Below are 144,179 nucleotides of genomic sequence, written 5' to 3' on the forward strand. Positions count from 1 at the left end.
TTAATTAATAAATAATGGAAACGGAAGCCTCACTTCTTATCCGTATATAAATATTTTTGTATTATTCTTACAGATATAGTAAATTATAAATTAGACAAGGATATTAAGTAAGATTGAATAGCTAAAATGCAACGGGAAACTGCGCAAAGATATTAAATAATATTCAATGTTTTTTATAATTAATTAAATAATATTCATTGAATTAACTAAAAAAAATCATTGTATAAACAAAAACAACAATAGAATTAACTTTTGATGAAAAAAACCATTTAATTAGATTTTATCAAACTAGCCTTACTTTATCAAACTAGTTCTAATATTTATATAATAAAATAAGAACTATTTTTGGATAAAAAAATCAATAACTAACTGTTTGGGCTAAAATAATTAAATTAGAAGCCCGCATTAAATTATAAAGCATGCGTTAAATTATGAAGCCCAATTAAATAATAAGCCCATGATGGACTAATTCTTAATCGATTCAAAACTGGTCACTGAGCGCGGAAGAGGAAGCAGAACGTGGGAGGATAGGTAGAAATCGTTGCATGAATGAGAAAGATCATGGGCTCATGGGGGAGTGGAGAGAAACGGCACAACAGTGGGAAGAAAAAGACATCGGCAAGCACATAAACAAGGACACACACAACTCTACACAGACAAAAATCTGCAAAAAAGCTCTCTGCTAAATTTACAATCTTCAAGCAATAGTTTTTCAAGCTTTTCAGTATATTTCTAGCGTCTTCTCATTTTAGATTTCAGCACAAGTTATTATATTTTCAAGTTTTGATTAATTCCTACAGTTTTGTAAATTCAAAATCATGTCGGGGGTTTATTTGCATCGATTCACAATAGTTTTCTTTATTTTGGCATTGCATTTGTTTTAGGAGACTATAACTGACGGTCGAATTTAGAATTCACGTCGCTTGAATTTTTAGAAGTTAGATTTTTATCATTTTACACAAATCGGTGCATTTTCGCACCTGGCACGCTCGCAACACTAAATATTGTGCAAACATATTTTTGGCACGCCCGGTGGGACCATCACTATGCCGCCAAGAAGGAAAGAAAACGTCAATCAGGACAGTGGGGAGTCTCTGGCTAATCAAGAGGGAACTCAGGTTCCACAGCCAGAGCAACCTACTGTTGAACCACAGGCTGAAGAAGTAGATCTACAGCAGATTCATATTACATATGATCAAGTTTCAGACAGAGTGGTGGAAGAATTGACTGCCATAAAGATTGAAGAGATCCCAGTGGCATTACTAAAGTGCGATGCATGCAAATGGCTGCTTGGATAGGGGGAATGTGACCCAAGTGATAGTGCAACACACAAAGAAAATATTAGAGTTACCTCTTGGCTGCCAATTCATGGTCATATGCACGTTCATTAAACAAGGGAGTTAGTGATCTAGCGGGGAGTTATGCCAACACATGGCTTGAATCAGGTGTTTGTCGGTAGGGTGCACAAAACCATCCAACTCCCCGCAGGAACTCGATACTAGCAAAGAAACAAAGGGCAGTGACATGTAAACATCTACAAGGAGCCAACATAGAAATGACATAGAGTAACATGACAGTGATCAAGATTATGGCAAAACAAGTCATCATTCCCTCAAATTTCTCTAGGCGAGTCAAAGTGCCTCAAGGTTAATCATACAAAGCAGGAAGAAGAAACCAAATTATATTGCATAAGATTCAAGAAAGGGGCAGTACATTTACCAATGGCCATAGAGGTTGGAGTCATGAGTAGGGGCAGACAATGGTGACTCGTGCTTGAAGCTTGAGCGACGACCTCAGTTGGATACCGGAGAGGAAGAACTATGACATAGATGTAAGAAGCAGCTGCACATACATGGCATATGCGTTATGGTATCACAAGAAGGCTTCATGATCAGAACAAGTTTGGGTCTTTCAAATGTTTATGTATTTCATTGGAACAAATTCACAAACACCATTAGGGCGCAGTGATAAGCAGAATGACTTCTTGGTCGGAACAACTAACATAAGATACATCAATTACCTGGTAGGGATTGACGGTACTGGTCATGGTCGACGGGGAGTTAAGCTTGGTGTTGGTTTCTACTCAGCTTACTTGGTTGGTGAGAAGGTTACAGTAACTACTAAACACAATGATGATGAGCAATATGTATGAGAGTCCCAAGCTAGTGACTCATTCACTGTTACCAGATATGCTTCTTATGAAAACATGGGGAGTTCTAAAAGATGACCAGTTGGAATACCTTGAGGAATGCAGGCTGAAGAGTTTGGTCGAGAAGCACTTTGAGTTTATTAGCTACCCAATCTCTCTTTGGGTGGAAAAGACTACAGAAAAGTAGTTCTCTGACTACAGGGATGAAGGAGGAAAAGAAAAAAGCGGGCTACAAAGTGTGAATTGAAAAGAGAATAAAGCAATCTCAATTGTTTAAAAGCTCAATACGAATTGGGCTGGGGAGCTTGGCCCATCAATACAAGTCCAATTTACAAAAAAATGATTGTGGGCCTCTGTAAATGGATGAATTGGAATTAAGATAACTAACAAGCATTTTGGCCCAATGGGCCAATGCTTGCGGAAGGCAATTGTTTGGGCTAAAATAATTAAATTAGAAGCCCACATTAAATTATAAAGCATGCGTTAAATTATGAAGCCCAATTAAATAATAAGCCCATGATGGACTAATTCTTAATCGATTCAAAACTGGTCACTGAGCGCGGAAGAGGAAGCAGAACGTGGGAGGATAGGTAGAAATCGTGGCATGAATGAGAAAGATCATGGGCTCATGGGGGAGTGGAGAGAAACGGCACAACAGTGGGAAGAAAAAGACATCGGCAAGCACATAAACAAGGACACACACAACTCTACACAGACAAAAATCTGCAAAAAAGCTCTCTGCTAAATTTACAATCTTCAAGCAATAGTTTTTCAAGCTTTTCAGTATATTTCTAACGTCTTCTCATTTTAGATTTCAGCACAAGTTATTATATTTTCAAGTTTTGATTAATTCCTACAGTTTTGTAAATTCAAAATCATGTCGGGGGTTTATTTGCATCGATTCACAATAGTTTTCTTTATTTTGGCATTGCATTTGTTTTAGGATACTATAACTGACGGTCGAATTTAGAATTCACGTCGCTTGAATTTTTAGAAGTTAGATTTTTATCATTTTACACAAATCGGTGCATTTTCGCACCTGGCACGCCCGCAACACTAAATATTGTGCAAACACTAACTATTTACGTTATTTTCATGTCCACGTAAAATTATGATAAAAAAATCCTATAACACCAAATTTATTAACATATTTAAACTCTATTATGTTATTTTACATAACCATATTAAAAACTTGTTTTTAAAATTATTCCTCAGAACTTATAAATTGTTTAAAATAAATTTAGCCCCCATACCACATTAATAAATAATGGTAATATTTGTGCACGAATCTTTTTTTTTTAATTGCGATAATCCTAAATTTATGAATAGATAATTCAAAAATATATACAGAATACCATACGTAATATGTATGTCAATTTAGGCGAATTTCCAACTTCTTTTTTTTTAGCTAAAAATAATTCGGAATATTTTAAAGTAGAAACGCGTGTATAAATGTATGCAAACAGCTTTGCTATAATCGTATGAAACTGAGGTTTCTTTGATGTAGTAGAGATTCTATTATCAACTGTATTACAATTTACAATCCCATCATCCATATATACATATTACAAATACTCTAGTATTCCGTAATTAAAAAAAAATACAATTGTAATAAACTGTCTACTGAATTTATTCGAGGTTAAATTTCAGAATTTGAAAAGAAAATATATCGATTTAGGTCTTGCACACTTATATAAGTACATTAAATTTCAATTTAACGTCCTTTTTTTTGACTTTGTAACGTCTGTTTTCGGATATATTAACACATTCATTACCACGGTTAATGAGATCCTACCCATGTGGACATTGCCCCCATGAAAGGATGGATGGCCAAGATCTTGCCAAACATACAATTTCAAAAAAAAATTGTGGGTCCTACATATGCATGGACAAATCTTGACCATCCATCCTATCATGGGGGCAATGCCCACATAGGTAAGATGAAATAAACCCATTACCACGTACATCAACTATAGTCAGACATACCCTAACGAGTGAAAATATTAAAAAACCAAAAAAAAAAAAAACATTACTAAAATTAAAATTTAACAACATAAAAAAACCAAAATTACAGATAAACAATAATAGATGATCAAAATTGCAATTTATCATTTTCAATTTTCAAATTTATAAATATGCTAGAAGAATAAATTGCAAACATTTTCAATCTTTTCACATCAAAACTACAACCATCAATTGCCAAAAAAAATTGGTCATTTGCCTCCTCAAGTCCCAAATATCCCTGAATACGTATTTGGATCAAACTTTTTACGAACCCCAAACTCAACTAGAAAACTAATGCCACGATCCAAGCTAGCTCACAAAGATGTGCAATCAACTATCAGAAGAAATCTCATTCATTTTAAACACTTCACCCGAATTCGTCGAAAAGCGATTAAAATGAACTCTTCAAAATATATTAAAACCCCACAAAATATCCTTTGCCTTGTTGTCGAATTTTCTTTTATAAAATACATATAATCCTTGAGCAGTTCAACTTGCCGCCTAAAGCTGCAAAAAAATTACCTCCACTACCAAAGAATATTACAAAGTATCATATATATATATATCCACACCCTATGACAGACAACGGCGGATCATCACATTATTTTCTAACTTGAACTCTGCCAACTCCTGCAGCCAGTCGAATTTCAGAAATTTGAAAAGCTTGAGAAATAAACAAGAAATGTTATGAACAAAACCCCAAACATTGTGTCCTCTTATAACACCAAGAGAGTACCTGCATGAATCTTCGACCATGAAACCATCCATATTTCAATAAGACCCCATCGGTGGCATGCCAAAAGGTGGCATCGGAGGCATGCCCATACCACCCATTGGTGGTGGCATGGGAACACCATAACCACCCCCCATTCCAGGACCTCCCATGCCGGGCATAGGTGGAGCGGGTAAAGCAAGAGGCAGCAACTGAGCATACAAATTCTGCAGCATATAGTATATGAATTTGATGTATTCATCAGAAGCAAAAGTCTAATTAGACAAATGTAAAATCTCAGGTCGTTGGTCGCATTATTAGGAATGGCAATGCCAATAAAATCCTATGTCTACACTGAAACTGCAATTCTCGTTCAATTGGGTTAAAAAAATACTTATATCCTTTTTTTTTGAAAAGCCATCAGAACAAACTCATAAGCAAATAAAAACATGCTCCAAAATTAACACCAGATACATCATATAATCAAACTCAAGTTGCTAAAAACCCATAGTTCAAACCAGATTAAATAAGAAACAAATTAATTTAAAACCGGATGTTTCACGAATCATATGCGTGTAAAACTTTTGAACTAAAACATGATCTTACACCAACTGTATTACCTGTTGCATAACAACATCTTTCTCCTCCTCCTCTTTTGCTTTCACTTCCTTCATGGCCTCAATCTTTTCCTTAATTAGTTCATCAACTTTGCCAGTGTATTCACGGATAAACTATGACATAGGGAAATGTTACATGTTTGCATATGAATTGTGTATAAAAGAATATAAGATATCAAGAAATATTAAAAAATTAACTTTCTATTCGACTTTTTAGGTAATCAATCCATATGCACACTAACCAGGGAGGTATGTAAAGAAAGATGGAGAATCACCTGTAACAGATAGGGAAAGGCAAAATCGATCATGTTATTCATCCAAGCAAGCTCAAGTGCAACATCTGGGCGAATCAGATCATAACAAACGAAGAGGCATGATGCAAAGCACTCCTTCTTACCCTACAAAACCATACAGAGAACAGCAACAGATTTATATTAGTATATAGAACAATCAGGTATCCAAATTCAAGTGAATTTCAACATGCTGAGATTCATTCATAAAAAAATGATTTAACTGTACCTGTTCAATGAAGTAAACAAGCAACTCTTCAGCAAGTTCCCGATCACCCGATTGTGACGCTGTCTCCATTGCATCTTTGTAAAGGTTGTCTTTCTTGGACAATGCAATTGATAACTTCCACCTGCCGGCTTTCTTGTAGATGTAAGCAGCAACACGCCTCATCTCAAGAAGCTCGTGCTTCTCAATCTACTCGACGAAAAAGATATGGGTGTGTTAACCTTCAGAAGGAAGGAAATAAAAGAAGTACAAGGCATCACAATTTACCTTTTGAGCAAGGCCAATCTGATCGAAATTATCATGTAAATCAATTGATTCACGTAGTCTATCATAATCCTCTTCCTCGACATAAATCTCATTGAGAGCTTCATTCACTGCAGACACGTTATTGCTCTGAACTGCTACCATATAAGGCTTAACAAGACGCAGATGACCAGCCTGCATAGATTAAAACAATATGTTGAGAAAATCTCACACAAGATTTCAAAAAAAAAAGAAAGATATTGAGGTGCGAAGAAAACAGGAAAATCAAATAGGAGAACGGACTTTTCTCATTATGTCTACGACACGAGTGTGATCAATGCGAAGAGCTAGGACATTCAAAATATCATTGATGAGGTCGGGGTGCTCTTGCAAATAGAAGTGCACAGCTTTGTAATATAGCTCGACATTGGCAACTTTGACAATAATATCTTTGAACTGCATGTGTTCCCAAGCCTCCGGAGAATGATTCATGACAGTTGTCCCCGCATTATCAAACTCGTCATACTGGACGTATAGGTAAGTCAGTTCTTGCCAATGCTGCTGTTCATCGCACGCTCGGATCAGCTTGGGAATATTGAGACGAGTAGAGAACAATTTGATGTGCTCCATAAGCTTCTCATGGCGGTATCTAGCATAGAGGACACCCAACTCGGTGAAGATCCCCATATGGGCTCGTTCCAATCCTAAACCGCTCTCCATAAGAGATATAAGCTCATTAAAGCATCCTCTGTTTTGATAATACTCACTAACCTCTTCCAGATCATCAACCTATAACAATCACAAAATAATTTATGCTGCAGTATTTGTAGTCCAGAAATTTATGATTATGAAATAGGACATGCTCATTCTGATAAAGTTGATCATACATAAAAAACAACTTGAGAATCTGCAAGTACCTGTACAATAATGTTAAGACCACATATCTGAGCCAAGCGAAACTCCTCAGCATCAACACAGGCAAAGCAGACTTCTTTCCATGTCTTGGCACTATTAGCCTTCCGTGCTGCGTCAACAGCACCTTGAAATTGCTTCAACTTCACGAGTGTGATCGCCAATTTACCCCAGTTAGAAATAAAGGCGAAAATGATCTTCGCAGCCTCGTACAAAGCTTCATCATACAAGCGATCACCGACATTAGGCAGATTAGCAACATTTGGCATAAGAATAAATTCTTCAATGTCACCAAGCCTATCAATCTTGGCGTATGCATAAATGAGTTCACTGTCCACTTTGGGCTCTTTTGTTTTTTGCCTAACCATGAGGAGGTACTTCACCAGGTCATGATAAACATCTGCATCCTCTGCAGCTCGGATGACTTCCAAGAATTGGGAGGCATCGTCGGCACGTATAAATGACTCAATTGCATCGCTCACCAGGCCTTCCCTGAGTTGAGCTCTGGCCACTTGACTCCAAACAGCATCTTCTTCAACACGGAATGCAAATTCTACTGCTCGGTTAATGTCTCGAATGTTATCCAGTAAAACATTGACTGCCTGGACATTCAAATTAAACTTCTTAAAAATCGCAAAAGCTTCTTCATATAGTTGAGCTTCAACAGCAACTTCTCCAACAGCTGGGCCGTCAAAGTTATCAAGCCTATTAATGTAGTCCATAACCCTGGATGGATCTGCCTTGATTGCAGTCAAGATAAGTAAGTTTTGAAGGTTAAAGTTCCCACTAAATGCCGAATTTTGAAGAACAATCTTTTCGAGCAATTCAATTAGTTCGTGAGGAAGATCAGCTGTCATAAAAGCTTTAACAGCAGCAGAGACTTGCTCTGGGCTCTTGCTTTCAGGCAAAGCAGTTGATACAACTTGATCGATGAGCAGCCTTCTGAATTCATTTTCTGGATCTAGAACTTTTCCCCACAGATCACCATCCATTCTTTCAACCACATATCTGATACAACAAAAGCAGTGAATGAACTTCTACGAAACAAGAAACTAACAAGCCATAAACTAAGAATATACAACTCACTGACCTAGCTTGCAGCTTGAACAAAGAGTTCTTATTTGTAACATTGATGAGTTCATCATCACATTGTCCTCTTCTGTACGCGATGACAGCAAGGGTAGGATCACGCTTCTCACAGTACTTACCCACAACACGTGAATCATAGTACGGGTTGGTGTTAAGAAAGTGCTCTGGATTGTTGTTGCTATCAATTATGATTTTACCTAAAGCATTGTGCACATGCACATCTTGGCTTCCTTCACTCACAAGATGTTCCAAAAATTGAGTAAGTAGGCGGAGGCGATTCCTGCATACCACGCAACATACATAAGGATATCAAGGAAAAAACTACATGAAAATGAAGTTCGAGAAAGCAGATAAGATACCTTTTCTCACACTCTTCCACAAGAGGCTCGACTGGAAGCAGAGAGCGGACAGAAAGTATCAGACCTTTAATGAAATCCTCAGGACATTCGTCATCTAGGAGTTGACCAACAACCAATGGAGCGTTTCCAGGATTGACCTATCCATAAATAAAGCAGATTAAGTACATGAAAGGTAATTTTCCCACATAAAAGAAAAATTTTCAAATGAAAAGAATACCTTTTGCACATAACCTTCAATGTACCGTAGCATGTTGTTAGAGTATAAATAATGTGTGAGGTCTGGAACAAAACCAAAGCGGTCACAGACATTGATAAGTGGTCTTGCATCTGGAAGTTTTGCTTCCATTAAAAAGTTCTTGGTCTTTTCAGCATCATAAAAATTTGATTCTCTAGTTACACGCTCCACCTCTTTAATTTGTCCAGTTTTGGCAGCAGCTTCGATGTACTTGAAGTGAATCTCAGGATCCTCACTGCCAGAGACCAATCATATTTCCACAAACTAGTAAGTAGCAAGACAAACATACCCTACAGCGATTAGAAATCCAGTAGTTCAATAAAGATTACCTAGAGCTCAAATACGACCCCAAGAAGAAATATAGTCCTTCATAGGACTTAAACTGCTCAAAGAGCTTTATGCATACTTCAACACCCAATTGTTCACAGTACTCTTTTGCAACCTATATACATATACATTTGAACGTCATGCATAGCGCATACAATAATGTTAAATTATAAAAATTGGAGCAACAAAATATTTCGTATTTCTTGTTTCTGTCTTCAGAAATTTCTTAATTGAGTTGGCAAAACAAATCCTACCTGAACAATTATCTGAAGGTTTCCCCTCAAATTGACCAGTAAAAGATCTTTCATGCATTCAATTGCCCATTCCGGAGAAAGCGTCCCAAAGAACTCCACGAGCGCCTGAAATTACTACATCATTATGAACTAATAACCAATCCATGAACACAAAACAGTGCTAGATTTTAATAACCTGGGGCTCAATTGCATGAGTATTGACAATAACACGTTTGATATCTGGCAGCTCAGAGTAATGCTGCAGGCACAGGGAAAATGTTAGATTAAATGGAAAACCAAGCATCCACATAATGAATTAATGATGTTATATGATGAGACATTAAACCTGAAGCGCTCGAACATAAAGGCCAGATTTTTCACAAAGTTGAGCAATCCGCGGCCTGTCGTAATGACTAAACATTCCATTTGCCAAAATAGCATCTGCTACATTAGGAAAGGTCACGAGGTTGATCTCCAGGACCTGAAATAATAAAGCAAAAACAAGATGTCATCCATCAATAAAATAAAGAAAGAAGGATAATCATTTACGAAAGGAAGAGCTTTAGTCACAGAAGAACCTTTGTTTGCAGGAATGCATGCTCTGGCAAATTTGGCTTCAGGACATCCAAAAGAAATGCTGTTGCTTCACGAATCATGTTTCTCTGGACCAAAATGATAAAAATTTAGAGAATACAATAGGCTGTACCCAGAATAAAGGTCAGCAAAAATCAGAATGTTTCAAATATATAAGGCGTTCAGACCTGTAGAAAGAGATCGGTAATGGTATTGTAATCAACAGGACAACCTCCCTCCATTTGTGACATCATAAGTGCAAAATTAACAGCTCCCTGAAGAGACAGACATAATCATTATAAAAGTAAATCTCAATAGCAAATCGCTCTGATCAGAATTAAACAGATTAAGTTGCACATCTTATATTTGAATGTCAAGTGACACAGATCCAAGCACACCTGAGGATCTGACCGGAGTATAGTTTGCAAAAGGAACAGGTAGTCTGGCGTATAGCCAACCTGTTTCAAGATACACAGATATTCTTTGAAATCTAACATCACAGAAGCAAAATAACGGTAAAATGAAATGCATAAAAAATCCAAAAAAACTTGTCACCTACCTGTTTCGAATAGATCAAGATTTTGTCAAACTCACGTCGCTCAGCAAAGGCTGCAACAACTTTTGGTGTTGCTCTGGCTTTGATAAATATTTTTAGCGCAAGGTCATTGTCAACAGTCTATGAAAAAAGACAAGGAAGATGCAACTTCGGATTACAGAATAAACAGTGCAACCATAAACCACATGATTTGAACAGTATGCAATCTGGTTAAAGTTTCAAATTTATAAAAGAAATCTAACCTTCACAAGGTCTCCAAGTTCCTCACTGCACTCGAGTTTATCTTCAGCCAACCAGTTCTCCAATAGATTCTTCTTGTTCTGGTTGACAACAAGGCGAGACAACTCCAAAGATTCAAATGCATTTAACTTTCCTTTAGTTAACAGTGTCCCGAAATACTGCAGCAATGGCGGTGTCTGCCCAGTTTGAACAGGAACACTCTGGAAAACAACACATCAAGTCAAAAGAATCTCAGCTCGCATTGAAAATAAATAGCAGTTCAATATCATTCCTGCTGTAAGAAAATTCTGAAGATATCCATGGAATTATATTTTTATGCACTGCTTCTTCAACGCTGAAAAAAAACACCTGATAGCTAATGTAAAAGATGATGTACCTGAAACTTAGCAACAGTGTCTGGCGTCCGAAGGATCCCTTGAGGAGATTCTGCAGCGAGCTCTGCGGCCTCTTTATACTTTGTCTGAGCAAACAATTCTTGGAAACGTTGGACAACCTGAGATGTATTAATATAGCAAAAATCATTTGTCTCTCATAAGAATACATATTTCCATAAAAACAAAATATTCAACAGAACAAAAGGAGAGAGCTCCATAATCAAGAAAAAAATTTAATTAGAGTATTAGATTATGAAAAATTCAGCCAGGCAGCTCAGAGTTATATTCCAGACATTGCATGAAAATCACAGGAAGATCTGAAGAAAGAAACAAAATATTGTTGTTACTTAATATGACATAATCAAAAGAAGAGTTATATGAAAATTTTGGTCCTTCAAAATTCAAGTCCAGCTGTGTTAATCAGGAAACAGCCCAGGCCTAATTTGAATCTCAGCCATAGAAAACATGCGTAACATGAATTCATATCCCAAAACAAGGGTCCATCAATTATATGCAAAGTGCATGATGTCATTCTTCCCTCCCTGCACATACATCAGGAAAAAGATGGTCACAAGGACAAAATGAACTTACCAAATTCTCGGCACCAGGAAGGTTTCCTCTTTTTGCAAGATTGACAGCAAGCTCCAGATTGTTTAGCTAAAAATAACCCTTTTAAGACTCAATATTTGCAATTGTAATATACTATGAATTATTCATAACATGCGAAAGATGATGAATATACCTGGCCACTGACAAAAGGCACGATAGTTGCTTCATTAACTGTAGCGAGTAAAACCTGCCCTCGCCTATTAATAGCATAGAAACCTCCAACAGATGAAGCTTCTGACGTCAGGAAAATGGGATCTGGACTGATTCTATTTCTGTATACAGCAGCAGCAGAATCCAAATCATAGACAAAGAGCAGCCCCAGCTTCGTAATCACATAAATAAGACTATATTTATGAGATATCTGCAAAATTGGCAGAAAAGCACATTAAATGAAACCAACTGCAGAGTGGACTCAACTAGATAGGCTTCCTAACAAAGAGAAAAACAAGTAACTTAAAGAAAAATACCTGCATTGCCACAGGAAAGTCGTCAGCAAAATCTGGAGGGAAGAACAGATCTGCTTGTTTTTTGGTAAAAGAAGGTTTCCCTAAAAAATTGTCCGTGCCAACCAATAAGCATAAACAGAAAAAATCAACACTACAAGTATCTTCTAAAGCATATCCGAAATCAATAGCTTTTGAAATAATACAGAAAAATTAAATTCAAAAAATTCAAAATCAAATGAAACTTCTATCCACCTGGCTGAGCACCAAGCTCAATAACATGCAACTTTGACGTAATTTGACCAGAATTTGAAGATTTTGTAGCAAAAGAAATTAGAATGGAATCCTTATCGTTTCCTGCGACCTGCCCAAAAATATCAGAGTTGAGAACATATTTGCTCATCACGGAGCAAATTAAGCGAAAGAATCTGTAGAAAAGAGACATACTCTGAAAGAAGCAAATGAAGCAGCATGTGCTTCAAGGGCCTGACTGCGTTGCTGATCGACAGAAAACAGCTGCATACTCCCTTTAACCAGTTGAGGCCGCTAAAAAGGAATTTAATCTCAGTATAGTTCTTGTCAAGGGAAATTTGCAAAAAAGAAAGAACGGTCAATAAAAAGCTACATCTCTACGCTAAAGAACATAACATCCAAACAACAATGATCCACTCACATACATCATACTATACATGCGGCATACCAGTGAAAAACCTAAAATAGAGTCCAACTGGATAGAAATAGCAAGCAAGAAGGGATTAAAGAACAAATGTACTGACCCTAATCAAAGTGATAGTAGATAAAACTCCAAAAAGATTATGAAAAAAAGACAAAATCAATGCATAAGAAATAAGAAATACTTCAAACAGCAGTAGATCAATAGATAAATACAATGAGTTTACTTTTGCAAAATATGATACAGTGTTGCCTTAAATGACAGTCAGTATGAATTTGTCGATCAAAACCTCATTAACAGAAACTATCATTCTGTATCATGTGTACAAAAATAAAAACAGGGGCTACTCAAAAGCCAAATGTTACTTAGTCTAACATTATGATCATTCCTTTCAAAACAGAACCTAAGATCAAACTAGTTGCCAATGGTTTATCAACACAAGAATGTTACACCACCACTACTTGCTTTCTGAATCATATATTCATATTGAACATTAAAGACCTTAGAAATGGTAATGGGTAGCCTCTTCGCATATCATAATAGTTTCTTCATCATCAGTTTCATACATAAACAGCTGTACCGTCAATAAATTGCCAACACTAAAACTGTGGCATGTACATACTAGAGTGTCAACAATGAACAGTCCTACAAATCTGACACATATAACATTGACATGATTATGACAACAAGTGTGGCAGAAATGTATTATGTGCACACGTGGAGGCACAATATTATTTAACGCACCTCTATCTCAGAGTCAAGAAACGTTTTTAATGCTGGATGAATTTGTGGCCCGCTCTGAGTCATACATTAGAAAAGTACAGAAAACATTTGTTTCTCTTCATTATTTCAACCTTCTACAATTTAATAGTGAGCTGGGTATGCTTCAGTGTGTAAAGATTATGGCAAAAATACAAAATAAGTATTTGTTATCCAGTAGTATAGAAAATAACGCAGAGGAAATGCATAAAAAAACAAACTACACATCACAACACATTCAAACTGCTGATGACCAAAATCCTAAAAGATAAAACTAAGCAAACTAGCAAAGAAAACAAATGAAAATACCCACCTCAGGCGAACCCGGGGCAATGCCGATCAAAACCAGCCACTTTTCAGAAGGATCGCATTTATAATTGATTATTTGGTTGTTCGCTAAGTTCGCAGTTCTATCGAACATCTTTACAGGTTCAGAATCACCTACTCAGAAAGAGAGGAACTTTTAAGGAATGACAGCATAGACCCCCTTAGGAGAACGAGAAATGTAATCATGTAACTACCAGTCCTAAAAATGAGATCTCACCTTCAATTGACCAATGATATACCGAGGACTGTGTCACCAAACCCAACATCTTAGGGGTAATCCATTTCCAAAATACGACCTGTCAAAAATTATCAAATGCAGATTAGCCAATAGCAGAAGACTTTAAACAATAATACACAAAGTGATAGCTTGTATTTGCGCCCAGCTATAGCATAGACACGCTAAGTAAGAATCTTACCTGCTCGGGCATCTGATGTGACTTCATCTTTGCTTTGGCTTCAATGTTAAATATTTGCAAATGATCTTGAGTGGTTCCCGGAAGTTGAGCTACATTAAATAAATAGCTTCAACATATTGATGAAGATCAAAGAAAGACGTGACCAAGTATATATAAGTTTCAACGCTTTCCATTTATGGTGCTGTAAAACAAATTTATCATATGAATTCACACCATCCGATTCGACAATTCTGAGTTTTCTTACAATATAATTAGCAACAATTATCATCTCAATAATCTTATCAGAGAGAAGGTAAAGAATTTCACATATCAGTTTGTATAGAATGCTACAACATAACAAACTAGAAGGAAGTATTCATCTTGATGCCATTTCCAGGATCAGGATACTGACATACATTCCCCACTTCTAGATATTATTTCAGTTGACTTGCCCTATCATTCATTGAAAGATATCTCCCTCCAATGATCTAATTAGATTTAAGGGAGTAATAATTTTCAAAATAATAATTAGCTATTTAGGTGGAACAAAGTTAAAGGCAAACAGGAAGTACCCATCATCTTTGCATCATTTCGAAAATCAGACTACTCACTTGAACCCTTACTACCCTTTCTTACAGATTAAGGATATCTCCTGATTTACCTTCAAGTAATGTGGTATATTTTTCCAAAAATTCCAACTTAATTACCTTTATCATTTTCATAAGCAGTTTTCTCAAAAGAGCTAAGGACCAAAAAGAATGCTCTAGTAGTAACTCATAACAATGCAAACTCAAGTCATAAAAGATAAACATGTATCACCATGTATTTAAACTATCTTATTTTATTAAGATTCTTCATAAACAATACGACCAATGAACAATAAATCGATTAGAAATGCTCTGTAGAATTCATTCACCTTTCAACGCCAAAATCCTGGTATTTGGATTCATTAGCGCAGAATCGGCAGTAATAGGCCGCCTCAGTGGCTGATTTGGCATGCTCATATCAATAATCACCACGCTGTTTTGAGGAGCAGTCTCGCGAACACATATATACTTGTCAGATTCCATCGTCACATTTGTGAAGGTAATGAACTGAGGATTGATCCCTATGCTAGTCAACTGCAATCACACCACAAAAGGCTAAACATTCAATCCCAGCACCACGATCTCGAATCACCAGGAACCTCAAAACAAAATTAACAGATCTACAACTGAACTATACGATACAAATAAAAAGGCACAATTGCAAAATTTCCTCCAAGTCGCGAAACTATCAGCAGACGAATCAAGCATATATCAACAAAAATTGAATAAAGAAATACACAAATGAGCAGAGAAATGAAACAATTGGAACAACAATCAGTTAAACCAATACCGTGAGGGCTTCTTTCATGGTAATCGGGGCGTTAGCGGCCGCCATGATGAACGAGTACTCCGAGCTTCGGGATCGGAGCTCCGGATCGGGAAAATGATGGGGGAATCGAGAACCAAAACCAACGGCGTTACGTCTGGTGCCTCCGAGATCTAGAGATGCAAAGAGAAACCCTCGCGCGCTCCGAGTACTGAAGAAAAATGAGATAGAGATCTAGAGAGAGAAAGGGAGACCGGCGAGACTACAGAGGAAGTTGAAAAGTGTGCATTTAAAAATCATATTTATACATCTATGTTTATATGTTATGAAAAATAACCGAAGTCCATCATTTTAATTAAATTAAAATATTATCATTTCGATAATTTCAAAACAAAATAACAATTAATAATCAGATATAAGTCGATCATAATAAAAATTATGTTTTAAAAAAAATTAATTGAAATAAATAAAGACTCGATGCATTTCAAATCATTTCAATCACATGTAAATATTTTTGTAAACTTACTAGTTTTTAATTAATTCCCTTTTAAGTCAATGTAGATTACAAATAATAATTTGTATTGATTTTTAAAGGAGTGAGTCTCATGTGAGACCGTCTCACGGATCATAATCTCTGAGACGGGTCAACCCTACCCATATTCACAATAAAAAGTAATACTCTTAGCATAAAAAGTGATACTTTTTCATGGGTGACCCATATAAGAGATCCGTCTCACAAATAATACCCGTGAGACCGTCTCACACAAATTTTTGCCTTTTTAAAGACATAACTTTCAGGAACACTTAAAACATGTCTTACAGAATTAAAATTTTCTTAGTTTACGATGATACAAATATTTGCATGTTGTTTTCTTTATTTGTTAAATGTTTCGTAGTTTTTGAAATGTCTTGTTGGATGAATGTTGGCTACAAGGACGGACCTATGTTTGGCCCATCCTAGGCTGCATCTCAGCCCATTTTTTTTTTCACAAGGAGTTATAGAGATTCGTGCTAATTCTAATTTTTTTTTGTAAATATATATAGAGATTTAAGCACAGTCTAATTTTTTTTAAGATATCACGGAGCAAATAACTCATAAAAGTTAATATATAGAATACATATTTAACTTTAGCAGTGAATAAATGTAGATTTTTGATATTTTAAAGGGGGTTTGGTGCAAATAACTCATAAAAGTGATAAATTTATTTTATTAATTTTTTTATTTAATAGAATTTAATTTTGAAAATACATTTAAAATATATTAAAAATAGTTTTAAAATGTAAATTTTGAATCCAAATGAACTTGTCTTATATTACATGGGTCACATATTAATTTAAATAATATATAAATTTAGAAAAATGGTATCGATTAAACTTCTTTTTTGAAAATTAACTCGATCTCCTATTTCGAATACGCTGGGAACATTATGTTTTTTTTAAAAAAAATATATCAAGATCATTTTGCTAACTATTTTCATAATAATATATATAACATCATCCATCATGATCTTTTAACGACTAATTTGCATCCAACAGGAAACGGATCAAACTCACATCAACTTTAATTTTTGGATCCGTCCTTGTGACTACTGGATGTCCTGTTGGATGCAAATTAGTCGTTAAAAGATAATGCTGATTGATGTTCGAGCAAGCTCGACTATCTTAAATTCTCAAGTCATTCAGCCGATTTGGCTTAAGCTTATCAAACCATCTTAAGCTTATCAAACCATTGTATCAAGCTGCATGAAGTTGCATTAGCCAATGATAGACAAGGACAGATAGTGCATCAACTGAGCTGCTTATATTCCAATAGATGATTTTCTTAGAAAAAGACAAAGTCTATTGTAGTATTCTCTCTTTGAACAAATTTATTAGTCGTTAAAAGCTGAATTTAGCTAAAGTGCAAAATCATTTATTGTTGTATACTAATTTTGGAAATAAAACAATAATACATGGCATTCTATGCATTGAAGTAATAGTCATTAATCGATAACAATAAAGAATCGATAAATCCAGAAATTCAGTACGAAGTACGATATGATCAATAAAAGTAGAGCACAATATGATGCAATATATATGAATAAATCGATAATGATGAAATTTTAAGGTAAATTCCAAGTCAAATGCCAAAAAGGTCAAAATTGAAGAAAAATCGCTAATAAACCTGACAGTAGAGAAACCTCACATCGATGGCTTACTTTTTCGTCTTGATTTCAATCTAAGCAAAGATATAATTTGAGTGCTTTTACATTAGTTAGGACAAGTAGCAAGTGTTGGAACCTTTAAAAACCAATTTTGTAAAAAACTTGTTACGAATAATTTTGGTTAAAACTTGAAAAATTCATATTAAATCAAAGACATATCCAAAAATTGCGAAACTTCACCAAATGGCTGGAATTATGTCGGAAAATGATCGAAAATGTAAAACATGGCTTCTGGTGTGCGCATGTAATGTACGCACCAGTGGGGCGAAGCGGGTGGTTGCTTCAGCAGCCACACGCGACTACTTTTTTCCATTTTCCGGTATTTTAAACGTTCTACTTCTTTTATGTTCAACACTTATCAAAATTCGAAAACCTAGAGTGGTTGTCAAGCTCATTTCACCAAACACTTTATTTTCCGACAATTGTGAAGATGATCAGTCGACATATATTTAAATTAGAAAACATTAAAACACTTTTTATTTTAAAATAGAAGGAAAATTTGTTTAAGAAAAGGGTCTTATTCATGTTAGAAATAGATACCTGATAGCAAGTTTTTTTAAAATTTTCCAAAATTGTTTTTTTCGAATCTTATTTTTGGGCAAAATCGATGGATGATTTTGTTACACCGTTTATATACTTTGATTTCTGGGTGAAATAGTGACGTTGAGTAAAAATTTTGGAATTTTTGGAGATGATTTGCTATTTTTTTTTCTTATTTTTCACTATTTTTCTCCAAAACTCACAAATTTTGATCAATTTAATCAAATAATATACTTGGAGTAAGACTTATTTATAGACAGAAGTGGAGTGGCTGAGTTATTGTCTCCCCACAAGTGTAAAGCTCATTTCTTGACACTTATCTAAATCACTAATTATTAACACATGTCAAACTTATTTGAGCATAATTCGGCAAATATTGGTCTAACTTAGTCACACATATTCTCCATTATTTTATTTATTATTAATAGAGAAATTTGAATTTATTTTTATTTAATATTTATTATATATATATATATATATATATATATATATATTTACTTATTTAAGTTATATTTTTTAGAGCTTATTTTATATTTTGTAGTGTTCAATTTATGTTTCATACACTCTATCTTTTTTTGTAACGAGACATATAATGAAGAGTGGATATTTGTTCTTGTCGGTAATATTCTTTATGAAGAGAGAATTTAGTTGAGCTTCTAGCAGTTTCGGTTGGTTAAAGTTTTCGACCAATTGAAATGATTTTTTACAAGTTGTGTAAATCAAAATCTTCTAGTGAAATCGTTATTGACCTGGGAAAATGAGAGACATAAAAAGATTACTAAAACTTTCGAAAACAAAATTTGTCTCGTTTAGTACTTATTGCAACATATGTTTAAGCATTATTTTATTGTTTTCTGAATCTTGCTATTTTTAGCAGCGAGATGTATATAGTTGTTTACCTAGTGTAGCAAAATATTTCCAACTTATAAAATATTTTTATTAGTTGTCTGCTATACCAGCTCATGATTGAAAATCAGATTAGGTTGCCACTTTAAATACTCAGTATCGGCATTAACTTGTAGTTGTCGCCCTTGCTTCTTAATTACTATCACCACATTATTTTATTTTTCAATAATGAAAATTATTTGATTCTAGGCAAACCTAATATTTCTACAATTGGGTTCACGTCTGCTCTTGAATTGGAGACAAATATGCAACATTGCTTTCTCTTTTGAGTCCACATATTTTATGGAAAAACTTTAGGTAACTTTATGGTTATTTTCATGATCAATACTTTATAAAATAAACAATTATTCAAAGGTCTTGTGTACACATAGAACATTTCTTCCTAGCTAAGTACCTGGATCTTTTTTGAGTGTTACATGAAATATGGAATATGTCACCTAGTTAATAGGCATGATCTCAACAGTTCTTACAAGAGATTATAAAAATATAATATTGCGCTCGACTTTGATAGTTGGATTGATTAAGTTATTATAATTGCATAAAACTGTTGAGGTGAAGATAAGTCATGAATATTATGAATATCTAATAAGGTTATTTTCATCGTGATGCTCTATTTCTGATATCCTTGTTGATTGATGAGAATTATATGATACATCGATCAATTAAAATATACTAAAATTGATTATTGGCTTAAGTGATTCCAAATTGATCAAGAACGAGGTCATGTTCTTTTAGTATAGTACAATGAGTTTAATAAAATATATTTTTTTTACGAGAAAAACTTGTATTCTTTATTCAGTAATCATAAGTCATCGGTTACAAGTGTTGTTCAAAATATATCGAATGGAACATGACAGATAGCTATGTGTAAAATCAGCAAATCAAAACAGTAGTATAATACTTAAATAAATCAAATCGATACATGTGTGAAATACGTCTGTATGAAATACAGTGTCCTTAAAACAGATTTTTCCCCACCGATATGTGTTTCGAGGATTCAGCGGACGTCTGTTTCCCAGGATACAATGGAACAACCAGCAATACCCTAGCACGAGGCACCACTATGGCGAACTGAAAAGTAACCTGAACTTTATCACGAGGACAGAGTAACGACAGAGGAACAGCAGCCGGTGGAAGCAGCAGCTGAGACAACAAAAATGAAGCTTCGAAAATATGAGAGTGCATGAGAGTATATTGGTAGGGTTTGAAGGACTTGAGGTTGCCTCTATATATAGGCACTCCGATTCCATATGGACTGTCACGGCTGGCCATCCGAAAGACCAAAGGTTAGTCCAGCTAGAGCACCAAAGATCATTGCAGCTGGAACACCAAAGGTCAGTGAAGCTGAAACGCCAAAGGTCATGTAGGGCATATAAAGAATCAAGCAGATGGAAACGCCAAAGGCCATATGAAGAGTCAGCTGAAACGCCAAAGGTCACTTACCATCCACAAGCTTGTCCAATTTCTCATTCAAATAGGACCAAGCCCAATACATAAGTCCAACAACAAGTTGGTCAAGGCAGAACGAAAATCGTCGCTCACCCAAAATAGTCACGTAGGTTGATTGGTCATGATTCATGAGTTATTTGGGCCCAAATAATTTAGAAGCTTAATGCAGTTGGGTTTGATCAGGTCACATTGGTGGCTAAAAGTAAAATTTGAATAAATGATAGCAATGTTTTTAAAAAGTGCGAACTCAGCGCGAACCGTAAGGAAAAATTTCAATCAGGAGAGGTGGACTAAGTTTGACCATGTTAAGTGCAAGAAAATGCAATTAAATGTGAACTTTTTAGATAGAATTATAAATTATATTTCATTTTTAAATTTTAATTTTTTTATGAAAATTAGCTTTTAAATTTTAAATATGCATCAATATTTTTTTTAAACTGGTTACTCTTGATAGTGATTCTTTCTCAAGGTTTATAAATTTATTCTCAAATTCTGTGTGTATGTGTTCTTTAATCTACTGATGGACTTGATATCATTGAAATAATAATAAAAACAAAAAAAATTCATTTTCAATCTCATACTAAATCTACTCAAACTTGAATGTAACGCTTTGTTACACTTCTTCAAAAGGAAGAGTTTTGGTATAACTAAAAAAAGAAGTTATGATAAAATTGATATACTTGCTATTGTTGTAAAGAGAAAATTATATTTTTTGTTTCACATATTTATTTCTTTGCGATTTTAGTTATTTATGTTGTCAAATTTCGTAGAAGAAAACATTGGAGAAGGTTTGGAGATTTGAATTGTAGATCCAGTACCACTGATCAACGAATATCCAAGTAGATTCAGCTAATAAAAAAAATCGGAGATTTGGTAAAGCACGTTTCAAGGATAATATCTAAATATTTTTAATTGATTCATGTTAAAACGTTTATATTTCGGTCCAAAGTTTTACAACAGTCCAGGGAGGAAAGGGTTTATGCATTTGAACGTAATCAACATTTTGATAGTGTGTAAGTTAATTTTCATCGAGAAGTAAGGAGATAAATAATGAATGAGCTGTCACAAGAAATGGAACAGATGTCTGCAACCACTAAGAAGATGGAAGAAAGAAGAAATCAGAACTTGTTTGCGGGAGGATCTGGAACTGTAAGGGACATACAGGCGATTTAAAGATTACTTTGCTAGAAGAATTTTACTATTTATTTACTTAGTTATATTTTCTGATTCGATAGTTTATTTGGATGAAATTCGTTACTTTTTGTGGATTGCAGATAGTAGTTGGTTTAAATAAATATTATTTATTTATTTAAAGATGTTATTGTTTAATCACATTGTAATATATAGATGAGAAATGTACAAATGATTTGGAAATTGATTTGATGGATTGTTATAAAAAAATTATTATGTTTAGAGAATGGATTAATAAATGGAAAAAAAAAATATAGCGCTCTTATCCGAGCCACTACTAAACAGACTAATAAACATGCAACATTATACTTAATAAGAACAATTAAACTGCGGAAACCAAATATTTAATCATCTTACCACCCAAACGAAAACAGAACAATAACATCAGTCTTATATGTTAATACAACCATAACGAAAACATAATTCTGAACAAGAAAACGATAAACCACATAAAACCTCCACTGGATCACCACCGAAAACCCAACTGCTCTAGCCACTGCCCTGATCGTCCGAACCATCCAACCTAAGACCTACCCCGTGGAATGGGGTGCCCAAGATAAAAACAAGGACGTAAGCGACAATCGCCCAATACGAGAATGTACGAGTATACAAACTGATATGATACATGCGAAATGCAATATGCTTGGATATCAAGGATCAAGTCAAGAATCTCATTCTCAGTCTAGAGACACCTGAGTGTGTGGTATCTGATCTGCCCTAGGCATGTTTTGGCTCCCACATTCATCAACAAGACGTGGACCTACAATGTCCAGGTCATCAGAGCCCGCAGGCCCCCTCGGACACTGTAGCTCTCCATTCCCATCGTCCACAATACAGAATAGGGTTGAGCGGCCCAACAAACGAGATATAACTCAAAAGATATCATGCTCCACATGATACGTCATGCATAATATGCCAAAGCAGTAAAACATGTATCATGCAACAGATAAATATGTAGCATATTAGAGTGTATACGATGCTTGGATATCTCAGTCAGTACATCACGTATCTCACTAAAACAATCTTTCAGAAAGCTCTGTACCTAGACAATACCAACATAATGAAATCACTATCAAATCAGATCAAGCATGCTACAAGTTCTCATTAATGATCCTTAAATCATTTAAGGCTTTAGGATTATACCCGCGTCCGTCGTTAGCCCACTGATTATGTCTCGATCTCAGTTCACTGACCCCTCGTCGAGTCGACACTAGCTCCGAAACTTCCCGACACCAAAGTAACCTAGAAACTGGCTAGAAAACCTAAGGTATAAGGTTAGAACTATCTCTAAATAATGCAGTGTATGAAATAAAAGAATTCAACTTCCATTTATAGACTGCATCCGGACTATTTCAGAAAATCCAAATCAATCTTATCTACCACGTGTCAGAATATCATTTGTCTAGTTGGATTTCTCGAGATAATGTAATCTGAAGTAAATCAAGTTATCCCTTTTTAAATTCGGTGGATCCCAACAGCTTGATCCCAAATTATCAATTTTGTAATAATACTTAATTAACAACTCTTTAATTATCTCTTAATTAATACTTCATTCAAAACAAGGATTCGGGTCATTACAATAAAAGTATATTTATTGTACTATTTGACACCAATAAATGATGATTTAAGATCAGATTAGAGAGAGAACTCGCTAATCCATGAATTTATTTAATGTTATCAAATTAAAACATATTCATAATCCATCTCTAAAATTAGAAATTGATTTTTGTACGACGATTTTTTGAGATGAAATTTTCTGTCTCGAACTGTTTTCTTTAGGAAAAACAATATTTCGATCAAAACTAAATAACATTGCAAAAACTTAGGGTTTTTTATTATTAATTTAAAAATAAAATTATTTCAAAAATAATACAAAATAAAATAATTTTGTAAAATTACTCTAATCCGTGCTGAAGTGGAGCATTATCTGTGCTTAATCCGTGTTTAATCTGTGCTCACTCCGCTATAATATATTAATGTTATTAATATTGTATTTTTATGCTGTGATTGAAATTCAATTAATAATAATAGCTTAAATAGAAAATAAACAATATAAATTTAGAAGTAGAATAGTGGAGTGAGCACATATTAAACACGGATTAAACACGAATAATGCTCTATCTCACTCTAATCTTTTGAATTATTTTTGAATTAATACTAAAAAAACGCAAAAACTTATTTTATCATAGTTGTTGTTGGGAAAACCACCGTATTTATCCTAAAGTTAGTTAATTAAAAAAAAATCCGTATTGATGAGGTACATGACTTCAATCTGTGTATGTATACAGAGGCATGCGCCAGATTATTTTTCTGGACAGGCTTACGCGTCGCTCCAAGAATCAGTGGCTACCACGCGTGCCATTCCTTTTGCATCAGTGGCTTACGTGCTCCAACCCCTCCTCACTTAGGGGCCGCATGTGCTGCCGCGTGTCCCTTTATCTGCCGCCTCGCCGGCTCGCAGTTTCCTCTATATAAGTACATCTTTCCTTTAATAGCATTAACAAGTCAGTGATTGAGTGCAATGCCATTGAGTAAACATAGGATCGTATCAGGACTTAGCTTCTCAAAACAAATTATCAAGGCAAAAGGGATGGCTTCAGAACAGACCAGATCAAGGGCTGAGCTTGACGCCAAGGCCAGACAAGGCGAGACTGTTGTCCCCGGTGGAACAGGCGGCAAAAGTCTCGAGGCCCAGGAGCACCTTGCTGAAGGTACAAACTTTCATGTAGAGTATATATATGCATGTGCGCGTTTTTTTATGCCTCCATTGGGACCATTGCCAAAAGGAAACTGATTGTTATAACGAAACGACGTTGTAGGGAGGAGCAAAGGAGGGCAGACGAGGAAAGAGCAGATGGGGACAGAGGGATACCAGGAGATGGGACGCAAGGGGGGGCTGAGCAGCGGTGATAAATCCGGCGGGGAGCGAGCTGAGGAAGAAGGAATACCTATCGATGAATCCAAGTTTACGACCAAGTCCTGAACTTGTGTCTGGATGCATTTTATATGGCTGTATGTATATATGTGTGTGTGTAAGTAGCTAGGTCTAGGGTCGTCTGTAGTCGGTGAATAAAGGAGTCGTCGATCGTCAGGTGTTTACGTGGGTACTAAATATGCTACTCTTTTGATATTTTGTTGCTGCTTGTAATTCGACTCTGAGTACTTGCGTCATTTTGCTCTATGTTAATAATCAAAGGACGTCTCAGTTCGTCTCCAAGCTTACACCTAATCTATTTTGTGATCGCACGTGAACGTTTTGATAATGCAAATTTACGGACGAACGTTGTGATGTATATATTCGTTGTTCTGTTCGTTATGGTCAGTTCTCCAACAATGAACCATATCAATGGAAAGACTTCCATGGACATAAAAGTTGGAAATTCATGATGACATGAATGGCCGAACCGTCCCACGAGAGGTGTGGTATAAAAAAATAATTGGGCGGACCAGTCCGTACGAGTATATTCGTGCTGCGAGGTGGTCTGGGAGTACTACTCCAACCTCTGTATATATCACTGATGTAAATTTGTGGGGTATAAATCAAACACATGGAACCTGTGACATTGTCATAGGAGGAAGCCACCTGAGAAGACACGATGTCCTTCACAATTAAGTTTTGCACACGTTCATTATGAGTACTAGCCAACGTGATATATGCTAGACCGTTGGATTAATTTTGGTAATAAATACGGGGAATATGATTTTATTTTTCACCGACTTTTCACTTTTCATTTTTCACTTTTCTTTCTTTTTTTTTATTTTTTATTTTTTATTTTTATACATATTTCAGCAATATCCAAGTTCTAAACTTGATAATTAGTATGGATAACTCGAAATTAAAAGAGTAGCAAAATTAAAGTTTGCCTACTTAATACTAAAATTTGACAAATTAATTAATAGACTAATTAAACAATTATCTTCCATAGAAACGATTTTGGCTCATTTTGTATGAAAACTTGAAGCAAGAATTGAGATGCTTGAGAGAAGGTCCGAGCTAGTGTAAAGTAATTAACTGGATGCCAAACAAATTTAATTGATGTAGGCCGGAACAAAAGTAGCAGGAACCCTCAACCTTAATAGATAAACAACATAATACATTTTCATATCAATTTTTTCGTGTTCTTATTTTGATTATATTTATAAGTAACATGTCACTAACATCCAACATTTTCTAGTACCGGGAGGAACGTATTTACTATTATATATATAATCCGCGTTCGGTATATTAATTACCATTTAAAGATTGATCAGTTGGAGTTTTTGTGGGATCGAATCGAGTTAATGGTTCCATAAATATGTTAGTCATATTATGTAGAGTTCTCGAGGGCTAGATTTTTGTCGATCTAGCCTATCACGCGTGTCGCTCCTTTTTGCTTAACAGGCTTACGTGCTTTCAACCCTCCGCCACTTATGGCTCCATATGCTGCCGCGTGACGCACTCTCTGCCGCCTCTTCAGGCTCACAATTTCCTATATGACAAGTGTATCTGCCACAACTGTAACACAATCATATCTCAACAGTGTTATTCAGCAGCAATACAAGGAACGAATAAGTCAGCTTATGTAACACAACTAGTTGTCTAGCTAACAAGACAAAAGTAATTAATGGCTTCCGAACAAGACACGATGGTCGAGCTAGCCGCCAGGGCCAAACAAGGAGAGACTTTGATCCCCGGCTGAACCGGCGGCAAAAGCCTCGAGGCTCAGGAGCCCCTTGCCGAAGGTAGATAGATATTTATTATCTATGTGAATCATGATTATATACTTTTAATTTGGTTTTTTATGGGGTTCATTGCGGAAAAGATCAAGTTTCTTCTCGTAATAAAAAAATGTCGAAGGGAGGAGTGGAGACGGGCAGACGAGGAAAGAGCAGATAGGGACAGAGGGATACCAGGAGATGGGACGAGTACGTTGTTCGGCACTTGCACTTTCTTCTAGTAATAATTTGACTTGTGGTTATGCTACTACCTCGTGTGCATGGTTGTCATGTATATTGTAAAATTATTGTTCCTTTACATAATTATTGTTCCTTTCTTAGAAGCTTCGTGCAACTTCCCCGGAGTTTTAAGACAAGAAATGCAGGTGTTTAGGGGCTACCATGCTCCTCGGATCGATGTAAAAAATGTGTTGGGACTTTGCCCAACATGTAACATATTTAGTTAATTTATGTATTCATATTATAAAAGGTAAGACCTATTTCGTAAATTTTGGGGCGTGGACGAACGGCAAATCTGATACATTACTTAGTAGGAAAATGTTTATTTTGGCTTTATTACTTTGTTTAATTTTGGTTTTGGATTGTTAGTTCATTTTTTGTTTTTATACAGTTTTTTAGTTTGATATTTTGATTCAATTGATGTCGAAGCATGTATTAAAAAATTCCCATTTTTCGTGTCAAATGAGTATTTTCGAAGTTACAATACTCAATTGAAAATAGAATTGAAGAACTTGTAATACTTTATAATTTAAAATATCGAAGTGGAACAGGAAGATATTATTAATTTATTATATTACATAAAAGTGTCGATAAAATTTATATTTTCAAGCAGCGGCTAACTTCCCATATTCTAATGATATCATTTTATATTATATCCGTTAAAAAGAATGCATGGGCAACAGTCCGATAACCTCAAAGAAATATAAATTCTCGTAGAAACCCTAAGAAGCAAGAACATAACCACCAAGAACATTCTGCAACAACAATGCCCTTTCAAGGATAATACCCCCATATTACACGAAGATGGTACCCGTAAACGACGAGAGAACCGTGAAAACTAGCAGCGGTATGAACCCAGAGGCAGCAAAAGCAAGGGGAGTACTGCCCGCGGTGCTGCTCGGCGAGGATAAGGATTGGTTTGTGGGTGGAGTAACAGTTTCGAGCTCGAGTACTTTTACGATCATCTTGAGTCCCCTTTCGCAGTGGCCGGAGACGCCACTGATGAAGTAAAAGAGGCCAGAGCGATCGAGATTGAAGAGGGTGTCGCCTTTGTTGGAGAAGAATATGGGGTGGGACGATCGGCATTTCTCGTACTCTTCCTGTGTGACCTCCAACACTGAATCCTTCTGGTACCGGAACCCTGCATTGATTTTACAAAGATTGGATGTTTTTTAATAGAATTGTTACATATTTTCTTGTTATCTTGGCAATGTAGATTTTGTAGTAAAAAGAGAGTATTTCATTCAACGTGTAAAATTAGTGACAACAGAAAATAATGACAAGAATCGGTTATATTAGTAGTGACTTACTCAAGGTAGTCGTTAACCTTAAACCTGTTGCTGGAAGCCCAATCATTGTACAATTGTTGGTTCTTTGCGGAAGGGATTGCCCATCCAGTACTGTCTCCGCCCACGTCCAACTCCACGCACTGCGCAGAAACCAGTGATAGTAATATGATTAGGGGAATAATTAGAAGTGGACTTGGGAAATTTGAAGCCATTGAATTTGGACTTTTTGGGAAGGGAGCTCTTTCTAAATAATTTAAATTGTTACTGATATTATTTATGTTTTGATTTTAAAGATTTGGGGTTTGGTTTTTGTGTTGTTATAGAGGGTGTGAGGGAGAGAGATATATATGGCGGATGTTGGCAACGGATTTGGGAGAGATTTGGACTTTTTCTTTGACTTGATTGAGGAAGCTAAAAGATAATAACGAGAGTGGAACAGTTCGAAATATGCTTGATTTTTTAGGCGTTATATGTATATAGAGCAATCAAGCACATGTGCAAAAAGTTGTGTAGACGATCACGAACGTATTTTTGTGATATATATTATTTGGGTTATACATGAAAAAGTATTGTTTTTTATGCTTCGTATGTTTACTTTTATATGTCAATATCGGAGGGTTGACATGTCTCATCGATATAGATTCGTGACCGTCTTGAGTCTCACAAGAGACATACTTTTCTCATATACATAACTAACACTATATATCAAATTAAAAATAGTAACTAACTTAAATCGATTCTTTTTCAGAAATGAGGTCCCTGTGAGACCCGTCTCACGAATCGACCTGTGAGACGAGTCTCACACGTATTTGTCATAGATGTTTTGCAATATAAAAAACATATCTTTCATGGTATGACCCATAGAAGTGTCTCACAAAAGACAAAATGTCTTGAAAGTTTTGTAATAAAAAAGCGAAACACACCTTGTGGTTATTTTATTTGAGCGTGTTAGTTAAATTTGATGCAAAATTTAATAAAAAGTGGATGAAGGTTTAATTAAATTTGTAATATATATTTCTTTGAAGAAAAAAGATAAAATTTAATAAAAAGTGGACGAAGGTTTACTTAAATTTGTAATATATATTTCTTTGCCAAAAAAAAAGATAGATATTCTAGTGTTTTAAAAAGTGTCTCAATATTTTTTTTTTGAACAATAAACAAGCTTTACATTATTCAATGTAACAAAATAACATCGTCCAGTAACCGATCTTCTAGAAATGATGGTGGCTCATTCCAAATAGATGGATTTAAATGTAAACAACATTTTCTAGCTAGTAGATGAGCTAACTCATTTGCCTGTCTTCGAATCAAAGAAATAGAAAATTGACTCACTCGGCTTATTAGCTCTCTACATCTTCCAATTATATCTTCAAACTCTGAAAAGTCATCTGCATACATTTTAATTGTATCACCGACACTTTTACAATTAGTTTCGAAGATGACTCTATGTAAGCTCATTTGTGTAACCCAGTTAATAGCTTCTAAAAGCCCCATAGCTTCTCCTTCTCGGATACTCGGCAAACCTTCTTTGAAGGCAGTTCTAGCGGCCACAAACTGCCCTTTATCATCGCGAATAACCATGCCAAAGCCTATTGCTCTCTGATCCTTAAAGAAGGCTACATCAACATTGCACTTTACAAACGTTGGTGGTGGAAATTTCCAGTGAACTTTGTCGTTCCGATTGAGCTAGGACACCCGTTTGAGGATGCTGGTTTTGAGCATTAAATTGGGATCGTGCTTTAGCTTCAATCCACTCACATAGAAATGAATAGCCAGAGGTAGTAGCTTGAGTAGCAGGTAGGATAGAATTATTCCACAATTTATTATTCCTCTGTTTCCATACACTCTACAATAGCATAGCAATCTTACCAACTATATTTTCATTTGACACAGAGAGTACTTTGAACACAAAATCTGAGAAACTTTCAGAAGTATTTGAGAATGTATCCATCAAGTTTAGAATACCAGCATGTGCCCAACATTCTCGGACATATTTACACGCTATAAAAGTATGCCAAGTATGTTCTATATCCTGATCACATATAACACATGATAGAGGAACAGAAATACCTCGTGAATTTAGTTTACTTCGAGTCGGGAGACACTCTCTGCATGCTTGCCATAAAAACATCTTCACCTTTGGAGGAATCTGCAGTTGCCATAATCGGCTCAAATTTCCTGGGACTTTTAGGTTATCTTGCGGTATCAATCTCTCCATTAAGACCCTGTATGCAGATCTCACAGTATACTTCCCATCTTTGCTAAAGTGCCAAACACGCATATCAAGAGTTTCATTGAAAGTCAGAGGAATATTCTTTATCTCTGTAACATCTCTACTATTGAACACCTCCTCGATGAGCTCATTGTCCCATGTCTTTGTGCCTGGAATCAGAAGGTCATTTACTGTTAAATCTTCTAAATCACTATTCATTGGTGTTTCGATGTGCATGTTGTTAGAGTCTCGGAGCCAAGCTTCTGACCAAACATTTATATGATGTCCATTCCCAATTTTCCATCTAACCCCTCTCTGTAAAATTGCTCGTGAGCTCCAAATACTACGCCACACAAAACTTGGATTAGGTCCCAAATTTGCATTTAAAAAATTCCCTCTTGGATAATATTTAGCTTTGAAAACTCTACTAACCATAGTATCTGGATTAGATATAAATCTCCACCCCTGTTTCCCAAGCATAGCCAGATTAAAACCATGTAGGTCTCGAAACCCTACACCACCAAACTCTTTCCTCATGCACATTTTATCCCATGCAAGCCAATTGATACCTCGTGAACCAGCTTGTTTCGCACCCCACCAAAAAGAATTTAGCATCCTCTGTAATTTATCTAAACTCGACGTAGGGATTAAGAAAATATTCATTAAGTATGCTGGGATAGCTTGGCCAATTGCTTTCACCATAAAGTGTCTCAATATTATACCAAAAAGATAGGTACTTTATGAGATTTAACTTAAATTATTAGTATATATCTTAGTCAAAGTTTCATCCAAATTAAAATGTCACATATATTTTAAATTTTTTCAACAAATAAAAATAATCACGACATCAAATCTCTGCAATTTGTTAATTTTTGCAAATGATTATATAAAAAATGACAAAAACTTTTATGAGACGGTTTCACGGGTCATATTTTGAGAGACAGATATCTTATTCGGGTCATCAATGAAAAAATATTATTTTTTATACTAAGAGTATTCCTTTTATTGTAAATATCGATAGGGTTGACACGTCTCACAGATAAAGATTCATGAGACCGTATCACAAGAAACATATTCATAAAAATAATCATATTTAAAAAAATATCGGTTAAGCGATTTTCTAAATTAAAAACCAAAACCTAACTGATCTTATTGGCATGATTTAAAATTAAAATTATTTAATAAAATCAAATTTGTAATTAATTTAACTAATTTGGTTTAACCGAATTAATGCTGTCTGAGGTCATGATGGGCTAAACAACAAAGGCCCGCGCAGTATCAGCCCAATCCAGATTTTCTTCATCACCCATTTCAAAGGAACCAAAAGGACATCGTTTTCACCCTCTCAGTTTCCCAAGCGTTCAGCAAAGCAAAAGCAAAACGATGTCGTCTTCCTTCGCCGACTCGTTCGACCAATTCGGCGGCGAATCGCCGGCTGCCGGCTCCAACCATGCCTTCGAAGACGGTTACTTTGAGTCTCACGTCCCGGACTCCCCGTCGATTTACGCCTCCGGAGGCACATTCCCCTCCGATCCGGTGGATTTCTCTAATGAAATCGATTCCAATGGTCCGATTCTTCCTCCACCGGAAGAAATGGTGCATGAGGAAGGTTATGCTCTCAGAGAATGGAGAAGGTTACGTTTTTATTGCTTATAATAAGTTTGGGAGCTAACCATTTCTTAATTTCTAAAACTTTGCATCCCATAAATCTAGTCTATCGAGTAATTTATGGTCGATTGAGGTTTTCTGTTAGGTTCTGTGGGAACTGAGTGTATCTGTGGTTGAATTCTTTATTTTTTTCGTTGTTCTTTGTGTATTTATTCTTGTTTGGGGGCTGTCTTTGAGTGAATCCTTCGACTGAGATTTAGGAAATGGTTAATTTGATCAAAGTGCAAGATAATTCGCAACGTTTCTGTATGCCATTATAAGCGAATTATGGAATTATTTGAGAATAAAGTTTTCAGTCAAGTATCCTTAGGGGGTGATGTGATTGAATATAAATATCTGGAGAATCCATAATATATTATCTTATAAACTATTAAACAACTATGAAATGATAAACTATCGATTCATAATCGAAAATGAATAACTAATAATTATATTTTGAATTTATTGTTCTTGCCTATTAACGGGCATTAGAAATGTGCCTAAAGCTTTCAAAGCGCACCAATACTTGGTTTCACGTTTAATGCACGGATTTCATCAAAGAGCTTCACTATAGCTTGTGTCGAGGTGCGAGGGATGGGCTTCGAATTTAGATGTGTGCTATTTTGGATTTTAATTGCTATGATATGATCAATACAATGTCTTTGTATGAAGAGAGAAATGGAGATTGGATATGGATGTTGCCAGGCCATGAGTTGCAGGTGAAGTTGGGCAGTGGTCATGATACTGATAGTGAAAGCTAAGGGTCTTGTTGATATCCGTAGTGTTACTAAAATACAAATTTGTGCGAGACTCGGTTGTAAATGTCAAATAATTTAACATTCCCTGCCTGGTGAATATTCACCTCCGTTTGGTTAAAATGTGCGAGTGCTTTTGTTTCCCACTTCTTTAGTTCTTAGAACCCATGCCATCAAAGAAAGTGCTATTATAGATGAGGATATGGACATATGGTACATCCTGTTTTATCACCGAGTATATACCAGTTGATATAGGTCATTTGGAAACAGGCAAAATGCGATGCGACTGGAGGATAAGGAGAAAAGGGAGAAGGAGCTGTTGAGCCAAATCATTGTTGAAGCAGATCAGTACAAGGCTGAATTTCACCAAAAGAGGGATATAAACCGCGAAGCCAATATATCAACGAACAGGGAAAAGGAGAAGGTGAGAATGGTTTACTATAGAGAATTCTGTATAAAGTTAATGTTTGAAATTTTCTAGTTTATTTCCCAGTTTTTACACGCATGTTGATTTGAGAAATCTTGGTAGCCAGAGTTGTTGGCGGTTTTTATTTATTTTGCACAGTTCACTGTTGGTTATGCTTCTGCAATGTGATTGTTTTCGTGAGGGAATTCTTTTTAATGTATGCATTGGGAAATCTAGTGTATATTTGCCACAATTAAGACCTAGTTTACTATCTGTTGTATTTAGATATTTGTCGCAAGCCAAGTAGAAATTCCATGCAGAAGCGGACAAGGACTACTGGAAATCCATAGCCGACCTAATCCCGAAAGAAGTCCCGACTATAGAGAAGAGGAAGGGTAAGAAGGAACAGGAAAAGAGACCTTCAATAGTTGTGGTTCAAGGACCCAAGTCTGGAAAGCCAACTGATTTGTCCAGAATGCGACAATTACTCATAAAGCTGAAGCATAACACACCGACGCACCTGAAGCCTTCCCCACCAGCAGCACCAGATGCTAAAATGGACACCTCTGCTACTCCGATTACAGTTTCCCCGGAGGCCGTCGCTGCTGCGTAAATTTTACTTACCTTCATATTAATGGAAATAATTTGTATGGAGCTTTCTAAATCTGTCCGTAGATCTTTAAACAGAGTATTTTGGATTTGAACTGAGTTGATTCGATATAACGTGACATTTTAGGCATTGCTTCATACGGATTTGTCTACTTCACTTATCATTCTCGTAGGATGTACAAATACCATCGAACCGCATGAAATTATTAGTATTAATTTGATGAATACATCGTTTCCGCATTTTCATGTGCTATATCACGTTCAAGCAAATCTGCGGGAGGGAAAAATGAAGATTTGAAAGGGGGAAAAATTCGCATGTGAAGTCTATGTGAAATAAATGTGGATGATTTCCATTCTCTTCTCCATCACTTGAAAAACTTCATTCTCGTATCGATCTATAAATTACTGTTAATGCAAACGGACACGCATCAAGAAATTCGAAGAAACTGTCATTCTCAATTCCAAAACAAAGTATAGAATTAGCATTAACAAATTTCATACGGGCGAGGATTATATATTCCGTCCATGTACATGATGTACGTAATAAGAAAGTTAGGCACATGTTAAAGTGGCCACACGGTACACAAGATTGGAACGCATGCATATAAATTTACATCAAATCATATAGTTATTATCAGCGGTAACAATCGCATCCCTCAGCAGTCCGGCGTACAGGTAAAACTGTAAATATGTATGATTTTAGACTCAACAAACCGTTACCTTCCATGTAAGCCAGAAAGTGAACGAATACTTTTGCCACTGCTTACTTCATCATATGCTCCGGGTCCATCCACACACAGGGCATTGTTATTGACACTCATTTCTGAACTGGCATTACTACTAGTCGCAAGTGGAGAATCTGAGATGCCATAAGTCCTGCTTCTATTCAGCCCAGATCTGATAGAGGATGCAGGGATAAGTGAGCGTGGATTGCCTGGAACGGTTCGCCTTAAATCCTGCTCAAAAGCAACGTGCTTATATTAATTTTCCAGAATTGTCATGCCTTCAAATTATATTGAGCTAAATATTCTTCTGGAATGCATTCACAACTAATGAAGATGTATGGTTGGAATGTGCTGCATGCTGATAGAAGGTATTCGCAGAATCCACAATATGATTACCAGTATTTTTGTTGACAATCGAAATATTGGAGAAAGATGAAACAATAGTTTACATACCATGTGTCTTATGGCCATGTCTAAAGACTTCTTTGAGAGATTTCTTCCAAAGCCTGAACTGTCCGGAGATGAGGACTTCCCAGATAAGTTTCTGAGAGGCGAGAGTTTATCATCTTGCTTGGGTGGAACCAGTTTCCGCATATTTATTACCCTTTCAACCATTTTACTCCCAATAAGAACAGGGCTTACATTGTCATTAGCCTTGGCATGCAGTCTAGTTATAGCAGGCACTGGCACAGAGCTTCCACTACTATGAAGTAGGCCATTAGGGGGTCTTTTTCTTGACGGAGAACAAGATTGTCGTCTAATCCTTCCATTTGAATTAGGTTCAATTGATGATCGAGAACTTGGCGCTCCAGGTCTACCTCTAGTGGCTGAAAGTGGCCTCTCAGGTAATGATGTCCTTAAATTTGGTGGGGCATCAAGAGAGAACCCAGGCATCTCTGAAGGGTTCCATGGTCTGGGCTTCACACTAGGAGAACTAGACCGAGGCAACACAGGATTCTTCACTGCAGTGTTAACTGCCTTGTCAACTGAAGAGGTTGGGGACTTGAGTGAAACCGCAGTTGTGCTAGATGGTAATGTTGGTCTACGAGTTGGAGTTGCAGTCCTAGGCAATGGCTTTGTTGCAGGTATACTGGGTCTGCTTGCAGGTGATGAGGCTCTTATGGTAGATCTTGCAGTGGGGGTAGAAGATCTTGGTGGAACAACTGACTTTGATAAAGGCAAGGTGGGACGAGCAGTCGGGGTCGCAGATCTCAAAGGTTTGGATGTTGTGATTGATGTTACTTTTGATGTGGTTGACGAGGGTTTAGTTGCTGTTGTTAAAGTTCGTCTGTGTGATGCTGGAGTTGAGCTAGATCGAGATGATGTTGAGCTTAGAGTTGGACGTCCAGTTGGCGTTGATGGTCTTGATCCAGGACCACTCCCAGAGGAGGATGGCCTATGGAGCCCACCAGTTGAAGTGTTCAACCCAGAAGACGCAGTCAGCTGTCTAGAAGATAGATTGCTCCTCGTGGGTTCTGGCATGGGATTTGCTAGCTACAACAACACAATACAATTTGCAAAACAAAACCAGTTCATCATCCTCGAGGACAAATTTCAAGGCACACGTGCATAATATAAACTAAAACATGCAAAAACAGTTGCGAAGGGATTTTCCAGCTTTAACAACACAAAACAATTTCAAAAGAGTTCATCATTCTCGAGGACAAATTTTAAAGCACTCGTCCGCAATTTAAACTAAAACATGCTAACAACAGGTGTGTCATGGATCTGTATAATTCGAGGCTAGTCGACCAGCCAGTCAAAATTCAGGAGGTAAAATCAAAATTTTTAACTACTGAGTTCTATTCAACAGATACCATTAATGAAAATTAAAAGCATTCCATCTGTCAAAACAAAAGAGTGCCTCCAATTTATGAAACGAAATATAATTTAGCTTACTCTAGACTTTAGAGATGTCGGGTGAGCTTTCGTAGCTCCCAGCTGGCTCATAACAGTTTTCTGTGACTCCATTTCTAAAGAAGGAAAAAGGGGAGTGCCAGGAGGTGTTAAAAGCCTGCAACGAAGAAAAACCTTGGTGAATACCAAAATTAACAGCACTTTGATGATTCTGGAGTGAAATCAAAGACACAAGGGGTTAAATAACAAATCCTGATTGCACGCATTATTCGGGAAAAAAATCCACAAATAAAGATTATCGATTACATATTGCGTTCATCACCTATGAACAGGCTTGTGTTTACCATGTGCCCAAATTCTGATTTCATATAATTGAGTAAAAAATTCACCATTTGACAACTCAGCATGACAGAAGCTCAAACATTAAGTTCAAATCACAATTATTAGGTAGAAAGTGTGCGAATACATCCCAAAAGTTGTATCTGCAATTACCATTCATAATCATTTTTATCATTGTCCGAATTAAGAAAATCATCGGCACCACTCTTGCGGACAGGTGCAGGTGCAACTCTGCCTGAAGTAATATTAAACATCGGAGAGCTACCAGTTTTCGATCCTGAAAATAACATAAATGGAAGAATATAATTTACTCCAGTGAGAATGCAAAAAAGAAAAAGCAAGTAAAGGAGAAAATCTAATCAACTTCCCAACAAAGAGCTTACTACAATTAATTTAATCAGAAATCTAACTTTTGTTTACAGATTACAAATCACCATAAAATTAATGAACACCAATCTCAAGAACCGTCGAACAGTCACCGGTTTACAACAAAAACCACCACAAAAACAAGAATACTTCAACAGGAAAACTTCATTAAGAATACCAAGTGGAGCATCGAAGTCGTCGGAGTCCTGAAGGAGAAGAAGGTCATCACGTTCCTTCTCTCGCTTCCGCATTTCGCGAAACAGCGCCAAGTCTTCGTCTCTGTTATCCCTCATCCTCAGATTCCCCGTTTGCAATCTCTCCGGCGCCCTAAAACTTCGGTTCATCCCAAAACCCGACACGAAACGCAAACTCAAGCTCCGCGAATCATCCGCACGTCGTAACAACCAAGCTCGAAAACCCTAGCTCCTCCTACAACGTTCGAGAACACGATCTCCCTGAACAACGAACACAACGTCAGAAAATTCGAAAAATCAAAGGATCCGCTCCACCGTCTCGAGTATCACTCGGTATTTCAGATTCTTCGCACCAATAACCAATGGATTTCCGAAAAACTATTCACCAGACGACGCACCTACCTACCTAGAAAGAAATGCCTAGAGAATAATATTTCGATTGGTAGAGAGAGAGAGAGGGAAGTGGAAAATGAAGGTCAGAAGGAAGGTGAAGAAAATGAAGTGAAAGATGATGAAGGAAACAGGAATGGAGTGGCAGCTTCGTGATTTCATGAAGAATTGGGGGGACTTACACTGCCAAAATCTAGTATTTCAAGCTAAACAAGCCAAACAAATATAAATGTAAAATGGTCATTTTCTTTTCCTTTTTTTTTAAAAAAAGTAAAAATTTAATGATGTAATTTATAAAAGAAAATTTAGCTTTCTTATTATTATTATTATTACTAGTACATATATAACAATTACATACAGTAACATCATATTTGAGTCAACTCTACTGTCACATTTACATCATAAGATAACAACTATATAAAAAGGAAAACAAAATTTAAAAAGAAAGAGTTTATGAAGGCAAAAACTTGTATGAGACGGTCTCACGGGTCGTATTTGTGAGACGGATCTCTTATTTGGGTCATCCATGAAAAAATATTACTTTTTATGCTAAGGATATTACTTTTTATGCTAAGGATATTACTTTTTATTGTGAATATGGGTAGAGTTGACCCGTCTCACGGATTATAACCCATGAGACGGTCTCACATGATACTTACTCGTTTATGAAAGTCATAGATTAAAGTTAAATTTGACAAAACAGATAAATAAACATGTCCGAAGAAGTTTATAAGTTTAAACTTTTCCGCGGTCACGATAACGATAACGAGCCGGTTGTTTTGTTTGATCGACCGTTAAGATCAGTTCGTTTGGAACGCACATATTATGTTGCTCATCTCCATCTAAATTATAAAGGAAGCCAATTTTACGCGGTAAAGGTAAAGAATCGGGTGCCCAATCACGGTAATGGTTGACCTGTTATTACCTTGAATTAAATATTTATACATATTTAAGGTAAAATTACGAATGTACCCCGTCGGGGTGGTTTTCTGGAGGTATCTTGGAAGTTTGAACTACCTCTTTGAGGTGGGACTTTTGACTTGTTATTATCGTCTTGCCCCCCGAGGTTTTGAGTATTTACAGATTTGTCCCCCGAGGTCTTGACTCTTTAATTAGCTTTGAGTTGTCAATTATTTGAATAAGCCACATAATTTGAAATTATTTTCTGTATATTCCATATTGTTTAGATATTTGGTATGACAAAAAATGGAATATCACTGAGTCAAACCTAATATATCTTTGCACTATTTAAACGTGTTGAGGACAAGAGAATATGTTGTCATATTTGTCGGCCTTCGCAAATTTTATATTATATATATATATATATGTAAATTTTTATACAACATCACGATAATACTTATGTAAACAACCACTAACGTGATTTTCGCTTACTAAATGTACAAAACGTTAGATCAACGATGTTCAAATATGCGTCTACAATAGATTCAATGAATTTTATGTGTTCAAAAGTCAATTTTTTTAATTAATTGTGGGTCACATTAGTACAGAGGTGTGTGTATATATCTATATAAAAGAATCATACCAAATCAATATATATATATATATATATATATATATATATATATATATTTGATATGCTGCACACCTACCATGCACACTTATGTGAGCACCGATGAGGTGTCACTCACCCTATTGGATGTGATGAAATATAGAAAAATTGCGCATCCAATAGGATGAGTGACATCTCATCGATGCTCACATAGATGTGTACGATAGGTATATATATATATATATATATATATATATATATATATATATATATATATATATATATTAATTTGGTCTGACTAAAAGAATCTTAAGGAACATTATCAATAAATGACAAGATTAGTAGTTGTGTCCGACAGTCAAATTATTGTAATTAATTAAAATTGAAGGATAAGATTGTTCAGGATAATATCGAATTTTGAGGGAACAACACTCCACAACGCATTCGCATACCTGTTCTTTTTAATAAATTAATTCAATATAATTCAAGCATCTATAAAAATATATAGACAAAAACTTACGTGAAACAGTCTCACGAGTCGTAACTTGTGAGACAAATCTCTTATTTGGGTTATCCATAAAAAAGTATTACTTTTTTATTCTAAGAGTATTATTTTTTATTGTGAATATCGGTAAGTTGACTCATCTCACATATAAAAATTCATAAGATCGTCTCACAAGAGACCTACTCAAATATAATACATGATATTAAAATATTATCCTACTTTATAGTTCAAGAAACCACCCTTATTATTTTATTTTCATTTTTATTTTTTACTTTTCTTCATTTTAACATTCGTATTTGCAAAAACAGCAAGGTGTTTGAACAAACAAAGTAGCTATATGTTTAAACAAAAAATTGTCCTAGATTATACACCAAATTTCAATTTCAATTTCAATCATGATTCCTTGCAATCCATGGATGAAAATGATTTGAACTTGATATAGCATCGATTTGAAATTTACTCGAATTTTGTATATCCAAGCAAATCAGAGAATTTGAAATCAATCGGAGCTTGAAAGCACAAATATCAAGTCGATTAGAATGATTATGCACAAATATCATTTGATTATTTTCAAACTCGAATGGACTGAACATAGACTTAGATTGAGTACATATAAGGAAAACACTATTACCATCCATATTAGAGTGGCATCAAGAATAATTTTAAAATAAGAATACTGAACAAACCCAAGTTCTAAGCCTGGCAAATGTGAGACTGAGTTCTAGCTTGGCGAATATGTACATTAAGGTTAACTCACAGATGAAGAACCAACAGTAGGAAGTTTGAAGAATGTGCATGGAGTGAATTGCATCCGACGATTTTAATACTCGGTCAGGCCGCCTCATCAGCATCACTTCCCCCAGCATGGGCTTCATGGCCAACCCAATAACTACTTCCATCGGGGCCGGAAATCTTGAACCTGCACCAACCAAACAATGCTATCTCAAAATCAAGAAATCGTTTTTGAAATAGATTTCTATAATTTGAATGTGTTGGTATACCGTTCAAGAACCGATCTGCCTTCCTTGTACTTTTGACTTTTTTCTTGCGCAGTTTCCTGGAAATAATCAAACAAAATGAACATTGATTAGCCAAACACATCTAAACTTGCGACTGTCAGAACCCCGGGCCTGTGGGTTGCAATGGGCTTCACTGACGATACTGTTTATCTGTACACATCTTTATAAAAATGCTCAACTCAAATTGCCAGAAAAATGTATCACATAGACTTGTACATTCCATTATGCTCTTCCCACGATCCGATGCGGATATGTGGAATTACCGTGAAGTCAACAACTATGTTTGGCTATGGTTCTTACATATTTCCATCCAACAACTGAACCACATCTGACGCAGAAGATATCAGCAGCGACATGCATTCCTGTTGTCATTAGTCTCTCTTCCTTCTCCCCGAGAGTTACATTAACTCTGCAAAAGTAATCAATGAAACCTTTGGTATTTAACATGAATTCGGAAAAAAAGTTACAAAATTTTCCCGTTGCTTTTCTTGTCCTTTCGGATCATTTATGTACACGGGGAAAATAGGTCTTCACCAACCTATTTGCATATTGTCAGTGTATCATCTCAATCCTTGAAAAGCCGTGAAATCAAATGCATGTTTCATCATCCAATTATTCTATCAGCTGCCAAAGATTAGGAAACTTACACCTTATCGAAGAGATAAGCCTTCCCGTGCTTGCAGTAGAACGACTGAAGGGAAGAACCAACAACGGAAACAAGTCAAAAGCCAGGTGCTTGTTGAAAATACTAAAATATAACACATTAGAAAGCTTATCCCTCGATATAAGAAACTGCAAGAATTCAGTTTATAAAAGAAACATGGACATAAAAACAAGTACGCTATCGGCAGGAAAAATGCAAATAAAAGGCAGTTATCTTCAAGCTTGTACAAAAGAAGGGAGAAACTAAAATTTGTCATATCCTTGCTAGACGATCTAGGGAATAAATAATGAGGTAATCATTAGTATATACAGATTCCTAATAATGCTCAGTGCCATTAATTAGAACAGATAATGGATTCAAAACTATCCCAAAATAATTATCAAGGACATAAAACAAGAATAAATGATTGATCCAAACCAGTGACCCGCCTTTACCGATCCAATTCTCATGTTTCTTCCAGCTACAACGCTACAGAGATCACACAGAAAATTTAGCTGAGATATATGAAGCACGATCTCAACAATAAACAAGCTCGATCTTTGCCTAAATATCCAAAAGAGAGATGAAGCGACCAACCAACTGCATTAGAATTTGATTTTTTGTTATAAAACAAGTATTCTCCTCCACTGATTATTATTACAAAATAATGATAACAGTGAAATGGGACTGATATCATAGTAATTTAAAAGCCCACAATGCATGTGTCTAGACTCAAGGAACAGTGAGGCAAACCCTTTATGCCTAAGGCAAGTCACGGCACAACCCTTCGATGAATTGCTCGTCTTGACCTTGTGGTGCGACCGGGTCGATAAAATCCACCTTTTCACTTACAAACAAATATATATGATGAATTTTTCTTTGAATATTTATATTATGATGTCATTTCTCTTATGACGCCCCTCTCCATCTTGCCGTGTGCTTAGCTCTACGGTACTCAATACGCCTCCGTGCCACTTGCAGTTTTGCACCACGGATAAAAATGTGCGATATTCGGTAACATACAGCTCAAAGCAAAATGCAAAATTACGTGCATTAATCATATAGATAGCTGTAAAGTTTCAGTTCATTATATGTACTCCATGAAAGATTATCACTAAGCAAGCTACATAATTAAAACAATAGCGCCACTTAATCAAATTATAATTCCCTTATACATTAACGGGATCTTCACCATTAACAGACCAAAAACCTTCATAAGAACGTCAACCTCTCACAAGAGTGGATCGAAATCAAATTACCAGAAGAATTAACGAAACTGAGCATGTCATTCAAGATATAAATCAATTCCATTCAAGCACAAAACCCAAAAAAAAACTCAAATCGAACATAAAACCTTGGAGATGATATCTTCACTGACAGCAAGATGAGTCCCACAGTGCTTGCAGCTGTAAATCTTCCCTTCAAGAGTAACAGCAAACACCCTCCCCATCTCTCCCCCAATCTCCCAATTCTTCAATCTCCACACAAAAACACAAAAATGAATACAAATTCAGAAAAGGGTCTCCAAGAACTTGAATTTAATTGCCATCCATCTGGGTCCAAGAAGGTTTTCAGGAAGGCAAATGTAGACCAGACATAAGAAATGGATCAACAGGAAGCAAGTCTTTTGACGGCAAAATCAGGGTTGTTTTGTAGGTGACAAAAATCTCACGAAGATATTGTTGCGAAGTCACAGAATCGATTATCGGCGAGATTCATCAAATCTTATTCATGAGTATTGCTAAAAAAGACGCAAGTTTTTGTCAATGGATTGTGGGCGCTTACCCGTCAATCGTCTCTTGCGATCTTCTTACTCACACGTAACTAAATGTTGAAAGAACTAAATATAATATTAAAAAAAACTATGGGGAAAATTATAAAATTTTATTTTAAATATATATATATATATATATATATATATTCTAAAAAAACTATTTAATTTTTTGTTCTTACAAAGATATGTGATCTATGTGGAAATCCAAAAACTATACGCAAAACTCTTGAAAATAGATAAATGTTACGAGTCAATATTGTTCATAATTACAACAAAAAGTAAATATTTTATTATAAAAATAACTATTTTTCATATGTTACCCAAAAAAAATAGTTGTCTCGTAAAATGGATCCATGAGACCATCCTACTGTAGTTTGTGTGTTATAAGATTATGGTCGAAAAATATAGGCCTTTATGATTTTTAAATATTTTAAGAGTAAGTCTCTTGTGAGACGGTCTCACGAATCTTTATCTGTGAGACGGGTTAATCATATCGATATTCACAATAAAAAATAATAGTTTTATCATAAAAAGTAATATTTTTTCATGCATGACCCAAATAAAATATCTCTCTCACAAAATACGATTCGTGAAATCGTCTCACACAAGTTTTTGTCATATTTCAATAAGATGAAAATTGCAATTTGCGCCTACTTGATCATTGATCAAAAAGGGAAGATCCTTGTAATATTCGTGGTTGGGGATATCAAGATAAGAGGATCATTTTAAACATGTTCATCTTTTGTTAGTTCTTTTCTCTATGATGTTACACATACATGTATCCGGTCAATAAATTTCATGTATTTAGGTAATGTTTCCCAAATGTTTTATTTAAAAAAAAAAAGAAAAAACATTAAGTTTATTACCTACTACCAAACATTTAGGTGATATTTGGTATGAATGAATGTAGGGGTGATCACGGTGCGGTTTTTGCGGTTATTTTGAAAAATTCAAACCGAATTGCTATATGCGGTCGGTTAGTATTTTGAAAAATTAATTGCGGTTTTACATGAAAAATTAGCCTTGCGGTTTTGACCGGTTTCAAGCGGTTGCGGTCGGTTTACGGTTTTTAAACGAAAATTAAAATATTAGAACATATATTCTAATTTATTTGAAAACAACAACAATATATTGTCTTCAAATATAAAATATATTACAAAACATATAAAAATCAAAATAGATAAAACAATAATCAAGATTCAAAACCAAGGTAATAATTTAACAACACAACACATTCACAACAAAATGAAATTTATACTATTTTATCTTTTTTTTTACTTTCAAAATTCAAACAAAATATTGTAACAAAAGAAATAAATATTTAATAAAAGACTAATTTGAAGAATAATTAAGAAAAAGATAAGTTTTATTTGTAAAAATAATAATTTTGAATAGAGTTGTGATATAATGAATGATGACTTATTTATAAGAATATGTTATTTACAAATTATTATAATTTTAGGCCTAATATTATGACAAACGATTTCGGCGGTGCGGTTTGGTGCGGTTTTGACCAAAAAAATAATCGAACCGCGTATGCGGTGCGGTTTATGATTAATATTTTTAATCGCGGTTTCTATAAAATATTATGAAACACGGTGCGGTACAATTCGGTTCGGGCGGTTCGGGCGGTTAGTAAAAAAATTTGATCACCCCTAAATGAATGTAATAAGATATGAATTTTGGAATTATATGTCAATTTCATTATTATATTTGGTATAAAAAATATTTAAAATATTTAAATAATCTATAATTATTTTCTATCACTTAAAAATGTTTTTTTAGAAGTTAAAATTTTCGGCTTTTGAACTTCTTATTCTACTTATATTTAAATATACAAATAATTTATTTTCAAATTTATCCAAACATCAATACCGTTTATATTCTTTTTAATAAAAGCATTTAAAAAAGCTAAATTTGTTTAAATATTTTTTTAACTTCTTTATCCAAATCCACTTTTAGTCTTGAGAGTATTTTTTAACAAAATTTTATGCCATTGATTCAGTAATTTATCATCTACTTTGATAAATTTATTTTAAAATAATTTAAATATTTTTTATATTCAAAAAGTTATATAAATTATCTATTACTATGTGAAACTTCGTTATTTTTATACCGAAAATCTAATTTATCAAAAATGGGAAACTTTAAAATAAATAGTGATATAGATTATTTTTTTAATAAAAATTGGAAACTTTTAGTTCATCCACACGACTCTTTCGTTGTTGCACACTTGGGCCATATTAAAGGTGAAGATTTGGGCTCCAAAAAAACATGTGAATGGGCTACTCTTTCTGATTATTTTTGAGCCTATAAATAACCCATATATTTTGAAAAATATTCATACAAAACCCTTCAAAAATCTCCAAATAAATAGACAATTTCCGTAGCAAGTTGAATGCCATTGTCCAGAAACCATGTTTGCCGATACAATGTTCTGAATCTGATCTCCATTTTTAGAATGTATCAAAATACATTTTAAATATTATATCCAACTTTCGGCTCGATTCTAATGGGTAGATTTCTACAAACAACCGTAGCAAAAAGACTACTCAAATTCTATGCGAGAAAATACGATATATTTTTAGCTAAGTTTGTTATTCTGGTATTCGATCCATCCCTACTTGATGAGCGTTTCACAAAACACTCATCCCCTTATTTCTATCTCAAGATAAGAGTTAACATAAGGTGGAAGTGGATGTACAAAACATGTTTTGGAACTAGTGAAAAAAATCCAAAATATGAAGAAAATTTTCTTGTTTTAAGTTTCAGTTCACTTCTAATCCGTTTCAGCGCACTTTGGATCATGCATTGTAAAGACATTGATCTTTTATGAACTAGATTGGTTTTGGCTATTTGATTTGCTATAAGACTTGTTGTTTTCAATGTAGGTGTCTTATGCTTCGGTCTCGAGATTGACATGGTTAAGTTACGATTCCCACCAATTTTTTTTTTTGACGGTTAGAAACCCAACTCAACTCAACTCAACCCATAAGTTGACGGGGCGGCAGAACAACTCTACTATGAGAACTCCTCCCCTACTACCCTTACAATTCTGAATGACAATTAAGACCACTGTCTTATCATTTAAGATGAAATTAAACTGTCATTATTTCATAATTTGAGCACACATCGTAATAGTTGAATCATGGCCTTTATAATTATATATGTGATATTATGTTTAATATCACATATTATGTGATATATTTGTCTCATCTCAAATATTTTACAAGAAAAACATGTTTCCGTCATGTCTGATTTCATTTTTTTTTTCTAAATTGTATATGTGATATTATGTTTAATCGATCTTTATTGACCGAGTGTTTTCCCAAATATTTGTCTTTTATCTCCTCTCCTCATTTAATAACAAGGAAGAACTTAAAGAGCTTGAGCAAAATCAGTTTTGGAGCTGGTGATGATAGTGTTTTTAAGCCGCGGTTGTTATTTTATTCGAGTTACTCTTGTCTTTTTAAATTCTAAACGTTTGTAAACATTATTTGTTTTAATTTATTAATTGGACATAAGAACATATTTTGTTTTATGTTGTTTTTGAATTTATTTGTAAACGTCGATGGTCGTTGGGTGTGATATGCCTTCCCAAAAAAATTAATTATAATCAAACAAATAATATATCAAAGAAATTAAGGATTAGATATTAAAAAAAAAACTATTTTTTTTTTTAAATGGCTAGGGGTATTTAAGAAAGGGAAGGCATATTATTTATTGTTATGAAAATTAATTAATTTTTTTGTTGGATGGAAAAAATTATTTGCCCGAGTGGTTTTTCTGGTAGCTTCCCAGTTATTTAATTTCTGATGTTTGAAAAACAATCATTTTATTTATTTATTTTTCACTGTAATTTTGGAGTAGGGGTGGGCGTTTTTGAACCGAAGGCTAAGCCTACATGTACAGAGTCCAAGGCTGTTGGGCTATGTTAATTGGAAGAAGGAAGGCTTGATATGCATGTGGTATAAGCAAAACATAATCTTTCAAACAATTAACAATAAAATACTTGATTCAAATTATCTTGTCACCAACATTTCAAATTTGATACGAGAGCTTTTGAATACCGAAAACGTAGTGTGTTTCAAGACAAACCAAGTTCGAGCTCGATTCGAGTTTTTATTACCAGGCTCGAGCTTGGTTTGTCTTGAAATTACCAAGCTCGGGAAAAGCTCGAGTTCGGCTTGTTAAAAGTTCGTTTAGCATGTTAATCAAGTCAAACTCGAGCTTGATTCATTAATAGCTCGTTTAGCATGTTTAAAAAGCCTGGCTTGAGCTCGGCTCGTTTTCGAGCTCGTAAAGCATAGAATTGAGCTCGAGTTTGAGCTTGATTCGAGCTTGTTAAAAATTAAATATATCTATAAACTAATTTTAAATCAAACATAAAAATGTAAATTAATTCATAAATAACCAAAACGACGCGAATAAGAGCTAAAAAAACATAAATCAATATATTATTGAACATTCCAAAATAATACATCTAGAATATTCATCATACACTGATATCACCATATAAATAACAATGAAATAATTTCACCTCTTTAATACTTCAATTAAGTCTGGTGAGAAAGTAGAGAGGATGTCAAAGAATCCATTAAAATCAGAAATTACAAAATCATCTCCAATAACAACTAGTAAAGTATCCTGCAAAGTTCATAATAGCATTAGTACTAATATTTTTATTTGTCTTATGTTCAATTACTTCTATTGACATTAGTACTAATATTTTTATTTGTCAACTCAACAAATAAGTCAAGCTCAAGCTTATGAGCCACCTAAACGAGCCGAGCTCGAGAGCCTATTATCAAACATGTTTTCGAGCTCGCGGGCCGAATATATTTAGGCTTGAGCATTGTTTGATTAAATTTTTGAGCTCAAAATCGATCTTGAGCTTGGATTGATATGATTAACAAACGAACTCAAACAAGCTTTTTATCGAACCGAGCTTCGAATAGCTCACAAACAGTTTGGTTCATTTACATCCCTACCTTTAAACAATTAACAATTGAATACTTGATTCAAATTATCTTGTCACCAATGTGTCAAATTTGATACGAGAGCTTTTGAATGCCGAAAACACGTCGTGAGTTTGTTAATTATAAAGTCAGTAGATTTTATAAACTATTGTTTATCAATTTTAACGTCACATTTCGTAACAGAGTTTAACGTAGAAGGTAAAAAAATTCATCTGATCCAAAGATTCAAAATCCATGAATGTGATTTTCAGTTATAATCCATGAATTTCCAATCGAGTAAGAGCTGTAATCCTCTTAAGATTTTTTTTTTTTAATTGCGAGCATACAATTTGTAAGGATACATCCATTTCGTGGCCTGTGGGGACCTTATTTGATCTCTAAAATCCAAGTGATCCAATCGTCATTCACTCTTTGATATGGAAACATGAGTGTGCATATCTCTTATCTGGTTCCCCACTTGTCTCTCCACCTCGAAATGACATATCAAGAAAAAGGCTCCCAACCTCATTAAAAAGATTTAATATCATATATTAAATTAATTTTATTATTATATACAATACCATTTCTCCACCTAAAATAACTCAATTTATAGTCTTGGATTCTTTTTTTAGTAGGTCTATTGTGAGACGGTATCACGAATCTTTATCAGTAAAACGGGTCAACCCTACCGATACACATAATAAAAAGTAATACTCTAAGCATAAAAAGTAATATTTTTTTATGGATGACCCAAATAAGATATTCGTCTCACAAAATACGACCCGTGAGACCGTCTCACACAAATTTTTACCTATTTTTTTTAGGTGTCTCGTGAGTTATGAACAGAGTTGCATAGCATGGGCCAATTATAGCGAAGGACCATTTGAAGTGTGATTATTTATTATTTGTTATCGTCACTGTTCTATAAAGATAAACATGGGACTAGAGTTCGTTTGTTCCTTTTGAAATCATCTTCCATACATAATAACTAAAATAATAAATAAATATAATGCCCATTATGGTTTTGAATTAAATAGAATCACTCGTGAATTTGTTTTATGTTGGAATTCATGTCGCGAACGTAAACAAATTTGTTATATTTGTCTCGACAAAAACGTAATAGCATAGTTCGAACTTGAGCTCGACTATATATCTAATACAAGGGTAGGTCTCTTGTGAGACAGTCTCACGAATCTTTATCTTTGAGACGGATCAATCTTACATATATTCACAATAAAAAAGTGATAGTCTTAGCATAAAAAATAATATTTTTTCATAGATAACTCAAATAGATACTCGTCTCACAAAATACGACCCCTGAGACCGTCTCACATAAGTTTTTGCCATGATACAAATGGCTTGTTTGTAATCCCATTTTGCTTGATAGAATGTCAGTTTTATCTTTTAAATTAAATAACAAACTAGACTACATGTATGGATCGTTTTCATAGTAGGGACAATTATCACAACCGACACGATATTTGCTCATAATTTCTTCGATCATAATAAACTAGCATATATAACTCAAAATGAGAACTTGAACGACATTGGAAATATATATGGACCTTTATATGTATGTATTTACACTGTTTACTTAACATCTAGGCCAAAAAAAGTATACATTGTACTTTACATGTGTGTATTTTCACGTCCTATCGTATACAAAATTGTAGTAATCCACGTACGATGCTATATTAGTACAACTCTAGTGCCTCGACCATCAGGTTACAGATATCCTTCGGATAAGCCTGTAAAATATAGGAGTGAATTAGTATATAGTATGCATCACAAAACACATTAATTTTATTCGTCGAACAAATTTTTCGTCGTCGTAGAACTCCTATGAACAACTATCACCGGATCACGAATATTCAATAAATGTATATCTCAAAAAAAAAACCAGAACATATTACGGCTTTTATTCGTGTTGTAGAAACAAATACGACCATTTTATCGAATTCTCGACGAAATTAAATAGTGATGAATGAACTAGATTACCTGAAGCCTGGCTGTGGAGATGGAGATGGAGATGGAATTTGACCATAAATATAATATATTTATTTAAATTGTTGTTCTTTCTTGGAATACTTTTGATATGGGGGATACCCTTTCTTCCATGCGGAGACCTGCAACCATGTGACATGTTTAGGACATGGTCTAAGTAAAAGATTTATAGTAATTTAATAATAATAATTATTATTATTATTATAAAGTATGATACACTGAATTTGGTAGTAATGATCGAGACATGAATAATAATAAAATAATATTGGCATGAATATTTGACAAGGTCTCGTATACAAGTAGTATATGTTAGTCGTACATTAAAGTATTATACTATACCACAATTAATAGTCAAATTTAATTTACAAATATTATGAGTAATTTTATCTGGACCGATGCTCCATTTTATGAATAAATTTTATCCATCTAGTGGAGGGTAAACGGCATGTATTGGAGAGTAAATAATATTAGTTTAGTTCGACTACTATCGACATAATAATGTATTTAAAATCGATTTTCGAATAACATAAAACTTCGAAATTTTTATAGAGAGAGAAAAAAATTTATTGTATGAACTTCAGTCATACGTCGATTCAATTTTATTTTATTTAAAAAAAACAACTAAGCAAAAATTTATATGATTGTGTTTCTTTTTTTATTCTTTTTTTTTCCCTCTATTTTAAAAGGCTGTGTGGGGGGCAAATGTCAAATCGACCAGGTCATATGGCACATGAAAATTTAGATCTACCAAAGTTAAGGTCCCCCGATCAATTAGTACATATAGTTTCATGAGTGAGTCTTGAGAACGTCTCACGGATCTTATCTCACTCTACCAGAAGATTTCCATCGACTATACTCATAGTTATAATAATAAATAATAATTTTTAATATAAAAATTAATATTTTTTTTTATAGATGATCCAAATTTCATATCACAAAATTAACTCGTAACACCATTTCACAAAACAAAAATTTGATTAATTTTTATTAAAAAATAATAATTTTTCTCTCCCCCTTGATCTATACAAAATATTGGAAAACAATTCTAGAATGAAACAATATTATGTTAATTTTTTCCATAAAGGATGACTAGGTGTTACTTCATAAAAGTCCTCAATCGGTATAAAAGAATTCAAACGAAGTTTTTTATTTCATTATTTCGAAAATCATATTTCCATATTTTTTTTCCAGACAAAACCTTGTGTGAGACGGTCTCACGAATCGTATTTTGTGAGACGAGTATCTTATTTGGGTCATCCATGAAAAATTATTATTTTTTATGCTAAAAGTATTACTTTTTATTGTTAATATAAATAACGTTGACTCATCTCACAGATAAAGATTCGTGAAACTGTCTCATAAAAGACCTACTCTTTTTACCATTTCCATTACCCAAATCCTAATTTTCCACCTTCTCACTCATCTCCACATGACTAAAACGAAATATCATTATTTTATTATAATTCAAACTACCTCAATTCTAATCATATTATTCACATGAACAAAAAAATCCTTTCAAATATAATTTAATAATATATAGCAGACAAATTATAATATAATTTAATATAAAAAAATAAAACTGATCCATCAAAAAACAAATATCTAAACATACAAACTTTATATCAGGAATTCGTCTCACAAAAAATTTTCCCCAATATTTTCTATATATATATATATATATATATATATATATATATAAATTGGCTAGATTTCATGGCATACCTCCTAGTGTGACATCGACCACAAATCGACGCAACGATCAATAAATTCAAAATTAAAGTTACTATTTATTCTATACAGCCTAATACAGGATCCCTAACTCCCTACGATTAATCAATCCTCCACCACAAAATTCAAATACAAAAATTAAAACTAAAAAACAAACAAATTATCTCCTCCATGAAATTTTACTTTTCTCCATTTGTAAATTTGATTAGATGGAGTTGGCCTAAATCATGTTTCTCTAATTTGTCAAATTTCAGTGTTAATCCGATGATTATCATTACGGACATGACAACCGAATAACACTCGTATACCCAAAACTATATAAATAGTCTAGGAAAAAATGAATAAAATTGTAAAATAAAACACAAACTTCGACCGATTATACCTAGTGATAAATGATTATAAACTTAGCTGATGAACCCCCAAAAAATATTTTTTCGAATTTAATTTTTACTAATTTCTTATATAATATATATGCTCAAAAAATTGTTATTGTATCATACCAGAACATATGTGCGAGGTTAAATTGGTACGTTCTAGAATCTCACCTTCAATGTATCAAAAATAAATATATAATTTTATATTTAAATATCACACCTATATTATATGAATTCTAGCATAATTATAAATATTATAGGAAAAAAACATTTTTTTTTCCAAAATAATATACTGAAATAAAGGTAAAATGAGACCAAAAGTGAAATCACGATAGATTTGGTGAGAAAAGGAAAGAAGATATTGACTTACTGCCTCGATATCAATTTTGTAGACCAGAAGCTTCCTTCTCTCCCGGCAGCTGGTCCTGTACGCCACCACTACATGGCCAATCGCCAGCACCAGAGAACAGACGAACAGCGCCGCCTCCACCGCGCCGCCGCCTCTCGAATTACTCATCATGTACACATACGAAGCCTTCAACGACACAAACACCAGCGACGCCGCCGAGCAAACGGTGGCGATCGCCAGGTACGGCCCCCTTGATAAACTCGGGCCGTCGCAGAAACTGTAAACACCTGTCGCAACACGAACAATGATTAAATTTACTCATAAAAACATGTGAGTTCGTGTGTTTTTTTCGTTCATCTTACGAAAAAATTTGGTGGGTTCTTTTTAGTTGTTCTTATATTCAGAAATTTAGAAGCTTTTGCACGAGATCCGCTATATATTTAGCTCCGCCCTTTATATCCAACCCAAAAATTCAGTTGAGAATTTAGAATCTGAAATTATATATATAAATGAAATGAACCTCATACTCACACAAAATGATGGCGGAGCGGATGATAGATATGAGAGGGATATCTATGAGCGAGTCTCGGAAATCATAGTCTCTAAGGTACAAATACAGTGTCCGGAGGGTGATTGGCGGCGCTGGCGGCGGCAGGGCCACCGAGAGCAGGGCGGAGGGGAGCAGAGCATCAGCGATGACTAACAGAACCGGAGCTGAAAACAACAGCAAAGAGATCAACATGGCGACCAAGAAAAACAGGGTTTTGATCCATCTTGGGATTGTAAATACCAATTTCTTCAATGTTTTTTCTTCTTTCAGGAATCCCATCTCCCCTTTTCCTTCCCCCCTGCCGCAGATTACTGTCTGTTTTATGCGTGGAAATTTGGTGAAAATAGAACGGAAATCGGGTTCGAAGATTTGACTCGGTTGTTGGTAAAATGTATGAATATGAAGATGAAATCCGTGCTGTGCTGGTCAAATATGGGAGGCTTATTCCGTTTCCATGCTCGGATTTATAGTTTATAACATCTCAGATTATGCTTTCTTTTCTAGTAAGGGTAGGTGTCTTAAATTTTCAACTGCAATTAATTAAAAATTCATTGTCAGAAAATATTCTCCTAATTGGTGGATCGGCTATCGTTAATTAAAAATTAAAAGGATAAAAAGGAAATTGAAGGATGTAATATTTCATTGTAGATAATTTTTTAAATACATATAAATGTAAAGTTTCTGTGCTTTAAAATTTTAAAAATATTAAAAATATATTGTCCTTCAATAATATATTTAAATGTGCTTTAGTGTTTCTTTATCATTGTTTTTACTTTTTTGCTTGGTATATGATTACATAAAATTAACTCTATGTTAGAAACACGTGATTTAAAATATTAAATTGTAACCTGTGGCAAATAAAGTAAGAGTTAGTATGTTACGAGAAGATATCATATATTTTTATTTTTGATACGAATTAAAAAATTTATAAATATTATGAAAAATCGATATTTTTAAAATAAAAATTGATATTTTTTTCATAGGTTAAGTCATGTTAGAAATTCGTCTTACAAATTGAATCGTGAGACGGTCTCACAAGATGTTTTTTGTGATAAGATAGATGTGCTTGAATTTTAAACACACATAATTGTAAAAAATCTTAATTTTATATATAAGATTTTACATTTTTTAAAAAATATTTCACAAGGGTGATTATTACAATTTAATTTACTTAAGGAAAGTTTAATGAGCGACTTAAGGGTTGCAGTTATCACTTTCTCAAATTTATTTGTTTCTATATGTTTAGCTTTATTAAGAGATATACGTGTTACATAAATGAGAAAGGTGGAGTTTATTTTGGAGATATTTTAATTTATATATAAAAAATTTGTGATATTTAATATTATATTGTTAAAAATTAATTTGATATTTTCTTATTTATTGCAATTAAATTACATAATATAAATCGTTTTTAATAACAATTTAAATATTTAATTTCAAAAAAAAACTTAAACTCGATTGTTTAAACAAAACAAAATCGAGCATCTTGGTAAGGTGTGATTTGTAATTCACGGTTTGATTTGATACTTAATAACAATCAATAATTTTGATTAAATTCAATCTTTTATTAATAATAACTTAACCAAACCACTTTTCGAATAACTGTAGTTGAGGATATTCAATTAAATGGTTTCAGGACATGAAAATTGTTCATCTACGACTTGATAATGTTGGAAATTTGAAGTTTGAATAAAATTATGTTTCATGAATGTGGAAGTATCTTTTGACTCTCCACATTTTTGAGTTAGTTGAAGAGTTTTGGCTCTTCATATTCTTGAGTTAATGAAAAGATTAATTGAGTTAATTAATCTTACATGACTCTTTGTGTGCATTTTGGGGCTTTTAAATAGTGTGTTCATTTCATCATTTCATGTACATGAAAATATTTTCTCTTTCAAGTACTCTCTTGCATTTCATATTTGTTAGCTTTTCGTTTGACCTCCGTTAAATCTCGATGATAAAGTAAAGGTACGTTTTCAGTTCGCCGTAGTAGTGTCTCATGTTAAGTCACTGCTAGTTGTTCCGTTGTATCCTGAGAAACAGACGTCCAAGATGATCCTCGAAGCACATAGATGATGGGATGAATCTTTTTTAAGGACAATGTATTTCGTACTGATCTTGGTTTGATTTACTTTCATTTATAGTATTTCTCTACTGTTTTTTTTTCTCTTCACTATACTACTCGCTGGTTTTATTGATAAAAATCTTTCTGTACCATACCATTTGATATATTGTACTACAGATAATGATGATTAAATTTTGGAAACATTGCATTTTTTATCTTATATATTTTTCTATTTGTCATTGTAGTCTTCTGTATTATTAATTTTTAGTCTCAGTATCTTATTTTCCAATTTTTACTATTTTTAATCGGGGTGTTAATGTGGTGTGACATTACACACTTAAGCATCACATTGAGCCAAATAAATGTTACATCGATGTCACATTAGTATCACGTTGAAAAAAAAAATATAACAAACTAAACCTAAATTTGATAATATATAAAATCAAAACCATAAAAAATAAAATAAAATACATATACAAGATCAAAAGTGTAATTTTTTCTTAATTTTTTTCTATATCTAATGAAAACTATTCCGCTTATCTGTAAAGCCACCATGTTTAATTCTATAGAAAAATTATTGATCATAAGGGAGTTGGTAGGATAATTTAATTAAATTACTTAATTTTATATTAATGGATAAACTATATATTAATCGAAAGAAAATGGTGGAAAATTTATGGTGCGAGCACATGCTACATCTTCTCTTTCATAATTCTTAATTGATCTGAATATTATATTATTAACCAAAATTGGATATTTTATGTATAAATAATTATGTTTTATAAACTATCAAATAAAATTAAATCTAAGTAAAATTATGGGTTACTATTCATATATTTTTCGCTTATTCGTATAAATTTCTTGGTGATTAAACAAGATTTCTTGTAATTTCAGATAATCGATTTCATCAGTCGATTTAAAAAAAAAAACTAAATACTTAATCAATATAATTGTATAAAAGCAGTAATAGTCAGGTTCATTTAAAGATAGATTATTAAAATTTTAATTTTAAAATCGAAATTATTTAAATAAATGACGTTGTTCGATAAGAAAATATTATGTATGTAAATAAATAAATAAATATATATATATATATATATATTTATATAGTGTTCTATATATCTTTATAACTAAATAAGAGTTCTTTTATATAAGGTCTTAAATTTGAATATAATAAATATAGAGAAAAGGATAGAGATTATTCGATGAGAGTAGGTTTAAGTTTCTTGTGAAACGGGCTCTAAATATTTATAATAATAAGTAGTAATTTTGACATAAAAGAAATAGAGTAGGTATCATGTGAGACCGTCTCACGGATCTTATCCGTGAGACGGGTCAACCCTACCCATATTCACAATAAAAAGTAATACTCTTAGCATAAAAAATAATACTTTTTCATGGATGATCCAAATAAAAGATCTGTCTCACAAATATGACCCGTGAGACCGTCTCACACAAGTTTTTGCCAAAGAAATATGTTTTTATGAGTGATCCAAATAAAAGATTTGTCTCACAAAAAATGACTTATACGATCATCTCACGTAAATTTTTGTGATTTTTTATATTTAATCATAGTCTATTCCAATTTCGTTTGGACCATATAATGTATTAGTGTTGATATTTGTTGGATTTATTTGATTTTATAGGAGAAAGCGGACCCTTTTTTTTTTGTTCGTTACTGTCTGCTTTTATAGACTAGTTAATGGAACACTAATATGAAATCTGGTCTTGACCAGATTCTGTGTATTATAGTTAGTTGATTATTCGTTATTTTGGCAACTATTAACCAATTGCTATTTAACATTTTGTAGTTCCCAATATCACAGCCAAATTGTTAACTTTTTTAAAAAAAATCTCACATTATTTGAAAATGAGCTTTTCAATTTGTATTATTACTATATCATCACCATTTTTGTTAGGCAAAAACTTCATGTGTCGTATTTTGTGAGACGAATATTTTATTTGGATAATCCATGAAAAAATATTACTTTTTATGCTAAGAGTATTACTTTTTATTATGAATATCGGTAGGATTGACCCGTCTCACAGATAAAGATCAGTGAGACTGTCTCACAATAGATCTACTTTTTTTGTTGTGGTGTTGTTGCTATAAATATTCTATTTTATGAACAATTATAGTTGGTAATAGATTAGTCAAAATAGATTTTGCTTCTCAGATTAGTCCGTCACACCATATAAAAGTAAATGATGAGTTGAGTTGGGTTATTAATTTTTCGCCATTGCAAAATGGCGAGTTACGGTCTGCCCCATCCGTCTGGTTCTTTTTGACGTCTCTAGTTCGTGATAATGATATACCTAAAATCTTTTAAATTGTACATCACATATGCATACATGATACACAAGTGAATACTAAGACTATACTATCATACAAAATAATTATTGTATATGCATACATGATATACAAGTGAATTCTAATTTATATTATTATATAAAAAATCTGTCACACTGAAAACATCAATTTTTATTTTCCAAATCGTCTTAACACTCACATTTTTTATTCAAAATTGTAATTATAAATTATTTTCAATATTACTATTTTAAAACTGTATTCCGACATCTCACTAATTTTTATAAATTATTATTAAATTAAACATAAAATTAAGTATTTAATGAAATTAAAAAATATATAAATTATTATTATGTTTGCATAATTTACTATTTAAATAAACTACCCTTTCACAAAATAAAGGAAGGGTACTGTCTTTAATCAACAGCCAGAGAGATGTGTCACTATTTTGTCACGAATATCTAGAATATTATTATTATTATTATTATTATTATTAAAAATATTATTGATATACTGCCAAATAATTTCAATTATCATTACTGTTATTGCTTATGTAAGCATTGAAATCGCGATTTCTACAATCACGAGTTTTCACACCTTTCCATATTGTCTTGCGATTCTACGTCATTTACATATTTAAAAAAAAAAATCACTCACAATGCTTTCGAAGAAGTAAACATAGTACTTCAACAGTAGTTTGACGTTTGGAAAGTGTGGGAATCCTTCCGCTTGCATAGAAAGAAAACAACATTCGGGTTTTTGTGAGATGGTTTTATGATTATACGTCCGTGGATTTGTGATAAAAATCGATTTTGACTATACTTATCATAAAAACAATATTTTTGACATAAAATTTAATTTTCTAAAGTACGGTGTCATATAATAGTTGTACAAAATTCTAAAATATCAGGCTATGTTATAATTAAATTTTACTTTGACAAAATAAGTGTAACATCAATAATGATATAATTATATAATATGTCGATATTTAAAAATATCGATGCTTTCATATATTATTATCGAGTTAGAGCAGCAACGCGCAAACTTGTATATCACAACTAGTCGATATCATCCATTAAATAAAAAATTAACTACTCGATATTATATAATTTTCAAATTAATTTAAAAAGGTGCAAGTTGCAATCCCGACACGTACGATACCGAAATTCTAACAAATAACGTCAATTTTGTCCTGATTTTTTTCAGCCACATGAAATTTATTTTGGGACATTAATTTAATATATTTAAAAATGACACGTTTTTAAGTTAATAACAAGTTTCATATATTATAGAATTATTGGAAATTTACTAAAAAGAACGACAAGTTATATAAAAAAAAATCAAAAGAAAAATGTGGAAATATTATATAACAGATGAGCTAAACAAGAAATCTTTTAAGTAAAATATTACTAAAATTTTCCAACCACAAATATTTCGTAATTAATATTCTATATTTAATTTAGTTAATTAAATATAAAATAATTAATTTATGACGTATACAGCTAGCTGCGTAGTCGGAGGAAAAATCTACATATTGCAGAAGGGCCCCCTGCCTTTTAGGTGGGGGGATACCATAGGATTACAGTTCTTTCTATTACAAATCATCCACGTACATTAACAAATGTATCTCACAATTATTATTGTAATAAATAATCAAGAAATTAACTTAAAATAGGCCAGGCGTAATATTCTCAATCTAATATATATTATTAATTAGGAATATTTAGCAAATAAGTACATTGATTTATTTTATTTAATTTATTATAATTATCAATACTAAAAAGCGTGTGTCTTAATTTTATTTATTTCCGTATGTTTTGTTTTATAAAATAAATCGTTAGTCATCATCGGACGACACGTTTTACACACGGGAAACTCTAGATCATAATATATGTGTAGGGTAAGATTTGGATCCACCTAAGTCACCCCATATATTTGGGAATCCTAAATCAATCATCCTTCGATTTTTATCAAATTAATTTCGGGAAAAAAATTAAAATAGTTTCGTAAATTGATATGAGCAGGATATTTCGGGTGTGTATTCAATATAAGAGATTTTATTGACTTTTAATTACTTTTATAGATTTTAAAAGTCTAGATATATTCAATTACGACTTTTACATATTCAATAGAAGTCTAGTGATATCCAAAATAGACTTTTATAGAGTTTTAAAAAGTCAAGTGGTATTCAATATTGACTTTTAACAATTCTATAAAAGTCTATAGGTATTCGAATTTTCAATAGACTTTTAATAACTTCACGTATTTCATTAACATACAAACATTAGAGCCTAAGGTAGAACTATAAATTGTCAAAAATTGTATTTGGTTCGACCAAATATTTGGATGGATTTTTAAAACTTCTAACTCGTACACAAACTATTTATTTCTTTATCTGTCACTTCACATAATCACATCACCTTTCTTCTTATCTTCTCTCCTCTTATCTATTTTAGTTTCTCTCTCAAATTTTTGAAGTGTATCTATATATATATTTTCGTCTTTTCTTTTCAAATTTTTTATTTTTGACTGATTGTTTATTTAATAAATTTGTTTAATATCATCAGAAATTTTTAATTTTAAAATGGATTTTTTGATTTTTAGTTTATGGTTTTTGCAAATTAATGTAATATTCAATAATGATAAAAGATTATCCAAAAATGTCGCTTAATTTTTAATAATTGAATAGTCTCACAACAATCGTGATTTTTTAAATTCTTTTTAGTATTTTCAATTAATATGTAAGCATGATTTTTTTATACAAAATTAAATCCATATAATGCTAGATATTATTATTTGACATGTATATTATCAATTCAAAAACAAGATTATAGATTATTTTAAAAAATTTACAAATATGCATACAAAACTACATATATACACATGTAAATATTAAATGATCTAACTTTTAAATAAGTAAATTTATTTATTAATATAAATATTGGAAAACTATTTCAAACCGAATATATTATATATGTCAATTAATTAATAAAAAAAATATGTTATAATTAAGTACAAAATCTATTAAAAAAAAATTCACAAAGTCTATAAAAATCTTGCAAAAAATTCTACACAGATCCACATAAATATGTGATATTCTCTAAAATTCCATAAAAATCTATCAAATCTATAAAAGTCTATCATTTGAAAAAAATCATTAAAAATTATCAAAATTCTGAATTGAATACACCTCACTTTCTTGTATTATTTAAAATTTGGTTTTAATTACGATAACTTTGATTTATTTTTGTACTCCGAGAGCTAAGATGATCTCGGTCATTGTTGGTGGAAAACGACTATAGTGAAAAAAAAAACTAATTTAATGTATATATTATGCAAAAAATTTGATCAATTAGATTATCATATGTTTATATTCGTCAATAGATTACTTTTCAACTTTTACCGATTAATCATTATTTTCGAGAAAAAAAAATAGAGTAAATAATATTAAAGATAATGCATTTAGATTGAGGAATCGACAAACATAGAATCTAGTTCTTAATATTAAATATATTATTGCTTATTTTGTTTTTCTTCTCATTCTCATATTATATGGAAACACTAGAATTTTTCGTTTTTGTTGGAAGATTTTGTAATAAAACCTTATTTTGGATTTAAAAAAATTTATATTTTTTCCTAGCGAACAGATGTATTGTTTCAATTCAATTTTTTTAACACCAGTACATCAACTCAAATATCACGATTTGATAGTTGAAAAAAGGCAATACGAAAATCGTGCTTGCCAAAAATAAATACTCGAGCCTTGCTTGGCAAATTCGAATTCGATTCGCCAAATAGAAACGTAGTTTTGACCAAACTATTAACAAGAAAATCTGACTCATAAAAAATGGCTATTTTTTCCGTATTTGTTGTTTTATTGTCCAGTTTGGTAGCTTTATCTAGAAGGGTTTACGTTGTTCTACTACACTGTCGTGTTTCAAATTTTTAGAACACTTTTTTTATAGTTGCTTAAATTTCGTATGTTTTGACACGAAATCAGAAAAATGTTTGATTTTTTTTTTATTCCACTTAAATAAACTTCTATTGAAATGTTTTATCCATTAATTTAATTATTGTTACTATATTGTTTGGCAAGAATTCGACTATTTTATGTTGTACAATTGATTATTTAATTATATCGTTAGTTCATCAGGTAGATTGCGATTCTACGTAATCAAGTTGATTTTTAATGACATCAGAACTCGTAATCGTTATCATTTAATGCATACTGAGTAAATATCTAGACTAACGTAATAGCTTACAAATCACATTAGTCAAATAAATCACACCGGGCAAGCTCTGCGTGAATAGCTTGCCGAACAAAGTGTCAGTTGGGGAATCGAACTCCTGCATTTTGATTAGGTTGTCATCAAATCTACCAACTCAGACATCTCAAATGTGGATTTGAACCATGTATTCTTTATTAATAGCGATTACTAGATATGCAGCGAGTGCAAGGTAAAATAAAAAAGAAAAACAATTATTATGTTTATTAATTCAATCTAATAGCCGACGATGAGTTGCATCTGACATCGTAAAATAAGGAGAAAACAATTATGCTCCTTGCTAATTCAATCAAAAGCATACTATGATCTATATTCGACATCAATATTTCAAATTTAAGATGATATCGATATTTAGTGGTAAAAACCAAAAAAAAAAAAAAAAAAACTAAAAACTAAAAGCCCAAATTTAATTTCAAAAAAGCCCAATATGTTTATTGGGCTTTTGGCTCATTAGCCTAAAAGGAGGAGGGCATTGGATTAGGATTTTTTTTAGTGTGAATGGATTGGGATTCGGGACTAAATGGTTGATAAACTTATTCAATAATTATAATAATATCATAAAATATTTTATGGGTTGATATAATTTACTTTTGAGTATATAAGTCCTTGAACACTATTTCAAAATTTTTTTTTTTAAAAAAAGCAGCATAAAAAATGTCAAAGTTATATTCAAAACTATTATCACAACTTTCGTGTGATGATCACACCAAACTGATGTTAAAGAATGCGTGAAGATGATCTTATCCAAAGGTGAATCAACTACGACGCTCAAGTTATTATAAGACATCAATAACAAAAATGTACGTTATATAACTATGAGTAAATAATCACACCAGTAAAAAAACCCGTCAATATAGATGTTTTAAATCAGCTGGATTATGTTATTTAGAGTTGTATATAATTGTCTCTCAATTAATTAACATTTGAGGTGAAGTTATGTGCAAATAATCTTAACAAGATATCAAAGTCTATACTATTATTATGTGTCGCCGTGTCGGATTATCTTCTAAGCAATTCGTTGATGACTTGTAAATTTCACGTTTCAGTTCAATTTTTATTCTTAGACATGAGATATGTATATTAGTGTTAGATATCTCACGTTTGACGAAAGTCGTATATCGAACTTTGACAATATTTTTTTAGCTACTTTTTTAGATGAAAGTAAGTCCAATTCCATAAGCTTTAACATAGCCTATCTTTATGAGATTCATAAATTCCTAATATGAAATTACATGGCATCGTGATATGTGTGTAACTCTATATATAGAAACGTTGCGGTTTTCTACTTATATCATTATTCCATTCGAAACTTAGACACTTGGCTAGGAGTTTCTCGTAATGTTTTTTTTTTTAAAAAAAATTTGGTTTCTTGTATTGATTCCATCTAAAAGTCTCTCCCACTAAAAAATATAATTCACGATTTCTTTTTCCTTTTTTTTTTTGGTTGAGAAACCTAAATATCGACAGATGTTATAGTTTAAAATATCAAATAAATTTTTATAATCCAGAAAGCACCACTTTACTATGAAACGACGTCGTATTTAAGTCAACAACGGGCCAAAAGGCCTACTCGTTTTTACGCTTTTACAGTATTTAAATGAAAATATCGGCAGATATTTCCGACATCTTGGTCAAATCCCCACTGCACATCACAGCGCGTGTGTCCACTCTTCTCGACACAACTCTTCGTAACTTGTCAGTAATTAATTTTTAAATTTCTTTAAAATATAATATATTTATAATAAATTAATTTGAGGATTTATATTGAAAAATATGTATTATTAATCTTACACATGATATTATTTTTTGTTGTATTTTTTTAATTTTAATTGTAAAATAAAACTGTTTCAATCTACCATAAGTAGTAAATTTGGTTCATGTTAACCAAAATAAACACTCAATACTTATTATCAGATATTTAAAAAAAAGGTTTGAATCATATATAAACTTTATCTTAAATTTATATACCCAATAATTTATAATATATGATCAGTTTTCTCCAAGTATTTGGTATATTAAAAATCTCGAATTTAAGAATGTAGCGACTTCATTTCCCGATTTTCTAATGTTATAATATCTATCAAGATTAAATGTTAAGATATTATTATCTTACAATTATACAGTTCATTTTCTTCCATTTTTAAATATATTTTGACAAAAATTTATATGAGACGGTCTCACAGATCGTATTTTGTGAGACATATCTCTTATTTGAGGTATCCATAAAAAATATTACTTTTTATGCTAAGAGTATTAATTTTATTGTGAATATCGATAGTATTGACCATATTTAAATCGTTTATTATGATTTATAACACGATGTTATAGTTTCAAGTTTAGAATACAATTTTTCGATTTTAAAACCGACAAACATATTTATTTCTTGGTTTTTTTGAAAAATAAATAACACGCGCTAAAACTCGCGTGGCTACTCACGAGCCTTATAGAGCTGATCTGTTCTGGAAGATGAGCAACCCACGCACACCACTATTTTACCATACAAAACCACTGGAAACCTCGACCACCGCCGCCGAGGCCTTAGCTGCTGAACCCGACCATGGACAACGAGTCCTCCAACCACAGACAGAACTCCCCCAAATCCGCCGCTCCCCACTCCACCAGCCCGCTCTTCCCCAAGGGAGACGAATCCGCCGACGGAGATCCTGAAGTCTGGGCGGCGTTCACCGCCAATTTCAGCCAGGTCCAGTCTGTGCTCGATCGCAATCGCTCCTTGATTCAGCAGGTGAACGAGAATCATAGGTCGAAAATCCAAGACAATCTGGTGAAGAACGTGGAATTGATCCAGGAAATAAACGGGAACATCGCGAAGGTCGTGTCTCTGTACTCAAATCTGTCGGCCGATTTCTCGAGCATGTTTCATCAGCGGAATTCCGCGGCGGCTGAGGCGAAGAGCAAGGCGGAAGAGAAGAGCAGTGAGTGATTCATTTACCGTACGTTGAATTCATCATCTCCGGTCTTCGCCTGTACTATGTTTCCTTCTTGTTTATGTTTCTAATAATAAAATCTTAAATTCAGTAATATTTAGTTAAAAATATTTAGAATTAAATAAAATATTTCTTTTTAAAATAAAGATTTTCTCAAAAATATAATGATTAAAGTTTCATATCCTGAAATAATAAGCACATTAAATTTCATTGTTAAATTTTATTAGGAGGAAATGATTTTATTTTTTGAAAGATTTTGTGATGAATTTCAAATAATTCCCCTCAAATTTATTTGAAATATACTATAATTAATATTGAAATTATATGAAAAATTTTACATCAAAAAATTTGAAATCATTTAACCTAACACACCCATAAATTTACATTATTAATAACATGTGAATTTATTTGTCAAATGTAGATTGTTGTTCAACCATACTAGTTTATAATCATAAATATGTATGTATAAGAAAAGATCATATAAAAGCTGAGAAATTTTTGTGCATTCAACGTTGTATCACTTGATCTAATTGATTATGTCAATCGTAAAAGAGTGATTATAGATATTAATCGTCTCAGTCGATGATAAGATCGACGATAGAAAAGAATAAGATCGGTTTTAGGAGATATGAGACAACAATGTTATATAAAAAATTCAACGCTTAAATTAATAGTAAGTCTATTGTGAGACGGTATCATGAATTTTTATCTGTGAGACGGGTCAATCCTATCAATATTCACAATAAAATGTAATACTCTTAGCATAAAAAGTAACACTTTTTCATTGATGACTCAAATAGGAGATTTGTCTCACAAAATAGAAAATACGACTTGTGAGACCATCTCTCATAAATTTTTGCCTAAAATTAAAATGCCCTTAATCAATTAAATAGATTTGCAAAAGTGTGCGCTACGAATCATGGAAAATGTGAACAGTAGGTACTCCGATGAACATTTCTGCTTTTGAAACATTTTGTGAAAAGTAAAAGAAAAAAATTTACGATAGATATTAATAAGTTTATTAGGATTTTAAATAAAAATAATGACAATAAACAAATTTAGTATTATTAATAATGCTTATATCTGCTGATGTGGACTAAAAGGCCCGGAAAGGGATTGTTGATTTACAAAGTAGAATGAAATAAAGTGTAAGAAATTTGAAACAAATATAATTAATAATTTTCTGTTTTGAATTTATTAATTTATAGGAAAATAATTCTTAGATAAATACAACTGTTTCTGTTTGTTTTGTTTTGTTTTGTTTCATTAATCTTGTCAATTTTCAATGCTACCATTAAAGTAAATTTTTATCACTTATGTTATGGTATTAATTGATTGCAAAAACTTGTGTGAGACAGTCTCACTGGTCGTATTTTGTGAGACATATCTCTTATTTGGGTCATCCATGAAAAAGAATTAATTTTTTGCAAAGATTATTACCTTTTATTGTGAGTATCGGTAGAGTTGATCCTTTTCACAGATAAAGATTCGTGAGACCGTCTCACAAAAGACCTACTCTTAATTGATGATAGTTGAAATAAGACTTTTGTTTCTTATTTAACTAATAATTATGGAAGATATGTGTGGGAACCCGGACGTTAATCATATTCTTAATCATCATTGGGACAATTTAATCAATTATAATAAACAGGGTCTATTTTTTTTTAAATACAGTATTAAATGCGGAACGTAATGTAATACATTCTAATATACATATCAGTATTAAAGTACAAGTCTTGTACTATATACAATCATTCAACTAAGGTTTAACAACTAAATATCAAGTGTCCAAACATTATTTCTAATCAAGGTCCGTAGTCTCCACTCTAATCACGATCTCTCTCTTCATCTCCTCGACTCCGATCATGTCCCACCTGTTGCCATGCACACATAAAAACACGACAACAGTCGGATAACTCCGGTGAGAAATACATCCCAATATAAATCAACGAAACATACAATCATATAAACAACGTAAAAAATCATGTAATAGATATCAGTAACATGTATCAAAATCTGAAACATGACCAATATAAAATCGTCAATTAGACTCGTGACTCCACGTTTCATACTAGACTCAATCCTAGTCTAAGGATCCCGGTTTCCAGATGTTGGTATTCCATATCGAACACCAGTAATAGAAGAAACTCCAATTATATCCACTTCAATATAACCAAACATCCGGTGTCTTGACTTACCCGTCACAGACTTTAGCACTTTCGCTAATTCATTATCTTGTGACAATGTGCAATGTGTAAGTGACAATTCTATCACCATCGACACTTATGTCACAAGATTACTCATCTAATACTCGTCTAATACATGCTTTCTATAAATCAATAGAACAAGCATATCAATTCAAATCAATGCACACAATAACAATAAGTATGTGATTTAGGGAAACTCAAGTATATCATACTCGAGTCGCCCAGTACCACATTGACTTATACCTTTTTTTTTATTGCAGTTCTGACGACGTTTCCCGTCTGGAATTCAAAGTCTGTCAATCATCAATCTGGCAATGACAATATCAATAATACCATATCAATATACTGCTCAAATCAATACCAATCTGATCAATCTGGATTCAACTCCAAAATCAATAGCATAGCGGCATAATCTCGATATTTCCGTCAACACAATCTCAACAGATAATAATTACAATCCATAACTGATATCCAATACAATCTGTAATCAATTCATAATTCAAATCTGTCCAATATCAATCAATATAATCTGAAAAACCATAATAATTCCATAATCAATCTGTTTTTCAATCTGGCCTCGATTCTACGATGTCTAACATGTCAAGAACATCATATATGAATTCTATCTGATTCTGGCAATACACCATAATTTCAAGACATATCAAAACGTAATAAAACCTACGTCCAGTTGAAGCTCTCGTCGCTAAGAACACGGTACTGAAGTCGGATTCAAAATCAGACGGACGAATCAAAATGTAAAGGCGTAAGGATTTTCTTCAAAACTTTCTCGTTCCGTTTTCTGGGGAAAATGAAAGATCGAAGCTTTGTAACACATATATATCCATTTGCATGTCTATGAAACGTGGCTCATTTTCCTTAAACTTCGGTCGGCGCTCGGGCGGTGCTAAACTACCGCTCGGGCGCGGCATTTTCTGTCCAAGCATTTTCGGATTGCACTTTGGCGCTCGGGCGGTCACAAACTACCGCACGGACGCCGCATCTTCTGCCCGAAACATGTTCTTATTGAACATTGGCGCTCGGGCGGTCATTTTCTACTACTCGGGCGCCAATAGTTCTGTCAAAAATTGCACCCTTCATATGCTTTGCCCAATCTGGTTTCGAAATGACCCGCCTATAATCATATCAGTTCATAATCAATAATCTCATATTAACAGAATCAAAATCTTGGGCATTACAATATGAATTAAAGAATATTTGAATATAATTTATATTTAATACATCAACCATCAAGCTATAAAAATTCAAATAATGGAGTCCATCGAAATCAAGGTTAGTTTTCATTGTGTTAATTTGACAAATCCAATTTTATTGCAGGATAAATTAGTTTTTGATATAATTTAATTTAATTGCTTTTTATGATTAAAGTTGAGAAAACCCCTTTATTTATTTTTAATGTTTTTAACTATCAACGCTATTAAAAAAAAACTATCAACGCTATTAATCACTACTATATATTTATCAAATTTATTGAATATGGTTAGTTTGGGTGTGACACGTTTAAAATAACACAATAAATTCAAATATTCACACATTATTTCTTATAAACTAATATTTATTTTATTTAGATTCAAATATTCACACATTATCTCATACGAATTAGATATAATTTCAATATTGTGGTCAAATAAAAATTAAAATATTACAAAATAGTTACAAATACAATATAAACTATACCAACCGAGTATGCACTTTATTTGTATATAATATCATATATAAATATTATGTTTTCACATATTATTATTTTAAATTACTTGATTTATTTATATTTCATGAGATTAGATATAAGATTAAAAATATTATATTTAGTCATACTTATTATTTTATTAATTGATTTGATTAATAACTGTGAAGTGAACATGAGAAGGTGAAGGGGATTGGAGGCGATATTTTTATAATCGGAATGATAATGGAACCGGTCTATTTTAAAATAACGGCTCAATTTGTTGTAATGGTTCAAATTGATGGTCGGACCAGAACACGGTTATATCATATAAAATAATACTATAATATAATAAATAATATATTAATAATTTAAAATTATAAATAAAATAAATATATATATATATATTCCAATATTTAAAATATTAAATAAGCTATAACACTACTAAAATAATATATTTAACAAAGTTCAAAATCCAAATAATCATATATTTAATTATAAAGTTAAATATAAAAATTATAAAAAAATTTGAACCAGTCCAATTGATTTTGAAGAGTAAAATGGTTTTTGGACCATGTCCAGACCGGATCCGTAACCGATTTCCGGTCGATTCTAAAAACATTAACAAGAGGAGGTATATAAATTATATAATGACATTTTTTGATATTAGAAACAAGCAATGGAATGATAAAATTATATTTTAATGATAAAAACATTAACAAAAATAATACAAATAAAATATAATATTCTGGATTGATATTCTCTGTTCTTATATATTGTTCTACTAAAATTTATAATAAGTAAACAAGCAATTTTTGTGCAATATTCTAAAAAAGGTATGTGACAAGCTGGTTGTCGTCCACCGCTAGTGCTTATGTGAATATATAATTAATGTATATCATATTCAAATTCAAAATTAATGACATATTCGTCATTTTTCTCCGATACAATATGATTAAAAAATATATCGAATAATAAATTTTTTTAAAAATAAAATTAAAGAAACTAAAAAATTTAAAGCGATCGTCTAGACCGATTTTGAGTCAACTATGCAACTGCTTTTTTAACGATGTTTAGAGACATCGACTTTCTAAAAATTGGATCGGCGAATATTACACAACCCCTAAGCGGTCATAGACGGCATATTTTATAACATTGATTTTGTGTAATATCTGCATGTGTGTGATAATAAGACCCAGTTGCCAAACAAAAAAAAATTATTGTGGTCTGATTGTTGTGAAGTAAAAAAATTCATGTGCGCCATAACTTGAATAATGTAGAGATGTTTGCATGTAGGACTTGTTAAAATTCTGAAAATTGTTATCGAGCATCGATAATAACACCAAAATTATAGTTAAAGCACAATAATTGTACACCATAATCCACATGTGGAATAAGTGAGCAAGTTCATCGGGAAGCTTATGTAGACAATTCACCACTGTCGGAAATGGAGACGTTGCTTTTGGGATCTCCCTGCTGATTTCCTTGTGCTTCGATTTTGTGTACTACATCCATACCAGATAACACTTTCCCAAACACAACATGACGCCCGTCCAACCTGTAAAACGTCGACCAATTGTCAGATACACAAGTTCTAATTAACAGGAACTAAAATTCGTATTGATCCGCAAAATATGGTAATAGAGCATATAGCAAGGTGAGCGTGAATGATCACAAAAATTCTATACAGAGGCAAAAAGGAGTACGAGCAAATGCTGTTTGAACCATAGCCAACATTGTCTTGGTGAAAGTCCGAAACTCCATGCCCGACATATACAGTTTATCATGTTTCAATGGATAGAATCGTAGAAGTCGAGGGTTATGGTTAGCTACCAGCTTGTTTTCACAGTGGTAATAAAGAATTGAGATCCATTGCTATCCGGACCAGCATTTGCCATTGAAAGAAGCCCTGTGGTGAAAAACAAATATATTTGAGCTTTGTGAAAATGTAGTTCACACGGCTGGAAAATGATGCTACTGAAGATGCTTATCATGAAGTAAAATTTGAGGAGCAACTGCTTCACTCACCTGGGCCAGTGTGGCTTAACTTAAAGTTCTCATCAGAAAATCTCTCACCATATATCGATTCTCCACCTCGTCCATCTCCACGTGTGAAGTCACCTCCCTGAATCATAAAGCTTGGTATGATCCTGTGGAACTTGCTCCCTTTATAATGAAGGGGCTTCCCACTTTTTCCAATACCTTTTTCCCCTGCGTCGAAAGAATGTACATTTTAGAACACAGTCTTTAAGTATCCTAACCTCATTTCACTAAACTCAACCTTGAATTCCTCCTGTTAAACAAAACTAATTGTGTCGCCAACCACATATTTAAGACATTTGGACCAAATAATGATGAAAATGGCTAAAGTATAACTGTAAAATAGTTTGAAAAGTTATAATACAATTGGTTCAGTTCAACCTACGCATAGGATATTGCCCCAATTGTATATCTAAAACTCCATATTCGTTGTTACATATGAGGTCCTTGATGTTTTAAGATCCCACGTGTGAGGACCATTAGATGTAACCTCAGGGTATATCCCAAGGCTAGCATCTCATTAACCCGTGCAAACTTAACTCACTCCTTCAAGTATCAACTTTCCCAGCAGTTTTGTGAGACCCAACAATAAAGGACCCCCACATGCAAGCAGAAAACAGGGCACATGAGCCAGATAGCATCGTGTGACGATTGAGAATAGATACCATTGTAATAATCCGTAAATCAACATAGAGTAATCTTTATATTTAAGACGAAACCTACCTCCTTCCATTACAAGTAGAATATAAGCGGTAATTTCAGACCCAAAATATTGACAATATCTGCTTCATTCCAATTGTACCATCGGATCACAATGTAAATGGCCTTCATCGGGATCGAACTGGCTTTTATCTAGTTAGGTCCTATGATTTCAGCTCCAAGGATTTATTCCTTGTCATCCCTTTTTGATATCTTCTAAATTGCCATCTTAATATTTAAGTATCTATACTTGGATCAGTTCAATCAGCATGATCAGCATGTTAAATATCAAATAATATGATTAATCTATGCAATTTCCCTTTAGCATTCTTGCACTCATCTCACGTCTCATGTGTGATTAATGCCCTTTAATTTCAAATTCATGTTAGAGAGTGCCAGCATAACAAACACTAAATAGTCAAGTACGACTTTGACAGTCAAGGGCCCACGAGGTCCAAGATTTTCGAGCAAACACAGAATGCAAAAATATGATAAAGGATTCTACATAATAAATTCTGTTTGAGGCTGCATACTTCAACTGCACAAATCACACAAATACTACGATAGTGATGCTACTATACTAAGTATTTCTCCAGCATGTTATGCAAACATACTTAAAAACTTGTTAAATCTCATGACTAGAAAACTTGTAAGCAGTAAAAGCATTAGGTAGAAAATGTTACTCGGCTACCCGTGCAAAGATCTCTAAAATTTTCTGCACAACCAAAAAAAAGAAGAAGAAAAAAGCATAAATCCAGGTGTTAAACTGACATAATAAATAACAGCAGGCTAAGATTTGATAAGGGGCGGATTGTTGGTCAGATTACCTGCTGTCAATGGCACAGTTTTTCCAAAGAGGCCCATGACAATGCGACCTGAAAATACACAACTTGTGCTAAAAATTTAATTCAAAATAACCTGGGAATTGACCAAAAAGGTGATAAGATGTTAACTTTCTAATTTTCATTTGTTATATGATTGACTAATAGTTTTGCACACAAGTGAGCTCTTAACTTCCTCACAATCACCACCACAATCCTATATAACTCAGGATCCTATCCAAAACTACTGCTAGGGCGTTCAGATCATGCTCTGGCTATCAGAGAGGCAGTGTCGCTGCATGACTTCTACGAATGCCAAAACTGGAAAAGAATAGTTACCATTTGCTGCCTTATGATAATATGGTCAGAATTCACACCATTGTGACTTCCAAAATTGTCGGACAGAGGTCAAGTTTTTGGCAACAAACTATGATTATTGTTCACCAAAGACGAGATAATTGAGCAATGCACATACCTACTTGAGTCTACAAGTATTATCATGTACAATGATTCCTCTTTCAATACATATCAAATCAATTGAAATCTCACCACATCGATGTAGTTCCTAACTCATGATTGTCTTCCCAAGTGCAAGTTTTGACGACTTATCATGGCTACCCCATTAGATAACATATTCACATAATTAATTCACCGTAACACCCTCTAATGGTATATGACATTTCGTATCAGAAAAGGTGGTAGTCGCACCGGCATAGTACTATGCATTTATTAAATTAAAATAAAATAAGAAAGCCAAGAACCGATTAAAAATTCTAAAAAAGATTATAAATAAAAAAATTACGAATATATATACTCATCGTGATAAGTTAAATGCTTGAAGAACTTCATAGAACTGGGCAGCATAAGTATCCAACTCAAATATATAAATCACTCTGTAATTCAAAATATATTCAAGACTGAACATAAATATAATGATGACAAATTACCTATGGGTTTTTCATCAATTTCAATGTCAAAGTAAACTTTACTCGTTACTTCTTCTAAATCATCCAAAGCTTCCGCCTAAATAAATTCAGTGAACAAAAAATGAAAGCAATCCAATAGGAAGACGAAGATTGCCCAAGTTATGAATTCAGAACAATTATTTACAAAATCTAACCTCTGAGTAGCGCTTCCCGTTCTCGATCACTTTCTGATTGGACGAAACCGCTGAATCGCCTAATCGATTCTGATTCCGATAATAGGTCAGTTGAATCAATTTTTTTTTGAAAACGCTTCGAAAATCGTGATCAAAATCAAGATTAAAGGAAGAGTAAAACAATTACCACTACAAAAACTATGGTTCCAAAAAGAGCCAGAATCCACACAAGCACGAACGGGAGAATTTTGGTTCTGGTCGCCATTGAAGCAGTGATGGAGCTCTGTAAACTGGAAGTCTGAAACTGATCTAACCTATTGATTCAATAAATCTGTAACTTAAAATATTTTTAGAAATTATAAAAACAAAATAATTATTTAATTTTTAATGACAAATAAATACTTTGAAATAAAATATTTAAATAAGAATATGATCTTTTTATATTATAAATTATTTACTTGTTAAAATTTTATTTTAATATGATAAATATTATGTATATTTTCTATAATTTTCGATACAACATCTTAAATAAAACAATTCCAGATATCAATTTTGTGATATTTATCTCCGATCCCACTTGATCCAAAAAAATATTTTTTTATTTCAAAATATTTCAAAATATTTTTTTTATTGTATATAGAACTATCAAATCATTTCACAAATATAAATTTATAAAATCGATTTACAATATATTTACAATTTTTCGTTACACGTGTAAATTAATTAATAATATATATATGATGAATTTACAGTTAATTTGGTTATTGATTGATTGGTCAACTATTGTACGACCCATTATTATTAATTTATATTTTAATATTATACATTTTGCTCAACCTAATTTAAATACACATTTTATAAATATCCCCAAAAATCATTTTCGAGTTTTTTTAAATATGTTTGATTTTGAAGGTAGAAGGAATCAAAACGAAATAAAAACAATAAACTTAATTGTAAAGTAATAATCAGTCGATATTACATATAAATAAGTAAGAAATCAAATAGATTTATTCAGTTTTTTTGTCGAACCAAAACTTTATTTGGTATACTTCTATTTCTTATCTTTATATCTTTTTGCCAAAATGTACCTAGCATAATGACGAATTATTTAAATATTTTCTTTTGGGTATAAAATATAGGATATATTTTCCGTTTTACTAAAAAATAACTTGTTATAATAATAATTCAAATATTTTAATCAGTAAATTAGTCAAAGAGTTAAGTTTAAATCACTTTCCCAATAAGAGCAATTATTACGAGAGCGTACGTGGTTTACAACCCATAATAGCTATCATTCGATTTGTTTTATGTAACTATGTTAGTCAGATAAATCACATAAACAACCATTGCTCGACAAGCTCAACCAAAAAAAATATTGGTAAGATAATCGAAAAAATGAAGCTCATTAATTATTATTTTTATTTAGATATTCATATGAACATCTTGTACAAACATATCGACAATAATTAGCTATTGATTTGGGACCCTAAGGTCCCCCATGTTAATACACATATCTCATAGTTTAAACCGAAAACTCAAATCGAACTGAACCGAATTATAAAATAATTTTTTAAAAAAATTTTGGATATGAATGTTGAAAGCGAATTATATGGTTTGATTTCGGGTCATATATGTCATAATCGAACCTAAGAGAAAACAAAATTTTATTTATATTAATAATTTTATTTATATTTTTTAATTATATATTTTATAAAATGATATTAGGTGAATTATGTATCAGCTTTGTTGATTATAGGGACCCCTAAGTTCCACATGTTCTCCAACACTAATTAATGATGTAACGATGCGTGACAACTTGCCTGCTAAGTCGTAAGAATTTTAGTTTTTTTTTTTTTAATCAAATGACTTTGTTTCACTTGCATTTTTTAAATATAGGAGGTCGACTTTCAATTTTAATATCTATAATTTTAATCAGTCTTTTTTTTCCATTTAAAATAAAATAAAATAAAATAAAAAAATCTAGATTAGTTCGTTCAATGTAAATTAAGTTGACTATTCTCACAAATTGATGAAAGATGTGATGGATTTTCGGGTTGTAAAGTTTTAATCTTCAAGTTTGTATGATTTTTTTTTTAAAAATGGTTTAGTATATGTTTAAATTAAAAGTTGAAACTCATGTTCGATATTTTTTTATGTCACGTGTACTTTTATATGTCTATGTGTATATATAAATACAAAAACTAATGTTAAAAGATCTCATGTGTTAATTTTGTGAAACATATCTCTTATCCGACTCAATCAATGAAAAATATTAATTTTTATATTAAATATATTACACTTCAAATATCGACCGAATCGCCCTATATCATGAATATAAATCTGTGAGACTATATCATAGGAAATCTGAACATGTATAAATACTTCTAAAATAGAGTCCTAAAGGATCGAAATCTTACTTGACAGATAAAGTAATTAGTATTAAAAATTGTTTTCGTTCTTGTTATATATTATCCCAATATGTTTTAAATATCTTTTAACATAACAGCAACACAACTAAACCTAATTGAAAAGTATTTAAATGTTATTTATGTTCTTAAAGACATGGGCGGCAAAGTCAGATGTATATGTCAAATTATAGCATTTATAAACGAAACTTTTTTTACCGAACAAACGTGTGACTTGCCGTGAACAGTACGCAACGTTTGAGTTGTTGTAAAGTTTTAAATATTAAAATTACATAATTATCACAAATTATAAGTTTGTTATAATGAAAAATGTTCAATGCTATAATTTTATTATGGTCAAATCCACGTGTTCATTTCTCAAGGATATCAACGAATGTAATTATTGAAAAAAAGACTATAATAAAGAACAATAAATGTTATATTAAGAGAGTGATTGAATGAACATATGACATAGTATATCCTATATGATATAAAATATTGAAGTTATATTTTTATCATTACTATAGTTTTGAATAAAAAAAATAAACAAATAGTATATTATAACTGCTAAGAAATTATTATTATTATTCAAAAATTTTGGTGATCGACAAAATTAAAATAACACTTGACTATTTCAGGAAACAACTGCAAAGTTTTATGTATAACTGGTAACGGTTCAACTGCTTATAGAGTTCAAACCGCCTATCAGCTCAACCGTTTAAAGTAAAAGAAGTTCAATCTTCTCAATCGGCTGTTCGAAGAACCTTATGTCAAAGTCATTAAAGAACCATTTATTGCTGACTTAATGAATGACATTCTCTGACTGGTTCAGACACTCAAATAGGTTTGTACCGTTTCAAATCAACCATGTTATGCACAAGTCTCAAGATTGATCTTCATTTAAGTCACTATCATAGAAGATAAAAATTACTTATGTCATATAAGTTCTGATGGTAAAAACAGTTGTTATAAATGGACACCCAACAATAACTCTTCAAGGAACAAGATTCAAAGCTGTGCTAGCAAAAAGAACATTATATGTCTTGGTGAATAACATTTAATGAAGTTGCAACTAATAGTGACACATCATTCCAAGATTACAAGTTAACTTTGCTCATCTTTTTCCGACCGTTGGAATGACAACTTATATAAGTGAAGCTGAAAGTATGAAAGACAGGTGCACAATAACAACGATAGACATAACCATCAAGCTTTCAAAAGCGTGAATTTTCAAGTCTTCATACTTTAAGAAGATCAAAGATCACATATCTTTATCGCTCACTCAACCACGCATTCAACAGAAAGATATCCGATCTCTCAAGGATCATATTTGTGCTACCAAAACAAGATTGCTTATTTGCATCAATAACCTTCTAGTTATATGATTTATAGAAGTGTCTGGTGAACTGATGGTTCTTAATTTTCAGAAGTGTAAAGTGATCACTAACAGTTCCAAAACAGGCAGTGTGATAAGTTCTGATTAGACTGAGCTGTTGCAAAGTGTTTTGTAAAGTCAAAGTTTTTTAGTGGAATCTTTTCTACAGAGGTGAGATGAAGAAGGGATGACATAAGAGTTTTATCTCCGAACATCCATGAAAATTTCGTGTCCTTACTTTTCACAAGCCTTGACACTTCGTACCATATCCTGCTGTTTAGTGTGTTAATCGGTTGAAAATATCATTAGAAATATTGAACCGTCTTCCGCACCTTTTACGCGGTTCATACCTCTAACCATTTGAGAGAAAAACTTTCAACCGCCTAAAAACAATTGAAATATAATTAAAAAAAATATTTTTAAATAGTTTATTCACCCCCCTCTAAACTCTTTCCCGATATCACCAATATCTTGCCCATAAAATTTATTAATTGAAGGTTTAATTGTCTGGTAGTGAGATTCTAGTTATAACCCTATTTAAAGATGTTTAGAAAGTATATATTTAATTTAATCATCGTTGCTTTCCCAGAAATATCCTCCTAATTTGAATGTCCATATAAAAACAATAAGCAATAGTATGGAATGATATTATGGATCTATATTCGTAACTTGTGAGATAGATCAACTCAACACGATCAGAAACTCCGTCTCTATTTTAAATATGAAAAGTAATACTTTTCAATTCAAAGCAACTTATATATATATTTCTTCATAACATAACTAACAAAATAATGATATTTTATGACAAAAAAATACATTTGACATAAAACAAAATACTTTTCACTCAAATCGATACAAATAACATAAACACTTTAGACAAAAAAATGTAAATATTACATAATATTTATTCATAATGTAAATAATAAAAAATGATATTTTTACTACGAAAATAATATTTTTGACCTAAGAATCAAAATTTTCACAAATCAGACGAAGTTTGATCAGATCGGGTCAACCACAATTCATGGCTGGAACGACGCAGGCGAAGCCGGCACAAAAATGAAGGATTGCAATGTTAGGAACTGTAATAATAAATACTACAGGTACGCGTTATGTGTGTGTGTGTCTATATATATATATATATATATATATATATATATATATATATATATATATATATATATATATATATATATATATATATATATATTCCCTAGACGATATATGTCGGTACGTGTCAGATAATTTATGCAAAAAGAGTTAAGACAATTTAAACATTATTTATTATAAGATTTTTTATAGTTAATTAAGACGATTATTTTGATTATGATAATTTTTTATTTTTTAAGATCGTGGTATTATTTTAAGTAATTTTTAACATTTTAGATTAATGGTAATATCATCAATTTGTTACTAGCACGCTAACAGCAAATTAGTTGTTTTACATTCTCTATTTTTTTTATGTCGATGAAATATGTGGTTGCTACTTTTCGATGCACATTGGGTAAATTTTTGGGCTAACATAATAACATGTAAATCATGTTAACCGAGTAAACTGCATTGGATATACAATATTGTTAGACATAATCGTCCGAGAAAATATTAATAGAAAGAATCAAATTGCTCACCGTTAATTAAACGATCATCTACAACTCAAACACCCCTTAGATGTCATGTTCTCTTATTTCATTGTATATATGCACAGTTTGTATCACTATGATGCATCTTTCAGAACATATGCATTTAGACTTCTTGTTTTCTCACCTTATAATATGCAAAATGTGTGTGTATACTTGTTTACTTTGTTATATTATTTTATAGATGATGATAACGGTGATCATAATAAGAAAAAATATAGTTAATTATGTTCAGATTTTTATCCTAACTCATTAATATTGAATTATTGATCCATACAACAACATTGTTTTGTTTTAATCTTATTTTGCCATAATGCTTATCACACGACACTAGACATTTTAATAGTGTCCAATGTTGCATGTAATATCGAGTGTTACATCAACAATATCTGATATACCATATAGAAACGGAACTAGACATATTTTTTAGGGTGATTTTTTTCAAAATAATTAACCATTATAAAATTTAAAAATATAGATATAATGTTTTTACGTTTACTTACAAAATAATAGTAATAATATGGGTTAACTATGCATGAATGAGAATACTATTGAGATGTGTGATCCTTTGAGAAATTCTCGTGAGTCAAACTATTAAAGTTGTGCAGCTTAATCTGGTTGACTAAGTAGGACCATAAAAGAGTGACATCATATTTTAGCGAGTAATACTGTATTTTCTCGAGACATGGCCAACAATAAAAAATGGTAATACTGATATCTAAGATAAATGAGATAGTTCCAGCAGATAGACATGTACCTCCTCGAACTCATGAGCTTAACATCCTGACATATTATCACCCCACGAATATAAAGAAACAAATTTGCGCCTTGACAAACATCTATAACTTTTGGCATAATGGTAAACACTTGATTCTAACAATTGGTATCAGAGCATGATCATGTGTTTAAGTCTCCCAAGAAGTATATTTCTATACTTCTTGGGGGGAATATTATGTTGGGTCAAACGTGTATGAGTGAGAACATTATTGATATGAATAACCTCATGAAAAATTCTAATGCGTCAAGCTGCTGACGTAACGTCACTTGATGGTTGACTAGGTGAATAGTAATAGAGTGAAGTGAAATCTTAACAAGTAACTATATTGTTGGCTAACAACTATTTGATTTAGTGGGAAGCGCATGACCTAACAAATAATTATTATATATTTGAAAATTGAGTGCTTAAAAAATTTTAAATTAAAAAAAATGATGTTTTTTTTTAAAAAAAACATTATGACTTGTTTCATAAGGAATTACATAATAACAACTGGAAAATTTAGAATAAAAAAATTGCAATATTTAAATTCATGACGAATTCCAAAAACAAAAATCTTCAAAATATTATTTCATTAAATAAGAATCAATTTTATGTCGCTTATAATCATGCATCATGGGTTGTTATATAATGGCAAGCTTTATTATATTTGCTCCATAAAAAACTACAATTTAAGTTTTATTTTTTAATGTAAAGTTTAATTCAAATTCAATAATTTAAATATGAAATTAGTATTTGAGTTTACTCGATTTGCCTAGTCTATAAATAGGATGCTTAATTGGTCTTTATTAGTAATTAGAGAACATAATAGATACTTGCCGTCAAGTTGCCAACCTACATAATCATAATAATTATATATTTATTATAATATTTTAATTATATATAACTAATTTAATTTGAATGAAGTTAGAAAATTAAGAAGATTGAAGGTAGAAGAAATTAAAAAGGATATTTATGGAATTTTTAAAAAAAGCTACACAAACATACCACAAAGGGGTTTAATGTTAAGTAATAAGTTACTATAGATTAATAGTGTAGATATATAGAATAATAATTATTCATTTATATTTATACTAAAAAATCCTACAAAATATTAATTGTCATCTAAAACAATTATTCTACCGTGTCTCATTCTAAAACCAAATTTATAAAGAGTTGGTCACATGTGAAGACACTGTCTCACGAATCCTAATCTGTGAGACGGATCAATCCTACTCATATTCACAATAAAAAGTAATACTCTTAACATAAAAAAAATACTTTTTCATGAATGATCCAAATAAAATATCCGTCTCACAAATACGACCCGTGAGACCGTCTCACACAAGTTTTTGCCATTTATAAAATATTAAAATAATTTTTCTAAATTGTCATTGATAACTTGATTTACAAATACAATTAATGAGACTATTGTTGTTAAGACTTTTGTAAAAAAAATAGGTTTGAATAAAATAAGATGCTTCTTACATTAAATAAATAAATATAAATTTACTAACATATATTTATCAAATTTAAATATATTAAACAAAAATATATAAAAATGATATATTTTTTTATAGAGTTTATAACTTCTTAATTTTTTTAATCTAAATTTAATATAAAAATTTTATAATTAAAATTACAAACCTAAGACTATTTCCCAAATGATAAATCAGAAGTCATTGGGATTCTCCATAGGCCATAGCTCCTTACAAACTAAGCTTCTCTTTTTTCCCCCGTGTTCAATACAATTTCCAAATGTCATTTCGAGATTTGATGTAATGGAGAGCTACGATTCTTACAAAATGTTCCGATTTTTCCGGCGGAAGTTCAAGATCAGCGATCCAGGGCCGCCGCCGGATGTGAGGGAGGCGTTCCGACAGTATGCGGAGGGGGGCGACCACATGTCTGCCGATCAGTTACTTAATTTCTTGGTTGGCCACCAGGAGGAATGGTGCTCAGCCGCTGATGCGGAGGCGATCCTGCAAAAAGTCCTCCACGGCCGCGACTGCCGCCGGGAGGCGAAGATCACTCTGGAAGACTTTTTTTATTTTCTGTTCCAAGACGATCTCAATGGCCCCATTAATGTTCAGGTCTCTTTCCTTGAACTTTCTGTCATCTTATGCTTGGTTGACCTTTTGTTTTCTTAGACAACGTGTGTTATATATTTATAGTAGGCCTCATGTGACACGAGTCAATCTTATCCATATTCAGAATAAAAAGTAGTACTCTTAACATAAAAAGTATTAAAAAGTAATACTTTTTATGAATTACCCAAATAAAGATCCGTCTCACAAAATACGACCCGGGAGACCGTCTAATACAAGTTTTTATCATATATTTAATATCGAATCGACTCGACTCATGAATAACTCGGGAATGATTTCGTATACAAGACAGATTTGATCGAAATCAACTCAAATTCGAATAACTTAGAGTACCATTTCGAGCTAGATGATCAAGCTAAGATATTGGTGTACAAAGTTCGAATAATCAATATCAGATATTCGAAATTCGATGAATTATTTCCATCATTATCATTATTTTATAGTAACATTTTTGATAACCTAAAATAGTTTTAAAAATATTAAATATATTTTCGTCAAATAGAAAGACAAAACTACAACTGTTTGACGCTCAAAAGATCGAGCTTTTCGAAAAGTTACCGAGCATTGACTACTTAAGATCGAGCTTAGTCATTACAAGGGAATTAAAGATAGGGTTTTTTTTTAGTGATAGTATTTTATGGAAAGAATTCCAATTGATTTTGTGAGTTGAATTAATTTGTATTTTGATTCTGTAAATCATCGAAATTTAATCTTTCGCCTAGTTTGACAAAGTTCTAAATTTTTCTGACATGACAACTGATGATTGCTGGCATGTCGCTGAATATTAATAAAGCAAAAACTTGCGTGAGACGGTCTCACATGTCGTATTTTGTGAGACAGATCTCTTATTTGGGTCATTCATGAAAAAATATTACTTTTTATGCTAAGAATATTACTTTTTATTGTGAATATCGGTAGGGTTGACCACTCTGTTAATAATTAACATATTGTTCTGCTCTATGTTAGCATTTCAGAGGGAAAAAAAGAAATTCAATTTGTATAATTAATACATTTATTGACCAAGAGCCAAAATAGATGAAATTACAAGACTAAATTTACAATCTTCTCTGTATTTTAAATCGAAAGATCAGCAATTCTTGAATTAGCTCGACAATGTGTGTATAATATAAATTACATGCAGGTACACCATGATATGACAGCTCCATTGCAACATTATTTCATATACACAGGTCACAATTCATATTTAACTGGGAATCAACTCAGCAGTGACTCTAGTGAAATCCCTATTATAAGATCTCTGGAAAATGGTGTGAGGGGAATCGAGCTCGATTTATGGCCAAATTCTGGGAAAGATGATGTACATGTTCTTCATGGAAGGTACTCATAAGTAGCTCATTAGCCACTCGCTCAAAGTTCGAATTGAGTTTGATATTATCGAGCTCAAACATCTCAAGAGAATAGTGTTAATCGTGCTCAAGCCCTCATGATTCAATCTCAAGTCCTCACTTGTGATTTGCCAGTAATTTGCATCTGTTTAGAAAAATAAAATCTTGAATTGCCAGTAATTTGCATCTGTTTAGAAAAATAAAATCTTGAATACTTTCAGGACTCTAACGACTCCGTTACCACTCATCAAATGCTTGAATTGCATTAAAGTTCATGCTTTTGTTGCTTCTCCTTACCCTGTCATAATTACCTTAGAGGATCATCTGACACCCGAACTTCAAGCTAAAGTGGCTAAGGTAAGAATCACGATAGTTTTTGGAAATTCTAAGTTGCATAAATGTTCTTGCTTTATTTGTTCGTTTTCAAATTGGGGTTCAAGCTAAATTTGTTTGCAGATGGTTACACAAGTTTTTGGAGATATGCTATACTACCCGGAATCAGGATGCTTGGAGGAATTTCCGTCACCTGAAGCCTTGAAGTACAAAATAATACTCTCAACCAAACCACCAAAAGAGTACCTCATATCGAACAATACTAGCATGGATGAAGAAAACTCATTGCCAATGGAATCTGAAGACGAAGTTTTGGTTAGATTCTATCTAATACAGTTTTTTTTTTGAAGGTTTTTAACCGTCAAGGGGATAACATACTTGTCATTTCGAAAACATCAGAGTGATGGTGATCAGGATGAAGATAACAACGATGTTTCTAGACAGAAATCGGGTAATGTAGCAGAACCAGAATACAGACAACTCATCGGCATTCATGCTGGAAAGGCGAAAAAAAGCCTGAGAGAGGCTCTAAGAAGTGGAATTGATAAAGTTAATCGACTTAGTTTGAGCGAGCAAAGACTTGAAAAGGCTGCAGAATCTTATGGAACTGATCTTGTGAGGTACCTGCTTTATCCTATGCTACTCTTGAAACATGATCGATCGATAACAAATAATCGATTTATATCCAATCCTGGCCTCGATTTTCCCTCACCCTTTAATTTATATGTCATATAGGTTCACGCAGAGGAATATTTTGAGGGTGTTTCCTAAGGGAACACGAGTGACATCTTCAAATTTCAGGCCAATTGTTGGATGGAGGCATGGGGCTCAGATGGTTGCCTTTAATATGCAGGTTTGTTGATTGATATCTCACACACACACACACACACTCAAATTTTGGTTTTTGACCATTAACTTTGTTTGTTGTTTTTTTTAAGTTTTAATCGTTTTTCCGACATAGGCACCATGACAGCGTTATGTCGACTCGTTAATAATAATTTTTGCCTAAGATAGGGATATGGTAAATCATTATGGATGATGCATGGAATGTTTCGATCCAACGGAGGGTGTGGATTTGTCAAGAAACCCGATTTGCTTATGAGAAAAGGTCCGAGTAATGAAGTATTTGATCCCAGGCAACCTTTGCCGGTGAAACGAATACTAAGGGTAAGCTGAATGCCAAGCATTTCTGAGTAGTTTTTTATATATATTTATTTAATTGAATGTTACATGTATATATTAAAAATAGGGAAAAAATAAATTTATCACTCAAGTTTGCCAAAATCAGATTTTGGTCCTCTAATTAATAGAAAATAGGTTTTATTGTGAAAACTTTATTTTATAATTTTGATAATTTTTACACCAAAATGCTAACATAATATCGGACATGTCAGTAATGTCCAACATTATATTAGAAATGATCAACACCATATTAGAAATATTTGAGACCATCTCAGGTTTGGGGTGAAAAATGATCAAATGTAAAAGAAGGATGCATTTTAGGGTATCGACCGCATGTTCCATCTTTGCACGCCTCCGTTACCTTTTGGGAGGCCTACGTCCCATAGAAACTGTCTATCGGAGACTGCTCTTTACCCTGTAGGTTCTGACACAATGTTAGAATTCTAGCTCTTCCATAGTGGTATCTCACTAATGGTTCGGACTCCCCCGAATAGAGGCCTTCTTCGCCTTCCACCTAAGCTGCGCAATAAAAAAAAATTGCAAACTTGACTAATCAAATTACCAAAATCCAATTTATATGAGCTAAGAGGATCGATATTGCTACTTTTTTTTTAAATATAATTTGTTTTAACTGTATTTGAAGGTGAATGTGTACATGGGGGAAGGATGGCGTTTGGATTTCAGCCATACACACTTTGATGCATATTCACCTCCCGATTTCTACACAAAGGTTAGTAATCCACACATACATTAAAAAAATTACAGAACCTATTTATTTTTTGAGACAAATTGTTATTCTTTTTGCTGTGAGATTATGTTAAATAAATAAATAATTTAAAACGACAATTAAAATAAAAACTTTTAGGATTGACGACTCATTTTCCAAAAAAATTCGATTTCTTCCCTCTAAACGACCGTTCTTGATCCGTTTTTCCAGGTTCAAATAATCGGCGTCGAAGCGGATTCGGCCAATAGAAGAACGAAGATAATAGAAGATGATTGGGGACCATATTGGGACGAAGAGTTTGCATTCCCGCTAAGGGTTCCAGAGCTCGCGTTGCTAAGAATCGAGGTGCGTGAGCATAATGTGTCGGAAAAAGACGATTTCGGCGGGCAGACATGTTTGCCTGTGTCCGAATTGAAGCCTGGTATAAGGGCAGTCCCATTGTATGACAAAAAGGGTGTTAAGTTTAAATCCGTCAGGCTTCTCATGAGGTTTCTGTTCGAATAAAACGGATAATGAAATGAAATTGATTTTTTTTTTTTATTCTTTGCACGGATATTTTATTTTTGGTTCGATTTAAATGATTTATCTCGTTGCCAGCCTGACGCCTGTTTTTTTTTTAAATATCTGCATAAGCAAGATGGAAATATATACCATAACTCGAGATTTATCGATTTGATGTTATGAATGATTTAGAAAAAAAAATTCAGGTTTGCTCCCTCCGGTCTGGATAGTGGAAACAGACTACCTTTCTGTGGCACAAGAAAATTTCCAGTCACAGCCCAACATGACCAAGCTTCATTATTTTGTCCGTGAATAGGCCAAGTTTTTCATGTGAATCATGTGAGTTGTGACTACGTGATGGGATCCAATTCTCGTTTAACTAATGAAACTTAGAAGTCAATTAAAACAAAATGTAAAACTCATTTTCCGACCTAAAAAGATTCAATTTTATCAGGTCTGAACTCGAATTTTGTTGATCGATTTGGGTTCGAGTTGAAGCTTGAAAATAAATATTTATCGTCGGACTAAATTCAAGCTCCTCGTTGTACAAGCACAAACTACGTGAGCTTTCAAACTGGTGTGAGTTGTTATATTGTAAATCGATTGATTTGTTTATTCTACACCAGGAGTGATACTCTCCGTGTATTTTGATACAAAATATTCAAGTGGTCATTCTAGTGAATGTTTTTTTTTTATTCAAATGATCACGCAAATATCTTGTACAAATATACACATTCATAGTTTAACATAGAGTTATATTTTTTATGATATACAAATAACAAATCCATAAATGATTTGGTTCTTTTTCAAGCATAATAATAGTAATAATTAATACATATAATAAATTATTGATAGTTAAATATGTTAAAATATTAAATAAAGATTATTTTGACTCACAAAATTATGTTAAACATGATTTATGTGTACCCTTATTTCATAATTTTGAACAATGATTGAATATATTTTCATAATGATTAATATGTCCGAATGAATTTAGAAAAGTAGAAAAAAGAAATAATGACAAGAAATTTCTGGCTGTATATATAGGTCCCAGTTCTTCACAATCCATGTTCCCAATCCACGTGAAGCACGCACAAAGACTGCGTGTGTGTATATATTATAGTTAATTAATTTCAACGTTTTTAGTCTTTTTTATTTTTTTTTTTATTTGAGTTTGGTTTATAAAGTATTCAAACATTGAATTTGGTGATATAATTTTGGTTTTTTTTGTTTTCAGTTTTATTTTATCGGAAGTGTTGACTTGATACTGAAAAATGTTATCACGACATCACAAAATGTTGTGCAGGAACGAGTGCTTACCGTTTTACCAAAAGCTATAGCTAGTAGTAATGGTGCAACTAAATATTTTAAACCGAACAGAAACTCAAGCACCACGGTTCGATCACTCTACTGAACAAGGACGATTATTGCGCCTAACATGTTGACGTGATATATTAAATTTATGAATGTTAGATGTCTTGTAAGTCATTCAACATAAATAGTCAAAAATTAAATTAATGTATCGAAATCAAAATTTGAAAATGTAATATTTAAAATAAAAACTGGTCAAAGTAATGGAAAAAAATTATTTTCTTAATTTTAAAATATATCATATTGTGTTGTAAATATTATATTATTGAAGGGTTAAAACTTAATTAAAATTAAAAGTGACATTAAAATGGAAAATTAGAGTTAAAACTTAATTAAAATTAAAAGTGACATTAAAATGGAAAATTAGATTTTAGAAAATAAAATACAAATGAAATAAAACCAACGTTGTTTTTATTTGTTATTATTGAAAATAACTAATCTTAATAAAAAAAGCTAAATCTTTCTTCAAAACAGGAATATAAAAATGTGTTAATATTTATTATTTTTATTAATCATTATTCGCAATCGCCATGTGTTGTCACACAAATAAGTATTCTCGATATAATTATTAATTTTTTTTTTCAGAATATTATTATTATTATTATCATCATCATTATTATTAATATCATAAAAGCCCACACACCGACAAAAGAGGATTGGGTGGTGGTTGCAATGTGAGGTGGCAGACGAAAAAATATTAGATTTAATGAAAAATTTATATTTTTTGCTTAAATATATGAAATGTCCTTACTTTCATAATAATTATATAATATCTATATAGTCGATAATATTTTTTATATTCTTCGAGTATTTTTTTTATATTTTCTATATTAACCTTGTTTAATACTGATAAAACAAAAATTTGTGTGAGACGGTCTCATAGATCATATTTGTGAGACGGTCTCACATGAGACTCACTTTACTGATAATATCAAATTTTATGTTTCCAAATAATTAATTATTTATGCATCTAAAGTTATATTTTTTATTATTAGAATTAAAAATATAATGAATTTTAATTTTTTTAAAAAAGATATTATTTATTTTAAGGCAAAAACTTGTGTGAGACGGTCACACGGGTCGTATTTGTGAAACATATATCTTATTTGGATCATTCATGAAAAAATATTATTTTTTATGTTAAAAGTATTACTTTTTATTATGAATATAGGTAGGGTTGACCCGTCTCACCGATTAAGATCTGTGAGACGGTCTCACATGAGACTCACTCTTATTTTAAATGCACCAAATTAATACATATACATATACATATTTATTGAATGATAATTACATTATACATATCTAATATAAGTATCCTGGTCTCCAACTTGTATATTATTGTTGATGTGTCAACCACCTGTAATGTAAAATAAAGTCTCTCTTGGAGCAAAATTAAGTCTCTCAAACTTATCCTTTCTTTTTTCTAGCTGTCTTGATTCTAGGGCATATCTTTGGTATATTCCTATTATTTTTTAATTTTATAATTTTTGTAGAAAGTTTCCTTAAGATGAATTTATATTTAAAATTTAAATTTCTTGTCTCACACTTTTTAAAAAAATAATTTGGACATCGCTAGGTAGTTTTCTTGAAGTTTAATGGATAAACATTCTGATTAATTCAACAGCCTATAAATCATGTTAATCAGATAAAATCATCTGGTCAAATTATGTTCGATATACTCGATTCAGATTCAGCAATTTTTTTATAAAAAAAACCAAGTAAATTGAACTTATCAACTTTTTTCCTAAATGCATTTTAATATTTCTAAATTTCAGTTAATTCGATTAGCTTATACCTGAATGAAATTAATGGAGGGTTGGTTAATTTTAATTTTAACTCCCATTATTTTGAAAACAATTGTCTTTCTTTATCTGTATAATTGACTTGTCATTTTCTTCGACGGTTAAGATCAGAAACTTGGCCTCGTCGGATTCATTGATTTGACTGGGGATCCCATTTATGAATTCAGAGCCAAACACGTACTACAATTAAATCCAAACCGTGTCCAAAACGCATCGGGTCCCACATAGAGGAAATTAATTTTAAAAATTTGTTAAACGTTACAAAAAATATTTAATACAAACAATTAAATTCAGTGAATTTACGTTTTGGTCAGTAAGATGATTTCACGAATCTTTATCTATGAGACGAGTTAACTCTATCGATATTCACAATAAAAAGTAGACAAAAACTTGTGTGAGACAGTCTCATGAGTCGTATTTCGTGAGACAGATCTATTATTTCGATCATCCATGAAAAAATATTACTTTTTATGTTAAAAATATTACTTTTTATTGTGAATATCAGTAGGGTTGATCCGTCTCACAGATAATGATTCGTGAGACCGTCTCACAAAAGACCTATTCTAAAAAATAATACTTTTTCATGAATGACCCAGATAAGATATCAGTCTCACAAAATACGATCCGTGAGACCGTCTCACACAAGTTTTTGTCTTAATAATAATAATCATATTTATTTCATTTTTGTTTTTAATATTGTTTTAAAGATGTCGATGTCTTAATTAAATTAAATTATTTATAATTTACTCTATTTGCATCTTACAAATAGGAAAGTATGCATTTTTAACAAAAGCAATGCTTGAAATTCAACTCTCTCAGTTCTTGAATGCACCATTGTAAAATTTTCACCACATGCTACTGCAATAATGGCTTCTTGCCTTCTCTCTAACCAGCAGGATCGAAGAGGAGGAAATCTGTAACTGTTGCTGCTTTGATCCATCTTACTTCGATTTGATCCAGCTTCATACTCCCCAGATGTCGAAACAGACGTACACCGTGTGTTTCTGCTTCCGGCGGAGGTTCCAACTGGCGGCGTCTGAGGCGCCGGCGGACATTAAGGAGATTTTCAATGAGTACTCGGAGAACGGCGTGATGGGTCTGGAGCAGCTGCGGCGGTTCCTGGTGGAGGTGCAGAGGGAGGAGAATGCTACGCTGGAGGATGCTCAGGCGATAATGGACAGCCTCAAGGAGCTGAAGCACATCAACATATTTCATCGCCGGGGGCTGAATCTTGAGGGGTTCTTTAAGTACTTGATCGGGGATGTGAATCCGCCGCTTGATCCCAAGCTCGGGGTAATTTCTTGATCAATTTGACTGGTGCAGCAGTGGATCGTGCCTGTGATTTGGGTCTGATTTGAGGTTTTTGTCGTTGATTTTTCTGTTGATTAGATTTTTTTTAGCTCCGATTAAGTGAATCGAGGAGACTTGGACTCTTTGCTTGCAAATAGAGATAAGACCGTGACAGCTTAGTGTGTGATGCATGGTTTTGATGCTTGGAAGTTTAATAAAATGTCAGCAAACAAAGATCACGAAAAACTATGATTAGTGATATGAACCTGGAAAAATCCAAATCCTAGAATTTTGTCCATATTTTACGGAGTTTAGTTCTTTGTTGACTAGGTTGGTTTAGACCAGCTAGTGTTTCTGAGACTTTTCTTCTTGTCACTGAACGGTCATTCTGAGGGACGGGAATTTCGCGTAAGCAGGGGTGGGGGAGGGGCGGATGCAATGGATTCAGGAGGCGAATCTTGATTGTTAATGAACTCACATTTGAAAATTTGAAAAATTTCCCCACAATTGGACTACGTCTGGATTATTCTAATAATACTATTATAAAAAAGTTGAGTATAGTTTTATTTGAATGATGATGTTCGCCGACCTCTTTATCGAGATGGAAGCACTCTCTACAAACATTATTGTGGAGCAACGTTCGGATAGAATCAAGTGTTTTGGCAAAATTTAATACGAAGAAACAAAGTTTACGGCAAGTTGGTGGGTCGAATGTATAATGGGATTTATTAATACACCATTTTTACAAAATGCTATAGCTAAATTGTATTTGCCAGTTTCAGCAATAGGAACGAAATTGTTTTGAGACCACATGAATAACCACATTTAGCAAAACTACAACATAAGGAGTCAGATAGCACTGTCATTCCTAGCTTACTCTGTTCATTAATATTGCTTGAGACCTGTTTTTTCGATGTTTCTGCTCAAATTTTAGCTGCTAGCAGCTTGCATCTCTTGTTTATTTATTTTTTATTTTAAATTATTCGACCAATCATTTTCTTGCATTAACCTCGTAACTTATGATTCTACCTTTACAGGTCCACCATGATATGGATGCTCCGATCTCGCATTATTTCATATACACTGGCCACAATTCTTATTTAACAGGGAATCAGCTAAGTAGTGATTGTAGTGATGTCCCTATCATAAGCGCACTGAATAAAGGTGTACGTGTTGTTGAACTAGATATATGGCCGAATTCCACGAAAGACAATGTTGACGTTCTGCATGGGAGGTATGCTTTTCAAAGTTTTTCAAATTTTTTATTGACTTGAACTGTACTCATTTTTAGTATAATTCCCTATGATTTTCTAGCTCTTAACATTTTCTGTAACATATGATGATAGAACATGCTAGTACTGGAATTCATGATATCATACATGATTAAGAAAACAAGTGTATCATTTATGCCAGCATGAATCATATGAGATTTTTTTTTGTATAAAATGAAAAATAAATCTAAGTTTTATGATGGTTTCGTTTACATATGGATTGCACACCTCTACTTGCATGTAACATAGGCTACGGCCAAGCCAGTTAGCCCAAGGAAGGTAGGTAAATATAAACTGGTAATGCATATACATAATGGAAAATATGCATAAAGATGGAGTAATTGAATAGTACTATATTCTGTTGACAGCTTATATTTCCTGAAACAAACATAATAAATTTATTATTAAAATGGATTTATAAGAATATTGATTCAAATTCTTCAAATGACTATCTTATTTTCGTGTTTCGCTGTCATCCAAATATATGGCAGCAAGCACATATATGTCTAGGAAGAAAGTCTGTGGATGTCCTGCATGCTGGAAGTCAGTACTGTTTGTGTGTTTGGTAATCTGAACGAATCATTATTTCTGTTTATTCTCTTTTTAGTGTTTTTCTTCTTTCTTTGCTTACTTGTAGGACTCTGACCACTCCTGTTGAACTTATAAAATGTTTGAGATCAATCAAAGAACATGCTTTTATTGCATCTGAATATCCTGTTGTGATAACACTTGAAGATCATCTTACTCCAGATCTCCAGGCTAAAGTGGCAGAGGTATGCCTATGGAGTTTAGAAATGTGGTTAGGCACTTCCATTTCTTCATATTGATTATCTCATGACTGAATCCAGATGATAACTGAAACATTTGGAGACATGCTGTTTTCTCCTGGTTCTGAATGCTTGAAAGAGTTTCCCACCCCAGAATCTCTGAAGAGAAGGGTAATTATATCAACCAAGCCACCCAAAGAATACTTACAGGCCAAGGATGTTAAAGTAAAGGAGAGTGCATCACAGAAGGAAAAGGATTCAACTAAAGAAGAAGCTTGGGGAAATGAAGTCAACAGTTTTAAAGCCAATCTTGATGATGACGAGGTGTATTTTTTAACTACTCTCCCTTAGCACTGACTCATTTACCTAATAATCTAAAGTTCCTAGTTTTTCTTAATCTCTACTTTAGGAGGATGATTTAAACGGAAACAATGATGAAAGCGATGAAGAGGACCCTAAGTTGCAGCAAAATGCAGCACCAGAATATAGGCGTTTGATTGCTATTCAAGCTGGAAAGGGGAAAGGAGGAATGAATGAATGGCTTAGGGTGGATCCTGATAAAGTCAGGCGTCTCAGCCTGAGTGAACAAGAGCTGGAAAAGGCTGTTATAAATTATGGACAGGATATTGTGAGGTAGTTTATCACATGCTAATGCATCAGTTTTCTTTTTTTCCTGTTTGATGAATGAACCTAACACTGTATACTCTTCAGTTTGGTTTTGAAATTTAGTTATTGCTTTTTCTAAGAATTCAAATAATATGTTGACCGACCGATAGGATGTATGGTGGAGTAAGGTTATGGAATACACTTCTTAGTTTCGCACAGAAGATAAACTGAAATAATGACGCATACACGAGGATTGAGACTGGCATACGATAGATTCATGCAAAAAAAATCACTTTGGATGGTTATCACTCTATTAACACTAAGAAAAATGTTAGTAAAGGGCTGCAATTTCTTGCAAATTTGAGAAAGATGGATGGAATGATTTCGCTGTTGCAATTACCCACCACAGCTATTTTATGCCCTCAAATTGTTGCAAGGTGTTCGTTCTGTTTTATGGTTGTTAATGTTTTCGTCTGTGAATTTCTTGTAGTTCTTGGGACTCTGCATTTTCTAATCCTTAACATTCTCATACTTTTTTACTTCAGATTTACAGGAAGAAACTTGTTGAGAGTATATCCGAAGGGAATACGCTTTGACTCATCCAATTACAATCCCCTTGTTGGATGGATGCATGGAGCTCAAATGGTTGCATTCAACATGCAGGTTAGTGCATCTGAGGAAGTTAACCATATAGAATTTGTAAATCGAACTGTTTTTTTACCGCAAACACGGAATCATCTCACTAAATTATTTCCTGTATAAGCACATTAAAACTACTTTTGAAGAGGTCCTCCGGCAAAACGAGGAAGCTTTTAGTCGAGGGAGTGTTTCTAGCATTATCAATAAGCTGTTATAGTTACGGCTGTTCTTAACTGTGGCTTCAGTCACTGACTCCCCTATCAGTAGGTCATCAAATTCCCGGGAAGAAAAAGAATAATTGCAATGCCAGTAAAAGAATTATGCATGCACTTATATTAAATCTGAATTACGCATGCACTTATATTAAATCTATATAGTCGGTAGTTGTCTTTTTTTTTTTTTTAACTTTTTTTTATATATGAATTTGAAGATTAGAACTATTATATTAGGGGGGATTCTGAAGAAGAAAGATCTTATTTTATTTTCCTTTAGCATCCCTGATTTAGATAGTCTTCCCAATCACAAAACAAAAATGATTATTAGATTTTTCTTTGTAAATTTACAAAACATTAAGGGAGTTTATAAAGGAAAATCTAATAATAATTTTGTTAGAGGTTGCAAACACATCCTTAATGTTGCAGATGGAAAAGAAAATATATACACATTTAACACTAATTTAACCTCATTTTTACACTGGCTAAATAATCAAGACCAAAAGCTATTTAACTTCAGTTGAATGTTTATGTGTCACGTCTCAAACCCAAAGCATCGCATTAGTGATTTCTGGTTCGTAGTCAAAATTTTTGGTTCTAACATAGCATTTTAGGCTTCACAGCCTGGTGTATTAGAATAGTCCGGGGCAAATAAGCCAGTTTTATGATCTTGCAACAGGGTTACGGAAGATCACTTTGGTTGATGCATGGCATGTTCAGGGCCAACGGTGGCTGTGGATATGTTAAAAAACCCGAGTTTTTGTTAAAGGCCGGTACGAACGGAGAAGTCTTCAATCCTAAAGCAACATTACCTATCAAAGTTACTTTGAGGGTAAGTTGAAACATTTGATGTTTTCATGTTCTCAACCTTGGGATTTCCCTATATCTGCTGAATCTGTGTAATTTTTTTATTCTTATGTATGTGCTTTCTGCTGAACAGGTGACAGTCTTTATGGGTGAGGGATGGTATTACGACTTCCATCATACACATTTTGATACTTATTCACCTCCGGATTTCTATGCAAGGGTAAGTTGCTACTACGAACCTTACTTTGATTTGTTGTCTACTTGTTGATTATATGTTTGGTTTTGGCTCTCAAACTTTTGTTATTATCCTCAATTGTCGTCAATGTGGCTGTTCTGTCGTTTACCTCTTAACTTGAATATCACATTGTACCACCTTCGTGGATTTTTCTCTGTACCGTGTTTAGTTAGATTTGAGCAGTTAAAGATTTAGCATTTAAAGTTGATATTATTTCCGAAATTTTACTTCATTAGCCGCCATGATTAAGTCCAAAGCTTGCAAAAGAAGGTACATTTTTGCCAAGGGACTGAATAGTTGTGAATGGAGTTCTAGCTTAGGAAATTCAGTTTGATAAATCATCGTAGGTAACTAAGTTGCTAGTATTTATCTAAAACTCAGGTGGGAATTGCTGGAGTGCCCGGTGATGTTGTTATGAAGAAAACAAGGAGTCTTGAAGATAATTGGATCCCAACTTGGGATGAGGTGTTCGAGTTCCCATTAACAGTACCTGAACTAGCTCTACTTCGGATCGAAGTCCACGAGGATGACATGTCTGGAAAGGATGACTTTGGAGGCCAAACATGTTTACCGGTGTCGGAGCTCAGAAAAGGAATCCGAGCAGTTCCACTACACTCACAAAAGGGGGATAAGTATAAATCTGTCAAGCTTCTCATGCGATTTGAGTTTGTTTGATCCGGAACTTATTTTTTCTAAACTTGATCTTGCCTGTGTTTGAGATAAACCCGAAAAGATGTAGATAAATGCAACTTTATTTCGTTGTTTTTTGTTGAGCTGTGTGATGAATGGCATACTAGGATATATGAAATGTGTCTTAGATGTCAATGGTTTGTGGCGGTCTTTCTTTTACTATTGTTTTTCATCTTGTGCCGAAATTTGATTACGCCTCCGACAAGCCAATTGTTCACTTGTTTGATCAAAAGACTTTCAATCAATATCGATGAGATCTCAGCATCAATGGATAAATACAATTCCGCAATTGACTCATGTCTCTCCTGTACTGTCTTATTAAACTTGAGACTATTATATTAACAATTTTCGGTGTCATGGTCTGACTATTTATTTAATATCAAATTCACCCTTATTTTATCTAGCATTCGAGAAAAAAAAAATCTATGATTGTAAATTTATCGACACACAAATCTGAGTCATCTAAATCTTATCCAATTATCCAAATTCAAATGATCATCTCTGATGTAACTAAAACTTATTAGCATATACCAAATGCCAAGGGGTACAAGTTTCTAATTAAAAAATATTTTTTAATTGTAAAGAAACAAAGCTCTCTGAATCTCTGTTGATCAATGCGGAACAATCACACTTTCAAGAATTTAAGCTATATCCAATGTGATTCACCACACAATAAGCAAGATAAGAAAAATAAGACTCAAGACAAGATTTACGTGGTTCGGTCATTAATCGACCTACATCCACGGGAGGAGCTTATCTGTATTGATTATGCAAAAATGAGTTTCAATTACAATGAACACAACAAGCACTCCTACAGAATTCACTCTCAACATACACTCTCTCTTTTATCCGAATACACGTTCTTGAATCCTCCTGGTGTGCTTCCTTTTGCTTCAGGTTGACTGCGTGAATCTTTTCTCAAAGAATTGAACTGTCTCTTCTGAGCTTCTTGCTTCTATTTATATGGGCATAACTCCTTTTACAGTTATCCATACGGTTACAACAGAAGTCATCCACTCCAATTACTTTCTTGATCCCTCAGCACTGAAGTTGTTATCTTTGCCATGTCACTCATCAAATGCTCACTAAGATGGTTGAATTGGCACAATGAAGCCACAACTCTCCACCTTGACAATCAACCAGCTTAAACTGATTAGCTCCTCCAGGTTCCCCTTTCTACGTCTTTATGTCACTTGAAACATTTATCAACTCTAAGCAGTGCTGAAACTTTGAGTTAGAAATAACCTTCGTACACATATCTGCCGGGTTGTCATTTGTACTTATCTTCTTTATTGACACAGAGCCTGTTTCAATTACATCCCTTACAAAATGCAAACGTACATCTATGTGTTTTGATCTTTCATGGAAGACTTGATGTTTAGATAAATGTACAGCACTTTGACTATCACAGTGAACATTTATTGTCTTTTGAGCATATCCCAAATCTTCCATGAATCCTTTCAACCATAACGCTTCCTTTACAGCTTCTGTGACAGCCATAAACTCAGCTTCTGTTGTTGATAGAGCTACCACATGTTGCAACATAGCTTTCCAACTTACTGATGTTCCATACACTGTAAAGATATATCATGTTAAGGATCTTCTTGTGTCTATACTTCCAGCAAAGTCTGAGTCAACATATCCAGTTACAACGTCCAATACTTCACCAGTGTGACTGAACATTAATCCAAGCTCAAGAGTTCCCCTAAGATATCTGAGGATCCACTTAATTGCTTGCCAATGCTCTTTTCCCGGGTTGGCCATGAACCTACTTGCTAAGCTAACTGCATAAGCAAGATCTGGCCTTGTGCAGACCATAGCATACATTAAACATCCCACTGCACTTGCATAAGGAACCTTCTGCATATTGGCTTTGTCCTGTTCAGACTTTGGTGATTGGCTTGTTGACAGCTTAAAGTGATTTGCAAGTGGTCCCTGCACTGCTTTACAGTCACTCATATCAAACCTTTGAAGCACTTTGCTTAGGTATCCTGTTTAAGTGAGCCATAAAACTCTCTTTGTCCTGTTTCTAACTATTTCCATTCCTAGTATCTTTTTGGCAGCCCCTAAGTCTTTCATTTCAAATTGTTCGTTGAGTTCATGTTTCAGTTTTCGTATTTCAGCAAGGTTGTGACATGCAATCAACATGTCATCGACATAGAGTAAGAGATGCATTTGTCTTCCACAATGAAGTGTCTTATGGTAGACACACAAGTCATGCTTATTCCTTACAAAGTTGTGATTCAACATGAACTCATTGAATCTCTTATACCATTGCCTAGGGGCTTGCTTTAGGCCATAGATGGACTTTCTTAGAAGACATACAAGTGGTGTTTCTGTCTTAACTTCGAACTTTTGTGGTTGCTCCATATAAATCAGTTCTTCAAGATTTCCATACAGGAAAGCTGTCTTAACATCCAGCTGTTCTAGTTCAAGATCTTCAGTTGCTACTATGGCAAGCACAACTCTTATTGACCTGTGTTTAACAACAGGTGAAAAGATTTCTTGGTAATCTATTCCTTCAATTTGCGAGTATCCTTTTGCCACTAACCTAGCCTTGTACCTAGGCTTCTCAACCCCAGGTATGCCTTCCTTTTTCTTGAAGATCCATTTTGAGCCAACAATTCTCTGATTTTGTGGCTTGGGAACCAGTTCCCAGGTTTTGTTTTTTATTAGAGAATCAACTTCATCTTTCATTGCCATATGCCATGAGTGTTTCTCTTGTGAGTTCATAGCTTCTTCCACACTTTGAGGTTCATCATCATCCAGTTGAGAGGCCACAGTAAACGCATAAGAGACTAAGTCTGCTTGGCCATATTTCTGTGGTGGTTTAATGGTCCTACGTTCTCTGTCCCTTGCTAATTGATAATCATACAGGTTTGAGTTCTGAAAAGTTGTACCTTCTGTGGAATCAGACATGATTTCCTCCTTTTCCAGTAGTGGTTTAGGAAGCTCCACCTTAATTTGAGTATCATCACTGCTGGTACTTATCTCTGGAGTTGAAATACTCAATGGTTTACTCTTGAAAGGATACATATCCTCCTGGAAAGTCACATCCCTGCTAAGAAGCAGTTTTTGAGTTCCAGGTTCTATACACCATAATCTATACCCCTTTACTCGTTCAGGATAGCCAAAGAACACACACTTGATAGCTCTTGAGTCTAGTTTTCCTTGCTTTATATGTGCGTAGGCAGCACATCCAAACACTTTTAGTTCATCTAGATTAGGAGATGACCCTGTCCACAATTCCATGGGAGTTTTAAAACCCAAAGGTATTGATGGACTCCTATTAATTAAGTAGCATGCAGTAGCTACTGCTTCAGCCCAGAAGGTCTTGGGCATCCCGGAGTAGGACATGATACATCTCACTCTTTCAAGCAGTGTTCTGTTCATCCTTTCTGCTGTGCCATTTTGTAGTGGTGTGCCAGGGATTGTTAAGTGCCTTGAGATACCCTTCATTTTACAGAATTCAAAGAACTCATTTGAGCAAAACTCCAGCCCATTGTCTGTTCTTAGCTTCTTAAGTTTCTGCTCAGATTGATTTTCAGTGAGGGTCAACCAAGTTTTGAACTTGTCTAAAGCTTCACTCTTATTCTTTAAAGTGTAGACCCATACCCTTCGAGAGAAGTCATCAATTATAGATAGGAAATATCTAGCCCCACCATTTGAGATAACGCGTGAAGGTCCCCAAAGATCAGAGTGAACATATTGCAAGGGAGCTTTTGACGTATGTAACCCTTTGGTGAACTTCACTCTAGTGGATTTTCCTTTTACACAGTCTTCACAAAATGCTAATGGATTAAGATATTTGTTTCCTATCAATCCTTGCTTATGTAATTCTATTAAGCCTTTCTCACTGACATGGCCAAGTCTCAAATGCCATAGCATTACATTGTCTTGGTCTTTTTCTACTGAAGCAGCAGATCCGACAATGGTGCTTCCATCTAGAATGTACAAGCCATTTTGTTGCTTCCCCTTCATGAAGGTTAGAGACCCTCTGGAGACACTTAGTATTCCTTGAGCAGCTTTGAATGTATATCCTTGTTTATCCAGGGTGCCAAGAGAAATGAGATTCCTTTTAAGTTCTGGTACATAGCGTACTTCTTCCAGAATTTTTTCAGTACCATCTCTCAACCTTAGTCTGATGGTCCCAATACCACTAACTTTGCATGTTTTATGGTTACCAAGAATGACTTGTCCCCCATTGGACTCATATAGAGAGTCAAACAAATCCTTGTTAAGACTCATATGAAAGGAGCATCCACTAGTCTAGTATCCAACAATTTTCCCTTTTGTGATCTGATGTGCATAGGACATCCCCACTTTCATATCCTTCAAGAGTTACCTCTGCCTCACCTTGATCTCGTTGTTTTTCACCATTTCTTTTGAGTTCTGGACAATTCCTTCTGTAATGACTAGGTTTATGACAGAGGAAGCACTTGAAATGTTTTGACTTGGATTTTGATCTACTTCGGTGTTTTGATCGAAAATCCCTTTTGTCAGTTCTCCCACGGGAGTACAATCCATCTCCAACTTCTTTGTACTCCTTTTCATTATGAGTTTGGGATTATTTTGCCTTTAGGGCCTTTTGCATGTCTTCGAATGACAGGGACTCCCTTGCATACTTCATGGTGTCGGAGAATACTGAGTAGGATTTTGGGAGGGCATTAAGAATGATAATGGCCTTATCTTCATCTTCTACGTCTGTACCAATGTTTTGTAGATCTAATATGAGCTTGTTAAACTCATCAAGATTTTCAGATATTGATTTCATCTCTGTCATCTTAAAACCGAATAGCTTTCCTTTTAGGTACATTCTATCTTGAAGTGATTTTTTCATATACAAGGATTCTAGCTTGTTCCATATGCCAGCAGCTGTCTTTTCCGAGGATACTTCCCGAAGGACTTTATCGTCTAGATTCAAAGTGAGGGTGCTGAACGCCAATTCAAGAATTTCATCTTTCTTATCAGGGTCAAGAGTATCAGAGAGATTCTTTTCACCCTGCAGTGCTTTCGCTACTTTCTGTTGAACAAGAATGGCGTACATTCTTCTTCGCCATAAGCCAAAGTCTCCCCTTCCATCAAAACGTTCAATCTCAATCTTTGTACCCATTGCTTTTACTTGTACAGCCTTGAACATGGCTCTGATACCACTTGTAAAGAAACAATGCTCTCTGAATCTCTGTTGATCAATGCGGAACAATCACAATTTCAAGAATTTAAGCTATATCCAATCTCATTCACCACACAATAAGCAAGATAAGAAAAATAAGACTCAAGACAAGATTTACGTGGTTCGGTCATTAATCGACCTACATCCACGGGAGGAGCTTATCTGTATTGATTCTGCAAAAATGAGTTTCAATTACAATGAACACAACAAGCACTCCTACAGAATTCACTATCAACATGCACTCTCTCTTTTATCCGAATACACGTTCTTGAATCCTCCTGGTGTGCTTCCTTTTGCTTCAGGCTGACTGCGTGAATCTTTTCTCAAAGAATTGAACTGTATCTTCTGAGCTTCTTGCTTCTATTTATATGGGCATAACTCCTTTTACAGTTATCCATACGGTTACAACAGAAGTCATCCACTCCAATTACTTTCTTGATCTCTCAGCACTGAAGTTGTTATCTTTGCCATGTCACTCATCAAATGCTGACTAAGATGGTTGAATTGGCACAATGAAGCCACATAATAATTTTTATTTGCCATTAAGCAATTTAATAATATAATATATTATATGAGGGTATGTTTGAGACATAATAACGGAAATATATGACATTTTCGAAAGAATACGATGGATCACAAAAGTTTATATGAGACGATCTCATTAGTCAATTATGGTAGAGTAAGTATCTTGTGAGACGGTCTAACGAATCTTTATCTGTGAGATGAGTCAACTCTATAGATATTCACAACAAAAAGTAATACTCTTAGCATAAAAAAGTAATATTTTTTCATGGGTGACCCAAATAAAAGATTCGTCTCAATAAATACGACCCGTGAGATCATCTTACACAAGTTTTTGCCATTATGTTAAGATTGAGAGTTAGACCTAACTCAATCCCAAAAGTTTGTTCAAGGGGGAGTGTTATGACTTTTGCTTACCTCAAATATACAGTGTCATGTTTTAACAAGTGTTTAAGCATGTATATCATTCACACAAACAATATATATTTAAAGCTTATATTAAGTACCATAATTAAAATAAGATAACTTTATTTAGAAGAATCGATAGAGAATGAATTTTGAGATACAGTTTTACTTGGTCTCCATTATGTTAAATTATTATTGATAACCATACCAACTCCTTTATTAACCAAGAACATTAAATCTCTCTATTCTCTTTCCCAAGTAATAAATAGAAGTGTATTATTTATTATTGTTTTTAATATTCTTATTCAAAATTTAGTACCAAACAATATATTTAATCGATGTTTTTACCAAGATTTCAATGAGGTTATAAATCTTCCGAACAATGTATACACTCAACTATGCATTTCCTACGATCTTAGTTTCAGTCGTCACTTCAGATTGATGGATATGAATTATTTGTTCAATCAATTTATGAATAATAAATTAAAAAGATTAGTAACATGCAACCATATATAAACGAAGAGAAAATAATTCCTACAACTCAATAATTCAAAAACATAGTTTCGAAGTGTTGATTCGTCTTGGGCGTGTGGGTGCGCCGTAAACGTGCAGGCGCTCGGGATGTTCTACTCTGGCATCTGTTCATGGTCTGGGCGAGCCCTGCGGTTACGCGCCATCATCTGTTCTTTGTACCAAATGGCCTTCTCGCGCGCGGGTGCATGCTTTGGGTTGTCTGCGCGATGCTTTTTCTCATGTTAGCTCTGATCATTTTATCCATTTCATATCGTATTTTTGCCCTTGAATGCATGTAATACCCATGTCTCTGTAAATAACGTTAAAACGTAAGAAACACATAATTTTGTTCGACAACTAGCATAATTCTTGATAATTTCTATGACAAATTAATTGCAAAAATTGCATTTATCAAGGAAGATTGTTCAAAGTCATATATACAACTCTGAAATTCTTAATCCAGCCGATAAATGACATCTAACGCACCTCCTCTAGTCTAAAAATAAACAACTGGAGCGTGAAGTTTACAAAATATTATCGGGTGACTCATAATGCAGTCCGACACATAATAGTAAGGCTTGACCAAGATCGAAACATATATCTGATATCATGTTAAGATTGAGACTTGGACCTAATTTAACTCCAAAAACTGACTCAAGGGAAGATTATTGTCCAAGTCCATATATACAACATTCAAGGACTTAATCCAGTCAACGTAGATATATAACAAATAGTGTGAGTCAAATCTCTAACTCGACTCGATCTATAAAAAATATTATTTTCTGTGTAAAAAGTATTAATTTTTGGTGCATATATGAACCGATAAACTCATCTCAAAAATATATATTTATAAAACCGTCTCATTGGAGATTTTCCAATGAGACTTTCTGAAGATGGATATATCTTGGCACCTTATATCAGTAATTTAATTGAAACGAATGTGAAAAGCTGTGGAAGGTGAATCGAGGGTATAAGTCGGTTAGATCCGTGTAATGGAATTTTGTGTGGAATATCGATGGGGCTTTTGAGTTCCCTGTTGAGGAACTGCAGATAGTGCTAATTTCCTCACAATTTGCAGACCATTTGTCCTAATTTCACAAAATAATGAACACAATCACAAAACAGTAAACTTTGAAGTACCGTAAAGGTCTTGAAACACACCTAAAATCATTCTGAACCAACAGAAACACCAGAAGATTTAAATGAGGAGATGAGATCAGATAAAGCATTTAGTGATTGGCTTGAAAAACCATCGGTTTTTAAGGAAACATCTATTTTCTCCTTCATATGCAAAGCTCTCTCTCTTATTTCTTGGCCTTGTCTATCAAGCATTATCTTTCTGATTGCTGATTCGATCTCCTCTCTTTTCAACCCGTATTCCAGTTTGATCCCAAGTTGCCATACGTCACTTACGTATCGAGAATTCACCGGCTGATCTGCGAATAAAGACGAGCATATCATCGGAACACCTTCACAAATACTCTCAAGAACAGAGTTCCATCCGCTGTGAGTCCAAAATCCACCAACGGCAGGATGAGACAACACCTCTTGCTGAGGTGCCCATTTGACAATACATCCCCTTTTACCCACAACCTCCAAGAATTCATTCGGAAATGATTCCAGCCATGCCGAGCCTTGGACTGATCCAGGCCTGACCACCCACAAGAATGGCTGCATACTATGTGCCAGACCCCAAGCCACTTCTCCTACATCATTTTCATTCATTTTCGCAGCACTCCCGAAGCTGACATAAATAACAGAACTCGGTTTCTGGGTATCCAGCCAGGAAATAGAGCTTCTATCTTGTGTCAACAAACTGCTCGAGGCCGCCGAAAAGAATTTGTGAAACGGCCCGATTAAAAACGTTGGTATGCGAAAGTGCTCCTTAAGATTGGCGAGATTCGGCTCTTCCAGATCCTGGAAGGTATTGAAAATGAGCCCAGATGCAGTCTTTGTTCCTTCTACCATGTTACGTATGATCTTCAGCTCGATCAGGTTCCGTGTTTGAATACCCGGAATGTCTTTTACTCTAAGTGGTGGTAGCTCAAGCACTGGATCCTCTCTCCTCGAATCTAATCAAGAAAGGGTCAATCTTTTTCAGACAAATTTCATAGTCTTCAAACACAGTTAATAAATTAGCCCCAAGAAATTAAAACATACCCAGCATATCAGAGAAGTACCCTTTTTCTCGAAGAACAGGAACAGAAGCAAAGGCTAAAAAAGAGCAAACACTACTTGTCCTGAGCACAATCCTGGGTATGCCAAGATCCTCCGCAACAGATTGCGAGGAATACATCATCGCATCCGTAACCATACACGCAACATCATCATGGGTTGATAACAACTTCCCCAAGCACTCGCGAGTGGGCCCGACACAGTTGGTGTTGAGGCGATCAATGAGGCCAGCAAGGTCACCTTTGGATGCTTGATCTTCCGGTAATCCGTCGGGGATGAGGTGAAACGTGAATTGGGGGTACCTGGATGGATCCGGAGAGTTGAATTGAGTGTGTAGGATGGAGATCGTGAAGCTTTTGGAGCGGAGAATGTTGGCGAGCTGAATCATCGGGCTTATGTGGCCTTGAAATGGGAAGGGGAAGAGGATTACTCTGCGTGTTCTTGCATGCTGTGAGATGGCTTTGCTGGGATTATTAGGCCATCTCTAACCCATTACGCTATCTTAGTGTCACACTAACTTTAAAATAGTGTAATTCTTACACCAAATATAAAATTCATCTCCAACCCATCAACTCTAAACTCTACATTAAAAGAATATTCTCGAAATATTCTCTATTATTTTATTAACAACAAATAATTTATTTCACAAAATATTAATTAATTTAATTATAACTGTATAATTAAGATATTCTTGGCATATTTTATACTATTTTAAATACTAAAACTAATTTATCACAAATTATTTATTAACATAATAATATTATCTTTATGAATTATGTATTAAATTAAAATATCCAAGTTTTTTAAAATCACTTTTTTAAAATTAATTGTTTGAAATAATACATTTGTAGAATTAAATTAGATTATAAAACTAATTATATAATATTTAAAGTTTAAGTAAAATTAAAATAAAAAACAATTACAAAAATTTTTTAAAAAAAAAAAGAAAAAACCCAACGCTATTGCTACAGTGTTGCACCAAATTTGGTGCAACACTGTAGCACTACTCTATTTTGGCGTCAAGAAACACTACTGGTTGGAGCAGATAACCCTGCACCAAAATGGTGTAAAAACACCATTTTGGTGCAGGGTTGGAGATGGCCTTATCCATGGATACGCTACGCTATCCTTGAGTGAAGAAGATAGCTCTATGCTTTTTGGACAAGTCCAAGTAAAGGAAAAGTAAGATACTGCCAAAAAATTTCCAAAAAGATGGAGAAGTCCAGGTAAAGGAAAAGTAATTATTCAACATTACAATTATATCATATTGACAAAACATTAAAAAATAGCAAAATATTCATTAAATAATTTCAGCTCCAATTGAATTCGAAAAAAATTTGAACATGTTCGAATTAAGTTCGAATTCAATAATTTCAAATACGAATCAAATATTAATCTAGTATACTCGATTCGTTTACGTACACTCCTACATTACATTGAGCATTGCTGATGTGGTGTCGGATATTACAATCGTGACACTTCATTTTAAAAGGTCCGAAAATTGCAAAAGAAAAACACAACTATATACAAGCACACAAAAGTCCATAAAATATTGTCTACAAGAAACAACTATACAAGCACACAAAAGATGTAAACACCACTAGTTTATATATCATCTTTTATAGGAAAATAAAAGATCTCAAAATAAATTTGTGGGTATCGAAGTTATTTAAAAAAAAAAACACAGGTTAAATACCCATTTATATTTGAGTCCAAATGGCTTTTTTGAGCTTGTTATTGGCATAATAGCAATGATTATCGGTTCATTTTGCTAATAACATTTAGATATATAAAACTTTGAGTCAAACTATTTGTTAGCAGCTATGTCAAAATTTGATTCGACTTTTATTGTCTTATAAATATTTTCGAGCTTTTCAAGCATTACTTTTGAGTAACTCGATATTTTTATAAGTCCAGCTCAAACTTGAAATGTAATATTCGATCGGTTTGAGCCTAGCTCGAACCTATTTGGACCAATGAGATTGTATAAATGTATTGTTATTATTAAAATATTTAAGTTGTATGTGAAATATTAATGAATAAATAATATTTTTGATTTGATTGATTAAATTTGATATTGTCATTTTTCAACAATTAATGAATATATTTAAAAAATTATATAAATATAATATTGTAAATTTTAATTTAATTGATGTAGGATAAGTAATTTGTGTTTTTTTTTTATAAGCAATGTCCTATTATTTTAATATGAAAGGGATGACTATTTCTAAAACCAAAACATACAATAATTATTTGACCATAGTTTTATCAATATTTATTATTATTATCATTAATCATATCAAACCAAATAAATTAGCTTGCTGAACACCTAATCTGACAATACAATGCACAAAAGAACTCAAACAAGACAAGGAGGCGATGCCGACAGAATTTCGAGCAACTGAAATAATTATGCCGCATCAGTAGAAGATGCAGGTGCATCCAATCTGAGGAGGTAAGGATCTATTAACATGAAACAAGAATCTAACACGATGACCGATACTATGCACGTAAAGATGCTATACAAAACAGTGGCACTAGCCTAACATCAAAACCGACATCGCCTTGTGAAAAGAATAATTATCTATGCAGCCATATGTTTACAGTGTCTACAGACGAGCAGCGTCAAGGACTATATCCTATATTTCTCCATCCTGAAGCTGGGATTCCATGCTTTTGAAACCATTCGGGCATGTGGAACTTTTCATAGAGCACGGGCCGTACATCCTTCTGAAGAGAAAGGTGCTTGAGCAATGGGAGGATAACTTCCAAAAGCTGATCAGTATACAATTATACAGAAGTTACGTGTGATATCGAGACAAGAAACTTTGCATAAACGGTATCCACATATACAACCATAGTTGGATAAATGATCTGGAGTTTGGGGCTGGCTAATGAAGGGAAGAACAAAATTTTTACCAAGACAAGATGGGATACCTGCTGATCTAGTGGTTGTCCCGCAGAAAATGGTCTGCAAGGAATTCCATTTGACGGTTGCAGCAAGAAACTAAATGGGTTGTTGTCAACAATAACAATTCGACATAAATCCTTTGATAAGCAAGATAGATCCTTTACATGATCACGATATTCCCTGTGATGGTTCAAACTGTGTTTATACATTCGGTACAAACATATATGAAAATCATGGATATTCAAATGGTAGCAAATGTTCACAAAGATGACTAAATTGATGAATTTGTAGCAATAGATGAACAATTCGAAATCAGGCGACAAGATAAACATATCATGTAACTAAACTTTCATATCAAAGCTTTTTTTAAGATTTGGCAAAACTTTCAATCATATTTAATTAAAAAAAGATATATATGTATTGAGTGTTTTTTTTAATAATATTGCTTAATGCATTAATTGGTAGCTCAAGTATACTCAATTTGAGTCATATAAATATTTTATTTACTCTGAGAATTTTTATTAAAAATATTAATATTAAATTTTAGGAAAGGATTGCTAAACAATTTTTTTTTAGTTTGTTTTAATTTTTTTGCGGGTTGCCCCCTAACCGGCAACTCAAAGTGGGTTTTGTTGGGTTGATGTTTTTCCAACCCGCCAAATAAGCGGGCAGGGCCGGGTTTTGATAATAGATCAAGGTAAAAGCATAGATAGGATGTTAATCAACTTCCCAACTCTCAACTTCATTCTTTCCATTGCTCATTTATTAGACTTGTAACTTATATATCACATTACTTGGAGAACTAACTAGGAACATGGAGCTGCTTCTTCTAGATTTTAAGTAATCTAACATGCAGTATAATCAGCTGATGTAGGCAACAGGAACACCGTAATTGGAAATCAAAATCTTTTCATGTAGGAGACAATGGATAAAAGTCATATTTATTGATTCATGGTACATGTTAACAGCTGACTTAGATTTTGTTGGAACAAAAAAACACACGAACAGATCAAGATGTAATATGTTGTAACATGGATAACTGCGGAAACCTAACCTAAGAGTCCTAGTCCTAGTAGGATTAGGAGTCGAGTGTACTAGTTGGGTCGGGGTCAGTTGTGTTGCAGTATAGATATCATTCATTTTATCTCAATTGTTGATATACAAATACCTAATAGCATAAAGGCGTAAAGAGATGCATGCGACGAGAGTGCTAGAGCTTGGGAGCGAGTTGTGAGATTGCGTGAGAGAGCGACTAAAGCTCGTGAACCTGAGAGTGCAAGAGCTCGGGGGAGCATGGGTCAAGATTTTTTCTCTTGCGTTGTTTCAATAAAAATTTAGCATCAAGAGCCAGGTTACATCAGGGAAATTCGGCTGATAATGGCTTCACGAAATTTGATATTGAAAAGTTAACGGGAAAGAACATCTTTGAAATGCAGATTTGAAGAGGAATTTGGTGTCTCTGGGAAGGCTCGATTCGTATGGTTTCTCTTGGAAGATAGAAGTTGGGGTCCTTAAATATTCAAAGGCTCATTGGTTTGTGATGAGGGGAAGATCGGTGTTAGCTATAAAGGGAGAATAACCACAGACAGTTGCCATTTAAGAGTTGTGTTGGCAACAGTACCGTAAAAAAGGTAGGAAGCAGTAAAGAGTTTACCATTTTGAAGTTGTGCCGTAGATAATTTCAAAGTTAGCTGAATTGGTTACAAAATCTGTAATCTTTTTTTCTCTATAATTTATTACCCTCGCACCTGATAAAGAACAACGATTTTTCTTCTCACAATTTAAAAGTAGGGCAAACGAAATTCAGAAGCAAGTATACTATATCAAAAAGGTGGTCCAAAGACAAGTACAATGTTCAATCCCACACAAAAATCTGATTTTATCTTTAAAGGCATGCCCTCGTCTCTCCCATATTTTTTAAACATCTTATTGTTCCCATATCTACTTAAGCATCACATACATCAGGTATGTGCCAAGAAGTCAGTTTCACTATCATAAATTGATTGTTCGATCCTTCTTCTCACACGTACACACACTTACGCAGTCGTTTGCACAAATTTCTCTTTTAAATGGTCCATTATTAAGCGGTACCAACCAATCTTTCTCACGTGAAAAGGTAAAGGAAATAAGAAAAACTTCATACACATCAAAGCAGCATGACCAGTGAGCTTTTGACAAGTATAAAAAAAGACAGTAACAGATATTCTAAGAAGTACCAAAGGAACAGCAGCTAACTTACGTACTAATTGTTGAAGGTCGATAAAGTCTATGACTGATCCGATTTTCAACATCTATTCTATCAACAAGAGGTCTGGCATAGCCTGCAGAATACAGAAACAGCAATTTAATAAATTTTCGATAAGACATGGAAATATTTAGTTGAAAACCAACAATAGTATGGCATCTAGCGTAACTTCAAACCTTCTAGTCCAGCAGTAAATAACACAAGTGTGGAGAATTCACTAAGTCGGTTTAGAAATTCCTTCAGCCCAGGACGTTCAAAAACTGTAACATGGTTGATCTTTGGTTTGCCTTCATATTCCTAGAAGAACACAGTAAAAAAAATTAAATTAAAAGGAAAAGTTACAAGATAAGACCTACAGGATACTTCTGCTTTAATATCGATGTTTAACAGAAACATAACTCACCTTGTCAGAAGAGATGCATTCGAGCTCAAACCATTTTAAACCAGCTTCTGTAGCTTGACTACGAAGCATAGCAGGTAAACTTGATGTCTCATATGCACATACTAAAGTCTCGTCCAAATCAAGAACAACCTATGTTCAGTAAATAGGTATGATTATTAAAGTGAGCCAATCACGCCCAAACACTTTAGAGAGCACAATGACGTACTGCCAATCAACAAGGATAGACCGTAACATAAAGAAATGATATTTAAAACCATTGAGCATTAAAATATTAAAAGCATTAGTATATATGTAATTATAATTGAACACATAACGACAAATAAAATATCCATCACATTTCAGGAGGATAAGTTATAATTCTTGGTAAATTGCATGGACATAAATAACCAGATACGCCTATAAACAGAGAAAATCTCATTTGCCACAGTAAAGATAAATCAAAAGTATATGAAATTTTTAAATGTGGTATATTTAGTCACAATCTTATTAAAAACTCTTCTAAGAAATTACATTCTGCCACTGTGACAGCCATTATAACTATAAAAGAACCTTGCAATTATTTGGAAGTCAAATTTGAGTACTAATTCTATTATTTATAATTTTCAATCGAATGAATGCAGTGGTATCCAGTATGAATACGAGACAAATAGTACAACATCCTGGTTAAGACCTGGGATGGCGAGGTCAATTCAGTCCATAGAACACGTTAGCAGCAAGGTAAAATAATCACATAAATATGATGTGGCGAAGGAGTAAGTATTTGTTACTACACTCTCTCAGCAGTATAGCCTGAACTAGTATTGATGATCAATCAATGTAAGATGACTAATGAGTTCATAAGCCACAACTACTAATACTGTATGTATTGCTCCGTTTTAGTTCACTTTATTCGATGTGTTCAGCTTATTTTCCCAAAATTGTAAGATATAAGTTTTAATTGTTCTAGATATCAGTTACTGTTGTCTTATGCTTGTAATTACCAAGTTAGCAACTTATTAATTTGCCTGAAATATATATTGAATGTTTCAAACAAGGGGTCAGGAGAAAATGGCTAACCGAGTCTTAGGAATATTGTAAGGAGACGACACTTGCGAGATGGATGTTGGATTGGACTTAAGTTCAATTGTGTCTTGTCTCATAAGACACCAATGCATCATAACTCATAAGAGAACTTTCTTCTGGGAAAAAGTTATTTTTTGAGCTTAAATTGCTATTTCAATAATTGTTCCTCTCGTATTATGTATTCCCTCTAAAATAATCAGGACTCGGCAGCTCAATGGCTCAAGACAGAACGATTTACTGCTCAATTTCTTCCAAACCTAAGCATGGCACTTAATACATTTTTTGAATTTTTTTTTTTTGAGAAATCCCAAGTTAAATCGTGCTTTCTGCTTGCTCATTTATATTTCAAACAAGTTTTTTTATCAGCATTGACTATGACGACTGCACCGTATCTTCTGTTCTGGGACACCGATGGATAGCACATTACACAAAGATAGCATTGAACAATAGGATCAATTTTTTCACACCAACGTCAATACATCTACGTTTTGTCAGTCTCTACAATCTAAAAGTGTAATCTTATCAGTTTGATCTCATACATATCCATCAAAGAAAAGATCAAGATGATCAACAACCCGAAGGACAACACATTAAACCACAACGAGCCCCAATTTCACGACAAATAAAGGTGTGAGCATTCATTATTCGCTCAAGAGAAAAGCAAACCAACAATTAATACCGAAACATAGCTGTTGTAACTTATTATTTAATAGCAAAAATAAGTCTCTTTGTGATTTATGGATCGCCATCTTCTTCATGCTTATGAAGTACAACAAAGTATACCAAAATTTACCCAATTTTTCGTGAGCTTAATATATCCTAATGTTATAATTAACCCATCAACTTAGTGAACTCCTCAGCCATTAAAACATTACAAGCAACAAACTTTCTCCATATATTCGTCCGATAGAGTTCAAAATTGCAAACATTGAGAAAAAAGTTACCATTAGCTTCTCCATAGGTGAAGCGACCATCCCACTGAGAACAGGAACGGCAGCAGAAGGTGGCGTCTCTTCCGTGAGTTCAACAACCGGCAGAGGCTTAAACCGCGGCGTCTCGTGAGGCGTAGAGGAGACAAAGGATCCATGACCCAGGCCAACACGAGAGAGGACCTGATCAAACGACGGCGTACCTCGGAGGATCTGACCGAAAATCTGGAAAAAGAACGTTAGCCAGTTTAGCAGCGTCCTCCACGCATGTATCGTCCGAGGAGCGTATGCTTCAGACGCCGCCAGCTCCGCCATCATCAAATGTCAGAACAGTGGCTTCACTATCCGCAATACGAGTCCGTACAAACCACACCCGCCGTTTGTAGGTCTTGGAGTGGCGGCGGTTGCTTGTTATGAAACGACGGAGGAGTGTCCAAGCTGGCGGCCATGGCTATATAGAAATGAAGACGACTGACTTGGGAGAGTGAACTTCACGCGTGAAAACGAGAGTCGGGATGGAGAAGAGTGAGTCAGCTACAATCTAGAAGAAGAGAAGTCAATTTGGATTTATTACTTTTTTCGTTAAAATAAACTATGGGTGTTCAAATTTCGGATAAATCGAAAAAATCGAAAAAATCGAAAATCTAAATCGAAATAATCGAACGCTAAACCGAATCGAAAGTCGAATTTTGTAATTCGGATATAAATGTTAAAATTAAAATTTATTTGATTTGGTTTCGGATTATATATGTCAAAACCGAAAACATCAAAATTTTATTAAATTAATATTTATTTAATATTTTTATTTATATTATATATGTTGATATGATATTCAGTGAATAGAAAGTTATTTTGAATAATTTTTAATTGATTGTTGTTTGTTCAATTAATTTAGACCTTATATTTAAATATTTTACTAAGAAAATATATAGAAATTTAACATATTATATTTTACAATATATTTATATTTTTAATTTAAATAATTATACCAAAATCGAATTAATCGACCGAAATAACCAGACCGTTTTTGTAGAAAACCGAACCGAACCCAAAAAAAATAGTTCGGATATCAGATTATATATTTTTAAAATCGAAAACCGAAAAAACTGAAATAAAAAACCGAAAACCGAACCGAATCGATCAATGAACACCCCTAAATTAAATTTTCCTTTTATTTTTCTACTGAGCTTTAAAATATATGGATATTTGGTTTAGTTTTTTTTTTTATGTTTAAAAGTTGGTCTCTTGTGATACGGTCTCACGAATCTTTATTTGTGAGATGGGTCAACCCTATTGATATTCACAATAAAAAAATAATAATCTTAACATAAAAAGTAATATTTTTTTATGGAAGACCCAAATAAGAGATATGTCTCACAAAATTCGACCCATAAGACAATCTCATACTAGTTTTTGCCTATGTTTAAATATATAAAGTTTAATATTTAATATTAAAAAAATATAATCGAACGTACGTAGTATTAGATACTTTTATTCAATTTATTTTCAAGGATAATATAATTACATAATAATGATTTTGAATCTGAATTCATACACATCCATTTTCGCATTTTCATGAATATAAAATTTTACACTTAATTTTAAATATATTGAGTTTATACAACAATTTGAAGCAATTAGTGATGAAAAAATTGTTAGATTCGCTTTTCATTAATTAAAGGTCGATGAGTTATAGATAATCGGTCATTAAATCTCCATTTTGGAATGAGATTCCAAGTTCGACTTTTTCAACAATCAAATTAAAGTGAAAAGTAGATAGATGACATAAAAACTTAACTTATGAATTTGTTCTCTTCTTGAAGTATTGGACAAGTTATGCTTTTCATTTTTTTTTTTCAAAATAATAACGTACACTTATTTATATCATAAGGAAATGTTGTAGTTTTGGTCAATTATATTTGTTTTTATACAATTTTGGTTATTCACGTTAGTGTAGGTTTTTTGTGAGATGATCTTACGAATCTTTATCTATGAGACAGATCTACACTATCGATATTCACAATAAAAAGTAATACTCTTAGCATAAAAAATAATATTTTTCATGGATGACTCAAATAAGATATCAGTATCACATAATACGATCCGTGAGACCATCTCACCTAACTTTTTGCCTTCACGTTGTCAAAGTTGAGTTAGTTATATATCTTTTAATTTTTAGTGATTTTAGTTGTTTCTTATGCAATTTTGATATTTTTTTGTATGAGTACCATGTCTTTTTTTATGGACAACGAAAGTGTTCATGTGACATTCCACATATCAATATGGTGTATTGTAAGAATATAAATTATACATATGATGACATGAACCAAGGCGTGATGACAATCAACGGATGGAAGGTCGGGATTCTCATTAATATCCTTGAATTTCATGGTAATCTGCGACCTGATTGTCGGCAATTGAATGCATTAAATGCAAATTGGACAGTCAAAGAAAGTTGCGCACATTTTAAATGAATGAATGGGCGAAAACAAATTTTGAAACGGAAGGTTACGTTCAGATGAGGAATTGCATCTATAAATAGATGCATTCCTTCATCAGTTGGTGCATCCCATTCTCAAGCAATATCTTGAGTTTTCTCTCTTCTCTCCTATTAGTTCTATAATATTTGTGAGGTGTTTGTTCTCCTGTATTAAGAGAGTGTGTTCTCTTTGGAAACACAGTGAGTGAGTTGTACACCACAAAATATTATAGTGGAAATTCTTTTCATCTTGCCCGTGGTTTTTACCCTAATAATTTTTAGGGGTTTTCCACGTAAATCTCGGTGTCCATTTTATTCTTTATTTTCGGGTTTTATTATCTCAAATTCCGCACGTGGGACCAACAAGTGGTATCAGAGCCTTGGTTTAAAATTTCTTAAAATTCTGAGTATGCTCTGTGGTTGCAGCCTAGACTGATCTTCCACATCAGAAAAGATTTTTTGAGATTTTTTATTTAAGGCGGGATTATTTTGTCCGGTCTACTAAAATTGTTGTAGACATAATGGCGGGAAGGTACGAGATAGCAAAGTTCAACGGAAGCAATTTTATGCTGTGGAAAATAAAGATACAAGCAGTTTTAAGAAAGGAGAATTGCTTGGCGGCTGTTGGAGATAGACCGGTGGAGATTGCGGATGATGGAAAGTGGAATGAGATGAATGACAACGCTGTTGCCAATTTACACTTGGCTATAGCTGACGAAGTTTTGTCAAGTATCTCTGAGATAAAAACAGCAAAAATTATCTGGGATACTCTGACAAAGATGTACGAGGTCAAGTCGCTACACAACATGATTTTCCTAAAGAGAAGGCTTTATACTCTTCGGATAGCGGAATCCTCATCGATGACCGACCATATCAACACACTAAATACTCTATTTGCCCAACTCACTTCCATGGGGCATAAAATAGGGGAAAATGAACGTGCGGAGCTTCTACTTCAAAGTCTACCAGATTCATACGATCAACTTATCATCAACATTACCAACAATATTCTGATGGGCTTTCTAAGATTCGACGATGTCTTAACTGCGATTCTCGGAGAAGAAAGCCGGCGCAAGAATAAGGAAGACAGGTTGGTAACTTCGAAGCAGGCAGAGGCTTTGCCGATGATAAGAGGAAGATTCATGGACCGTGACTCCAGTGGGAGCCAAAGACGAGGTAGATCAAATTCGAGAAGTAAGAAGAAAAATATTTACTGCTTTAAATGTGGCGGTAAAGGGCACTTCAAGAAAGAGTGTACGAGTATCGATAAAAGTTCTCAAGGAAATGTGGCCAGTACTTCAGGAAGTGGTGAAATATTATTCAGCGAAGCGGCAACTGTTGCAGAAGGCAGACACAAATTTTGTGACACATGGATTATGGATTCATGAGCGACGTGGCACATGACGTCTCGGAGAGAATGGTTTGATCATTATGAACCAATCTCAGGAGGATCTGTATTAATGGGAAATGATCATGCCTTGGAAATCGCTGGGATCGGTACTATCAAAATTAAAATGTTTGATGGCACCATTCGCACCATACAGGAGGTACGACATGTGAAAGGACTGACGAAAAATCTTTTGTCCTTGGGACAATTGGATGACATCGGGTGCAAAACTCGGATCGAGAACAGGATCATGAAAATTGTGAAGGGCGCGCTTGTGGTTATGAAGGCGGAAAAGGTTGCTGCAAATCTGTATGTACTTTTGGGAGAAACACACAAAGAGGCAGAACTAGCTGTTGCATCAATTGGTTCAGGAGAAGAATTAACAGTGTTATGGCATAGAAAGCTCGGGCATATGTCAGAACGGGGGTTGAAAATTCTCTCAGAACGGAAGCTGCTGCCGGGACTTACAAAAGTGTCACTACCCTTTTGTGAGCACTGTGTTACCAGTAAACAACACAGATTAAAGTTTGACACTTCTACTGCCAGGAGCAAAAGCATATTAGAGCTGATTCATTCGGATGTTTGGCAAGCACCGGTTGTAACCCTAGGAGGAGCGAGATACTTTGTCTCGTTCATTGATGGTTTCTCTAGGAGATGTTGGGTGTATCCAATCAAGAAAAAATCAGATGTTTTCCAGATCTTCAAAGATTTCAAAGCGCGGGTTGAACTTGATTCAGAAAAGAAAATCAAGTGTCTGAGGACTGACAATGGAGGAGAATATACCAGTGACGAGTTTGATGCATATTGTCAACATGAGGGCATCAAGAGACAGTTCACGACGGCTTACACACCTCAACAGAATGGAGTGGCGGAGCGGATGAATAGAACCTTGTTGGACAGAACAAGAGCTATGTTGAGGACTGCGGGTCTAGAAAAGTCATTTTGGGCGGAAGCAGTTAAAACCGCTTGTTATATTATCAATCGTTCTCCTTCAGTGGCGATTGATCTGAAGACTCCGATGGAGATGTGGACTGGGAAGCCGACAGATTATTCTCATTTGCATACATTTGGAAGTCCGGTGTACGTTCTGTACAATGAGCAAGAAAGATCAAAGTTGGATTCTAAATCCAGAAAATGTATCTTCTTGGGTTATGCTGATGGAGTAAAGGGATTTCGCTTGTGGGATCCTACTGTTCACAAGCTTGTCATCAGCAGGGATGTTATCTTCGAGGAAGATAAAGTAAAGGGAGGCAAAGGCACACAGAATTCAGAAACTACTATTTTTCAGGTGGAAAATAAGACAGACGAAGGTCAAGTTTCTTGTGAAGCAGTACCAGAACACGAAGAACAAGAACATGTTGAGTCTGAAGTTTCCAATGTGAGGCAGTCAACTCGAGACAGAAGAACACCAGGTTGGCTTTCAGATTATGTCACTGAAAGCAACATTGCATATTGTCTATTATCAGAAGATGGTGAGCCATCGAGTTTCCACGAGGCTACTCAGAGCTCGGATGTATCTTTTTGGATGATAGCAATGCAAGAAGAGTTGGAGGCATTAGACAAGAATAAAACTTGGGATCTTGTTACATTACCACGAGGGAGGAAAGCCATTGGAAACAGATGGGTCTATAAGATCAAGCGTGATGGCAATAACCAAGTGGAGCGATACCGTGCTAGATTGGTGGTAAAAGGGTATGCTCAGAAAGAAGGCATTGACTTCAATGAGATATTTTCTCCTGTGGTTCGGCTTACAACAGTCAGAGTAGTGTTGGCATTGTGTGCGGTGTTTGACCTACATCTAGAACAGCTAGATGTGAAAACGGCATTTCTTCATGGAGATCTTGAAGAAGAAATCTATATGCTACAGCCAGAAGGTTTTGCGGAAAAAGGCAAAGAGAACTTGGTTTGCAGGTTGAACAAATCTCTGTACGGTCTCAAACAGGCGCCGAGGTGTTGGTACCAGAGATTTGATTCCAATATCATGAGCCTTGGATACAACAGATTGAGTGCAGACCCTTGTACGTATTTCAAGAGGTCTGGTGATGATTATATCATTTTGCTGTTGTATGTGGACGACATGTTGGTAGCAGGCCCCAACAAAGATCAGGTCCAAGGATTGAAGGCACAGTTGGCTAGGGAATTTGATATGAAGGACTTGGGACCAGCAAACAAGATTCTAGGGATGCAAGTTCACCGAGACAGAAGCAACAGAAAGATTTGGCTTTCCCAGAAAAATTATTTGAAGAAAATCTTGCAACGCTTCAACATGCAAGATAGTAAGCCAATTTCGACCCCTCTTCCTGTTAACTTCAAGTTATCCTCCGAGATGTGTCCTAGCAGTGAAGCAGAGAGGATGGAGATGTCTCGAGTACCGTATGCATCAGCAGTGGGAAGTTTGATGTTCGCTATGATCTGTACAAGACCGGACATTGCTCAAGCAGTGGGAGCAGTTAGTCGGTATATGGCGAATCCTAGAAGAGAGCATTGGAGCACTGTTAAGAGGATCCTTCGATACATTAAGGGTACCTCGAATGCTGCATTATGTTATGGAGGATCGGATTTTACACTCAGGGGCTATGTCGATTCAGATTATGCAGGTGATCCTGATAAGATGAAATCTACTACTGGTTATGTGTTTACACTTGCAAAGGGAGCAGTAAGCTGGGTTTCAAAACTGCAGACAGTTGTGGCGTTATCTACAACGGAGGCAGAATATATGGCAGCTACTCAAGCTTGCAAGGAGGCAATATGGATTAAAAGGTTATTGGAGGAGATCGGGCACAAACAAGAGAATGTTTCTTTGTTTTGTAACAGTCAGAGTGCCTTGCACATCGCAAGGAATCCACCCTTTCATTCCAGGACGAAACACATTGGAGTACAATTTCACTTTGTGCGGGAAGTAGTAGAAGAAGGAAGCGTGGATATGCAGAAGATCCATACAAAGGACAACATAGCTGATTTTCTGACCAAGCAAGTGAACACTGAAAAGTTTGAGTGGTGTAGATCCTCAAGTGGTCTAGCGGAAACGTAAGCAGCAGGGAATGGCAAGATTGAAAGGATGTGTGGAGATGTGTTTGATTCTCAATCAAATCTCCAAGTGGGAGAAATGTCGGCAATTGAATGCATTAAATGCAAATTGGACAGTCAAAGAAAGTTGCGCACATTTTAAATGAATGAATGGGCGAAAACAAATTTTGAAATGGAAGGTTACGTTCAGATGAGGAATTGCATCTATAAATAGATGCATTCCTTCATCAGTTGTTGCATCCCATTCTCAAGCAATATCTTGAGTTTTCTCTCTTCTCTCCTATTAGTTCTATAATATTTGTGAGGTGTTTGTTCTCCTGTATTAAGAGAGTGTGTTCTCTTTGGAAACACAGTGAGTGAGTTGTACACCACAAAATATTATAGTGGAAATTCTTTTCATCTTGCCCGTGGTTTTTACCCTAATAATTTTTAAGGGTTTTCCACGTAAATCTCGGTGTCCATTTTATTCTTTATTTTCGGGTTTTATTATCTCAAATTCCGCACGTGGGACCAACACTGATGAGTAGTAACTAGTTAGTAGAAGATCGAAGAGTGCAATTAGTCGCGACCAGAGGCGGAGACACATGTCGCCCGAGTGGTCCGATTTTTTTTTTTAAAAAAATTATATATAAATTTTGTATAATTTTGGAATAATATAATATTAGCCCGGGTAGATCAATTTAAAATATTAAAAGATTTTAGAGTTTAAAATTCTAACCCAGACAAAGCCATATTTCTGGCTCTGCTACTAGTCGCGACCCGATTCAGAGGGCGTGCTAGTGCTTCGTGGCAGCAGAATAGACTTCAGCGTTCAAGGATGGGTAGGTAAGGCCAAAATCACCTCGTGGAGCAAACTGCAGAAACATATGCCAACGGCTTTGCTCCCCCATAATTATGTCTTCTTTGTGTATCAAAATCTACAGGATCTTTTCCGAGATTCAAGGACTATGGATGAATATACTTAGCTTTATAACTTTCCAGCCGGAAACGATCTGTCAGATCCTAAAGATCATATGGTTATCCGGTGTATTAGGGTTTTGCACTTTGCAGCGAAATAATCAAGATTCTCTTGATCTATGCCGTTTTTGTTTTTGAAGGCACTACAAATTGAGAGGAGGTCTAGCTAACCAGCGAAATCTTTAAACAGTTTCTCAACCAAGGGAAGGTTCTGGGATGTGCACACATGAAGAAACTATGGGTACAGATTGATGATGTTCATGATGAAAACGTGGAACATGAGGGGATACAACACTCCGTTATTGGTGGTGCGCGTTTTATGAGCAAGCACACTTGTGAATCGATACTACTGCAGACCGATATGCAGAGTGATATTTAAGGTTTTTATTCTACAAACTGATCATATTTTATGTACTGTGCGTGTGTTTGATCGCTAAAATATGTGTACTAGTGTTACATGATCCAATAGAAGATCAATATACGTGCATGCACGTTGGGTTAGCTAAGTTGCTAGTTGCTGGATAAGGAGTGCAACTGTACGTACAGCTAGTTTGCAACCAATTAAAGGAAGAACAAGAGTGAATTGAGAGATGGTGTTCTTGCATCACCAAAGGATATATATTGATCTATAATAGTCATCCGTCGTGGAACGATGCAGGTCCTTCGAGTGGCTGAACAAAGTAAATCGAGTGTGGTTAGTTTGTTCTTCATTCTGTTGGTTGGGGATTCTCCTTTCAACAACTTGGCGGGATATGCAATATAAAGATGAACATAAAATTTGATGTCGATGTAAGAGAAAATTATTTGTCTTTATGACGAATTTAGCACGCATATGGTGCTCATAGGATATGACAACCGTCTCCCAAGATATAACGACTTCTAATTTATGATGGTAATACTACGAATCAAAAGTCTCATAGCCATGAAATTATATAAACTCTCTCTTGTCTAGAAGAAATATGAAGAAGAAGACACTCAATATGAATGCAAATGACAGGAAAATCTGATGATCAAATTTTTTTTCTCAAAAGTTTATGCCGTTTTTTTTTTTTATGTTAATTCATTCAGATGGATTGATATTTAAGTCACATATTTCGAAATGTGAACATATAGACAACTTTTGATTAAAAAGATCCATGAAAACTCACAATCCTTGATAAAAAAAAGCCGAGAGACTCCTAGGCGCCACTTTACGAGCGCCTCCATCATCATTTTAATTTTGTTTCATATTTTAACATGGTACTTTTTTACCTTAAATACGACACCCCACACTTCGATTATTTATAGGACTTTATGATATCTTTGATCTTGCGAATTTGGATTTAAGGGCAATTGCTTAAATAATTTAAAACAAATCTCTAATATAATTCTAAAGCTCAAATTTTAAGCTCATAACTTAGAAAAATCCTAACTCGAGATAATATATTGTAATTTTTGGATTTTTAAGCGCGAAAACATAAAAAATTTGCAAAAGTTTTTATATCTTGCATTGCAAGAGTTTTTATATCTTGCAAGTTTTGGATTTTTAAATGCAGAAACTTAAAAAATAAATTTGGGTAAGCATAACTTTATCAAATTCTAAGCAATATAAAATTGAGTAGATCTATTGTGTGATGGTCTCATGTATCTTTATTTGTGATACCGGTCAACAATGCTCATAATTATAAAAATAAAAAATATTTTTGATATAAAAATTAATATTTTTCATGAGTGACTCAAATAGAATACTTGTCTCGCAAAATTGCCCCTTGAGACTGTCTAATAGGAGTTTTTGTACATAAATTATACATCCAAATTCAAGATTTTATATTTTGCTAAATTTGGACCTAATCGTTCTTGCTTAAAATTAAATTCAAACAATATACATTATTTTCAAATTTGACAACTTTGTATTCTCTAAGTCTATGACTTCACATATCGTTGGATTGGTATTGAAACTTTCAAGTACTTTTCCAATTTTAAGCGTTATAACTTATAAATATAAATTCTAGATTTTAAATATCTTACAAATATAAATTTAAGTGTGTTTTCTTACAAAATTTTAAACTTGGAATCTCGAATTACATTCACTATTTGAATTTTAAACTTAAAAGCTTATAAAACTTGATTCAAGATTTAATATTTCGTAAATTCAAAGTTTTAAGTGTACACAACTTACAAAATTCAACTAGAATCAAACAAAATAGAGTATAACAATTTTTCACAACATATACGACGTGTTGTATATAATTGATACATCATTCTAATGTCTATCAGAAGCCACTGAAGATTCATTTTTCATTTCTCAAGATATACATCTCATATTTTGTACTATCATACTTTTCAATAAATAGATTGAGACAATTTATATTTCAATGCATATCTCATTTGATGTTGTAAATTTTAGACATATGATTGATAATCATGTTCAATCCATAGTTCAAATTTAAGACCTCGAGTCTCATTCCGATTTTCTGTTTTTTAGTTTCAAAAATTTTCTCAAATCAATACACAAAATATTGAATACTTGAACCAACAAATTGCTTGAATGAACTTCTTTAGATTCATGTGTACAATATAATTCTCATGATTCATAATTAAAATCCTTGTATTTTGCACCAAAAATAAACTTATTCATTATTCTTCAATCAAATTATTTGAAAGAATATCAAATTTAAAGACTATTACAAAAAGAAACAATTTAAATTTCAAAACCTGGTATTTGAAATTTAGTGTTTTACAAATCGTTGTATTGTAGTGAGAATACATAATTTGAAGTCGTTCATGTTCATTGTCATACATCTTCAAAGTTGCAAACCAAAAACAAAAAAAATCCAAAGAGTAAGAAAATTGTCTCAAGATTGTTGGTTGAGGATTCTCCTTTCAACTTCTTGGCGGGATCTGTCATCTGAAGATGGTCATGCTCAAAAGAAATGCTACAAATTTGAAGTCGAGACAAGAGAAAATCATTTATCTTTAAGACGAATTTACATCACACATGGTACTCACGAGATATACCAATAGTTTTCCCAGATACGACTTCCAACTTGTGATAGCAGCACTAAAAATCATAAGTTACATAACCATGAAATGATATAAAATTTCTCTTCTCTAGAAGAAGATATTCAATATGAGTGCATATATGCTGGAAAATCTGATGATGAAAAGTTCTTTCTCAAAAATTTATGTTAGGTTGTCTCTAGTTACGGTAATCCATTCAAACGATTTGATATTTAAGTCACAAATCTCGAAAATATGACCAATTGACATCTTTGATGAAATTGGTCCATGAAAACTCGCATGTCTTGGTAAACAAGCACCGTCAGACTCCTAGGCGCCACTTTACGGGTGCCTCCCTCTTTGCCGCACCTCAACACGTCCTTTGTTGCCTTGGAAATTCCAGGGAACAAAGAATGCGCCTCCCCCTGTTGCGTGTGCATTTCGGTTTTCTTTAAATATTTTTGTTTCTTGTTTTCTATACGTCTTTGTTTAATTTTCATTCATTAAGCTTAAATTATCCAACACATTGTGCAAACTCTTATATCTTTCCAGTGCAACAAAGGAGGCGCCTCCCCTACTGCGTGTACGCTTCGGTTTTCTTTCAATGTCTTTGTTTCGTCTTTTCTATCTATCTTTGTTTAATTTTCATTCATTAAACTTAACATATCTGAAAGTTCCGTTTTCCCAGTGTGAGCGTGATGAGGGTGAGTGTTGTATGTATCAGAATGTAGGTGTTGTGCGTAGGTGTTGTAACACCCATGACAACATGCAGCGGAAAATATACTTTTAACACACCAACACGTAACTGGAATAATAACAACACAAGAGATGAGTTAGTTGATTATGCACAAGTATAAAATACTTGTGCGGTGCCTCAGGGCAAAATAATTCACAAGAAAAACTTGTAAGTTTACAAAAACCAATACTAGTGAAAGAATAAAACAACTCCCTTATAAAGGCGAGTAACAAATTACATCCTAAACCTCTAACAAACCGTATAACAAAACTATATAAGATGCATCAACTGAGAAGTGACAAATCTTCAAAACTCAACACACTAATCAAAACAGTGATTAGGTGTTGTCTACGGATGTGGTCAGCACTTCTCAGCAACATTTTATTAATGACACGAGATTGCTTTACTCAGAAAAAGTCTCTTCGTATGAATTCGCCTCTCCAGTCATCAGCAACTTCGCTCTGTCTCTCTGCGCGCTTTTTCTAACTCATCTTCACAGTCCTATATAAAAATATGGAAAAACCAATTTTATAAGGAAACAAACTTTTTTTAATCAAAGATAGCATATCTTAAAGATTATTCATATCTTAGAGATATTATCATATCATATCAAATATAGTCTTGCATCACATATTGATTTCACGATTATCCTAATGTCTAGAAAGGCAAAATATCAAAAATAAAAACAGAAAATATATCAAGGAATAGAATTCCTTTCAATATCCAACGCAAATTTTATCTTCACAAAACTCATTGAAAGATCAAGAAGAAATCAATCTGGTAATCATAAATAGATCGCCTCAGAATTGACCGTAATTTCTCAACAAAATATATTATCCATATAGATACACAATGGGACGAAAATCTATATAGTTCAGAGAGAAAACGTTGGCAAAGCTTGAATGATATTAATATTTGGTCATTATTTATTGTTTTTGAATAAGCATAAAATTATCCTCCTACGAAATGTAGAGCAAGTGTACCCACGAAAGTAATCCAAGCCCAGCAGTCAGGTATATGACTAATCGCCCAATTTCATGAATACTTTATGGCCCATTAGGAAGAGATCTGTTTATAGTTAATTTGTTGCCAAATAATTGTTTTAATTTGTGATATCTTTTTATAAATTTTCATTCAATTGAAATTTATGTGTATTATATATTTAGAGCAACTCCAATCCTACCATTTTGGTGCAGAGTTAATTGCTCCAACCAGCGCTATGTTTGACACCAAAATAGAGATTTGTTACAGTGTTACACCAAATTTAGTGCATCACTATAGCAATAGCGTTGTTTTTTTTTTTTATTGTTTTTTATTGTAATAAGTTTAAGTATTTAAAATTAATATTAAATATTAAATTTTTTTAAAGTAATTATATAAATATATTTAATTAATATTTTAATTCATTACTAAATATAATGAATTTTAATATAGAAATTATTTTAGATATTAGTGTTATTTTAATTACTGTATTTATAAATATTTTGTGAAATAAATTATTTGTTGTTAATAAAATAATAGAGAATAATTCGAGAATATTTTTTTAATGCAAAGTTGATGAGTTGGAGATGAATTTTATATTTGATGTAAGAATTACATTATTTTAAAATTAGTGCGACACTAAGATAGCGTAATGGGTTGAAGATGGCCTTACAAATTAAAAATACGGGAAATTTGGCTTCAGTCCCCAGCCGCCGTTTTTCTTTGTTTTCAGTCCCTAGGTATTTTTTTAGTACCACATTTCCACATGAAGTGTACCACATTTCCACATGAAGTGTACCACATTTTGTATGAAATAGTACCACAATTTTGTGGGTAGGGAGTGAATACAAAGAAATATTATGATTGGGGATTTTTCAATAACTTCCCCTTAAAAATATTATATACCAAGTTTTGGACATCTATTGTTCCCCCAATATACACCTTCAAAAATTAATTAAATAAATTTTTTTTATTTAAAAAAATATTTATTTGGAAGGGTAAACGCAAATGTCAGATCAAAAAATGGTGTGGGGGGACAAAATTATATAGAAATGTCAGATCAATAAACCATGATGGGATAGAAATAGGATCCCCACTAGCCCAAAAACAGGTTCTTATTTATGGTAAAGTCCAAGGGAGAGACAAGTAAGCCACTAACCCACCATCCAAATAATATCAAATATTCACCTTTTTTTTTTTCTTTTCCAAATCCCAAATCTTTTATCATAGATTGACATCTTTATTTTTTAATCAAATTAAAATGAATAAATGGTACACATATATAAGTATAAACAAATTAAAATTAACATATGATGGGAAAATTATTATCAATTTGAATGTGTATGTATATATATATATCAATAAATGAAATATAATTTTTGCAATTTTTACTAATATATTAATATGCAGATTTTTTTTTAACGAATGAAAAAACTTTATGAAAATTCCAATTGAGGGAATGTCATAAAGCCTGAAAGTTGGCCACATGTATGTTATTATCAAGAAACATGAGGCATCCCCACATGTTCATTCATATAAAGATGACTTGTTACGACTCATGACATGATATCGGGATTTATTTTGTCATTCACATATATTGCTCCATGGATATTTCAAACTTATTAATTAAATATAAGACATATATATATATATATATATATATATATATATTCAGTTTTTGGGATATAATTCGTAGATTGAGTAGCTACATTCAAATTGAGTAGCTACATTCAAAGAAAAATAGGAACCATTGAATATAGAGTAAATTATATTCGTATATTTACTACTTAATTAAGTCCAACGTTAGAAGTTTCATGATGTTTTTCCACAAAATTACCCTCTTCATACGGCAAAAGTCCATTCCCCATTAATACGACTATTCAATCAAAAAATATATATATATAGACACACACACACATATAATATTTAAAATATATTTATTTTACATAAATATTTACTATGAACGAAAAAAGTATCTAAAACTATCATCATTTTACATAAATATTTACTATATAGAAAAACACACTCTAGATGCATGCAATACGAAATCAAATATATACAGACACACGTATATACGTATATATACGTGTCTCTGTGTTGGACTTGGAGCATTTGACCTATTGAACTTGTTTTTTTTAAATTAGAAATGGAACAAACAAGGCCTAGATAAGTAGATGGTAAGTGAGAAATGTCCCACATAAGAAATAATCATAGCTTTTGTGAGCTTATAATGAGTTACACTTTGTGAGGGTATAAGAAAGATTGGTCAAGATGCTCTCTCTCGCGCACGCCAGCGTAGGGTTGCAAATCTTGGACCCTATTTACAATGGAAAAAAGCTTGGCTTGTGTGCAAGCGTACGAGCACGACTTGTGGGCGTCGAATGTCGGAGCAATCAAGACAAAATTTTATATTAAAGTTCACCTGACTTTTGCTATTTTTTATTTTTGAAAATTCTATTATAGATGACCTTCCATCTTCCTGACTCTCTATATGGCCTGCTTGGAGTATATATATATATATATATATATATATATATATATATATATATATATATATATATATATATATATATATATATATATGATTATCTTCCATTTATATATAAAAAAAAGCACGCTCGAAGCTTATCATATTAATTTTGACCAACATTTTTTCATAATATTTTAGATTTAGTTGAAATATATTTTGCTTTTTATCTATTTTTCAGGTGCCAACTAGGGGAAAATTGTATAGGTGGAAAGATTCTATACAAGTTGTGTAAGGTGGTTATTGGTGGATGCCACCACGTTAAGCCTTGTTTTGCCAAGTCTGATATCCTCCTCGACTTTGATGGGGGTATTCCATTATCGTTGCCATATGAAAAAACGGGAAATTTGAGTTCAGTTTCCAGCCGTCATTTTTTTTTGTGTTCAGTCTCTAGGTATTTTTTTAGTACCACATTTCCACATGAAGTGTACCACATTTCCACATGAAGTGTACCACAATTTTGTGGGTAGGGAATGAAGCCAAAGAAATTTTTTGATTGGGGATTTTTCAATAACTTCTCCATGAAAAAAACGTGGAATTATTGTTTTATAAAGAGAGCATATTATAATAAATTTCAATGATATACAAATTTACTTGCCAAATAGTGAAATTTAATGGATCAATTACACGATATATAGCAGAAAATAAACAAAAGGGAAGAGAATGTTGTATTCCTAATTCAAAAGGTGTTAAGCTAGCATTTGGAAAGGTGTCAAACTAAGGATTTGGGTGATCACGTTAAAGTGAGTGCGTTGATTCTAGATTTTTTAATAATTTTGGTAGAGTTTAAAAGTTTAAAGATATTCACGGTAAACTTTTATATATTTTATTAAAATTTAGTGGTATTCGATGTAGACTTTAGTTTTAGAAAATCATGTGGTTTTTAAAATAGACTTTTAAAAACTCTACAAAAAAATTAAATATATTCAAAATATTAACAGATTTTAGTTATTCCATTAAATTCTATTAAGTACGAGTATCAAAGCCCAATATACAACTATAAAATTTCAAAAATAATATCAATACAAATTTAGATGTATTCAAAAAATATATAAAAAAATTAGTTACTGCATTAGTTTCTATTAAGTACGAGTATCAAAGCCCAATATACGACTATAAAATTTCAAAAAATAATATCAATACTTTTAATTGGAAATATCTCAAATTCACGTACAAACTTTCATTTCTATTAAAATAATATCAATACAAAAACTAATTAATTCATTATTATATTTATTAAACATTATTTTACTATATAACAAAATATTTTTTTTATTGGTTCATAAATGAATATAATAATTATTTTTTTTAACAACTAAAATTTAGTTTTTTTTATTAATTATAATATAACATTGTATGTTTAACTATTTTCTATAATTTTAGTTAATCGATATCTTAATTTTGATTATAACTAAAAATTCATATATATATTTATGAACACGCTTATATAGGATAATTGTAATAAATTAAATATATTAAAATTTTATAAAGTTACATCAATTACGAATAATTTAACATACTTATTCTCTATTTTCATGTTCAAATAATTGTCTTATTTATTTTTTTATTAGGCATATTATTGGGATCAAATTAGAGTTTTGAGGGAGTGAGCAACTCTTTTAATATTTCTTTAAAACTTGAGTTGTTCTCAACAATTTTTAGGTTGTTAAATTTTTTTTTTGAATGGCTAGCTTCACCGAACCATTGAAAAATGAATGAGTGCGAAAATTGTCTGCCTTGACTAATGATAAAATATATATTATGCAATTAGCATTTAACAAGAAACAACTAGATATGAATGAGTAAAAAAATGCTAATGTAAAGAAGACAAATATTTATGAATGTTCGGCGATAAATAATGTGACAGGTGCGGTAGAATTATAATGGTTAAACTTGCGCACGATCAGAAGACAAATGATTTGCAACTTAAGCTTTCTTAAGCAGCTTCACTTCTTAGAATTAGGGTCAACCAGATGATTTATTGGCCGAACCCAGCTCTGCAATGCCGAGGAAAACGTAACATATGAGCAAAATTAAGTACAATAATTAGAGAGGGGTCTAACTTACAATTGTCGATTTTACGCTTTCCTCCATGTCACAGTCTGAGATCGGAGATGTCGGCTAGGAAGAGGAGCACGATGGGATTTGTTAGTAGTATATACCTACACACGTTTTATTAATAATTTATTTGTAGAAGCACGCTTACTACCCTGTATATAAACCAACTTGATGTGGCGGTTATCAATAAGAATGAATCATTTTTCTCAGCTCAGTGAGCTTGTTTTCTCATTTCTTTACATGGTATCAGAGCTATTAGGTTTCTCTCTGGAGCTCGTTTTTTTTCCAAATCGCATCGCCTCCGCAGCTGTAACCGATATTCGCAGCTGATCTAATCCGATGGCAAACAATTGCAATTTCAATGATCCGTTGTACATTCATCCATCCGACACTCCGGGAACGAATCTGGTGAGTGATCAGTTAATTGGGGTGGAAAATTATGGTATCTGGAGAAGAGCCATGCTGATTGCTTTGCGAGCAAAGAACAAGATCGCTTTGATAGATGGCAGCAGTCGACGACCACTAGTTGGGAGTCCAAACTTGCTTCAATGGGAAAGATGTAATGCGTTTGTATTGTCCTGGATAATGAACACTGTATCAAAGGACATCTTTGGTGGAATAATATATGCATCAGATGCTTCGATGGTGTGGACAGACCTAAAGGAGCAATTTGATAAGATCAATGGATCGAGAGTTTTCTCGTTACACAGAGAAATTGGACGCCTCACTCAAGGTAATAACACTATCTCCACGTATTACTGTAAGCTTAAGCAGCTTTGGGATGAATATTCAGCTCTTGTTGTTTTGCCTTCGTGTGAGTGTGACACTGCTAGAAAATACTTGGAGCATGAGCAACAACATCGGCTTCTTCAGTTTCTGATGGGGCTTAATTCTTCAGTTTCTGATGGGGCTTAATGATAGCTACATGCATATAAGAAGTCAAATTTTAATGATGAGTCCATTGCCTACAGTTGGACAAGCCTTTTCCTTGTTGTCCCAGGAAGAATCTCATAGGGCATTATCCTCTGTTGAGGTTCCAGTAGCAGCATTCTATACTAATCAGTCCAAGGGAGGTAAAATAATAAAGGAAAAGACAAACTTGTTTTGTGATCACTGTAATTGGAGTGGTCATACCAAGGAATATTGTTATAAGCTTGTTGGCTATCCTCCGTGGCACAAGCTGCACAAATCCTCGAGTAAAGAACCAAACAGAAGTATATACAAGGATAATTGGAAGAGCAGAAAAATGTCAGGAGATGCCAATTTTGTAGAAGAAAGCACTACTGCTGACCACTCAAAAACAGCGGCTGGAACTCCATCTCTCTTTACCCCTGATCAATACGCTGAAATCCTAAAGCTTTTGGGCAATGGCAAAGCCCAAAATGACTGCACACCAGCTGTAAATATGGCAGGTACTCTCTCGTCCAATGTAAGCTCAGAATGGATCATTGACACAGGAGCCAATGAACACATGATTGGCGATTGTTCTCTGTTAAAAGGCTCTAAGTCTGTGGTAGATTCATTTGGCACCGTGAGACTACCAGATGGTAATAGGGCTAGTATTAATAAAGTTGGCTCAGCCTCTTTAACTAGTTCCATTGAACTAGAACATGTCCTATGCATACCACACTTTCAATTCAATCTTCTTTCGGTCTCCAAGTTCACAAGGAATTATGGTTGCTTTGTCACATTTTACCCTCATTTCTGCATGTTTCAGGACCTCAGGACTGGGAGAATAATGGGGATTGGTAAAGAAAGGAATGGCCTCTATCACTTCACTACAGAGGCAGTATCTAAATTAACTCACAAGGATAGTTCTGTTTTTCCTCCTTCTTTGCCTAAATTTGATGGCACATATTAATGTTCGGCTACTGAATCTTGTAAGCATGTCAATATTGATACTTGGCATAGGAGATTATGACATATGTCTATATCAAGGATGCAAATGTTGCCTTTTATACAAAGAAGTGATACACTTTCTCATTGCTCTGTGTGTCATGTTTCGAAGCAAAGTAGACTGAAATTTCCCCAAACTAGTTCGTCTAAATCTTCATCTGCATTTCAATTAATTCATATGGATATTTGGGGTCCATTTCATACCCCTACCTACAATGGTGAAAGGTATTTCCTTACCATTGTGGATGATTTTACTAGGAGAACGTGGGTTTACCTTATGCAATCTAAAGTGGATGTGCTTAGAATACTTAGATTGTTTTTTGCCATGGTGGATAATCAATTTGATAGGGATCGAATAAGGTGACCGAAAAAACATAACGGAAGCTACAAAAATTTTCGAAAATCACATTTTCTTGCAAAGAAATTTTCGGCCACCTTGTGTACTAGTGTAGCATACACAAAAATCTCAACTTTCATACATAGGGTGTTGAGAAAATATACCTATCAACCTCTTGAGGTTGATGATGGCTCCAACTAAGGTGTAAACACCTTAGCTCTTCAATGGATGAAGATCTACAAGCTCCACCTTTCTTTTGGACTCCTTTCTTCCAATCAAGCCCACCACTAACTAGCTAGAACCCTTCTTATTTTGCACTAGAAAAATAAGAAGATTTTTCAAAGAGAAGTGATTTCTTTCCTCAACAATTGAAGAAGAAAATTGAGAGAAAAACTTGGAGAGAAAAATGCAAGGAATTTCGGCCATGTAGAGGTTGAAGGAATGAGAGGGAGACTTGCCTTGGTTGGAGAAAAAGTAGAGTCAAAAAGGTGCATGCCATGCCTTGAAAACTCAAAAAGTAGTCTCCCAACCTTTCACCTCCCATGCATGCATAATATATGGTTTTTAATCAATTTAAAAACCTTGGACTAAATTTTAATTAACTCAAACATATTTGAGACTAATTAAACATTACTTGAATTTACCCAAGTCCCACTAGTTAAATAATTATTTTAATTGAGCTCTTCAAGACTCAATATTATTTAATTAATTCAACACTTGAATTAATTTAATTATTTGGACTCTACTAGGTCCACTAGTGTTTAATTAATTCAACACTTGAATTAATTTAATTTAGTCCATAATAATGTTTATGAAAATCACAATTTTCAATTACATTATTCACTTGGCCAATTTTAATTTAGGAACACTTCCTTAAATTAAAATTTACATTTCTCTCATAGAAGTCATACTTCTATTTTTCTTTACACTTATAAACTCATTTATAAGTCGTTCAACACATTGAATTATTTTCTCCTTTATAGAAGTCATACTTCTAATTTTCCTTACGCTTATAAACTCCTTTATAAGCCGTTCAACACATTGAACTATTTTTACTTCTCAACGGGATCTAGAAAGCTAGTACTTGTGTGGCCCTCAATGGTTCATTGATACAACTAGCCGTGGGTTCACATCTCCATGTGATTCGGACTAAACATGTCCTTATATGAGCATACCCCAATTGCTCCATTCTTATTTATCAACTCCTTGATAATAAGAACGTCAGAACTCAAGTCTGATAGTACCCAACCAATCATGTTAAACGCCTAGCAGCATCGCTTACATGATTCCCTAGGTATCAAATGATAGTGCCTGCAAGAACCATTCAATTATGGTTAGCGTATAGTACGGTCCCTTCAACTCATATATCCCGATCGATTCGACAACCATTGGTTTATCGAGAGTTGTCAATGAATCGATACTATGTGTCATGTCGTAGTTGCATCGATGGTGTAATCTATGAAACCCTTTCATAGTTACCACCATACTCTGGCCAGAGATTTCAACCTACATACACATGATAACACATAGGATATCCATACCCGAAGGTAAGCGGTGAATCCCCGACTACAATGCATCGACTCCTATGTGTTTCGACAGAACACCCAACCTTGCCACCTAATGACCCCATGAGAGTCGGTAAACAAGTCAAAGTGTAATTCTAGCACATAGAGTCTCAATGTTGTCCCGGGTCATAAGGACTAATTCTGTACAACCATAAACTAGGACATTTCCACTCGATAAGTGAGAACCACTTGGAAAGTCCTTTTATGGAGGGTTGTTCAGTGCACTCTACAAGGAGCACCTATCTGCATGTTCGGACATCACAATGTCCCCTACCAATGAAACATGGTACTCACATCGCAGATACTAGTCTCGAACTCTAGCGGCCTATATCCTTCTTAGTGGCGGCTGAATCGACTAGAGACCGTTTAGAATATACAGTATTACAAATATGAGTTTCATGATACTCATCATATGAGCATCTCATATTCTTTCTACTATTTGTATATTCAAGGGCTTTATCTATGCAACTAGCATGGGTATACAGATAAAGATGTGCCAAAATAATAATTTCAAATATTACTAAAATAAAGATTGCTTATACATAGAGTTTTATTGTGAACACTCGGCCAACACTTGGCTCGACGGACACCTACTCTAACAATCTCCCACTTGCACTAGAGCCAACTACCCATATGCTTTAAACCCATTGATTCGCGATGCTTGTCGAATAATGGTCCAGGTAAAGGCTTAGCTAGTGGATCAACAACATTATCGGCGGAGCCGACTTTGTCAAAAGACACTTCTCCTCTTTCCACAATCTCTCCGAGGATGTGGTACTTTCTCAATACTAGTTTGGATTTCTGATGAGACCTAGGCTCCTTTGCTTGAGCTATAGCTCCCGTGTTGTCACACAACACCGGGACAGGAGCAACTCCATTAGGAATGACGCCCAACTCTTGGACAAAATTCCTTATCCAAACAGCCTCCCTTGCTGCATCTGATGCAGCAATGTATTCGGCCTCTGTGCTGGAATCCGTAGTATTGTCTCGCTTGGAACTCTTCCAAGAGACAGCAGCACCATAGAGTATGAATACAAAACCAGAGGTTGACTTCGAGTCATCGATATCGCTTTGGAAGCTAGAGTCGGTATAGCCTTCCAATTTTAGTTCTCCACCCCATAGACCAAGAACAATTTATTGGTCCTTCTCAACTACTTGAGGATGTCTTTCACAGCTTTCCAGTGTGGAAGACCAGGGTTTGATTGATATCTACTCACTACACTTAGTGCGAAAGCCACGTCAAGACGTGTAGATATCATCCCATACATGATGCTACCAATAGCCGAAGCATACGGAATGCGAGTCATCGCCACTATCTCTGCATCAGTCTTGGGAGACAGACTTGGATAGGGACACGCCATGACACATTGGTAGATGTCCTCCCTTGGACTCATCCATCGAGAACGGCTTCACGATGGTATCAATGTATGTGGACTGGGTGAGACCAAGCAATCTTCTCGATCTATCTCAATAGATCTGTATTCACAATACAAAAGATGCTTCACCCAAGTCGTGCATCGAGAACTTACTCGCTAACCATATATATTAGTTGATTGCAACATTCCTACATCATTCTCAATGAGTAGAATGTCATCAACATACAACACCAGGAATGTCGCAACACTCCCACTGACCCTCTTATACATATAGGGTTCCTCAGGATTATTAGTAAATCAAACTATTTGATTGTATTATCGAATCTGAGGTTCCAACTCCTAGATGCCTGCTTTAGACCATAAATAGATCTCTGAAGTTTGCATACCATATGCTCACTTCCGATAGATGTAAACCCTCCAGGTTTAGACATGTAAATAACTTTCTTAAAATCCCCATTAAGAAAGTCTGTCTTGACATCCATCTGCCATATCTCATAGTCATACCATGCAGCTATGGCTAGCAAAATCCTTATGGACTTGAACATTGCAATTGGAGAAAAGGTTTCCTCAACGTCAACTCCTTGTCTTTGAGTATATCCTTTTGCCACCAATCGCGCCTTGAAGGTCAATACCTTCCCATCCGTCCCAAGTTCCTATGGGAACCTTTCCCTCAGGTGGATCTATAAGATCTCACACTTGGTTCGAATGCATGGAATTCATCTCAGATTCCATAGCTTCAAGCCATTTGGATGAATCGACATCAGATAACGCTTCCTTGAAGGTCCTTGGATCAAATCCATGGTTAGGCTCATCATGGCCCTCTTCAAGAAGCAGACCATATCTCATAGGTGGTCTCGAGACTCTCTCGGATCTTCTAGGAGCCTGTATCTCCTCTCTTGGCTCTTTGGGTGTGGGTTCTATAATTGTGGGTGTTTCTCGAACCTCTTCGAGTTCTATCATCTCCCCTTTTCTATCCAATAGAAAATTCCTTTTCCAAAAAGGTTGCATTCCTAGAAACAAACACCTTTGTTTCTTGGGGATGATAGAAGTGATATCCAACTAAAATCCTTGGATATCCCACAAAGTAACATAAAATGGATCAACTATCCAATTTATCTCCCACTACCTGCTTCACATAAGCAGGGCTCCCATATTCTAAGATAAGAATATTTGGGAGGCTTACCCATCCATATCTCATATGATGTCTGCCTTTGAATGGACATTTAATTGAATATCTTTCAATTTTAAGTTATAGAGATCGTTTTCAAGTTCTCAAGTACCAATCAAACATTCATTCTTGTAAATGTTGCAAACACCTTTGCTAAATAAACAAGAATATCCATCTTTATCACAATAGAAATGGAAATAATGTTTTCACCAAAAAGGTACAAACAAAACATCTCTTAAAATTAACTTAAAATCATTGTTCAACAATAAGTAAACATTTCTTAAGGTCTTGGCAGCAACTCTTGCTCCATAGCCATCCTCTAGAAGGTCACACCTTCCTTAAGCATTATACTTCTTCCCATCACCTATAACTCATTATAGAGATGTGAGTCATAACCGGTATCTAATACCCAAGAAGTAGAGTTATTTGAAATGTTTACTTCAATTTAGAACATACCGTTTCCAGAACTCTTCTGGGCCAGATATTCTTTGCAATTTCAACTCCAATGTCCAGGCATCTTGCAGTGATGACAAACATCACTAGTCTTGTCAGCCCTAACTGGTGTGGCTGCCACAACGGGATTCGGAGATTGCCTCAACAAGGGCACGTTCTTCTTGGGACGTTGGAAAGAACGCTTCTTTCCATTCCCATGTGGATCAATCTTCGTACCAGATGAAGAACCCACATAAAGAACCAACTTCTCTTTCTTGATGGTGGATTCAAACGTAACAAGCATATTCACCAACTCCTCAAGGGTCGGCTCTAGCTTGTTCATGTTGAAGTTCACCACAAAAGGATCAAATGAGCTAGGCAGCGATAACAGCAACACGTCGGTGGTCAACTCCGAAGGCAAGATCATATCCATGCTAACGAGCTTATCCACGAGCCCGATCACCTTTAGGCCATGCTCATGGACCGAGGCCCCATCTCGCATGCGCAAAGTGATCAGCTCCTTGACGGTAGCATGCCTAAGAGGCCGAGTCTGCTCACCAAAAAGCTCCTTGAGGTGCAAATGAATGTCAGCAGCATTCTTTGCACCCTCAAAACGCCTCTGCAGCTCATCATTCATAGAAGTCAGCATATAACACCTGGCTATCAAGTCATGGTCACACCATTCCTTGTAAGCCTGCAATTCCTCAGGATTGCAGTCAGTCGGAGCCTCAACAGGGGGCGACTCAGTCAGTGTATATGCTACCCTTTCCGAATTCAAGACTATTTTTAGGTTTCTTAGCCAAGTGAGGTAATTAGGTCCGGTTAACATGTGTTTGTCGAGTATTGCAGATATCGGATTGCGAATCGAAGACATTGTCAATTTGTACTGAAAAGTAAAAACAGATAAATGTTGATGACTATTTTAAAATATTTAGTAAGATATGAAGTTTGGACTTTTACTTCATAAATATTTGCTCCCACTGTTTTGACATCTTTCACTACCCTCTAGTGAAAACGGGAAACTCCTTTCCTCAGTAGGTACGTAAGGTCCAATTAGCGAATTATGATCCCGATTATACAGCCAATCACAATTCCTAAAAGGTAGTTTCCCAATTGCATCACAATGCAACCCTTAACGTAAACTTTTGTCTCACGTTTGATTAGGACCCATTATAGACGTCGTTCATCTTTACGTGTCAAGCCTTACCTATCGATGTTGAACCTTAATGGACGGTCGCCATGAGTTCCCCCAATTATCTGAGCCGAAGTCATGGGAGTTCCACGTAGTTCACATCACCATGTCAATGGATGTCACAGCTTTCCGGCACCCAAGGCCCCCCCAATAATATGAGCCGAGCCCCGAGTACGGGTAGTGTTCATCATGCACCCATTGTCGATGGAAGACAAGGAAATTATAACCAATTTTATAATTCCCTTTTCCGGGCTTGATATTAATTTTGAATCTTATTCAAAATTAGGGTTTTTAGTTTTGAAAGGTCTCATCATTAATTTTTTATTTAAAAGCTCGCCATGTTTGATCGTATGTTTGCCGGATTCATGCAACTTTGTTATTATCATAATAATAACGCACATACTCATTATTTATAACATATCATGCATATATTATAAACAGTAAACAAAACAAGGATGATCAATCGCCCCAATACTAACGGACCGTGTGAGCTAAACACGGGCCTAGGTCCAATCCTAGGGAAATGCACGGGATGCAAATGCAACTATTACATAAGCTTCCAATATTTACATGTCTTCGATCTTCATAATCATCATGGCCATCAACTTCCAATCTTGATCATCCAATATACTAATATTTACAAATAAATATCCATGGCAAATAGGGATACATCTCATGGGGGGTGGGAACGGGCCATAAACCAAGCCCACTTTAAATTTGATAATTATTACAATCATTCAACATCAAATATCCTAGCATACACCTAGCAAATTGGGCTTGGGCTTTTGATCATCCTTCATGCATAATATCACATATCATACACCATCAATTAATTATCACAATAATTAATTGATCCAATATTATATATCTTGATCCAATCACTAACCGCCACGATTATAAACTAAATTAACAAAGTATACAAACACCTTTGTCTACTTTCCAATTAATTTATTTATAACCGAATTTCTTGTAAATCACCATTTACTATAAATAATTAAATTCCAACTTAAATTATTTATTTCATGAGAAAATATTTGCAACTTTTGTAATTTTAAACTTAAGGGCCCAAAAACTCATTTTTCACTAAAAATATTTTGGCCCATTTAAAATCACAAATGTGTTGGCCATCCAATGGCCCAACAACTCAAGGCCCATGACACTTTGATATTCCAAAACACTTTTGGAAACCCTAGCCGTCATCGCCGTCGCCGGAGCTCTGTCGCCGGATTCCAGCCAACAAAAAAATTTTTTTTTTTTAATAAAATAGGGGGGGCGGTTCGGGCAGCCCTTAGGGGAACGTGGGTTTACCTTATGCAATCTAAAGTGGATGTGCTTAGAATACTTAGATTGTTTTTTGCCATGGTGGATAATCAATTTGATAGGGATCGAATAAGGTGACCGAAAAAACACAACGGAAGCTACAAAAATTTTCGAAAATCACATTTTCTTGCAAGGAAATTTTCGGCCACCTTGTGTACTAGTGTAGCATATACAAAAATCTCAACTTTCATACATAGGGTGTTGAGAAAATATACCTATCAACCTCTTGAGGTTGATGATGGCTCCAACTAAGGTGTAAACACCTTAGCTCTTCAATGGATGAAGATCTACAAGCTTCACCTTTCTTTTGGACTCCTTTCTTCCAATCAAGCCCACCACTAACTAGCTAGAACCCTTCTTATTTTGCACTAGAAAAATAAGAAGATTTTTCAAAGAGAAGTGATTTCTTTCCTCAACAATTGAAGAAGAAAATTGAGAGAAAAACTTGGAGAGAAAAATGCAAGGAATTTCGGCCATGTAGAGGTTGAAGGAATGGGAGGGAGACTTGCCTTGGTTGGAGAAAAAGTAGAGTCAAAAAGGTGCATGACATGCCTTGAAAACTCAAAAAGTAGTCTCCCAACCTTTCACCTCCCATGCATGCATAATATATGGTTTTTAATCAATTTAAAAACCTTGGACTAAATTTTAATTAACTCAAACATATTTGAGACTAATTAAACATTACTTGAATTTACCCAAGTCCCACTAGTTAAATAATTATTTTAATTGAGCTCTTCAAGACTCAATATTATTTAATTAATTCAACACTTGAATTAATTTAATTATTTGGACTCTACTAGGTCCACTAGTGTTTAATTAATTCAACACTTGAATTAATTTAATTTAGTCCATAATAATGTTTATGAAAATCACAATTTTCAATTACATTATTCACTTGGCCAATTTTAATTTAGGAACACTTCCTTAAATTAAAATTTACATTTCTCTCATAGAAGTCATACTTCTATTTTTCTTTACACTTATAAACTCATTTATAAGTCGTTCAACACATTGAATTATTTTCTCCTTTATAGAAGTCATACTTCTAATTTTCCTTACGCTTATAAACTCCTTTATAAGCCGTTCAACACATTGAACTATTTTTACTTCTCAACGGGATCTAGAAAGCTAGTACTTGTGTGGCCCTCAATGGTTCATTGATACAACTAGCCGTGGGTTCACATCTCCATGTGATTCGGACTAAACATGTCCTTATATGAGCATACCCCAATTGCTCCATTCTTATTTATCAACTCCTTGATAATAAGAACGTCAGAACTCAAGTCTGATAGTACCCAACCAATCATGTTAAACGCCTAGCAGCATCGCTTACATGATTCCCTAGGTATCAAATGATAGTGCCTGCAAGAACCATTCAATTATGGTTAGCGTATAGTACGGTCCCTTCAACTCATATATCCCGATCGATTCGACAACCATTGGTTTATCGAGAGTTGTCAATGAATCGATACTATGTGTCATGTCGTAGTTGCATCGATGGTGTAATCTATGAAACCCTTTCATAGTTACCACCATACTCTGGCCAGAGATTTCAACCTACATACACATGATAACACATAGGATATCCATACCCGAAGGTAAGCGGTGAATCCCCGACTACAATGCATCGACTCCTATGTGTTTCGACAGAACACCCAACCTTGCCACCTAATGACCCCATGAGAGTCGGTAAACAAGTCAAAGTGTAATTCTAGCACATAGAGTCTCAATGTTGTCCCGGGTCATAAGGACTAATTCTGTACAACCATAAACTAGGACATTTCCACTCGATAAGTGAGAACCACTTGGAAAGTCCTTTTATGGAGGGTTGTTCAGTGCACTCTACAAGGAGCACCTATCTGCATGTTCGGACATCACAATGTCCCCTACCAATGAAACATGGTACTCACATCGCAGATACTAGTCTCGAACTCTAGCGGCCTATATCCTTCTTAGTGGCGGCTGAATCGACTAGGAACCGTTTAGAATATACAGTATTACAAATATGAGTTTCATGATACTCATCATATGAGCATCTCATATTCTTTCTAGTATTTGTATATTCAAGGGCTTTATCTATGCAACTAGCATGGGTATACAGATAAAGATGTGCCAAAATAATAATTTCAAATATTACTAAAATAAAGATTGCTTATACATAGAGTTTTATTGTGAACACTCGGCCAACACTTGGCTCGACGGGCACCTACTCTAACACAATTTTCAAGAAAGGTTAAATCTGTAAGAACATACAATGCAACTAATTTCTTTAAAAGAGAGTGCCAACTTTTCTTCTCCTCATTGGGAGTGATACACACTAGCTCTTGCCCTTATACACCACAACAAAATGGAACCGTGGAAAGAAAGCATAGGCATATTCTGGATGTGGCACGAGCTCTTAGATTTCAATCATCCTTACCACTCAAATACTGGGGGGATTGTGTATTGACAGCCGTGTATCTAATTAATAGGGCTCCCACACCATTGCTAAGGAATAAGTCTCCTTTTGAACTGTTGTTTCAAAAGACTCTTTCCTTAGCCAACTTGAGAGTTTTTGGATGCTTGTGTTATGCTTCAGCCCTACCAATAAGCCACAAGTTCTCACCGCATGCTGTACCATGTGTCTTCATTGGATACTCCAGTGTGCAGAAGGGGTACAAGCTTTTAAATCTGCAGACACATAAGAGAATAATTTCCAGAGATGTGGTATTTCATGAAGACATATTTCCCTTCGCTGTTAATGATCAGCCTTGTCTCATTTTCAACTCACCACCTTTGGAGGATCCTTCTCTTATTGATGAAGGACCAGCAATTACCCTGCCTATAGATGAACCACCAACTTCCAGTACTATGCCTTCTGATGCCCCACTACAAAGATCCAGCAGAATCAAAGTTCCTCCTATTTGGGCAAATGATTACTCTTGTTCAGTTGCACATAATCGTGATCATGACACTTGCCTTTATCCTATGACCAACTACCTAACATATGATCATTTTTCCAAGACACATCAGAACTTTCTAGCAGCTATGTCTTCCGTAAAAGAACCTCACTTTTATCATGAGGCGGTTGCTGATGTTAGATGGCGTGATGCCATGAATGATGAGCTTGTTGCTCTGGACAGGAATCACACATGGGATATTGTGGATCTTCCACCTCAAGTCAAACCCATTGGATGCCGTTGGGTGTACAAAGCTAAACTCAAACCTGATGGTGGTATTGAGAGGTTCAAGGCACGCCTAGTGGCCAAAGGGTACACACAACAGCCGGGTATTGACTTTCATGACACTTTTTCTCCTACTGCAAAAATTGTAACAATTCGTTGCCTTCTCAACGTGGCTGTTAGTTATAACTGGCCTCTATTTCAAATGGATGTCACCAATGCTTTCCTTCAAGGGGATTTGGATGAGGACATCTACATGGATATTCCACAAGGCTACAAAGTTCAAAAGGAAAATCAGGTTTGTAAGCTAATAAAGTCATTATATGGGTTGAAGCAGGTCTCTCGCCAATGGAACACTAAATTCTCGAATGTTATGATTGAAGGTGGCTACTGTCAATCCCAACATGACCATTCTTTGTTTTTTAAGCATGATGATAACTCGATCACTTTGCTTGTGGTCTATGTCGACGACATTGTCATCACGGGAAGCAGCCAAGCAGCCATCACAAGTTTGAAGATGTTTCTTCATTCCAAGCTACAGCTTAAAGATCTTGGTCATCTTAAATACTTTCTTGGCATTGAAGTGGCCCGTTCCAAGAAGGGTATCTACCTTAACCAACGGAAGTATGCGTTGGAACTTATAGCTGACACAGGAGTGGCAGGGGCTAGACCATTCGATACACCTATGGAACAAAACAAGAAGCTCACTAGCCACGAGCTTGATTCTGTTATGGAACGCCATCAGAAGCATCCTCCTGCAGATGCCTTACTGGTGAACCCCGGTGAATACGCTAATCTATTTGACTATAACTCGGCCTGACATTTGTTATGCCGTCCAATTCTTGAGCCAATTTATGCATGCTCCGAAGGCATCTCATTTGGATGCCGCTATTTGCGTGGTCAAATACATTAAGAAGAACCCCGGGACTAGGCATTTTATTCCAACCTTCTACATCTCTGTCTCTTACAGCATATTGTGATTCGGATTGGGCTGCTTATCCGATGAGTAGGCGCTCTGTTACTGGTTATTGTATCAAATTAGGGACCTCGCTCTTATCTTGGAAATCCAAGAAACAAAACACGGTCTCACGATCATCAGCAGAAGCTGAATATCGTGCAATGGCCACCACCACTTGCGAAGTTACTTGGATTGCTGCTCTTTTGCGTGACATGGGCGTACATATTCAACGTCCTACGACATTATTTTGTGATAATATGGCTGCTATCCACATTGGTGCTAACCCTGTGTACCATGAAAGGACAAAACATATAGAGATCGACTGTCACTTGGTCCGTGAAAAATCAAGGAAGGCTTCATCTGTACTCAATATGTTCCTACCCACCAGCAACTTGGGGATACTTTCACGAAGAGTTTAGGAAGAGCTCAACATGCTTATTTGCTTGGACTTCTAGGAATTTGTGATCTACATCAACCTTGAAAGGCACACTGTCCACATTGATATCAGCATGCAATGCTTTCAGTTTGTTGTCTGTAATACTTCAAGCTTGATGTTCACATCCACACCAAGCTTGAGGGGGGAGTGTTAGTAGTATATACCTACACACGTTTTATTAATAATTGATTTGTAGAAACACGCTTACTCCCCTGTATATAAACCAACTTGATGTGGCGGTTATCAATAAGAATGAATCATTTTTCTCAGCTCAGTGAGCTTGTTCTCTCATTTCTTTACATGATTAGGTATAGGTTTGTTGCATCACATGCGCCCTTAATGTTCGGAGTCGGATGTAGCTAGCTCATACGGTTCATTTCATCCTACTTATGTGGGAATTGCCTCCATGATAAGATGAATGACCAAGATTTGCACATGCATATATAGGACCCACTTTTTTTTTTAAAATTGTATGTGTTGCAAGATCTTACCCGTTGAAATGAACTGAGAGTAGTACCACGTAGGTAGGATTTCATTAACCAGCACATACAAAACTAAGGCAAAAACTTGTGTGAGACGGTCTCACGGGTCATATTCGTGAGACGGATCTCTTATTTGGGTTATCCATGAAAAATTATTATTTTTTTATGCTAAGAGTATCAATTTTTATTATGAATATGGGTACGGTTGACCCGTCTCACATATTAAAATCCGTGAGACGGTCTCACATGAGACCCACTCCAAAACTGTAGGAACGAAATCAGGAAGAAGAACAAAGTTTGGGGACGTCGTTAAAAATTATCCCCAAATCTTGGATTTTAGAATGGCTTTATTTTTTTCTCAATCGTGATTTATTCAATAAATTGTGGTGCGGTTGGATTCGGTCGATTTGGACATTTTAAAAAATAATAATTGATCAGTTCTAGTTAAGCATATGGTTATAGATTTTGTAACAATAGTTAAAGTCACACATCTATATATTCTTTTGAAGAAAGAAAAATTAGGAATACCAAAAACTTTATTGTTTCTCTTTATTAGCCTTTAGGTAAAAATTTGTGTACGACGGTCTCATAAGTCGTATTTTGTGAGACAGATATCTTATTTGAGTCATCAATGAAAATTATTACTTTTTATGCTAATAGTGTTACTTTTTATGCTAAATATCGGTAGGATTGACCCGTCTCACAGATAAAGATTCATGAGGCCGTCTCACAAGAGACCTACTCTAACATTTATGATAATTATTATTAAACAAGTTTTTAAAAGGATTCGGAAGACTCCCAAATGGTTAAAAGAAAAAATTCTAAATTAAGGTAAATTTTTTTAAAAAAACAATTCTACATACTAAAAAACACTAAATTAAAAAAATACCAATTCTTTAGATTGTAACATTCGTTGTATCAAACAATATAAAAAAAAAATCATATTTTCATTTATAAAGTTAAATACGACTAGACACGCTCACACGCATGAGCTTGTACACAAACACACATATATAATTTTGTTATGTTATTAATCAATCGTGTCAACTTAT

The 144,179-nt window shown here is 33.9% G+C and overlaps 12 protein-coding genes and 1 pseudogene across 13 annotated transcripts; 5 read left to right on the plus strand and 8 right to left on the minus strand.

Annotated features, from left to right (window-relative positions):
* Window positions 1-4,544: 4,544 nt before the first annotated feature.
* Window positions 4,545-15,982, minus strand: LOC140807207 (clathrin heavy chain 1). The gene is made up of 30 exons (XM_073163953.1): window positions 15,723-15,982; window positions 15,262-15,466; window positions 14,367-14,455; window positions 14,168-14,246; window positions 13,937-14,064; window positions 12,639-12,737; window positions 12,447-12,555; window positions 12,216-12,295; window positions 11,882-12,109; window positions 11,731-11,796; window positions 11,142-11,258; window positions 10,768-10,965; window positions 10,529-10,645; window positions 10,368-10,427; window positions 10,158-10,244; window positions 9,975-10,058; window positions 9,743-9,877; window positions 9,593-9,655; window positions 9,418-9,522; window positions 9,166-9,278; window positions 8,819-9,071; window positions 8,602-8,738; window positions 8,244-8,522; window positions 7,159-8,161; window positions 6,545-7,030; window positions 6,266-6,436; window positions 6,002-6,187; window positions 5,758-5,880; window positions 5,486-5,596; window positions 4,545-5,092 (listed from the first exon to the last, which is right to left on the minus strand). Exons 1-30 carry the CDS (start codon window positions 15,765-15,767, stop codon window positions 4,925-4,927), a joined length of 5,124 nt encoding a protein of 1,707 aa, XP_073020054.1. The 5' UTR covers window positions 15,768-15,982; the 3' UTR covers window positions 4,545-4,924.
* An 8,535-nt stretch (window positions 15,983-24,517) lies between these two features.
* Window positions 24,518-25,226, plus strand: LOC140807832 (protein EMB-1-like). Its single transcript, XM_073164795.1, has 2 exons — window positions 24,518-24,699; window positions 24,808-25,226. Exons 1-2 carry the CDS (start codon window positions 24,579-24,581, stop codon window positions 24,969-24,971), a joined length of 285 nt encoding a protein of 94 aa, XP_073020896.1. The 5' UTR covers window positions 24,518-24,578; the 3' UTR covers window positions 24,972-25,226.
* A 2,310-nt stretch (window positions 25,227-27,536) lies between these two features.
* LOC140808018 (early nodulin-like protein 6) lies at window positions 27,537-28,424 on the minus strand (annotated as a pseudogene).
* Window positions 28,425-31,740: 3,316 nt separating this feature from the next.
* On the plus strand, window positions 31,741-33,979 carry LOC140808446 (clathrin light chain 2-like). The gene is given in 4 exon segments (XM_073165592.1): window positions 31,741-32,058; window positions 33,097-33,250; window positions 33,518-33,538; window positions 33,540-33,979. Coding segments are annotated over 4 exon segments (732 nt in total). The 5' UTR covers window positions 31,741-31,807; the 3' UTR covers window positions 33,846-33,979.
* A 298-nt stretch (window positions 33,980-34,277) lies between these two features.
* Window positions 34,278-37,802, minus strand: LOC140808445 (uncharacterized). Its single transcript, XM_073165591.1, has 5 exons — window positions 37,307-37,802; window positions 36,916-37,039; window positions 36,466-36,580; window positions 35,020-36,060; window positions 34,278-34,797 (listed from the first exon to the last, which is right to left on the minus strand). The coding sequence occupies exons 1-5, from the start codon at window positions 37,470-37,472 to the stop codon at window positions 34,558-34,560; spliced, it is 1,686 nt and encodes a 561-aa protein (XP_073021692.1). The 5' UTR covers window positions 37,473-37,802; the 3' UTR covers window positions 34,278-34,557.
* A 2,450-nt stretch (window positions 37,803-40,252) lies between these two features.
* Window positions 40,253-43,252, minus strand: LOC140807286 (protein yippee-like). The gene is made up of 6 exons (XM_073164079.1): window positions 43,175-43,252; window positions 42,744-42,860; window positions 41,394-41,437; window positions 41,047-41,155; window positions 40,729-40,784; window positions 40,253-40,646 (listed from the first exon to the last, which is right to left on the minus strand). The coding sequence occupies exons 2-6, from the start codon at window positions 42,837-42,839 to the stop codon at window positions 40,559-40,561; spliced, it is 393 nt and encodes a 130-aa protein (XP_073020180.1). The 5' UTR covers window positions 42,840-42,860; window positions 43,175-43,252; the 3' UTR covers window positions 40,253-40,558.
* A 6,399-nt stretch (window positions 43,253-49,651) lies between these two features.
* On the minus strand, window positions 49,652-53,611 carry LOC140807624 (uncharacterized). The gene is made up of 4 exons (XM_073164563.1): window positions 53,108-53,611; window positions 52,598-52,863; window positions 50,120-50,247; window positions 49,652-49,869 (listed from the first exon to the last, which is right to left on the minus strand). Exons 1-3 carry the CDS (start codon window positions 53,403-53,405, stop codon window positions 50,179-50,181), a joined length of 633 nt encoding a protein of 210 aa, XP_073020664.1. The 5' UTR covers window positions 53,406-53,611; the 3' UTR covers window positions 49,652-49,869; window positions 50,120-50,178.
* A 10,631-nt stretch (window positions 53,612-64,242) lies between these two features.
* LOC140807401 (protein EARLY FLOWERING 4-like) lies at window positions 64,243-64,824 on the plus strand. The gene has a single exon (XM_073164234.1). The coding sequence runs from the start codon at window positions 64,343-64,345 to the stop codon at window positions 64,724-64,726; it is 384 nt and encodes a 127-aa protein (XP_073020335.1). The 5' UTR covers window positions 64,243-64,342; the 3' UTR covers window positions 64,727-64,824.
* Window positions 64,825-69,881: 5,057 nt separating this feature from the next.
* Window positions 69,882-73,595, minus strand: LOC140807217 (peptidyl-prolyl cis-trans isomerase CYP19-4-like). The gene is made up of 8 exons (XM_073163969.1): window positions 73,465-73,595; window positions 73,299-73,367; window positions 73,126-73,201; window positions 72,185-72,232; window positions 72,049-72,072; window positions 70,647-70,829; window positions 70,452-70,527; window positions 69,882-70,176 (listed from the first exon to the last, which is right to left on the minus strand). The coding sequence occupies exons 1-8, from the start codon at window positions 73,540-73,542 to the stop codon at window positions 70,038-70,040; spliced, it is 693 nt and encodes a 230-aa protein (XP_073020070.1). The 5' UTR covers window positions 73,543-73,595; the 3' UTR covers window positions 69,882-70,037.
* A 7,532-nt stretch (window positions 73,596-81,127) lies between these two features.
* LOC140808122 (phosphoinositide phospholipase C 6-like) lies at window positions 81,128-85,682 on the plus strand. The gene is made up of 9 exons (XM_073165148.1): window positions 81,128-81,541; window positions 82,698-82,894; window positions 83,124-83,259; window positions 83,359-83,550; window positions 83,635-83,855; window positions 83,971-84,088; window positions 84,250-84,402; window positions 85,061-85,147; window positions 85,355-85,682. The coding sequence occupies exons 1-9, from the start codon at window positions 81,230-81,232 to the stop codon at window positions 85,646-85,648; spliced, it is 1,710 nt and encodes a 569-aa protein (XP_073021249.1). The 5' UTR covers window positions 81,128-81,229; the 3' UTR covers window positions 85,649-85,682.
* Window positions 85,683-89,597: 3,915 nt separating this feature from the next.
* LOC140807041 (phosphoinositide phospholipase C 2-like) lies at window positions 89,598-95,494 on the plus strand. The gene is made up of 9 exons (XM_073163696.1): window positions 89,598-90,111; window positions 91,146-91,342; window positions 92,017-92,152; window positions 92,228-92,470; window positions 92,556-92,779; window positions 93,298-93,415; window positions 94,283-94,435; window positions 94,544-94,630; window positions 95,027-95,494. Exons 1-9 carry the CDS (start codon window positions 89,794-89,796, stop codon window positions 95,318-95,320), a joined length of 1,770 nt encoding a protein of 589 aa, XP_073019797.1. The 5' UTR covers window positions 89,598-89,793; the 3' UTR covers window positions 95,321-95,494.
* Window positions 95,495-102,139: 6,645 nt separating this feature from the next.
* On the minus strand, window positions 102,140-105,348 carry LOC140807946 (UDP-glycosyltransferase 76F1-like). 2 transcript variants are annotated; one of them, XM_073164909.1, is made up of 4 exons: window positions 105,241-105,348; window positions 104,109-104,605; window positions 103,108-104,020; window positions 102,140-102,256 (listed from the first exon to the last, which is right to left on the minus strand). In XM_073164909.1, the coding sequence occupies exons 2-3, from the start codon at window positions 104,509-104,511 to the stop codon at window positions 103,116-103,118; spliced, it is 1,308 nt and encodes a 435-aa protein (XP_073021010.1). In that variant the 5' UTR covers window positions 104,512-104,605; window positions 105,241-105,348; the 3' UTR covers window positions 102,140-102,256; window positions 103,108-103,115. The 2 variants fall into 2 exon arrangements, with proteins under 2 accessions (XP_073021010.1, XP_073021009.1); XM_073164908.1 differs by lacking the exon at window positions 102,140-102,256 and having other exon boundaries at window positions 103,068-104,020.
* A 1,166-nt stretch (window positions 105,349-106,514) lies between these two features.
* Window positions 106,515-112,190, minus strand: LOC140807957 (uncharacterized). The gene is made up of 6 exons (XM_073164919.1): window positions 111,689-112,190; window positions 109,683-109,811; window positions 109,456-109,576; window positions 109,274-109,355; window positions 107,061-107,214; window positions 106,515-106,898 (listed from the first exon to the last, which is right to left on the minus strand). The coding sequence occupies exons 1-6, from the start codon at window positions 111,989-111,991 to the stop codon at window positions 106,749-106,751; spliced, it is 939 nt and encodes a 312-aa protein (XP_073021020.1). The 5' UTR covers window positions 111,992-112,190; the 3' UTR covers window positions 106,515-106,748.
* Window positions 112,191-144,179: the final 31,989 nt, after the last annotated feature.

This window comes from Primulina eburnea, chromosome 12 (genome assembly GCF_022965805.1).
Source record: "Primulina eburnea isolate SZY01 chromosome 12, ASM2296580v1, whole genome shotgun sequence".
In the NCBI taxonomy this organism is placed as follows: domain Eukaryota; kingdom Viridiplantae; phylum Streptophyta; class Magnoliopsida; order Lamiales; family Gesneriaceae; genus Primulina; species Primulina eburnea.

Excerpts from the sequence above, each read along its gene's own strand:
- LOC140807207 (XM_073163953.1), bottom strand. The coding sequence starts at position 15,767 with ATGGCGGCCGCTAACGCCCCGATTACCATGAAAGAAGCCCTCACG. Across the intron at positions 12,556-12,638 it reads CTTCATTTGCTTCTTTCAGA|GTCGCAGGAAACGATAAGGA; the intron begins GTATGTCTCTTT and ends ATTTTTGGGCAG. Across the intron at positions 8,523-8,601 it reads GTGGAAGAGTGTGAGAAAAG|GAATCGCCTCCGCCTACTTA; the intron begins GTATCTTATCTG and ends CGTGGTATGCAG.
- LOC140807832 (XM_073164795.1), top strand. The coding sequence starts at position 24,579 with ATGGCTTCAGAACAGACCAGATCAAGGGCTGAGCTTGACGCCAAGGCC. Across the intron at positions 24,700-24,807 it reads CCAGGAGCACCTTGCTGAAG|GGAGGAGCAAAGGAGGGCAG; the intron begins GTACAAACTTTC and ends ACGACGTTGTAG.
- LOC140808445 (XM_073165591.1), bottom strand. The coding sequence starts at position 37,472 with ATGAACCGAAGTTTTAGGGCGCCGGAGAGATTGCAAACGGGGAATCTG. Across the intron at positions 37,040-37,306 it reads CGACTTCGATGCTCCACTTG|GATCGAAAACTGGTAGCTCT; the intron begins GTATTCTTAATG and ends TGTTATTTTCAG. Across the intron at positions 34,798-35,019 it reads ACATGGCCATAAGACACATG|GATTTAAGGCGAACCGTTCC; the intron begins GTATGTAAACTA and ends GCTTTTGAGCAG.
- LOC140807286 (XM_073164079.1), bottom strand. The coding sequence starts at position 42,839 with ATGGGGAGGGTGTTTGCTGTTACTCTTGAAGGGAAGATTTACAGCTGC. Across the intron at positions 41,156-41,393 it reads GCTTATCTCTTCGATAAGGT|AGTTAATGTAACTCTCGGGG; the intron begins GTAAGTTTCCTA and ends TTACTTTTGCAG. Across the intron at positions 40,785-41,046 it reads CAGTTGTTGGATGGAAATAT|GAAACTGCGCAAGAAAAAAG; the intron begins GTAAGAACCATA and ends GATTATTTCCAG.
- LOC140807624 (XM_073164563.1), bottom strand. The coding sequence starts at position 53,405 with ATGGGATTCCTGAAAGAAGAAAAAACATTGAAGAAATTGGTATTTACA. Across the intron at positions 52,864-53,107 it reads CCGCTCCGCCATCATTTTGT|GTGTTTACAGTTTCTGCGAC; the intron begins GTGAGTATGAGG and ends GTGTTGCGACAG. Across the intron at positions 50,248-52,597 it reads ACAAAATTGATATCGAGGCA|GTCTCCGCATGGAAGAAAGG; the intron begins GTAAGTCAATAT and ends ACATGGTTGCAG.
- LOC140807401 (XM_073164234.1), top strand. The coding sequence starts at position 64,343 with ATGGACAACGAGTCCTCCAACCACAGACAGAACTCCCCCAAATCCGCC.
- LOC140807217 (XM_073163969.1), bottom strand. The coding sequence starts at position 73,542 with ATGGCGACCAGAACCAAAATTCTCCCGTTCGTGCTTGTGTGGATTCTG. Across the intron at positions 73,202-73,298 it reads ACGGGAAGCGCTACTCAGAG|GCGGAAGCTTTGGATGATTT; the intron begins GTTAGATTTTGT and ends GAATTTATTTAG. Across the intron at positions 72,073-72,184 it reads AACTGTGCCATTGACAGCAG|AAAATTTTAGAGATCTTTGC; the intron begins GTAATCTGACCA and ends TTGGTTGTGCAG.
- LOC140808122 (XM_073165148.1), top strand. The coding sequence starts at position 81,230 with ATGGAGAGCTACGATTCTTACAAAATGTTCCGATTTTTCCGGCGGAAG. Across the intron at positions 82,895-83,123 it reads GTACATGTTCTTCATGGAAG|GACTCTAACGACTCCGTTAC; the intron begins GTACTCATAAGT and ends GAATACTTTCAG. Across the intron at positions 84,403-85,060 it reads CGGTGAAACGAATACTAAGG|GTGAATGTGTACATGGGGGA; the intron begins GTAAGCTGAATG and ends CTGTATTTGAAG.
- LOC140807041 (XM_073163696.1), top strand. The coding sequence starts at position 89,794 with ATGTCGAAACAGACGTACACCGTGTGTTTCTGCTTCCGGCGGAGGTTC. Across the intron at positions 92,153-92,227 it reads TCCAGGCTAAAGTGGCAGAG|ATGATAACTGAAACATTTGG; the intron begins GTATGCCTATGG and ends GACTGAATCCAG. Across the intron at positions 94,436-94,543 it reads CTATCAAAGTTACTTTGAGG|GTGACAGTCTTTATGGGTGA; the intron begins GTAAGTTGAAAC and ends TCTGCTGAACAG.
- LOC140807946 (XM_073164909.1), bottom strand. The coding sequence starts at position 104,511 with ATGATTCAGCTCGCCAACATTCTCCGCTCCAAAAGCTTCACGATCTCC. Across the intron at positions 104,021-104,108 it reads GTACTTCTCTGATATGCTGG|ATTCGAGGAGAGAGGATCCA; the intron begins GTATGTTTTAAT and ends TTTCTTGATTAG.
- LOC140807957 (XM_073164919.1), bottom strand. The coding sequence starts at position 111,991 with ATGATGGCGGAGCTGGCGGCGTCTGAAGCATACGCTCCTCGGACGATA. Across the intron at positions 109,812-111,688 it reads CACCTATGGAGAAGCTAATG|GTTGTTCTTGATTTGGACGA; the intron begins GTAACTTTTTTC and ends TACTGAACATAG. Across the intron at positions 107,215-109,273 it reads CGACCTTCAACAATTAGTAC|GGAATATCGTGATCATGTAA; the intron begins GTAAGTTAGCTG and ends GAACCATCACAG.